The 122,625-nt window shown below is 42.9% G+C and overlaps 7 protein-coding genes across 17 annotated transcripts in view; 4 read left to right on the top strand and 3 right to left on the bottom strand.

Moving 5' to 3' along the window:
• Positions 1-1,106: 1,106 nt before the first annotated feature.
• Positions 1,107-9,869, bottom strand: nos2b (nitric oxide synthase 2b, inducible). Its single transcript, XM_067245922.1, has 25 exons — positions 9,819-9,869; positions 9,472-9,567; positions 8,916-9,064; positions 8,600-8,762; positions 8,400-8,491; positions 7,874-8,015; positions 7,641-7,780; positions 6,764-6,938; positions 6,548-6,649; positions 6,200-6,394; positions 5,934-6,016; positions 5,412-5,556; positions 5,133-5,237; positions 4,958-5,007; positions 4,676-4,850; positions 4,252-4,384; positions 3,947-4,025; positions 3,514-3,704; positions 3,155-3,324; positions 2,807-3,017; positions 2,585-2,672; positions 2,190-2,311; positions 1,829-1,977; positions 1,408-1,602; positions 1,107-1,151 (listed from the first exon to the last, which is right to left on the bottom strand). Exons 1-25 carry the CDS (start codon positions 9,867-9,869, stop codon positions 1,107-1,109), a joined length of 3,246 nt encoding a protein of 1,081 aa, XP_067102023.1.
• A 3,782-nt stretch (positions 9,870-13,651) lies between these two features.
• On the top strand, positions 13,652-15,873 carry lyrm9 (LYR motif containing 9). 4 transcript variants are annotated; one of them, XR_010877794.1, is made up of 5 exons: positions 13,652-13,684; positions 14,430-14,585; positions 14,660-14,752; positions 15,071-15,160; positions 15,558-15,873. XR_010877794.1 is itself a non-coding variant. In XM_067246578.1 (5 exons), the coding sequence occupies exons 2-4, from the start codon at positions 14,460-14,462 to the stop codon at positions 15,086-15,088; spliced, it is 237 nt and encodes a 78-aa protein (XP_067102679.1). In that variant the 5' UTR covers positions 13,652-13,684; positions 14,430-14,459; the 3' UTR covers positions 15,089-15,132; positions 15,558-15,873. The 4 variants fall into 4 exon arrangements, 3 of the variants coding, with proteins under 3 accessions (XP_067102679.1, XP_067102677.1, XP_067102678.1); XM_067246578.1 differs by having other exon boundaries at positions 15,071-15,132; XM_067246576.1 differs by lacking the exon at positions 15,558-15,873 and having other exon boundaries at positions 15,071-15,542.
• A 202-nt stretch (positions 15,874-16,075) lies between these two features.
• On the top strand, positions 16,076-66,364 carry LOC136951463 (neurofibromin-like). Of its 2 annotated transcripts, XM_067245860.1 has the most exons (58): positions 16,076-16,257; positions 18,685-18,831; positions 19,106-19,189; positions 20,164-20,354; positions 20,806-20,912; positions 21,232-21,299; positions 21,700-21,775; positions 21,951-22,108; positions 22,350-22,523; positions 22,922-23,050; positions 23,178-23,252; positions 23,426-23,542; positions 23,654-23,791; positions 24,281-24,394; positions 24,634-24,713; positions 24,957-25,080; positions 25,302-25,548; positions 25,813-25,886; positions 26,021-26,104; positions 26,327-26,701; positions 26,975-27,114; positions 27,237-27,359; positions 28,016-28,099; positions 28,321-28,437; positions 29,817-29,998; positions 30,160-30,371; positions 30,475-30,636; positions 31,081-31,178; positions 31,290-31,425; positions 33,307-33,369; positions 35,422-35,580; positions 36,035-36,132; positions 36,441-36,587; positions 37,187-37,333; positions 37,447-37,557; positions 49,716-50,148; positions 50,540-50,880; positions 51,079-51,281; positions 51,721-51,914; positions 52,588-52,728; positions 54,138-54,417; positions 54,846-55,060; positions 55,176-55,237; positions 55,386-55,527; positions 55,783-55,884; positions 56,145-56,285; positions 56,641-56,767; positions 57,668-57,799; positions 58,100-58,235; positions 58,379-58,539; positions 58,630-58,752; positions 58,997-59,115; positions 59,400-59,500; positions 60,092-60,234; positions 60,731-60,777; positions 62,609-62,825; positions 64,017-64,072; positions 64,784-66,364. In XM_067245860.1, the coding sequence occupies exons 1-58, from the start codon at positions 16,198-16,200 to the stop codon at positions 64,937-64,939; spliced, it is 8,373 nt and encodes a 2,790-aa protein (XP_067101961.1). In that variant the 5' UTR covers positions 16,076-16,197; the 3' UTR covers positions 64,940-66,364. The 2 variants fall into 2 exon arrangements, with proteins under 2 accessions (XP_067101961.1, XP_067101962.1); XM_067245861.1 differs by lacking the exon at positions 64,017-64,072.
• On the bottom strand, positions 38,777-41,731 carry omgb (oligodendrocyte myelin glycoprotein b). The gene is made up of 3 exons (XM_067246587.1): positions 41,358-41,731; positions 39,927-40,142; positions 38,777-39,761 (listed from the first exon to the last, which is right to left on the bottom strand). Exons 1-3 carry the CDS (start codon positions 41,369-41,371, stop codon positions 38,777-38,779), a joined length of 1,215 nt encoding a protein of 404 aa, XP_067102688.1. The 5' UTR covers positions 41,372-41,731.
• LOC136951850 (protein EVI2B) lies at positions 42,859-46,155 on the bottom strand. Its single transcript, XM_067246477.1, has one exon. It carries the CDS (start codon positions 46,153-46,155, stop codon positions 44,761-44,763), a length of 1,395 nt encoding a protein of 464 aa, XP_067102578.1. The 3' UTR covers positions 42,859-44,760.
• Positions 66,365-73,583: 7,219 nt separating the features above from the next.
• Positions 73,584-82,493, top strand: akap1b (A kinase (PRKA) anchor protein 1b). Its single transcript, XM_067246672.1, has 13 exons — positions 73,584-73,843; positions 74,213-75,363; positions 75,546-75,584; positions 75,964-76,094; positions 76,859-76,985; positions 77,221-77,348; positions 77,637-77,814; positions 77,972-78,122; positions 78,470-78,537; positions 78,698-78,771; positions 79,170-79,235; positions 79,441-81,451; positions 81,687-82,493. The coding sequence occupies exons 1-12, from the start codon at positions 73,584-73,586 to the stop codon at positions 79,501-79,503; spliced, it is 2,436 nt and encodes an 811-aa protein (XP_067102773.1). The 3' UTR covers positions 79,504-81,451; positions 81,687-82,493.
• Positions 82,494-88,341: 5,848 nt separating this feature from the next.
• The window catches only part of msi2b (musashi RNA-binding protein 2b), a 175,550-nt gene continuing 141,266 nt past the window's right edge, over positions 88,342-122,625 (top strand). For all 7 annotated transcript variants that reach the window (XM_067245882.1, XM_067245876.1, XM_067245881.1 and 4 more), the window contains exons 1-5: positions 88,342-88,490; positions 88,825-88,865; positions 89,140-89,221; positions 89,627-89,711; positions 93,686-93,727. In XM_067245882.1, coding sequence (XP_067101983.1) covers positions 88,429-88,490; positions 88,825-88,865; positions 89,140-89,221; positions 89,627-89,711; positions 93,686-93,727 — 312 coding nt within the window. In that variant the 5' untranslated portion in view covers positions 88,342-88,428. The remainder of the gene's footprint in view (positions 88,491-88,824; positions 88,866-89,139; positions 89,222-89,626; positions 89,712-93,685; positions 93,728-122,625) is intronic.

The following is a 122,625-nucleotide window of genomic DNA, read 5'->3' as shown; positions in this document are numbered from 1 at the left end:
GACATTTTTGTGTTGGAATGAAGTACAAACACACTGTTGCTTATCTTGGATTTGTCCTTAATCAAAACTTTAGACAAATCCTTTGAGCTTTGAGAGAGACCAATCTGACCTTATATTTGACAGAACTTGCATAGGTACTACTTACGTAGTCACGTTTTTATAAGATATTTGACATTTATACAAAGTATTAAACTGAAGTCATTTGAATACAAAACACGATATAGAAACATCGTCCTGCTCAGAGGACTTTGAAAGCCAAGGTAATGTAAGGGATGTGATTGACTCCTCAAATGTGGTCAAATGTGTGTTGGGGGAAAAAAGTGTAGATTTGAAGTACAGTGGTTAAAATCATTAAATGTGACATTTAAAGAAAGGTGCTGTGTGTGGGTTTTTGAAGTTCATTCAAATAGATTTCTGATTCATGTTTGATTCTGTTAATGTTACTGACATTTATTGACAAACAGACAAATTCAAAGTTTAGTTCTCAAAGGGTTTCCGTATGGGAAATGATATACAGTACATTAGTGCTGTAGGAAACACATCAATGTACTGTAGTTCTGCAAGTCAACAAGTTTATTTTCTCAAACGTCTTACATTTCAAACATTGATTTAGATTTTTTTGCATCATAACATGTCAAGATCAATTGTCAAGTGTAAACAAATACAAATAAAACATCAAATGTAAAATCGACAATATAAAATATTTTAGGACAACATGTCATTATATATGGAACGTTAAGACAGGGTCCTCAGCTCTTTAATTAAAGTGGTCTCTTGACTCATTAAATAATCCAATTAAATCCATAAGTAAATCAGAATATCTTGAAGAGTTAAAATTGATGTAGAAGTAAAATAGGAAGGTTTGATGACAGTTCACCATAAATGGAAGAGTAAACCCCACAAAAATGTATCCCCCACAAAAACAATATTAATAATTAAATGTAGTCTATTAATAATCCAAAATGTTTAAGGGCAACCCAAGATCTTACCCTGTTACCAAAAATTCTGTGAAACTGACACACAGCAGGTCCCCACAAGTCTTCCACATCTATCAAGATCATTGGTGACATCCTTGAAATCCTCAGCAGCTCATAGCCATCCCATTTCTAAATCTTGACTCCATATATATCTTCATGGTATTTCTTTTTGATCTGAAAGTGCAACATTTTAATCAGTATGAATTCTAACCTCAGACATCATGAAATTTGGTATGGCCATTGCTATGTAATTACATAGCTCACAGTTACCTACAATTTTGTTATCAAACATACTTCTATTTTTTACATTAGCAACTGATAGATTAACAACCCAAATTTAGATTATCTGCCTGCAAACTGCAAACAAGGATTCTAGTGTTTGCTTTGAAATGTGTAATAATGTACAGATTGAGGGAGGAGAGAGATCAACCTTGAGTTGGGTCACATAGTCCTCTGCCTGAGTGCTGGACATGCCAAGCTGTTTGCACAGGATGTCTTGCACCGCGAGGGTCACGCCATGTGCCATGTTCGCCCCCCCACACACGTAGAGGTGCCCCCCCTGCTGGTGCAAAACTCTCAGCACCTCTTCGGCCATCTTCTCCCTCAGGATATCCTGCACGTAGACCTATTTAGATATCAGAGGCCATGTTTAGACACCAGAAGCAGTAGTGTGGACAGCAGAAGTGACCAGTAGCATAAAGCTCTGTGTACAATTTGATTACAATTTGATTATTGTTATTGATTACCTTAAATTAATTATCCTCAATTGAAAAAAACGTAATAATACCTTTTTGGTAGTTTAACAGTTACCAAACAGTGAAGTCCGAAGGGTCAAAAGTCATGCTTTATACCTTAGGTTGTCCTGGCTGACGCGAGTATGCCGATATTACATTCTTCAGAACACCTTGTCTTGTCATGTCCAGGGTCTCCTCTTTGTACAGGTGGTCTGTCTCTGAAGTCTGGCAACCAAACACCAGGTTCATCGGAGTGCCAGAGAATCCTAAAATAAACCAATCAGGGACCATGTATAGTCAAACATCTTACTGTTTTTCTAATACTATGTATATTTATACATAACATACATTTAGCTATATTTTTTTATTTTCTTCACCCAGGGTACCATTTATTGGTACCGTTTCATTAGAATCAGGATTAAAACTGCCTCAAGGGTGCACGGACACTACAGCATGGCAAATACACACACTGAGTTACCTGGACATTTCATGTCACACAGTCGTTGCTGCCAGAACCCCCTGAAGGGGGCGATCCCGCTTCCGTTCCCCACTAAGATGATTGGGGCGCTGCCTTCTGCAGGAAGATGAAATCCACTGGAGCTGTATCCAATCACCAACCAAAACAAATACTGCATATGACTTGAGGGTTGCAAAACAAAGTTGGACGAGAACATTCAATCAGTACAACTGGCATTTGCCTCAAGGGGGCAGCATTGTGATAGAGCAGCATTGGGATGGACCCAGACTTATCATGCTGATCTGCCCCACTTGTATATTGTTTTATTATTCAAAAGGATAAACCACAAACTTGGATCCTAGTGTTCTAACATAATATGTGTAACCATAGAGATAGTCACTGTAAATGTCCCATGCCTTTGGATGTAACAGGGGACCATATCTCCTTCATTGATGTTGTTTAGCCAGGTACTGCAGACCCCATGGTGAAGAGGACCCTGTCCATCTGTGTAAAGGAGGACACAGAAGCTGAAAGCTATTTCATCACCCATCATGTGTTCACTTTCTGCTAAAGGAAGATTTTATGTATAAACATATCAATTTTGATGTATAAACATATCCATCCAGGTATCTATCTACCTTCGGTATGGTAGTTTACCACAGCAACTGTGACGTGGATCTCATTGGGATTCAGATTGAGGGAGGAGCTGATCGAATAGAGGCGGGGCTTCAGCAAAGGCAGCTGACTGTAGAGAAAGGCCTCTGATGGCTCCAGGGTTGGGAACTCCTCTAGGACTTCCAGGAACGTAGGACACTTGAACATCTTCCATGTAGTATATTCCTTGATGTCCTAAACAAAAAACTCAAAATGTTCTAAAACAACATTTTGTACATGATGTCTTCAAATAGCATCTTCTCATGATTGAATACGTAGGTGTTCCAGGCCATTCTGGAACGGAAGAGTGAACAAATACTGATTTAATTTACCGTCGCCAGAGTTAGCAGGCGCTGGCAATGCTCGTCCTGGTTTGTTATCTGAGAAAGTTTGTAGAGTAGATTCTGAGAGGGGGGTGTGGTCACATCCAGGAAGTATGTTAAAGCCTGTGACAAAGGGCATGCTGGGATACGGCCCACGGTGGCCCAGTTTCTCTTGTTATCTAAAGGAGAATAGAAAAATCAGCATCTTACCAGCATACTTTATTCACTCCTGAATCCCTCCAAAGCAGTTAATGACCACCCCTTTTATAAAACTTCCAATTTTAGTAGTACTTACATAGTACAATTATCAAACTCTTAAATATATCTGAATGCATACTAATATTTTCGTAACCAAAGAAAAGTTCTACCATAATAGGAGTCACTGCAATATTCCAGACAAAGGCTCTGGTTGGTCGGGGGAGTATTAGGGATGAACTTGAGGATGCCTGCCACTTGTTGTAGTTGATTCCCAGGAAATATACCAACGTGGTCACCAGGACAGAAGCTCAAGAAATCATTCCTTGTTTCAATTTCTAGCTCCACTAGAATAGTGGACTGACTATAAACAAAGAGGATTAACCATTTACCCGCACGATCATGTTTTTGGTCACCAATCTTATTTCAATAATAATAACACTGCCCTAATGTTTTACATTAGGGCCAAAAAAGGGCCAAAATACATTATTCCTCAGAGGAATAATGTATGTCTTATTCTGATTAGCTTTGGACATGCTTTTAACTGTCAACAGTTAGATATCTGTAAACCAATTGAATCACAGTTGCGATGGTACAAATGCAGACCTTGAATGAGAGCTCTGCAGATCCTGTCTCCTTTTCAGTTTCATGGGGAGCACTGTTTTAGAATGGGCAGCTGCCAGTGCTAGAGAGAAAAGATAAATACTTTGTTTCAAACTTGAAAAAAACATACGTGTAACAGAACCTCTATAGATAATCATTAACTTTTAAGAAAACAGAGAAGGACATCCTCATCTCCTTTGCAAAAACGATAGAGGAATTTCTAGACGCCCTGTGGTTTCCTCTTCATCCAGACAGTTCAGACATTTGAATGGATATTATTAGATTTGACTCCCTGAAGCTGTGGGTACCTGCACAGCGGTCGAAGTGGCTGTTTTCATGGGAAACACGATATTTCATGGGCTCCCATGACTCACAAAGCTGATCTGCCCCTGGCAGCTTAAAGCTCAGCTGCATTTGGATGTTGAACTCTTCACAGGCAACCTAAATGCATAACAACAGACAGATAAAATTATGAATGGCTTTATCTGTTTTTCCACATTCACCAAGCAGCCGGATGTAATATAAGGACTAAATAGGGTGTATTAACTATTTCCAGACTTACTATTCAAGCGCCAATCATGAAAGGTAGTAAATCACTTACCCATATATCATTTAAATTATGATATTTGACTCAAGTGTACTGTATTCACACTAAAGGGTTTTGTCCAATGCATTATCATCCGCATAGGATTCTAAAAGAATTCTAAAAGAATCCCTCTGCAATTTACCAACCTTGAGAGTCACAGATGCCCATGCCAAGAAGGCTTCCTCCTGTCCGTTCATCTCATCCCCTTCTCCAATGGGAGCTAGCCGCAGAGCACCCAGCTCTTCCAGCTTGTTATCCACTGTGTGAGCGAAGGCACAAAACTTGGGGTACATCCGGGAGCCAAGCCCAAATACACAGTATCTGGGTGTTCAAAGACAGAAAATACTTTCAAAATCAAAAGACAGACATATCTTTCAGTTGTTTTATGGTAAATCAAAAAGGATGCAAACTGTACTTTTGATACCCACCTCAACTCTTTGCTAAGATGCAGCAAGGAGAAAAGTTTCTCCTTAAAACTCTAGGGATTAAAAACATAATTTATTATTTTGTTTTAGAGGGTTAGGGTTAGTGTAGGGTTAGGGTTGTTTGAGACATGGAGGAAATTACTTTTATTCTACCACACACTCACACACACATACACACCTCTCCATTTGCAGGAGGGTTTCCATTTCCGAAAGTGCTGGTTACCACAATCAAGAGGCTTTCTGTGTCTATGTCACTGATGTTATAGTCTTCCATGCAAAGCATCTGAGATGTATTAAGAAATGGTACTGATTTTAAAAGTAGTTAAAACATTCATATAAATTCAGTATAAGAACAATAATACAATGTTATCTTGTTATGAGCCTCTTGTTATTTTGAGTTCTAAGTAGCCCCTATAAATGATCATTTAACTAAGATGTTATCTAAATGGTTTCTTACCCTGGAGTTGAAGGCACCATTAATCATGGTGTGGAGTTTCAGTGCAAATGTCTGTGATTTTCCAGTTTCGGAGGCGAACAGCACTGTGCACTTCACCCTGCTGGCCAGGAATCTCCTCATGAAGATTGAAGACAAGAGGACAACCCTACAAGATGGTATGACAGATGTAATTCCATCTCACACCACCCAACATAACACATCACATGACCACTGCTCATCATAATGAAACCCAAATCACTAACACTTTTTCTCTCAAGACCCTCAGGTCTCCTCAATTTGTCTGATCTCAGACAAGCAAGCCATTCAACCACAATCCATTTAGTATTTTAGTTGTAAGTGTTCCTATTTTCGTTGTAGAATTACTGAGTTACTGAGAGCTACAAGTGGGAGCATTTCACATGTTACATTGGAATAGCTTCAGTAAGTTATCCTTATTATTTCATCCTGATTCCTTTGTCTTCAAAATGCATGGCCATTCCATCAAAGTTAATACAAATCACAATTTTGTCCACGGCACCTTACCTGGCCACAGCTTTGAAGCTGATCTTCTGTCTGATCATGAACTTTTTCTTATCGCTCCAGTTATGGCTGATCCAGGGGTCAGTCTAGGTTCCAAAATATAATGTACAGGTATACACTTTGTACTTAGATTCTTTTGTATCTAGTAAAAGCATCAATTTACTTTGTCATAACTGTTCTTACACAGCCTTGCAGAAGTTGATTGTTTATATACTGTATAAGAACAGTTCGTATATGTACGTAGTTAACACAAACTAGTTTCTCAGTACCTGGTAGTAGTAAAATGGAGAGAGGATGTAGTTGACCATTTCCTGGTGGAACACAGGCGTGAGGGAACCTGACATGGGGGGAACCACCCAGACCCAGTCTGCGGGACAGCCACCACGGAGCCGGTACTCAGACTCCATGTGCTTCATAAAGGATTCTGCCGCGGAGTGGTGGTCAGTGATGGTCACTTTGTTTTTCTGCATCCAGTCAGGAAAAAAATGCATGTTCTTGAAGTGCATTTAAGAATTTTGACAATCATGACCTTCACACAGATTATTGTACCCTCAAATGGTGATCAGGAATTCCTTTAAGGGTTAGTGGAACTCATGGTCATATCACAGGTTACCAACCTGAAAACTGTGTATCACTGCAACATTAATGGTCACCAATGCCTGGTCCTTCCACAGCGAGGACAGCCTGTGAGTATGTAAGCCCATCTTGCGGCCAACCTCCTGCACCAATCAACAAAAAAGTCCTCAATTGCGATTCCACTTTTGGACAACTGCGGCTGTTCCCATACAGGGGGGCACACACATCCCAAAGGGGTGTATTATGCAGAACCTTACCTCGAGAATGTTATAGCGTTGGTAGTCACAAAAGTCCCTGACACCAATTTCTGTGCCCATGTACCAGCCGTTGAAGGGACACGCTGAAAACTCGAGTCCGCCAACCTCTAACAGCATACTAGAAACTGCTGGAAGAGCGTACCACTTTAGTCCAAGGTCCTTAAACCATTCATGCCTGAGGGGAAAAAAACAGGAGCAGTTTAAATACAGGAAGAGTCTCGTATTTAGTGTCAGTTTGCTATAATTTGAACCCAATAGTAAAAGGGTTATGCGTTCCCTGCTAAAAGGCATCTGTTTCTAAATATGAATCAATTTACCTGATATCAAGCTAATTTCATAAAAATGTGTTATTGGGAAAGTTCAAACCCCTTAATTCTGCCCTTTTTAACTGCAGTGGTGTACACATACAGTCTGAGATCCTGTTCTTTTCTCATTCACAAGAAACTTGAAACACCTTATCCTACTTAGTATTGAAACCAGTGACTGGTCATTAGAATTATTGTGCAATAAACTAGAAAAACCCTTGGCTTGATTTGGGGAGTTATTTGGACAGGCATGCTAAGGATGTGGAATGCAGACAGGTTTTATACAGTGTCAAGAATTCCCATTGAGGTCTGAAGTGCCAGATTTGGAAGCTGCCTTTATTTGAAAACAGACCGACCAATTGTTTGTACCAACTTAACTAGCTACCACAAAATGCTGTCTTTTATGTCAATAGACCATCAATTTTGCTCTGATAATAAAGAAATCTGTATAGATTTTCCCACATACATTTTTAGAACTCAGTTTTCTGTTAATATCCAAGCATCACATTTATAAAATTTCAGTGTCAATAAAAAGCTAATGTCATGTGGAACCAAGGGTAAAAGTCACTCACTGTGGGTGTTCCATGGCAACTTCTAGAATACAATCCAGTGGAATTTCAAATAAGTCTGGATCCTCTCCATTGGCTTGCAATACCAAAGGCAACATGTCAAAGAGGCCATATTTCGGTCTCCATCCAAGCTGGATACAAATCTTTGAAGGCACAGCGGAACATCTATTTTGTATTGTATGGAAACCATTGCATAGAATAAAGACTGTGTTATTTCAGCTCAGGCAAAAAATTACCTGAGTAAATTCCAGACTGGAGGGATCTCCCTGGATACTTCCATCGGGCATTCCATACCCTGCATATTTCAACAGCTGACTGTTCCACACCCGGAAATCTCCCTTACCAGTCATTCTCTGACGGAAAATGGTAATTGCCGACCTAAAAAGAAAGAGATATTGGAAGACAGGTCAAATATAAAATATACTGTCAGACCAGTTTGTTGAATGCTTTACTTTACGGATCATATTTGTCCTGACAGACCAATAAATTATTATATTTGTTAACCCTATTTCAGAAATATCTTCACAGAAGAATGTTAACAAATGTTAATCTTTCCATGTGTCAGTGTTCTTGCACTAAGAATGCCCAAACATTTATCCTTGTAAGAAAGCAATGTAAGGCAATAAACCATGTCTGTCTACTCCTCTTGTGGACAGTCCATCTAGAGTTGTTACACATCTTATCCCTAAGACTACATGTTTAAGGCTATCAGCTCAAAATAACAGCTGTCTTTTGTTACAAAAAATACTTTCTAAAACTCACCTTAGGTTTCCGCCATTTGTGGCATACTTTAAGTGATTGCACAACAGATCAAACATTTCCTGAGTAGTTGTGCACTTTCTGCCATCAAAAACCTGTAAAACAATAAAAAAAATGAAAATGTATTCATCGCACACAAAAAGGCATCATCAGACCAATAAACATATCTTTCCCCAAGACCGACAGACAACACTTTTTCTCACCTGTAAATTAGACCACTGAATCCTACCAATGCATCTTGGAGCATTCCTCCATGCTTGTTTGGCAGCAAACGACAGTTCTTCCAATGTCAGCTCATATGTTCCGGTGACATCAGTTTCCATTACAATAGTTTCCAATCTTGCAAGATGGTCCTCAGTTTTGGGACTATCGGTTGGTATTAATAAATAACTTTAAGTCTAACAGATTGGTCAACTCAAAAGACTAAATTATTTGATTCATACATTAAGTGCATAAAGTAAACAGTGCAAGGAAATATACAGTCTGGTTTGGCCTTAATCAGTGTGTCTAGATACTTACTTTACTTTGGACTTGAAGTACTGGTTAATTAGGTCAATAGCCTGGGGAAGTATATCATTGTGAGCAGTTGGAGCCAGTTTGGGATTCCAAATCAATGTTTTGGGAGTCATTAATGAACCCTGACAAATGATTGATTCACATGGCTGATTCTGAAAGCAAAATGTTAAGTTTAATGAAATAGTATAACTGTACTCAAAACAAAAACCAAAAAATGGAATTTTGTGGTACATAATGTGTGAGAGAAAATTCGAAAGGAAATTCTAATTAAGATGTGCATATTCTGTCTACAGTTGATTACATTTTAACAAATCACATTCTACATGATATAAGAAAAAACTTTGTGCATTTTTTGTCATGTTAACATTGTCACTCATATTAGTGAAGGATGACTATTTAACTTATCTATTAAATTCTACATGTTTATGAAAATCAAGTCTACTTAAAATTAGTCAATGAAGATTCTTAGTTGTCGCTGGCAAATGCAATAATAATCTAGTTCTGCTTGAGTTGCCGGCAATCAATCAAAAAATGTAAACATTGTCATGTCTGAGCAAACCTTGACAGCCCGCTTGTGCAGCGTGTCCTGGTAGCGTGAGCCATTCTGGGTGTTGTTGATTGCTAATGAAAACGGACATCTGGTTCTCGTTTCCAACTGTAAACAAAAAAACAATATGGATCATCAAATTATATTGTCAAAATAATAATTATGATAATAATGATAAAGATCATAACAAGATTATAGGCATGTTATGGCTAGGCTGGTTATGGCACTTCAGCATGCCATAACTGCCAGGCTCTAACCACACCGAAAATTAGAGCCTGGCAGTTATGGCATGCTGAAGTGTATGAGCCCATTTTCTATAAAAAAAATAATAATAATATTGTTTCCATCAATTTGTTTACCTTTGGCTCTGCCAGCAGAGATTTTGTTTTGTCATCTTGAAGCACTTTCATCTGCCAAGATGAGTTATTCCATATGAAATCAATGATGCATCATGAAGTTAGAACATTTACATAACAGCAGTTAGGTAAATTATATATAAAATCAAATCAAATTATGTCCAATCAACAACTAACGAAAACATGCGTTACTAAATAAAGGAGTTCTCAATTTGACAAGTACAGGCAATACCTTACCTCAAGTCAAGTGTACCACACAACTGAAAGTTAACTACTGTAGGCGACAGTAACCGGCAGTGCCCTTTTATAGCTTCCTTCACCACAACCTGCCTTTGGGGCAGGTCTCGAGGGAATTATTTCCGTAATTAAAATGTGGTCATAGAGGGAAACAAAAGTCACGGTGTCTCACATTTTGTAAAGTTTGTGTGTCGATTAGACATTCCTGTGTTTATTTATTTCATTATTCGCCACACTGGACGCCATCCATCTATGTAGCCTATACTCATCAGTTGATTGTGTATAGTCGATCAAGTTATCTTCTGTCCCGTCGTTTAAGCATACATTTTAGCTACGGCATTCGTCTCCCATTATTGATCACTTCACGTTAATTATCGGAGGGCGTGTGTTATCAGCAAACGTTCGCGTTGTCGTGTTAACCCATTATTAAACTGAACATATCGATTTTTAATCCTTTATTAAACTTCGCATTTTAATTGTTTAACAGAATGGCCGATGCTTCTATGTTCATTGGTAAGAGACAGGAAGGGGAGATAATTTAGTTGAGTTCAAAAGAATGCAAGGTGCTGACGGCTCTGTGGGAGGGTTTACCCTGGAGGATGGGTGAAGCATCTTATATGGCCTTCTGTCCTCTATAGGTTCTATTGAAGCAGCTATTTGAACTTTTACCATTTGATATGGTCAACTCATGTAGCTTTATTTTCTCCTAATCTGGGGAGAAATGTAACATCAAAGGAGCCTGGTCCTGAGGCTCTGTTGTCTTACCTGTCACTGTATTGTGTTAGGTTGATACATTGCATTCTTTAAGGGAGTGAGCCAATCACAGAGACAGCTACATTGATTGATTGACCGTATAGCATGACCATATGTATAAGTTTATATAAGGCAGTGTGTATGTGATGTTCTTCACCACTCTGGCGGACGACTCTCTGATAGGGTCCTCCGGTATTTGACTGGTAACAGAGTACTCTGGTTCGTGCTGTAATATTCGAATAAATAATTTGTATCAATCCGGCAAATCGTATCAATCTAGAAACACAGTGTCGTCGGAAAACTTCTTTTACACCTGAAAAGGGCATTAACAGTCAAAGGTATGTGTTTTCCTGTGTTTTCTCAGGAGGATGATCTGTGTGTTGAACAGACTTAATAGAATTGTGAATTGTGCCTTTATAGTCCAGAATACAATATCACCTGCCCCAGTGTACCAAGTTATAAAACACAGAATCTTTGGGAAAATACCTGTCTGAGCCCATCAGTGTTGATAACATGATTTATTGCTTCCTTTTCCAATTATAGCAACACAACATGGCTATTACCTCAATAACACCTTACTGAAAACAGGTAGGAAAGACTTCTGGAAGTGCTCAGGGCACTGTATGGGCGTCATTTAGTGAATGGGAGAGGTCCATATTTACTGTTGTTTTTGGACAAACATAGTTATGAACATGTCAAATCGTAGCCTATCATCTCATACACAAAACAAAAGGCCTTAAAATAAATAAATGTGATTGCGTAATATCTTAACATTTAGTCATTTTTTTTTTTTTTTTAAAAGCATGTTATGCAGTTGGGAACTTGTACAGGCTCAGTACAAGTTCTACAAGATATGTCAGTACATTTGATCAAGGGTGTGTGGTGTATGTGTATGATTACATTTGGTTATAATCCGGTCCGATTCCTACCGGTTGTGTAATAATAATGTTGACCACTCACGCTGCTCATTCTTATTCTCTCCTATTAGAAGTCTTCATTCATCTGACCAGAGAGTACCTTTTCTGTGGCCGGTCCTAGACTTTGGAACTCCCTGCATTGGAGACTAGGATGGCACCCTCCATCTCTAGTTTTAAGTCCAGGCTAAAGACCCACCTATTTTCTCTAGCCTTTTTATGATTGCTCTGGGGTTTATGTCTGTTTATATTTTATGGTTTATATTTATATCACTTTCTTTTTTAATAATTCCTATTTTAGCTCTTTGAACTCTATTTTATGGTGTATATGTAATTGTCAAATGCTCTGTGAAGCACTTTGGCCAGCCGTGTGGCTGTTTGTAAATGTGCTATATAAATAAAGTTGAACTTGAACTGTTGACATTTTGTTTTAAGTGTTACCATGCATTTTCATGTTTAATTCACTTTGCTAATTGAGTTGTAGATTTCTTCATATCAGACATGTCCCCTATTCCGTGACTGAAAAATATGACATCGAATTGACATAATCATCATATTCACATTCAAAATAAATTAGACACCATAACAAGAAGGGACTTTTGGAGTGTCAAGTCATTTCAGCTCTTTATCTCTTTATGGTTTACTATTCACGAGGCCCTTGTACTCTATTCCTTCATGTGTCTCTGTTCTAAAAATGTTATCAGATCTGGGATTGCAATCAGACCTCTGAAGAGAAGGCAGCTCATTGTCTTATGAGAGGAGACCACAGTCTGCATCCTTCTATCCAACTGGTACATATTTTCACCTGTCAGTCGAAGGAAAGGCATTCATTTCTTATTTCATCTACGTCAGCCCTTCATATGGCCAAACCATGAGTGTTGGATCACATAACATTTCTGCCATTGTTCATCATGTCTGTAGACAGTGTCCCTTTGTTTTTAAAGGTCATTTCATAGCTTTTGAAATGTCACATAGGGTTGTTGTTGAGGAGCCTTTTGCTCTGGTCTTTTTATGTAACAGGTAGCAAGATAGAGGGGGAATTATCAAGGTCATTAGCCAAGGGATTCAGTATCTGAGAGGATGGAATTCTGGGGGAGTGACGATAGGTAGAAAGATTAGAGTCGTTTCCAGAAATACCTGTGGGATAACAACCAGAAAAGGTGATACATCTAACTATCTTTAGTTTCTACAGACAATAAGTCAGCCTTCATCAGTAAACTGCACAACTTACCATAACATTATCTAGCTCATTCTTGTTTTTGACTGACTTTATGACAAAGATCATAATTTATGGTATGGTCTTATCCACAACTAAATTAAAAATACATCTCACATGAATCCAAACTACACTTAAATTTTGAAATGTAGAATCATTTGTGCAAATGCACCAAATAATGTATTGAGGAAGAGTGGTCTTAAATTTAAGGAGGTTTTAATCAAGCTGGACCTTTGTGAATCCCCCAAAAGACCAAGGGTGTTGACGGTGATTCTGACTGACTGGCATATAGACAAAACATTGTTTGTTTGTGGTGTAAAGGTTTTGGCACAATGGCAGAAACAATGCTGTTGCATGTCTATCAGCATTATGCAATGTGTGTAATGTTGTGAAAATCTGAATTATTCAATGTGACTGATGTCCTTAAAATCTCTCTCTTATATAGTGTCTATTCAAAAAGGTTTGCAGTAAATAATTTAGTTAAACAGATTGTTTGCCTTCCTACATTATTGGAATTACAATCTCCCAATCTGACTAGAATTTGGGGGAGAGTTTCTGTGTTATAGCCTAGTTTACGTGTTTGAATTCTCATTGAAAATTGAACAGAAAAGCTAGAGAGCTTTGACGAGAACAAATCAATCCACACCATGGGGAACTAATTCAAAGGGTAGGGTTTCTTCAGTGTCAGTTTGGATGATGCACAATGTTTTAAATGTCTTCATAACCATCTTCTCATACGACCTCCTTCGGTATATATCATTCATGTTATATTGTTTTGCATTGTTTAAAAATACATCTGCTATGCAACCAATATATTATGCGATTAACCTTATGCTACAGCTACGTTATCCAAGGAAAGGGGCGACAGAAACTGAGCTTTGAAGATAGGAGGGACTGTTTGCCTGGAAAACGGCAAAACTAGGCTAGCAGCTACTTCTCTGATTATAGATGTTATCGACGAAGATTGTTATGATAATTTGTGTAAAACAGGACGTAAACGTTGAATAACGTTGTGTAGGCTATCTTAAAAACCCGATCGTCCAAAGTGAAGATACGAAGTATAGCCATCGAAACCAGAATAACATGCAGCCTAGTCTACGCTTTAACCTTCCTTTTTTCAGTAGAAATGATTTGTAAAGTAAATAATATTTTCTACGCCTTTACCTTCATAACTATAGAAATGAGAAAAGAAATAGGCCTTAGCTTTGTTTACATTTCGTACTTGTGAACCCCCTCCCCTCCCGCCATGCGTACCTGCGGCACAACACCACTGCACTGTGGCAAAGCGAAAGTTAGGATACTGTCCTTGTGGGACCCGAAATGTTCGAAGCCAAATCGAATTGTTTTTGTTAGGTAATTTATAATTGAATGAATGTGCTGGGTTGCCCTTGCTTAAAGAAAAAAAATATATAAGTGATGATAGATATTAGATTGTAGCGTGTGTTCTGTTCACTTATTTTTTAGTCAAATTTACAACTAAATGGGGTTCCACAGAACCCTGGAAATAGTCATCACATCTGGAAAATGTCCCCGTTACAAGGAGCTCAGATGGTCCAAACCCCAATTCAGCTCTATCGCTACCTTCTTAGATGCTGTAAGTTATTGCCAAACACAGCAATGCAACAACATTATCGACATGCGATAAGACAGGTAAGAAATGATCCTCATACAATTTGTTAACAATGGTTAACCAAAGTTAACGTTGTTTTTGCTTTCCAACACAGGGTTACAATAGTCATGTTGATGAAGACGACCATGAGAGGATTCAACTTATAATTCAAAGAGCTATAGCTGATGCAGACTGGATTCTAGATAAAGTAATTTTGAAGAGAATTGCCTTCCTCCTTCTGTTTTTGAGCATCTTAAGTAGATTGTAAGACACAAATTACCTTTAGAAATAACTTCACATTTGATTTCTGGATAACCACGATTTAGGGGTAGATTTGATAAACAATAGAATTTTCTTTATTGAGATTTTTTTAATTGAGAGTGCATAAGTCTAATTTCTTGTATGATTCTATGGAATTATGCAAATGTCAATAGTGTTTTTAAAAAGGGACATCCTTAAGCATATATGCCCTAATACAGAATGTGGTATTGGTTTGTGATATCTGTCATTTGATTGTCTTTTCCAGTACACAAAGAAGAAATGAGGTCATGAATCTTCAAGATAAGAAGTTTTTGGATCGTCCTCCGTGTGAGACCTTAACCCATCTTAAACCCTTGTGCGTCCCTTGTGTGTCATTGAACCTTCGGGTCATTGTGACCCATCATCGTGTTGCGACAACTTTACCTCATACAAAAATTTAGATGAAGCATTTTCTTTTAACCTTCGCTCTGTCTCAGACCCCCCACAGCGTGAAGGTTAAAAGAAAATGCTTCACTTTATTTTTTAATTAGGTAAAGTTGTTGCAACATGATGGTGGGTAATAAGATATAAGATAAGATATATAATAAGATAATGAATGACGAGTTTAAAGGATTTTGTGTTGAGAACATAATTTATTTATACAAACAACCTACGTTCTTCTATTCTCTTAATAAAAAAATAACAATGTGAAACAGATGTCCCCTCCGTTTGGTTGCGATAACAAGACAAAATCTTTCACATTTTGATTCCAGTGGTTTGTGCGAGCCTCCCGCAAGGGGGTGCTTTTCCAGGTGGGGGTGCATTTGAAGGCACAACATCGGAAATCCCAACTCTGTAACTCCTCCCTCTCTCCTATCCAACCAATCATGAAGCAGAAACCAGGCCTATTGAAGCTAATTGTCCTACCAATGTTTACAATTTCACGATGGCCGTAATGCCCCCGTATTCATATAAGTCTAAAAGTTGTAGATAGCCTATGTGGAGTAAAACAATTATGTTAATGTCGTGCGTCTTTAAATGTAACCTTTATAATTAGGGACATTTTCAGACAAGCGTCAATAAACACTATAAACCTCAACTTTTGTCCTTCCACTTTTCATGCAAGACTGCTAACATGGGTTTCCGACAACCAGGGCGATCTTCCTATCCAGATAGATCCAGATGCTAGAATGCACGCGCAGTGAACTCTAACGTTACTCTCATCAGTTTCACTGGGAAGACTTCCGGTGTGTGTCATGGCGGCGGCATGGTAAAGCCTGTTTTAAGGGGAAAATAACCAACCCGTTCTGTCGTTACCCGACAGCGGTTTGGAATCGGTTTAAGTTCTTATTGGACAGGGACGTGCACTACATATTGGAATTGCAATAACTCATTCGCAGTTTCCGCCCGGCCATGGCGGCACATAAACCAGTGGAATGGGTCCAGGCCGTGATTAATAGATTCGATGAGCAGGTAAGCTGAACACTGGCCAGCTAGCTAACTTGGATGAAGCGTATTGCTTGCAATTGAAACAACTGACTTTTAAATCGTAAAACTCTTCAAGCACGCGAATCCCAGTTTACCTTACATTTCATTTCAAACTACTGTCTTGAAACGATGAACGCTTGTTTGCAAACAATGCGACTAGATTCCTAGCAGTTAGCAGATTGGTAGTATAACCGTCCTGTCGTATTTACATTAGTATCATGCAAACATTTTAAATACTGTTGAAATGGGAGAATAAGCACCGTAACATACTTTGCTAGTTAGTCTAAACCGACAAGGGATGAAGTGCGTGATAATTTGAAGTGTCACTAACTGACTTCCTTTGCTGTGTACTAGCCAACTAGCTAACCAGACTCTGTCAACAATCGAGGCGTGACTCCGAATCATTTGGCATGCAAACTACAAGAACCTCATAATTCTGTTTGTTGTATTTGAAGCTTCAAAGTAAGCACGGATGTGCAAATTACGGGCACGAAAAGGGATATAAATATATTTGCCATAATAAGCTGACCTCAACTGTAGCTATGCTGCTGTCTTTCAAACTTCACATATTTAAACCTTAAGAAAATGATGTAGCTAACATTTCGTGTTGTCATTCGATTTAGAACGCATCCAAATTTGTAGTAATAGTTTTACAATAATATTCACGGTTCCATCTCATGCAGTATTTCATTAGCCTGTGAACTAGACGAATCTGCGAGCTTATTTGCGAGTTGGTCTGGCGACAACAGGCTAATATTTCATGAAATACACTCCCAAATTCGATATTTTTACGTCTTTGGCCTTCATGAGTCCAGGCCTTTAATAGCATGCCACATGTTTTGTATCTTTTCTACCAACTGAAGACGTAGGCTATGTACTGATCTTTCTGTTGTGGGAGACCCTGCTCTTTTTCAGCATTAACTGATGAGCACACGGTTTCAAGTACTGACCATTCTGCAGTTTTGAGCTTTGTAGGTCAAACTGTTTAGTGAAGAGTATAAGAATGGGTTTGAAAGCATGTCAAAACCACAACGTGATTGCAATAAAATTGGGTTTTCATTGAATCATTGATGCACTGTGACTGATCATGATAAAGAAAATGATCCTTGCTCAATGTCAATTAACTGCTGTTTTGGCACAAGTTTAATTAACATATTTTCAGCCACTGAAGAGTTTTTCTTAACCTGATTTGGGACATCATCTTCACTATTTGGCAAGTGACCAGAAAATAAAACATTGATGCAATAGCTCAAGTCCATTTGCACACAAATCTCTCCCATTCCTACCCAAACTTTGTCAAAAGCTTCAATTCAACAGTGTTAATTTCTCCCACAAAACTACTTCTAATGCAAAACCTTGGCACCTGCTTCTGTTAAATAGTCCATTGTATCCTCCTGTCTTTTGAAAGGAAATATCTGCACACTCTTAGCTGGGCATTGGCCATTAGTTTCAACCACCAAGTGGCAATTTTATCCAGGATAAGCAGCTTGGCTCAGATTGGAACATTACAGTTAAATGAAAGTGTACTTATGCACCTCTCATGTTAAGCTCATTTTGTTGGAAACCCACTAAAGGGGCGTGTATTGGTTTATGTCAATAGGGTGCAATTGGTGCCCAGAATTAGATTGTCTGTCTATGGATACTGTTAATTCCATCCTCAAATTCTCAGTAGTGTCAGGAAATGAAGCCTCTCTTGCGTCTGCTTACATTTTCACTTTTGTAGTAATTATTGTCATGCCAGACCTTTTCAGTGTAATCTTATTTTCTGACCTGCGTCTTTATGGTTGGGCTTTTGACTGCGCAAGCTTCCCTCTTGATGCCAATGTTCTAAATATAAACAAATATTTATGGGATGGGTGGAAAGAGGGAAATATTTATGTTCCATTAATACTACTGTCTTAAGCACTGGTGTGTTTTCTAGTTTACACAAGCTAAGACTCCACAGTGCTGGCCAAGTTCACCGGGGCCCCTCTTACCCACGTCATCTAGCCTTACTGGCCCCATCGTGTGTGTGGGAGCCAAATGTATGTGGGATATTTGCTGCCTGGTGTACAGGTGCTTAGGGTTGTAGGGAGAGAGGGAATGGTTAGAGTACAGGACTTCTTTGTTCTCTAACTGCAGGAGGCCTGGTCCTCACTCCCCAGTCTGATAATGGTTGGGAGTCCAACAAGGTGTGGCATTGTCTCTCTGACTCTCAGGCACTTCGTATAGTGTGTTTTGTGTGGGATGGTGGGTTGGGCAATGGACTCAACACATCTTAAAGAGATGCAGACAAACTTGTATTTGCGTCAACTGCCAACTTAAAACTATTTAGCTTAATTGTACTCATTAATATACTCTTTCTGACTGGATTCTTGGCAAGATCCTAGTCTGAGCTGACTCAAATGTTCTTTCTGTCCCCCTTTTCTCCAGCTTCCCATCAAAACAGGGAACATCCAGAACACCCACACCAGAGTCAGCACAGAGCACAACAAGGAATGTCTGATCAACATTTCAAAGTACAAGTTCTCTCTTGTAATCAGTGGCCTCACCAACATTCTAAAAAATGTCAACAATATGGTAATATATATCTTATATATTTTGAGTTGTTACAATATACAGGCATATTTTAAAACATGTGGACCAGTCTGCAGAAGTGTCATTTTTAATGAGTGTACTGCTTAAAGATAAGATGCTGTAGATGACTTTAGAAGACAGCTGATTTATATAGACTATACAATGCCTCTCTTATCACAAAAGGGCCTTATTTTGTGCTAGTTCACATGCCTCGTCTCTAATACACAAGGGTTGTGAGGATGAATAAATCTCTTATTTTTCTTCGATCTTTCTCCAGAGGATATTTGGCGAGACGGCTGAGAAGAACCTGTACCTCTCTCAACTGATCATACTGGACACACTAGAGAAGTGCCTGGCAGGGGTGAGGACTGCCAACATATTTTGCTCTAGTAATAAAACCAAAAAACCACCTTCTGTACTATGTTAATGTGCTAGACTGTCCTGTCCACTCAGTTAGATGCAGCCGGTCTTTTCCGTCATATTCCTACCTTCATATGTTAACTTCCATGTCCATACTATACCTACTCACTGCAACCTTTTGTCTGTAGAGAGGGTACCTTCCCATAAAACTGATCTTAAAAACTCTAAACGCACTGTCCACAACTCACCAATCTCTTAAAAGTGCTAGAAAACAGAAGTCTGGTGATAGTCTTGTGACATAGACACAGACTTCTGGTAATGCACTTAAACCACCATCACTCACGCTCCCCCTCACTCCACTGAAACGCGCCTCGAAGACCCCTCGGTAAAAGATTACAATTGCAGGTGTTTCCTCTGCTTGAGTTAGTGCTTTCCAGCTTCCAGATCCTCCAATGGGGATCCTCTGGAGTTTCCTGTATTGGCTTTTCGTTAGAGCCTGCCATCAGATGGACGCCAGCTGCTCTCGTCCTGGATGTGGGCTTTCACCTAAATCTCTCCCCTTTCTTTGGTCCCCCCCCCACACACACACACCTCACTGTTATTTTGTCTCAATTGTGAGGATTGATGTCATCCTCTTGAAATTGGATGCTGATATACGGTATTGAACTCAGAATGTGAATATTAGAATTTGCTCATGATAGAAATACGTGACTGGGGGTATAGAGAAGTGGCATTTTCAAACCACTTTAATGCCATCAATCTATAGCTGTACAGTGTGTGGAAGGTGAGAGGCATTCTTGGACCAGAAGGATGCCCTGAAAGAGAGAAATCCTAAGGGCATCAGAGCTCACTGATGTTTTTATTTATTGACACCTTCTTACAGTGTTTAGTTTTACTTCCATATTATAACATGCGTATTTAATTACATGTGTTTCTCTCTTAATTCCTGTGTTTGTCTCCCCTGTTTCTCAACAGCAATCTAAGGACTGTCTGCGTCTGGACGAGGCCATGCTGGTAAAGCAACTCCTCCCAGAGATCTGCCACTTCATCCACACGTACCGTGAGGGCCACCAGCACGCCACAGAGCTGCGTAACTCCGCCTCTGGGGTGCTGTTCTCCCTGAGCTGCAACCACTTCAACGCTGTCTTCAGCCGCATTTCCACCAGGTAGCCAACTGTTAGCTCTTCAAGGAAGAAGAAGAAGAAGAAAAAAAAGGGAGCAAGTCACTTTAATGTGTTCATGTGTCTTTGTTGTCATGGAAAGGTAGTCAGAACATAAATACAGTTTCAGCACACAAATGCTTTTCGGCCATGCCTTCCTCCATTGCAGAGCTCATGTCAGCCTCATGCCAAAAAGCACCTTGTTGTCTTTGTATCTCTCTGTCTGCTACATCCTTTTAATGTGACGTGGGGGAGAGAATTGTGTCTATACCTTCTTTGCTTACAGGAAGCTACTTTCTAGAATACCTACTTATGTTTTACTCCTCCTTTTTATTCCTACGTCCCCACAGGAGTTGTTTCAGACTTTTAAACCCTAATCAAGCAGATACTGTCATTTTTAGGATTAGCGGTAACTGCTATTTCTAGAATTCATCCTGTCTCCCTCCTTTGATCCTAGACTTCAGGAGCTGACAGTGTGCTCAGAAGACACTGTGGATGTCCATGACATAGAGCTCATGCAGTACATCAATGTGGACTGCTCCAAGCTCAAAAGACTGCTCCAAGGTAGCTGCACCCTCACATAGCACTTACACAGCACATGCTCCTGATTAAAGATGCATGTAAGGGGCTTGTTTAACAGTTAATTTAAACATTGTACCAGTTTCCCAGCCATGGATTAAGCCTAGTCCTAGACTCTAAACTTTTTCAATGGAGAACTTCATAGAATTCTCTTACTTTAGGCGAGGCTTAATCCATGTCTGGGAAGTTGGGCCTTAGTATTTATTTTGAAGAAATACTAAGGCCCGTAGTATTGGTAATTGTGCTGGTAGTATGCTTTAAAGACAACAAACACGTGTCTATTTTTTGTCTTGCTGTATTCCAGAAACTGTTCTAAAATTCAAAGCCCTCAAGAAACCTGCACAACTTGCCGTCATTAACAGTTTAGAAAAGGTAAAGGGAAGACCTACATCTGTGGTGTTATATTTTTACTGACGCCTGCTAGTGAGATATTTATTCACTTCGTTGATGTCAGTTGGACAGGGCTACTTGAAAGCTAACTTTAACCCTTTATTGAAGAAGTTTTCAAACCAGAATCAGTTCATCTATTTTGGTTTTGATTTAGACAAATCATGACTGGCACCGCATTGTGCCTCCTATAAATTCCATGAAGTGTTTCTAAAACAATTCAGCATCTTCAGAGTTCTTGCTCTTACATAAAACCTTACTCGGTCACGTGCTTTTAGACCTTCATGCTTCCATCTGTCCCTAAAAAGGAAGTCCCTTTTTAATGGTTATTATGTAACGTTGTTATTTGTTGTATTCAAACTGTGAGGTCTGTGTGTTCCTTCAGGCTTTCTGGAACTGGGTAGAGAACTACCCTGACGAGTTCACAAGACTCTATCAAAGACCACAGACAGACATGGCTGGTGAGTACTGGCCCATATATAATTTTGTATCTGTATTGATAAACCACATTACATAGCAAAAAGTACTGCGTAAATGTGGTTTTACACTTTCCCGGAACATACTGCAGCTGACTGTATTGAGTAGCTGAAATTATTATTACTAACCCTAACCCCCGCCCCCCCCACCCCGCTACAGACGCTGCAGAGAAGCTCTTTGACCTCGTTGACAGCTTTGCAGAAAGTGCCAAGAGGAAGGCGGCAGTGTGGCCCCTGCAGATCATCCTCCTCGTCCTCTGTCCCGAGATCACACAGACCATCTCCAGAGAGGTGGTGGAAGACAGCAAGGCCAATAAAGTGAGAGAATATATAGACATGGGCATTCAGAGACCACACGTCCTTGTTTTTAAGAGTCCATCCCACCTCTTCAGTTAATACTCACTCACTCACTCAATAAATGATACTCGACTCTCTATTCTCACTCAAACACACACACCCGCAAAAAAAAGTCCACTTGACTGTTGATATAAAATCAGTTATCTAGTCATGTTACATTTATTGTAATGCTGACTCTGACTGGTTCTGTTCCCTCCAACAGAAGCTGTTCATGGACAGCTTACGGAAGGCTCTAGCAGGTCAGGGTGGCAGCAAGCAACTCACGGAAAGTGCGGCCATCGCTTGTGTCAAACTCTGCAAGGCCTCCACTTACATCAACTGGGAGGATAATTCTGTCATCTTCCTCTTGGTTCAGTCCATCGTGGTGGACCTCAAGGTCAGAGCAGCACTCCAGCGCCCTCCAGGCAATGCAAGCACTCTCCTCAAGAGCTTTCCCTAGCGAGGCGTCTTTGTGTGTCTGTGCAAGTTTTATAGTGGGATGTTTTGTGGAACAATTAGCTAGAGATTGCAAGAATTCCTATGATTCCAGGAATCTGTGTTTGTGTCACTAATATCTTCATTATTGACTGCATCATGGGCACTGCACTAGTTAATCTAATTCTGTAAATGGTTTGAATGTAATGTGTGCCAATGGAAAATGGACAAGTATGCTATTTGTGTATATTTGTTGACTTTGACCATCTCCGTTATTTTCAAATACGCAATTTTCCTTGTATGTGCATTTAACATGACTTGGTGTTGTGTTGAGGTCACATGTCTCCCCTGTCCCATCAGGCCTTGCTCTTCAACCCAGCGAAGCCTTTCTCACGGGGGGCGGGCAGCCAGAGCGCCGACGTGGACCTCATGATTGACTGCTTCGTATCCTGTTTCCGTATCAACCCCCACAACAACCAGCACTTTAAGGTAGACCTCTGCCTCCAACACTTAGCTCTATTGCCAGCGAATGCCACAAAGAAAATACACCCTGATGGCTGTTCCACATGTACCGTCTGTGTTTGCTGTGCACCAACTGGAACAAACCTTTTCACAGGTGTGTTTGGTGCCCTCCTCCCCCTCCACCTTTCACTTCGTCCTGGTCAACTCTCTGCACAGGATCATCACCAATGTAATTGTGCATTTACTTAGCTTTTAATAAACAGAAAAACGCTACATAAACATCAACTTTGTAATAATACCATAATGGAATTAATTTGTTCATGTCAGAACAGTACTTAATCTTCTTGTATCACATATAAATAAACCTCTTATTTTTCACCTGTTTTCTCATTTTCCCCTCAGTCCCACCTGGATTGGTGGCCGATGATAGACGCTGTGTACTGCTATTCTGGGGAACTGAGATGCATGTTTTCAGAGACTCTGAGCAGAGTGACACAAGGCCCCAACACACACGCACCGGTAAGACACACACACACACACCGGTAAGACAAACACACACAAACCCTGGTGCCTTCTTTTGAAAATTGCTAGCTCCTCTAAAAAGTAGCTTTCGGTCTCCCCCTGTGACAGAGTCTGACGTTTAAGGACAGGATGACCACCAGCCTTAAGTTCAAAGAGAAAGCCACAGAGCTGGACACACGCAGTTACAAGTGCCTCCTTCTCGCCCTGGTCAAGCTGATCCACGCCGACCCCAAACTGATGCTGCATGTGAGTCTGCTGGAATTGAAACATTGTGATATTCTCCTTAGTACTGGATGGTTTCCCCATCCATCCCCAATTCCATTGCATGCTTTTGAAATACTTTTTGGAATGATTCGATTTACCATCAACTGATAAAGCTTCATCAGGAATCTTAGAGTCCAGACCCATTTTTAGGAGTCCTGTTCTCTCATATCAGTGTTGGGCTGGAATAAGAAGGAATCAGAAATACAAACAGTGCTTGTTTGCACCTTTTCATGTCTACTCTGTCAACATCTCTAAAGCTGTTTATTCTCCAATGTTTAAATGCTCGGATTCACTACTTACAGATTAGTTTAAATCATACAAGGCTGTGCTAGTGCTGATGCTAAAGTCATATTTCATGTGTGAAAATTTACCCATTCCTTGGAAGGTGTTTCTAGTAGTTCTGTTTGACATTAATGGCTAGGATTACTGTGTGTGCGTGTTTGCATATGTATGTGCGCGTGTCTGCTGTAGAACCCAGGGAAGCAGGCTCAGGAGATCCAGAGCAGCTCTGTGGAGCTCATCACTGGCCTTGTGCAGCTGGTGCCCTTCGCCAACACGGCCCAGCTCTCCCAGGAGGCCATGGAGGTCAGACATCCACTCTTTCTTTCTACTCTTACTCATTCGGTCTTTTATATTCCTAGCCCTATGCTTAGTCAGTTTCTCCTGTTGGTGTTACTCATTTCTGTTTAGACAGGGACAAAATACTTGAAAGAGAAAGAAAAAAAAACGTGGTGCTCTCTACCTCTGTTTCTCATCACCTGTTTCTCATCCTTTCCTTTTTCTTGTTTTTCTCTTCTTCTGTCCCTCCTCTTTTGTTTCTTCAGGCTCTGCTAGTCCTCCACCAGCCAGAAACCATTGAGCTGTGGAACCCTGATGCCCCAATTGAAACCTTCTGGGACATCAGGTACAAGCACACAACTCTGCTTGTCTCGTTCATTTGGGAAGCTCCAACTTGTAAAAAAGCATTGAGAACACACTGAATGACATGTTTTAAGTCAGTGTTCAATGAACTTTAAAGACTTTGTCTCAAATGTATAAATGGCATTCATAAAATAATTAAACACGAGATGATATAATTGATGCAGCATTCTTAAGATACTGGCTTATGTAAAAACTTCTGACACTTGGCTTCTGGGCATCCTTGTAGCTCCCAGGTGCTCTCTACCATCTGCGATAAGCTGATTAGTCACCAGCTAGTCAACAGCACAGAGGTGTTGAAATGGCTGCGGGAGATCCTGATCTGCAGGAACAAATTCCTCCTCAAGAACAAGGTGGGTACTCCTAACCAAGTCTCTTGTTTTGGGTGGGACTTTTTTCACAATCAGGATGAGTTTTCTGTGCACGTCACTGTTCTGAGTTGTTTTCAGATTAATTGTTCCCAAAGGTGTTGGCACTGCCAATCAACTTGTTGGCAGGTGCAAAATGCTTGTCTCTGTTTCAAAATTGTACATGTGTACATTGTACATTTGTACATGGGTATTATTTTGTTCAGGAGTGTGCCACCCATGGCAGTTGCATTCCTATCTGCCGGAGGGCCCAAACCAAGCTGGAGGTGTGCCTCTACCTGTTCCTCTGGAGCCCTGACGCAGAGGCAGTGCTGGTGGCCATGTCCTGCTTCCGTCACCTCTGTGAGGAGGCTGACATCCGCTGCTCTGCAGACGAAGTGCCCGTTCAGACCATCCTGCCCAACTATGCCACCTTCTGCGAGTTTGCCTCGGTCAGCAACATGATGGCGACCAGTAAGCTGTTTTCATTTTAAATTGATGCCTTTTCTTGTGTTTTGTAGGTGAAGTCCACATGATCCTGCGGTAAAGTGTTTTCCAAAAAGACACCTAGATTATAATTCCCAGTTCCTAATTCAACTCGGGTATCTCAGAAAAGACTATTGATTACGTGTACAGTCACTGTTATATTAAGTGTTGTATCCTGTGAAGGTTAATAGATACAAATATACACTAAAGTATAGATAAACACTGTACCTTTTTAATGTGTTCTTTTTTAAGGCCGCTCCACCCTACAGAAGAGAGTGATGGCCTTGCTGAGGAGGATCGAACACCCCACCTCTGGGAACACTAAGGTACATATTCTAGCATGTTCTTGATACAGTACACACAGTTCAGTTACATCTCGATCTGGTGAATCAACGATTGTCGTTTACATTCTTAGTTTTGTTTGTTGAGTTCCAGTTGTGTTTCTATGTTCTATCCCCAGGCATGGGAGGACACGCATGCCAAATGGGAGCAGGCCACCAAGCAGATTCTTAACTTGCCGAAAAACAAAGTAGAGGATGGTCAGGTAAAAATGCTTTTAGGTTCCTTTGCCTACACTATAGACTTTATGTTCATCTTCATTTGACAACTTTACAGTTTGCATAGAAAGGATGTTTTTCTAGTCTTTTTTCATGCTGGTCTTGACCTTAAACCTACACAGACATGTTCTCCTTTTTTCAGACCGAGGTTACCGTTCTTCTACTTTTAAAGCTGGTCTTTTTTGTTTTTGTCTCGTCCTCTCACTCAGGAGTGGATCAACATGACCGGCTTCCTGTGTGCCCTGGGTGGGGTGTGTCTCCAGCAACACAACACCCCTGGTCCAGTCACCTACAGCCCTCCGATGGGCCCCATGACAGAGCGCAAACACTCCATGATCTCCGTGATGTCCTGCGAGGTGTCGGCAAACTCCGCCGCCTCTTCTTCCTCCTCCAATGAAACGCCTCTGAGCAGCTTCCTGGACCGCCTCCTGGCGCTGTTGGTGTGTGGGCACGAGCGGGTCGGCCTGCACGTGCGGACCAACGTCAAAGATCTGCTGGGTCTGGAGCTCAGCCCAGCGCTCTACCCCATGCTCTTCAACAAGCTCAAGAACAGCATCGGGAGGTTCTTTGACACGCAGGGCCTGGTGAGCGGCACTAGGGGGCGCCTGTCCATCCATCTTTAGTTTTTCTGTAGCATACAACCATACAACCTGTACAGCATTTTAGAGAACAGGCATAGTATTTATGTAGGTTAAATATGTAAACTCTGAAATCAGTCTAACTTGATTTGTCCTTGGCCTGCTTATTACATTTTTAAGTGTTTTTAGATTAATGAGATTTTAGGATAAATTGAAGATTTCACTGCTTACAATGACCCTATAGTAGTATTCAAGTGAGACGGGTTTTTGCGCTCACAGGTCCCCATCAATGACACCAACACCCAGTTTGTGGAACAGACCATCGCCATCCTGAAGAACCTTCTGGACAGCCACACAGAGGGCAGCTCCGAACACCTGGGCCAGGCCAGCATAGAGACCATGATGCTCAATCTGGTCAGGTAGGAGCTCACACACACACACACACACGCCTGGGGTCTTAAAGCCAGTTATCCTATTGGTTGTACTGGACTGATTTTGAGGGGTTGAATCTGAAATGTACTTGCGTGTTTGCTTTTCCCAGGTATGTGCGTATCCTCGGCAACATGGTGCACGCCATCCAGATAAAGACCAATCTGTGCCAGCTAGTGGAGGTGATGATGGAGAGACGAGACGACCTGTCCTTCTGCCAGGAGATGAAGTTCAGGTGAGACAGGTAGTGCCATGTACCAGACCGGAGGTGGACTAATCTAGCTCGACCCAGGTCCCAGGTATCTTGGACCTCTCAAGAGCCTCATCTACAGAATATGAAGAAGTTTAGGAAAATATGTCACATGATAAGATTTTAACCTTATTTTACTTGCAAATAATATTTTCCTGCCTGATTGTCAGTGCTATTTTTTTTAGGGCTGGGTGGAAAAAAAAGATTTTTCAATGCACCGCGTTTCTCTCTTGAACGATTATAAATTGATGCAGAAAACTCAATAATCTGACTTTAAAAAATATATTTAGTCAGTTATCGTTTTATAATTGGATTGTACACCTTTGAATCGTAATTGAATCACGAGGTACCTTGTGATTCCCACCCCTACTGACAAGTTTTAGAATTGTTTTAATGTATTTCACAAATTATATGAAATATGAGAACGCCCTACCTCCAGCTGTTTTTTTCTTAATTTTGGGAACCACCAGATAGCCGGCATCTTGAGATCTAAGTGTCCTTGCGGGGCAATAGGGTGCAAGGAGACCGGAGAGGTACAGTGGTGCCAATCCATGCAGGATGCATGGATGACATCATATACATGACCAATGATGTGTTGGAGTTGTTAAACATTAGCAACATTGTTGTGGATCTCTTCCCAGGAATAAGATGGTGGAGTACTTGACAGACTGGGTGATGGGAACTTCTAACCATGCTGCAGACGATGGGATCAAATGCCTAACCAGGTACGGGCTGGAACCTTTCACCTGTCGAGCAAAACCCATTTCTGTCATATCAGGAAATAGGATTCATGTCATTTGTTATGGAATAGATCAGGTTCATAACCCAAATATTAAAATAAAAAAAGACAAAGTTTGCTAATGAGCATGCACCGAGGTAGGGGTGTGTGGGGGTCTTGTGCGCATGTGTCTGTGTTTCTATGTGTGTGTGTGTGTGTGTTTTGCAGGGACCTGGACCAGGCCAGTATGGAGGCGGTGGTGTCTTTGTTGGCAGGGCTGCCTCTCCAGCCAGAGGAGGGAGACGGTGTTGAACTGATGGAGGCCAAGTCCCAACTCTTCCTCAAGTCAGTACACCTTCTACCCTTCCTGTTCCTCGTCCACTTCCTTGATATGCATCAACTTTGCCTTGCTGTTGAAACATCTTGCCTAGGGCGGCGAAGGTGCTTGGGCCGGCCCTGCCCTATCATGTGGATGGATGCCAATGTTGATAACTGTAAACATACGAACACGCATGTCCAGGGTTTTTCCTGCATAGAGAAAATTTTGGCGCGCGCCAAAGCCGTTTTCCCGAGCGCCAATGACAAATCCTGAGCGCCAAAGGCAAAAAATAAAAAAATAAAAGCTGGGTTCATCACACGTGCAATCCGTGTCAGTGAATTGGTTCTCAATAGTATGTTTCAAGTACCATAAGCCGAACCCTCGTTCTATTTTGATCAATAGTAATCGAGTTGATAAGCGTGTCTTCTTGTCTGATCACGACGCAACTGTGAGGTGCGCGAATGGACAGAACGGCTGCGAGGGCCAGCCCGACGTGCACGAATACACCTGTACAAATGCTAATGAAATTTCCACAAAAAATGCTGACAAAAGTTTGATTTACGATTTCCAACGCAGCCTCCATTGGTATTCTTAACCTGGAATGATAATATATAGTGCAGTGTTTCCTCTATGGCTAAATTTCTGCCGCCACGGTATCAGAAATCGGGCTGTACAAAATTTTAGGCCGTCTATCAGCACTGATTGTTAGAGTGCATGTCGGAGAATAGCACGGACACGCGCTTCACACCGCAGTTGAGATTGCGTGTGTGCGTCCTTGAGAACTATAAGTCGTATAACTTATGTTGTCAGTTCATTTAAGCCTGTTATTGTATAAATGTATAGTTCTTGCAAATTTAAATTAAGTTAACTGGTGATTTTCGTTGTTTCTATTCTTCCACTGCTACCTAAATTGCACGTCTGTTGATTCGATAGCGATTGCTGCCCTTGCTCACGTTTGTATTTTAGGTGCATTATGATGCTGAAGTAGTTTTAATTAATAAAAAGTGGGTTTATTGTTATTATTTGCTACAGAATGCTTAGCCTATCAAGATCAAATGAAGCAGGCAGTGTACATGCTTCAGAGTGGCCTACCTTTGGCTAGGCTACTGACCATTTACAATAAGTTGTTACGTCAATTATTAATTGGCAGCATTTATGCCATTTAGAACATACTTTATGAGTGTAAGGTGTCTTTAAGTAGACTAACTTCATTGCTTTAGGGGAAATAGGATGAAAATATGTGCAATATTACATTAGCTATTAGATTAGATTTATTTTTCAAAGGTGAATAAATACATTGATTAGAAAAAAGAAAAAAAGAACATATATATATATTATAATTTTTTTGGGAGCACCAAAGACCCATTTTGACCCAGGAAAAACCCTGATGTCCTGTCACATCCAGGTACTTCACATTGTTTATGAACCTGCTGAACGACTGCAGCGAGGTTGAGGACGAGGGCCAGCCCGTGGGCGGCAGGAAGAGGGGCATGTCGCGGCGTCTGGCTTCCCTGCGCCACTGCACGGTGCTCGCCATGTCCAACCTGCTTAACGCCAACGTGGACAGCGGCCTCATGCATTCCATAGGTGGGCAGCTGCACGAGTATTCAATGTCGAACCACTTGGGCTTTTGTGTTTCACAACAGCTATGGAGGCAAAGCCCATGTTGAAGGCTTATTAAATATGGTTCCCCGCCACCTTCTGACACACACACACATTCCTCCTCTTGCTCCCTCTATCTCTCTTAGGTCTGGGCTACCATAAGGATCTGCAGACACGGGCCACCTTTATGGAGGTGCTTACCAAGATCCTGCAGCAGGGGACGGAGTTTGACACACTGGCCGAGACGGTGCTGGCTGACCGCTTCGAGAGGCTGGTGGAGCTGGTCACCATGATGGGTGACCAGGGCGAGCTGCCCATCGCCATGGCACTGGCCAACGTGGTGCCGGGTTCCCAGTGGGTACGTACACTGCCACACCCCAGCAATCTGTCTTGCACGTCGGCCGTGCCTCCAACACCATGGCACCGTGTTGTTTGCTCATGTGTTTTTTCATGTTGTCTAGGACGAGCTGGCGCGCGTGCTGGTGACGCTGTTTGACTCGCGTCACCTGCTCTACCAGCTGCTGTGGAACATGTTCTCCAAGGAGGTGGAGCTGGCGGACTCCATGCAGACGCTCTTCAGAGGCAACAGCCTGGCCAGTAAAATAATGACCTTCTGTTTCAAGGTAAAGTAACCACAACAACCTATTGGATACATCTAGTCACTGACGTTTGTCTTATTCATATCTAAATACAAGAAGTACTGTAGAGCCTGTGGTTGCTTTTGTATTTATTTGTATGTTTTCGTAGATATCCATATGTAGCTACATTGTGAACCAAGACCAAAAACTTTGTGAACAATAAAGACCAAGAAGTTTGTAATAAGAGAATGATGAACAATCCAATTCAAAAGCGTTACAAAATAGATTATCATTAAAACCTGCAGAAGACAGTGGAAATGTATTCAGGAGTGTTCCAACGAGCCTAACTAGCACATCTCCTGGGCCAGAATGTGTTTTCATTGCTGTTATGCATAGGATGGAGACTCTTTTACACTCATTATTGCCATCTTCGCTGGATGTCGATGCACCTGTGAGTAACTTGTGATTCATTTGTTCCTACTCTGTCAGGTGTATGGTGCTGTATACCTACAGAAGCTTCTAGAGCCTCTGCTTCGAGGGGTCATCACCACCCCAGAAAACATCAGCTTTGAAGTAGACCCCACCAGGTAGGGTGCCATCCCCCCAAACCAGTAGTACTGAGCGCTCTCATGTTACATAGGACACCGTTTTATAACACACATTCCCCCCCTCTCTCTCCCTCCCTTTTCCGTCTCCAGACTAGATCAAGGGGAGAACCTGGAGGAGAACCAGAGGAACCTGCTCCAGATCACAGAACGCTTCTTCCTGGCCATCATCAACTCATCCAGCGAGTTTCCCCCTCAGCTACGGAGTGTGTGCCACTGTCTGTACCAGGTACGTACCAGACTGACGCCACAGCACACTGCTCTGGCCACACCACCCCTCACGCAGCCCACAGCCTTAGTGTGTGTGTCCTTCCCTGTGTGTCTGTGTGAGTAAGCGCATGTTTGTGTTTATGCCTTACCGCTTTTAAAAACTTTTTTGCCCTCATGTGGCTAAATGTCCAATGGGACTGATGCCACTTCACTCACTGCTGTTACTTACTCCAGTAAACATACACACGCACACCAGAGTTTACACTAGACTTCTTTTTTGATTGCCATTATGGACGTTAATATTCCTAAATTCATATGTAGAACAACTACCAGACATATGTTTTAAATAGCCATATAATGGCCTACATTTACCAGTAATAAAACAAACACTATTGTCCAACAAATGTATTTTATTAAAAGTTGTCTGCAGAATGCCTCTGTGCAACCTTTTCCACAAACTTTACAAACCAAACATATTGGCTACAACAGTCCATGTATGGAGTCAGGTGGCTGAGCGGTGAGGGAATCGGGCTAGTAATCTGAAGGTTGCCAGTTCGATTCCCGGTCATGCCAACTGACGTTGTGTCCTTGGGCAAGGCACTTCACCCTACTTGCCTCGGGGGAATGTCCCTGTACTTACTGTAAGTCGCTCTGGATAAGAGCGTCTGCTAAATGACTAAATGTAAATGTAAATGTAATGTATCATTCCTTCTTTCAATATTCTAAATCGGCTTGGTTTCGATTCTCAATTGAATAATGGAAGAATAAATGATACATGGATTTTTATCGCCGAGGAATGTCTGGTTTGACATTTCGAAGTTGCGCTAAAATACAGAGCAGAGTGGCCCGCTATAGGCTTTTGATCTTGCGTAATGTTTTGTCACAAGACCAAACTCATATTCATTTCTCATTGTCGTAACAGCGGAGGCAAAACCAAACTTTTACATGAAGTATGTTTAAGTTGTTTTAGCAATATATTTTATAGGTCATACAATATTAGACTATTTTCGTTTCTAGTACTTAATTTATTTGGTATTATCTCCTACCGGACATTTGGGCGTTTGATATTTTCATCTACCGGTCAACTACATGTGATTCCGATTAGCTGGCCAATGCAGACTAATAACTTTTGACACACAAACAATCTTCTGTGAAAAAGGCATCCCTGTTGATGTCGTCTTAAAATGTTCTTTTTGGGGAGTGCTTGTGGCCTAGATATACTGACTTTCACAGGCTAGTGAAAATAACCTAATGTCGTCTTCCTCCTCTCACCTGTGTGAGTCTCACATTGAAAGCACACCCTTGTGGAAGTCTAGCCATTCACCATATACACACACACACACACATTTTTCCAGACTTGTACATTTGCATGCTTAGTGAAAAGACTCAGTCCACCACCCCCGCTGCTCTGCACTGCTCTTACAAAGAGCACGTTCTCTCTCTAACTGAAGTCACATTCTGGGCTCTGTCTGCAAGATAAACACAGTGTGGACACGGTACATCAGTGTGTCATGTCAAATTGTAATGCATGGTATACTCACACACAAGGTAGACGAGCCTAAACAAAGTTGATATTCTAGTGACTTTAAAAACCTATACTCTGAAGCCAGGTTAAGACCTTTACTCTGGGCAGATGCACGGATCAACTCATACTGATAACTGTATCAAACACTGTATATGATCCTAATGCATATTAACACACTCTGCTTAAGTCAAGTGCACAGATGGACACAGACTGACAGTGCAGTAAGGTGCTTTTGCCTGGTGTCCTTGTCACCACGCGTGTGCACGCCATGCTGTGCAGTGGATACGGCTATTCTGTCATATGCCCTTTGCCCTTTATGTCGTTGTGTGTGTAGCTGGCACTGTGACCATGTTTATGCTAATCTCTGTCCTGTAGGCTACTTGCCACTCTCTACTGACTAAAGCCACAGTAAAAGAGAAAAAGGAAAACAAAAAAGCAGTAAGTTCAGAGCACCTTTTTCCCCTCAGACACTTTTTTTTAATATATATCTAAAGCCAAAAAAAAAAAAAAAAACGTTTTTCTTTTTTTTTTTTTGCAGTAAACTATTCATTTGGTTTTTCATTATTTGAATGGTTTAATTTGGTGCTGACTTTTTAATTTGCCCAAAACGTTTTCCCCCACATCAAGTCTGTGTATCGATATTTTCTTGATATCATCGTACTAATATCAATGCCAAGTTGCTTCCATTTTCTATTAACAAAGAAGAAACCAGTGGCTCTCTGTTGCGGTCTCTCTAGTTGTCTTGTATGCACCCCAGGAGTGAATCTGTTACCAACGTTTGATCCACGTCTGAATGATTCTGTGCTCCCCTTCAGTTTTTGAACACAAGGAAAACACTTTGGCAACCAAATGACATTAAATAGACTTGAAGTGGGGAAATCAGACACAGTCATAGTGATGTGGATAAAATGCCCTGGTGTCTTCTAAAGGGAACTGGTGTTGTTGTGGGAGCATGGTGGTTAGGGAGGAAATACATACTGAAAAGAGGTTGAACTTTCTGGGTGTTTTTTTTTTTTGCAGTGGGCATCAGTAGCCAACAGATGACTCCCAGGTGGGGCCAGTTTGCAATGGTGCACTTGAGCAACTTGTCTCACCTGCATTGCTACAATGCATCATGTGCTAAACTAAAGGGACAGGAACATATAAACGCATAAGATTATTGACTGTTTTAGGGTTATTAACTATTTCTAGTTTGTTGCCTGTGCTGCTGGTGCCTGCTGCAAGGTCCCCAGGGGGTCCCTCTCTGTGTCTCACTCACTCACACACACAACGTTTTCTGTCATGACCATTAACAGCTTGCTCATAAATTGATTTCTTTTTTTCTGCCCTCAGGTCTTGCATTTTATTAACTATAGGTTTATCACTGCTCTCTGCTAGCGACGCTCTCAGACACAGACAGCAGTACAGACACTTGAGCACATTCACCCTGTTATATCCTGTGGTAGTGTTATCGTATAACACATCACCGTGTATATGACAGCGACTATCTACGTACAGTATTTGCACACCTTACACAAGGTAAAAGTAATTGGATCATTTTATCCGATGCAAGGAACAGTTGTATCATAATTTTTATTGAAGGTAATAAAACGGATTAGGCTGTCATGGCATATTCTGGTTTCTACTTGAGAAGTAGGGAGTTCCCCACAATAATATTTTAAGATGACTGAATTGACAGAGGCTTCTGTATAATCCCACTTATACAGATTATACATCTAACTCCTTTACTTGGCTATGTTGATCTTTTGGTTTTCTCTTAGCCTTCAAGCGGTGCATGTTTGAACCGTTTTTGAGGTCATGGGGATTAGACATGTTGTGGCCATATTCCTCACGCTGAATAGGCTTGATGGATTGCAAATTCCGTCACACCACTGGTTTTGAAGTTATACTGAACATGACTGTGTTTGTGTGTATAAAGGGGTGTATGACCTTGTGTAACTCAAGCATGTTAGTGGTAGCTTGGTTGCTGAACCAGTTTTGTGGACTGAATTTGCTATTTGTGGTATGTGTCTATACACACAAACAAACTCCTTTTCCTATTTAACATTAGCTCTGTACGTGTATAGATGGTAGCCATGTTGGTTCATTTTGCTGCAAAGCTCTCCAAATCATGGCTTCACATTTCACCGTATTTGTTCTTGACCGTTTGCTGTCATGATTTGTGGGCGGGGGCATTCTATCATGCCCCCCCTACTCTCTTCTTCCCTTCTGGCATCCTGTACATTTTCTTAAATCCTCACTTTCCAGTTTGAGGACGTATTGTCTATTCTCTGTTAATGTCGGTCTGCCTTTCTCTCTTGCGCACTCTCTCATGCGCTCTCTCTCTCTGGCTGTTCTCACATTCAATTGTTGTTGTGCTCTTGCTGGCTTAAACATAAGGCTTTGGTAAGAGATCTGGCCCCTCATGTTTGTTTTTGAGCCCAACCAAAATGACTGACACACTCTCCTCCCGCCTTCTCCCACCCCCCACACACCAAAAAAACACTCCAGGTGGTTAGCCAGCGCTTCCCCCAGAACAGCATTGGTGCAGTAGGCAGTGCCATGTTCCTGCGTTTCATCAACCCCGCCATTGTGTCACCCTATGAGGCGGGCATCCTGGACAAGAAGCCCTTGCCCAGGATAGAGAGAGGCCTCAAGCTCATGTCTAAGGTACACAGGTTTGAGTTGCATGGTAACTATTTTATGCAGTGTAGAGAACGTATGTGGGAGTAGTTTAACTTTTGCTGTGATTTTGGTTGTGTATTTAATTGTATTGTATTTATAGATTGTTAAACTACATCCTTCCATTCATAATCATTTACATTTACATTTAGTCATCTAGCAGACGCTCTTAACCAGAGCGACTTACAGTAAGTACAGGGACATTCTCCCCGAGGCAAGTAGGGGGAAGTACCTTGCCCAAGGACACAACGTCATTTTGCACGGCCATGAATCGAACCGGCAGCCTTCTGATTAATAGCCCGATGCCCTAACCGTTCAGCCATCTGACCCCCTGATCCCCTCATCATTTGAGTTTATTTGACTTCAGTGTTTCTATGCATGACACTACAGACATCCCAATGTTTCATTATGTTTTAAAGCTTGCTCTCTGTCTCTCTTCCAGATTCTGCAGAGTATTGCCAACCACGTCCTATTCACCAAGGAAGAGCACATGAGGCCTTTTAATGACTTTGTGAAAAGCAACTTTGATGCAGCTAGTCGGTAAACCATCAATGTTTTAGTTTTTAGCAAAGACATTTAAGTTGTGGCTTGATAATCATTCATTAGGAAAAAAAGCTTGTTGAAAGCATAGACTTACCATTCTTCATACACCTGGGATGTGCTGTTGAAAATGTACTTCAAATTAGCATTGAAATTATTGCTGATAATTGCCTTAGTTTTATAATGTGTTCTGACAGGGCTTATGGAATTTCAGTTTATGAATTGAGCAGGTGGTTTCAATCTAGAATAGAAACAAGCCATGTTGTCAATCTTGAACATTTCCACTTTTCATCCATATTCTCATAAAGGTTTTTTTTGGACATCGCATCTGATTCTCCACCAAGTGACTCAGTAAACCACAGCCTGTCTTTTATCAGTGATGGCAATGTACTGGCCTTACACCGTCTACTGTGGAATAATCAGGAGAGGATAGGCCAGTATCTATCCAGCAACAGGTCAGTACAAGTCAATAAGCACATGTAAGTATACATGTGTGCACACATGAATGACTCACTAATATCTGACAAATCACGAGCCACTAAGCTATTAAAAGAATTTCCCATCATCTCAACACGTCCGCATCTTATTGGCGTTTCCTTGTATTTGTCTCAGCTGGCAAAATACTTACAAAATGAAACGTTTTTTTTACTATTCTTAACATATTGTAATTACCATGAGGCTATCGTCAGGCCTAACTTACTGTACTAACGATATTTTATGTTTTTGGAAGAATGTTACAGTGTGGATTGTAAACTGATTTAATGAGTCAAATATATGAGTTTTGTACTTTTTGTCTCTCTCTTGCCCTCACAACTGTAGACTAGATAAGTGTGGACCTGGTTTTAATAAATTATATCTGAAAGTGACACACAGTGGCAGATCAAATCATATTGTCTGAAAAATAATATACTCATGTAACGTTGTTAAATTACATTTCAAAAATGAAAATTGTGTTCATGGAAACAAACTATTTTAAATAGGGAAGCTACCTAGCCATATATCTTCATGGTTGTTTTGTTAACTTTTTTGATTGTCTCTTCACTTTTCCTTACAGAGACCACAAGGCTGTAGGCAGGCGGCCTTTTGACAAAATGGCCACCCTCCTTGCTTACCTGGGTCCCCCTGAGCACAAGCCGGTAGATGACACTCATTGGTCTAGCCTTAACCTCACCAGCTCCAAGTTTGAGGAGTTCATGACAAGGTTAGTATTTGTTATACCCTTAACCCCATGATGTGGACTGTTGGTAAAAATCCAATCTGTTGGTGCATGTGTAGATTATTAAAAGTGCTTGATATCGTGGCTCATTTTCTTAGGCACCAGGTGCATGAGAAAGAGGAGTTCAAAGCCTTGAAGACCCTTAACATCTTCTACCAAGCTGGCACCTCCAAGACTGGAAACCCTGTCTTCTACTACGTTGCTCGCAGGTAAAACCTGACAAAGGTTTTTACTTTCTATTGAATTATTGTGTTTCTGTAGGACCCAATTGATGGGACAATTTGCTGCTAACTCTATGATACTGAAATGGATGTTGATCTTTTGTATTTTTAAACAATAATAAAGTTGCTGCAAGATAAAAGTTTTCAACTGTTCACTTTAGCTTCAGCCATTTTGGGAGCGCAGGAAATCCTTTTTTTTTTCTATTCATGAAAGAGTTATGCAAATAATATTTGCATAACAAATTAATAATGTTTTATGTAAATATTATTTGCATAAAAAAAACTATTAGGTTGAGAGAGCTTTCCCCTCAAAAGCATGTATGTGAGGTAGATAAAGGAGGGACATTTTTTGCAAGCCTTTTCACATCCTCTTTTTAGGGGTAGTGGCTTTATGCAGAGCAGTTTTATAAATAGACTTGCTTAAAAGACTTGAGCTACCACAGGCAAAATAATACTTACAAAAAACACGAATCAACATGTCTAAAACTTGTGTTATCACTGAAGATATGAAGAGGTTTAATATAATTTTCCCCCCTCACCCTTGGCAACTTATCAAAGTCTCTTAGTTCAAGTTGTCTTCTCCTTTTATTTTAATGGTCTAGGCTGTAAAGATTAGAAGGAATTATCGACATTGACCCTAAATTTCCATTAGTGCATAACAAGTAGTTGTGTGTGTTTGTATCTATGAAAGCAGAGGCCAAGGAAATGGCCTATGATCTCATCTAGATAAGATTCCATGTCAAAAAGACTTTCCGCAAATTAGAAACTCCAACCAAACCACACAGAAATGCTGTCCAGATGTTGATGTTTTTTTTCTTTATCTCATATAAACCATAAAATGCAGTAGCATCTGTCACATGACAAGCATCAGCTATACAGAGTTGAGCATTCATTTAGCCACACCAACAGTAGCGCTTTTGAGTAGTATCTGTCATGATTTTGAATAGCTACAGTACATTCACCTAAATATTTTGTAGGAATTTGAAGGACATAGTTTTTACGGCATAATCAAGTTTTAAATTGGAGTGGAACAGCTTCTTTGTAGGAAGATGGTAGAGAAAACACATGACGATATTCATCTTAGGCAGTAACAGTCAGTTTTTTTTAATAAAATATTATAGCGTTACAACTCTTTCCCCCCCCCCATCAGTCTTCATTTGCTTTCCTGTTTCCAAAATGCATCAGTTACAATCCTGTTAAAGATGAGTTAGACGGCTTTCAAGGCAGCCACTGCAACTAAAAGATTGAAGTTTACCAAACGTGGAATCTGGTAATGTAGTCCATATCCTTCACTCCTAGCGCTTCCCATGTTTGGCTTTTTGGTGGCAGAACGTGGACGCCCTGTTGTGCTTGTACGTGTGGAGAGCCAATAGGAAGATGTTGAAGTCCAATCCAACGTCTGGTCCCCTGAACCGTTTGCACCCCCTCTCCCCCCCCCAAACATTCCAGTTTCTAACAGCGCCGACTTGGCCAGGTACCCAGAGGTGACCACTGCAGCCCTGACAGGGGAATCATCGTGGCTGAAATCCCGTACATCAGCTCCCAGAGGGGGCTCTGTGTAAGAGGCAAAGTGCCACTCCCCCCCGGGAGTCACCATGTGGGCCTGTCCGCAGGTCGGCCTAGTGTAGCAAGGACAGCCCAAAACAATGGCACGGGTGTGCTCAGCCCAGCCCAAGAGCTTAGTAATGTTCTCCTCCTCCTCGCAAGCCCAAGGATTATCCCCTAGTGTCAGCAACTCAAGGCCAATCAGCCGATCCAGAACCCCCTCTGCCACCCAGGAGAAGCGGTTGGCATGCAGGTAGAACCGGCTCAACCTGGGCAAACGGTCCAACGAGCCCGGCAAGATCTGAACCAGGTAGTTGTGGGACAAATCCACACTCTCCAGATTGTGAGGCATATTTGTGGGGACTGTCCAAAACCGATTGTGACTCAAGTTGAGCGCGTGAAGACTTGGCAGGGTGTTGTTGATGAAGACCACCCTCTCCAGCTCGTTGGCAGACAGATCCAGAACCCTCAGGTTCCAGTGGTAGGCGGTGTCATTCTTGTCAAGGGATCGGAGCTGGTTCCCTGCTGCACGGATGTCCCAAAGGGCCCGAGGCAGGGAGGAGGGCAGGTGGCCCATTCGATTGTAGGACACATCCAGGGTACGAAGGTGGGCATAGTGGCTTAATTGGTCCCCAAGACCGGGTAGGCTGTTCGGAAAGAAGAATTCCTTTTTTATTAATTGGATGTCACTTACACAATAGGTAGTTCAAATGTTATCAGCTACCCAAGATGGTGCACCCTCCTCCCTAGCCCACAGGCCTTCTCCATCTCAAGGTTAGCATATCTGTGGGTACATGCTGATGGAATTGTACCTGTTGTGGGAGAGGTTGAGGAAGCGGATGTTGTGCTGCAGACCGGGAGGAAGCTGGGTCAGACCTCGGAAGGAGCAGTCCACCACACGGTGTCCCCGGCTGCAGGAGCACACAGAGGGGCAGATGGACAGGACCCAGCCCCCCAGGAACCCAGAAAGAATCAGCAGGAGCAGGCCGGCCAGTGGGGCACAGTTGAGGGGGGGCATGGCGAGGGCTCTGCAATGATAAAGAAAGGGAAAGATGCTGGAGGTTGTTGGAAGCTTTGGGGGTGTACAGATACAGATCATGTCGATAGTTGTTCCAGAAAAAGGACATTTTTATCGGTCCAAAATGGCTGATTCTTTGGACCTTCGTATTCATTCACGTTATTTATTTATTAATTGCTTCAACCTCCACTTAAAATCTAGATATATTCTTAACAGGCAAGAATTGCAATGACAACCTGTAAGAAGCCATTACCTGACTGAGGTTAACTTATAGCTTTGGGCACTACAAACGTAAAGATTAATGACACAATAGCATCGCATGGCTTAAAAAAAGGAACAGAATTGTGTGAGCACCCAGGCACAGCAGAAAAACACTTGGTTAATCAATCCTGTGGCTGCCTAAGACTGAAATGGTCTTTTAGTACTGCGTGTGTGTCACCCGTCCGAAAGACAGGAAGAGCTAGGGTCAGTCCATCAATCTTAAAGAACATAATATATCAACTCTGCTACACGAACACCTCCTCTATTCTTCCTTCCTCTTCTTTCCTCCCACATCATTTGCAGCTACTGTGAAAATTGAACAATGTGTACTAGGCTAAATGCTAAGTGCTTTAGGTTAGGATCAGACCAATCTGATTGGTTTAATGGCTCTGATGCAGTTGACAAGGGTCCTAGTCAGACTGTGAGCTCCTGCCAGAGAGTTGGGGAGCTCGGAAATACTGCAGTGAGCGCCGGCTGAATAAATTTAGGGTGGTACACACACACACATAGTCAAATCTTGAAATGCTGGATACAGCATGCGAGGGGCAGCACAGGATAGTTTGTTGTGCTACCAGATACCTCTGTCGCAAGTTACATGCATAGTTTTCTATAAACTTCTTCAGGTCATATCACACTGTGATTTAATCTTACTGGGATCACATACTTTACCAAAATGCACAAGGTATAAAATGTACAAAACATAAATACATTTGATTTGTTTATGGGGTACATATGACGTGTCAAATTGAAAATGGCAATGGATGCAAATTCTGGTGTCTGGTTCTGGAGATGAGTAATAAACAGGCATAGCCTGGCGTAGACACATATCCTACTGCAGTCTACTGGACCAAAGTGGTAATACTAATCACAGCTCTGTAAATGTGTGTATGCATGTGCGCATGTGTTGGCACGAGAGTGCATTCCTCGCTGTTTTTCTTTCCATGCCGAACTGTATATCACTCACCTGATCCTTTCCATGTCTTCAGAAAGTCATCTCTATGCTCCTGTCCTTTCTCTCTCTATTCACCTTTGTTTTCCTTTCTGGCTGTTCTCTCAAGCTGCGTAGCAGAGAAAATGATTGGATAGTTAAATGTCAGGTTTTTATCTGTCCTCATTACTTACTCTTACTAGAATTCCTTTTCTCTTTTTTTTTTTTCCTTTTTGATTTGTCGGCTGGCTCAATATTTGTCACTCTGGATCCTGTCCTCTCACTTCGTTTTCGGTCGTCTTCTCCTCTTCTGTCAAAGGTGTTTCTCTGTCCTTCCCCCTTGTCCCCCCCCCTTTCTCACCTCGCTCGGGGCTAGTTCTGTGTTGGTGCTGGGGTGTGCAGCCAGCCTCTCTCTCTCAGCCGTCCTGCCGGCTTCGTCCTGGCATGGCAGAGCGAGGTGCCCTCAATAGCACCAGCCTCCTCCACAACGCTCCTCTGCAGGCTCCTGACGCGCACTGCATGGGGGGGGGGGGAAGGAACGTCTGGGAGCTGAAGAGGGAGGGAGGAGTGGAGGGATAAATGCAGCACAGAGCCGGCCCACTCTGCTGCTGATGGGGTGGGGGGAGGGGGGGGGGGGGGCGAGGGTAGGGAGGAGGAAAGCTGCTGCTGACTCCAATCTTTTTAACGTCAGGATCCGTGCACTCCACAAAAGGAAGTCTCTCTACCTATCCAGGCTTTCACTCTTACACACTCTCTCTGTCCTCATGTTTCAGTGGAGACTCACATGGGGACATTTTAACATTCTTTTAAACCTCCACGAACAAAGACACACACCCTTGTACCCAGTACAGTTTAGGTACAGGCAGCCACTCTGCAGCTGATACTACCCAGCTGGGTGACATTGTTCTGAATCAGTAGGCACGGACATTCTCTCCCCTCTGTCACACGCGCACACACAGGCAAACACTGCCCCCACCCCTCTTAACAGGGAAAGCTGTCTTACATCCGACGCCTGCAACTGCAGACTACCCTCATAGTCACTCTGCAAGTTAACACAGCCACATGTGTTCAGATGTTACATTCTACATGATTCTTGATGCCACCACACCCTTCCTGTACATCAAAATACACAGTTACATTGAGCCGTTTATTTTAAAATGCTTTTATTTGACGATGTCTCAACTCTTAATTTGTCTCCCGTTTACTGCCACACTAATAGCCATCACACCATTTCCATTCCTCAAGTTTATACAGAACGGTAGTTACCAGCTACCGTTGTCAGTTCAACTTTGGTTTTAACATCCCTCTTTCCCTCCGTTTAGGAACATTAGTGTGGCTAGCATAGCGTGTCGCTTTATCTTTGAGGGGTAGTCTGCCTTTGCCTCTCCGGGACTCTTCCCTTCCCTCCATCTGCAGGAACCCTCTTGCCAGTCTGTAATAAAAACTGTGCTCTGGTCAAATGTGCTGAGCCAGGAGGTAGTTTTATGATGACTGTGCCCTCATAATGGTCATACCTTTGCCTAAGAAATATACAACGTTGAAACAATACAACTTTATTGATCCCAGTACGTATCGGTTACGTATCTGTTAAATTTTTATCTCAATATATAACAGCCTAACTGTAATAGCATAATTACAAAAAGACAGATACAGAATTATTCAGTCGTAACACAAAGGGACAATTTAGAGCAATAGGTTTACTGTCAGGGCTTATGCCACTCTTTGACACAGTGCCAGATATGCAAGACCGCTGATGGTGAATGTCTTGTGACTCAAATGTCTACTTCACTCCCTCTTCCTTCCGCTCTGCTATGCTCCGTGTTTCACTTCACCCAGACCAGAGGGTACAGTCCACCCAACCTTACAGTCCTGTCTCTCATACATGTATCTTTGTGTAGGTGTGCGTGTTTCCATTCATGGAATCACACACACACGCACAGGATAGTTGTGTTGGACCACCGACCAGCTTGCGGTGAGACGAGTTATCATTTTGTTACTTAAGGCCATGCATTGCATGTGGTGGAGTCAGTCTGCTGGTTTTGCTGCTACTGCAGGCTAAATGGTTCAGTTATGGACCAGACTAGATTACACAGTAGACCTTGGTGGTCTATTCACAATCATCTGTTCAGAAAGGCAACTCATAAAGGAGGAGGCAACATCAATCAAAAGTGTGCAAATGCATAGAAACACCAGGCAGCTTTGCCAGTAGAGGAAAGGGCTAGAAGAGTTACTAGTGCTAGAAGAGTTACTGGTGCTAGAAGAGTTACTGGTGCCAAACCAATATCAGCGTTTTACTTCCGATTGAGATGCAGATATGAATAGATGAGTTTTGAAGTTGAAATGTTGTTTTCATAAACTGTTCGTTTTCTGGAAGGAAATAGTTATTCACACCTTTTTCTTAGTGACAAACCCCTACATTGGAACAAAGTTAAATGTTGGGTTAGTCATACCACTATTCCCTAGCTCATTAACTAGATCACCTTTGTTTGAATGAATAGAATGGAGTGCAGTCAATGGGTTGTTCAGACAACCCATTGATCAGATGTGACAGACGTCTAAACTGAAAATACTTGTGTGGTTTTACTCTCTCGTGGTTTTATATTTAGCTGCTCCTCATGCTTTTGTCTGCCCTTTCTCATTCACTCATTTACTTAGATATAAGCACAGGCACTCACAAATACGAGAAACAACACAAGGTCTCAAGTCATTTTTCTGTTCCTGATTTTCTTGTCTGTACATTTTTCTCTTAGAGAGTGTGAAGAGGGGAAGAGAGTGAGAGAGCTCTGAATTGATAGCTGCTGTATTTTCCGGGTGACAGACTTTATAGAGGAGGATAAAGCAGGTGCTGGGGTTTGGTATCTGGTCTGCAGGGCTGGAGGAGGGAGGCAGTGGCGTTTGACAAGCACCATCCACAAGGGATGAATTGTGGTCTGAACCTTCGCAACAGAGGTTTTTTACGGAATGTTCCAGGCTTAGCATAAAGCAGTGTACCACATAAACCTCACCTGGTATTTCAGTACATTTGTTTTGTATAAATATGTAAATCTTTCTCTTTTGTTGGAGAAAATGGTATTTGGTTGCAGTTATTCATGTCATATATTGTGGTTTTTTGGCAGATGAGAAGGGGTGGATGTTTGTCATTTCCACCTGCTGTGTGTTGCCTTCCTGTTTTCAGTTCTCAGAAACTTGAAATATATTTAAAGGCACATCACTAAGACCTGTATGCAGTACATTCTAATTTGGTCTAGTGACTAAAATAATTGACAGCCCTATCTCAGTAGACATTTTCTTGTTCTCAATAAATTCACTTCTTATCTACTACTTGAAAATAAGTCTCACTTTTAGACAAAGCAAACAAATGCTGATTCAGGTGCAGGACTGTGGCTACAGGGAAAAGCAGACACCACGGAGACACCACCATTTTATGTCATGATAGTTCTTACGTGGACATGGGTAAAGGGGGAGCAGGGGGAATAATGGCACCAGCCGTGTTTGGTACACTGGGGATGGCATCAGGACGGGGACTCAGGTCAATGTCCATCAAAGGTAGAGAGTCTTTAGGTGGTGAAAGAGGGTGAACAAGTAAGTGGTCTGAATTTGAGGCTGTGTCTTCAGTGGTAGCAGGTGTCTTGGGGTCATCATTGTCATGGTCGGTTGATGGGATCGTTGGAGAGATTGAACTCGGAGATTCCTTATCCTCGATTTTTTTTGCTCCCAATTTGGTCTCGTTGCTTGGTTCCACCTCTCCAGAACTTAACTCCCTTCCAAATGTACTTTGTGGAATATCCTCCATGTTGTAGTCTGTATTTGTCTCCTGAAGCAAAGACAGCCTCGTGGACAACCTCTGAGGCAGGAATCCCACTAAAGAAATACGCTGTGATCCTCTTAAGTGGACTTGTCCGTTGTCATCGTCATCAACTACACCGTCCAGGAAAGGGGAGGGGCCAGCCCATTCTGTGTTCATCATCTGTTTTCTCTGTAGCCTTCGTTTCTTCATGAAGATGACGACAAAACCGAGCATCATAATTATTATTGCTCCACCAATCAGTACCGCCACCACTGTGCCGTGATTACCCGCCTCTTTGGGTTTTTTCTGATTTGTTGCCTTTGTTGGTCGATCAATTGGTTCTCTTTTTGTTGTGACTGCAGTGGTAGTGGAAACAATTACCGTCATCTCAGTGTTGACCACTTGAGTGATGAGGCCCTTGGTGCTGGTAGTCATGTCAACAGCCTTACTCACTGTGGTTGGTGTTGTAGTGTTTGTTTCAGACATGAATGTTGAACTAGGGTCAGTGGAGTCTGAGGTTGTAGCAGCAAGCTGGTCTGTTGGTTGTTCATCAATGGATTTTGTCGAGGAGGTCGTCATTTCCTGGATTGAAACTTGTGATGGGGTGGTTGGGAGAGGACCTTCACTGGCTGTTGTACTTGAATCTCTCTTCAAGTCTTCTCCTCGCACAACCACAACTGATGTCACTCCTGATTGGTCTTTGGTTGTGTTGGGTTGCATTGTCTTTGTGGAGGTTTTGAAGTATGATTCCATCCCTGGAGTGGTTGGATCTGGTCTGGTTTGAATGATTGGCCTTGAACGGTTGTCAGAGATCCAAGTTTGAGTCGACAGTTCTATTGTAGCTTCAGGGTTTTGGCTGGATTTCAGGGTATGTGTGGATTTCGTGTTTTGTTGGGCCAATGTAAATAATTTTGTCTGGTCAGTTAAAATGACCTCATCATTCCTTGAACTGGTGAAGTGGGTGAGCTGTTCAGGTGTCACAGTGCCATTCAATCCCAGTGGCAGCATCCACAGAACCAGAACAAAGGCAAAGTGCAATCCTTCCATTGTTGTCTTCTCAGAATTATGATGCATCTGGGTGTTTGATAAAGACAGGAAATGTTTTGTGAAATTTCGGCATTCATGCATGATATCTCTGTTTCATCATGCTAGTTGTTTTATAAATGTTTAAGCTCAAGGAAGTTTGAGCAAAATGGCATTGCTGTGAAATATAAAGGCTTGATTTCCTTTTTGTTCCTCTACATAATTTGTGCCCATACCAACATGTTTTACTTTCAAGCTGGTCTACTTCACAAGTCAGTTATGCTATTTTGGGTGCATTTTCAATTCAATAAAATTGCTCACAATTAAAATAACACTTTCCTCACTTTTAAAGAGCTTTACATTGTTCATACACACAAATTGTCTTACAATTATCATTACCACTGAGTCCACCGGTAGATGGATTAAGGGTCATCAACATATATAGCGCAATATATCATGGCCACCATACAAAGGAAAGGTTACCGTAACCACATACTTGCAAACGTTAGAAGGGAAGGGTATTATGAATATAAATTGAACTTACCTAAACTGGTTTTACCACCGTCATAGTTATGTTCACTGTTCTGAAAGCAGCAGTTTAATTACGGAGAGGTAGAGTCTATCAGAATAAGGAACCCACTGTTGCTCCACTTACAGGAAGTAACGGTTGTGAAAACGGTTGTGAAACCGGAAAAAAGAGACCCTAAACTTCACACTTGATTATCAGTTTTTTGTTTGATCTTTGCAGTCTTCCGGTAATGTCCTACACAAAAGTTAGCCTTACACACGCACGCACGCACGCACACACACACACGCATGCTGTACATGTGGTCCCAGCAGTGAATTGAATCAATCTTAGTTTAAGGACCTGTAACCAACAAGCTATATCTGTCAACATAGTGAAACTTTTCACACACCACAAATCATTTTACTAAAGCGCCCATACTTTGTTAATTAAGTATGTTAAATAATGCCTGAGGCTGTAATAATGTTAGTAATACAGCTACGACACTGACATCTTTAATTCACTATATTAAAACACTCAATGCTATCATAGGAGCCCATTACAGAGGATATACTTGATTGTGTTAACACTATATGAACAATTAATTTAAGCATATTTTTCCACAGCTACCTGTTTCAGACTGCACTGTTAATTAATGTTGTAAAAGGAATCGTGGCCAATAGTTTACTCCCATCAATTTGAAATAAGAAAACCATTAATACTACACATAACAGCAATTTATTTTGAATTGGGTGTTAAAAATAACAACTTTTATGCAGAGAGAATACAAAATCTCAGTTAAGAGAGTTAAGAGTTCTTAAACAGCTTGTGTAACGTGAAACAGAGACTAATTGATGCAACAAGGAGGCTAAATGCCATGGCTTTGCCCAGCCATATATGTCAATAGAAATTCAAAAGCTTGGGGAATTTATTCATCTTGACTCTAAGGAATAATCATTTTGGCATGGTCCTTACATTTGTTTTGAATACGTTCTTTTTACCATGCTTAAAAATGCATAGACGTATGCCTACCACCATGAACAAACTCCCCCCACTTGCCCCCATCTGTTAATCAAATATCCATAGTATTTAAAGCTATGATGTTTAAATTGCCTGGGCGTACCCATATGACAAGTCACTCACCTCCTTTTAAGATCCTGAACCTTAGCAGCAAGGGTAATTAACTTGTGCAGTTGGCAGAGATGCTCCATTCACTTGATTCAAATCTAGTTCCCCACCACCCTGTCCAGTCTATCGCCCTGTCTACTGACCTTTATGATTTAAAAAGAGAGACAATCTAACTACTAAAAAGTTTCGAAGCAGACTACATGTTAATGACATAAAAACAAAAAAAAACAGAAGAAGCCCATACTAGGATTAAAGACCCTTGAAAGTCTCATATCATGCAAAAAATACTGGATACTTTGCCATGTAGCAAGCTGGGCTAAACTGTTTGCTGCAGATTACAAACATTTTTACAGGTCTTTATCTCAGCTAAAGGAGTACTGATGCCCTCTCACACCACTAGGGGCATGTCCTCCAGATTTTCAGGGACCTCCAAACAAGAATCCCTGGAGCTGTAGCTCTGCATCTGCATAGCCGTTTCCCCATGTCCAGAATCCACATTTTTTATCTTAGTGGCTGGCCTCGCCTCTCCCTCGTCCTCTTTATTTTCTCTCTCGTTTTTGTCTTCCTCCATCCCTTCTTCCTCCACCGTCTTTCTGTCCTCTTTCACCTCCTGCAACATGACGCTGGTGTCGCAGGGCCCCACTAACCCCCCCTCGTCTTCGAAATCCCTGCCCCAGTGGCCCTCACCGCTCGCCAGGTCAACATTGCTGCGTGATGGCCGCGGAGCTTCCACTCGTCTCTGCAGACGGCACACCTGGCAGGCTAGCACCAGAGTAGAGACCAGCAAGCAGAGGATCAGGGCTCCAGTGGAGGCCACAGCAATCACACCAATATGGGGGTCGATCAAGCAGCCTGGGCCGGTGACATTAGTGGGGGTGTCAGTTGATGGCAGGGTTTCGTGCTGGGCTGATGTAGAATCACTTTCTGGTGCTTCCGTTTTGTTAATTGGTGCAGTAACTTCTGCTGACAAGTGGGCTCTGCGGAAGCTTAGTACCAAAAGGAAGACGTAGAGAGCTAATTTGGAACCTTCCATGGTACCTGAAGGATCAGGAAAGAACATTAGTACACAAACAATATTTGCATTTTGTTCAATTGTGAGCGTTGTCAATAATCAAATGCTTATATGCGTCCGTGGATGATCTTAAATCTGTTAATCTCTTTTTGTCTCAAAGGGGAGTTTAGTAGAAACTGTGTGCTTTTCAAATTTACATGTTAATTAGCCCAGATACATCTTCTAAGGTAAATTGAATTTACATCTAATTAGTGATCTTCAAAAGGTTGGTTGTAAAATTTAAATTCCCTCTCCTCAAACTTAATCTAATTTTGTTGGCCCTAGCCCATATCCGAGGGTACTTTACCTCCAACCTTTTTGAAAGTCCAATCCAAGTGGTATATGTAAAGAATGTTGTGTACATCAAGGACAAACACGTTAATTATGAATGTCTAAAATAGTAAGGTGGCTCAGCCCAATTTACAGTATATCAAAATGTTAGTTCTTGAGTCGTGAATTGAATCTAACTAGATGTGTCATCCACATCGAGTAAAATGAGACATAGCATTTTAAACTTGATTTCATGTATGTAATTGTGGGTTTAATTGAGCATTACTTACCTTTATATGAAGTGGTGGATTGCTGGGTGTGTGTGTGAAGGATAGAAGTCTGTTTGTGAAGTCTTAATCAGACCTGTTTAATGTGAGGATCAGTGAGTGACACTTCTGACTGAAGTCACTCTTGAGCTGCTTGGCAGACACATACACTTCCTGTGCTGTCCTTCTGGTCTCTTGAGTCAGGTTATTTTGGTGGCTGCTTGAACCTTATTTGCTTATTTGTAGCACAGATGTTTGTCACATACTAAAAGAAAGAAAAGAAAGAAGTGAGTTTGAATTGTTACATTCATTTCATCCTGGTTTAAGTCCTATCTAATGTCCGCCTACGCCTGATCTCCTTTAGGTTCAAGACCGGACAAATCAATGGTGACCTGCTGATCTATCATGTCCTTCTGACCCTCAAGCCCTACTACGCCAAGCCCTATGAAATCGTGGTGGATCTCACGCACGTAGGTCCCAGCAACCGCTTTAAAACGGACTTCCTCTCCAATTGGTTTGTGGTCTTCCCCGGCTTCGCCTATGAGAATGTGGCAGCTGTCTACGTCTATAACTGCAACACCTGGGTGCGGGAGTACACCAAGTATCACGAGAGGCTGCTGACCAACGTGAAGGGCAGCAAGCGGCTGCAGTTCATCGACTCACCGGCGAGGCTGGCGGAACACGTGGAGTCCGATCAGCAGAAACTGCCCGCAGCTACGCTAGCCTTGGAAGAAGACCTAAAAGTCTTCCACAATGCTCTCAAGTTGGCCCACAAGGACACCAAGGTCTCCATCAAGGTGGGTGTCTTAGTGTGGGCTCTGGGGTAGGGGGTGGGAGGCAATAAAATGGGAGCCAGACACGTGTCCTTAATCACTTTCTCTCCTCATGATACCTAACCGAGAGACTAATTCAGTCTCGGGTGGAGTCAATGTCATTGCATCTATTAAGGCCTGGATTAGCTTTAACCAAATAAAATGAGGATAAATGTATTATAACCAAAGATACATTACATTTAGTCATTTAGCAGACGCTCTTATCCAGAGCGACTTCATACGGATACGGAGATACGGAGTTCATTACCAGGCAACTAGTAAGGCAACTTTGTGGGATTATTGGCCAGACTTTTCTTATGGCCTTGTCTTTCAATCAACCAAAAGAAAGTCCACCTCCTTTTTTCACCCTTCTCAGGTGGGATCCACTGCTGTCCAGGTGACCTCGGCCGAGCGGACGCGTGTCCTCGGCCAACCTGTCTTCCTCAACGACGTCTACTACGCCTCTGAGATTGAGGAGATCTGCCTGGTGGATGAGAGCCAGTTCACCCTCACCATGGCCAATCAGGGCACGCCGCTCACCTTCATGCACCAGGAGTGTGACGCCATCGTTCAGTCCATCATCCACATCCGCACCCGCTGGGAGCTCTCCCAGCCTGACTCCATTCCTCAGCACACCAAAATAAGGCCCAAAGATGTGCCGGGCACACTGCTCAACATTGCCCTGCTCAACCTGGGTAGTTCTGACCCCAGTCTCAGGTCAGTCAGCCACATGGTATTAGTCTGAGGGAAGGGGAGGCTGGGCCTCAGACTGTCAGAAGATTGATTGTGACCATTTCCATTAAGCTCCCATAGTTCAATTTTCTAGAGCGTTAATCTGTGAAATACACTCTTAATCTAACTCTCCCCTCTGTGTCAGGCTAATATGGTTTTGTTTGAACTGGATGATCCATGTAGGTCTGCGGCGTACAACCTCCTCTGTGCCTTAACCTGCACCTTCAACCTGAAGATTGAGGGCCAACTGCTGGAGACTTCAGGCCTGTGTATCCCAGCCAACAACACACTGTTCATAGTCTCTATCAGCAAGACTCTAGCTGCCAACGAGCCACATCTCACTCTTGAGTTCCTGGAAGAGTGCATCTCTGGTTTCAGCAAATCCAGTGCGTACACGCCCTGTGAAATTGCCATGTGTTCACTTGCTCACTAACTTGCTCTTTTCATCTCCCACTCGAACACACCACACACTTCCTGTATTTTGTAGTCTTTGCATTACAAAGCCATACATGTCAACACTCTCACATTGACTCACACACACCCACTTTTCCCATTTTGGAGAATCTTATGCACACTGTTTGATTGTCTTGTCCATCAGTGTGTAAGAAGCCAAGTCTCAGTCGTAAGGCTTGGTAGACAGTTAATGAAATAAATGAAATGTCATTAATTTCAATAACAGTTCATGAAATAAGGACTCAATACATTGCATTTGTATCTGTTGTATTCTGTCATTTGGCGTAAACGTGATATGATACATCAAAGGAATCCTATTAACTTTCCACATTCTGACCCTTTTCAGCAAATTGAGCTTGTGTTTGTGCGCAGGTATCGAATTGAAACACCTGTGTCTGGAGTACATGACACCCTGGCTGCTCAACCTGGTGCGCTTCTGCAAGCACAATGATGACGCCAAGCGCCAGCGCGTCACCGCAATCTTGGACAAGCTGATCACAATGACCATCAATGAGAAGCAGATGTACCCTTCTATCCAGGCTAAGATCTGGGGGAGCCTAGGCCAGGTCAGGCTTCCTGTACCTCACACACACCATAGAGGGAAGTTGTCCTAAGGCAAATATTTAAGACCAGCTAAATTTCCTGCCTGTCGGCCATGCTGTACTATTAGTTTAGGAAAGTTTATAACCATGGATATGAGAGACTTCCACCGATGTCCTCATCCTGAAACTTTGTATCGCATCCCCTAGTTGTATATCTTTCGGCTGACAGAATTTACTCAATGCACTATAGAAGCTTTGGAGCCCAGTGAAAAGAAAGGCAATCATGGTGAAGCAAGATACTGAGAATGGATAGATATGGTCATTGTGTTGGCACAGTATGGAAAAGAAAACAAATGGATTGAAAGGCACATAGTGGGTTCTTTACCAGTTGTAGCGTTCATTTGTTGGTATTCACCAGCTTCCATTAAGGTTTTATTTAAGGTATTGTAAAAATGGGATGTTCCCTTGACAGTTTTCCCCTGAATTAATGTGTTGTGTTTTAGATGACTACAGTGCAGATATCCAGGTAATAACCCAATGGAGAATAATTCCACATTATTGACTCAGCTGAATAACGCACAATTACGTTTTTGGCAGAAGGAAGGTTGAACCCTAACCCTAAGCAGACTACTCACTTAAACAACTTCGTAGAACCAAGTGGGTGTGAGATGTTGACTTCTAGCCACTGTGCCCTCAGATTACAGACCTGTTGGATGTGGTGTTGGACAGCTTCATCAAGACCAGCGCTACGGGCGGCCTGGGCTCCATCAAGGCTGAGGTCATGGCAGACACGGCTGTAGCTCTAGCCTCTGGGAATGTCAAGCTGGTATCCAGCAAGGTGAGATCTCTATCATCTCAGTCAGGACATGCTAGGACTTTGTCAGCTTCTGAAGACCACTCACAAATGTATAGATTGATGCAGAGTAAGGCAACATGCGTCCATACACTGATATTTCCTGCAGGTGTTATTTATTAGTTTCCCATACCTGTCTTTTTGTGATACACGGATTATCTTTTATTTGTCAGTGTCTAATGCTAATTCACCTACTGCCCCTGTCAGTCTGCTGCTAGTACAGATTTGTGTTCAACCTATGACTGACATGTCAGGGAGTCAGGTGGCTGAGCGGTAAGGGAGTCGGGCTAGTAATCTGAAGGTTACCGGTTCGATTCCTGGCTGTGCAAAATGACGTTGTGTCCTTGGGCAAGGCACTTCACCATACTTGCCTCGGGGGGAATGTCCCTGTACTTACTGTAAGTCGCTCTGGATAAGAGCTTCTGCAAAATGACTAAATGTAAATGTCAGTCCTTGTCCTCAATGAACTCTGGATTGCCTCTGCCTTTCTTTCCAAAAACTCATTACTCTTCTTATACAGAGAACATTGCAGTTAACATGTCTAACACATCAGTCTCTTAGATTTAAGTCTAGTAAAATCCTGGTGTTTAAATGACAGAAAGTGATTGATCAGTCCAATTAGTTTCTAAAAACCCCTGAACTGAAAGAAACACTAACACAGATATTCATATCAAATTGAATGTAACCTTTCTTACCAATTTCGGCTTCAGAATCCTGTCTCTTTCCTTATAGTATCCCAACTGAAAGTCATCCACTCAATGCCCATCATCTGTCTGGGTGTGCACTCTCCCAATTCTCCCTCCTACTGAAATAAACAAACACAGCACACAGAGACCAGACACACAATAGTAAGCCAGGCCCTTGCTCCTATTATGGGATACACTGTAAGGCATGGCAGTGAATGGTAGTCATTGTGAAGATGTTTTGCTGAGGAGCAGCGAACAAAATCGGCAAGCATCCCAACTGCAAATCTTTTTTTAAGGGCCAATGGACCCATTTCAGATTAGACTCATTGTTGTGAGCATTTACCCTAATCTTATTTCTTGTTGATAGTGTACACTTAAATCAATAGGGTGGGCATTGTGTGGATGGCATGAGCCAGCCACTACTGATGTCATGACAGGCCAGCCTTTTGAGAACAATGTAGATATTGTATTTTCATGTTGGCCTCTTTGACACCCAAGGTTTGAGCCAATGGCCTCCTTTTGACAAAGAATGTTTCTCTTCTTAGCTTGCTATTAGGTCAACATACATCCTTACTGTACACGAAAAGCATTATTCTAGACCGATGTGCATCCAACCTGGTCTTAAATACGAGACAGGCGTACAGACGTGTGATGGGAGGGGTTTTTAACTGCAGATTTTCATTGGTCTTGTCTGTGCTTTCGGGCTAGGTGATTGGTCGAATGTGCAAGATCATTGACAAGACGTGCCTGTCACCTACCCCAACCCTGGAGCAACACCTTATGTGGGATGACATCGCTATCTTGGCACGCTACATGCTGATGCTGTCCTTCAACAACTCCCTGGACGTAGCGGCTCACTTGCCCTATCTCTTTCACGTGGTGACGCTGCTGGTGGCCACGGGCCCCCTGTCCCTCCGAGCTTCCACGCATGGCCTGGTCATCAACATCATTCACTCACTTTGCACCTGCTCCCAGCTTAACTTCAGCGGTGAGGCCCCATTGCTTGGCTAACAAACTACCCCCACCTGGGATAGCATTAGCTTTAGGCTATGCACATACACATCTAGGGAGCTTTAATACGAAAATGTGTCTTGCTTCTTTTCTAGCTTTAAAGTCTATCTTGGCTAGCTATGAAAAAAAAAATTGGTTAGATGGTAAAAATTTGAATGCTGGTTATTTGAGGATATATGTATGGTCAAATAGCATTTTCCAGAGCCATGTCTCCTGGTGCTGCACCCATGCTTTACTGAATTGAAAATGTATAATAATATTCAACACAATTTGGGAATGTTGTTCCAGCAGTGAACCATGAAATGGTTTTACAAGAGGCTTTATGAGTTCGTTTAAGCGCCATACATTCTTCTTTGTGTAGCGTTCTATTGTTTGACGGAGCCTTTTTCCATCTGTCCTTTTCAGAGGAAACCAAACAGGTGCTCCGGCTGAGCCTGACAGAGTTCTCCCTGCCCAAGTTCTACCTGCTGTTCGGCATCAGCAAGGTCAAGTCTGCCGCCGTCATCGCCTTCCGTTCCAGCTACCGCGACCGCTCCTTCTCCCCGGGCTCCTACGAGAGAGAGACCTTCGTCCTGTCTTCGTTGGAGACGGTCACCGAGGCCCTGCTGGAGATCATGGAGGTGGAAACAGTCCCAACAGACGGATGCATTGACACAGACAGAGAGACCATACACATAACACACGCTATGCTTGATCAGTCGAACTCAAAGTCTAACTGTATGTTTTCTTGTCTAGGCGTGCATGAGGGACATTCCAGGTTGCAAGTGGCTGGACCAGTGGACTGAGCTGGCTCAGAGGTATGTGCACTTGGAACCTTACCCGCTCAAGCTAATGATACTTGTCTACTCAAATGTGATGTACCACTACCATTTATGCTGTGTGTCTTTGTCGCCGTGTGTCTGTGTGTGTGTCCCCTTTTGGTTGCGCGCTTGCGTCCCACACCAGGTTTGCATTCCAGTACAACCCCTCTCTGCAGCCCCGGGCGCTAGTCGTGTTTGGCTGCATCAGTAAGAGGGTGACCCACAGTCAGATCAAACAGATCATCCGTATCCTCAGCAAGGCCAGTCCACTCCTCAGCATAGACCGGGTATGTTTCTGAAGTCCAATGACGGATGTCAGCACGCACACACCAGCACTTCATCATCTTTAACGTATCTAATCTGATACACCATGTGTTTTGCTAGGTCCCAGTGTGTATCAGATGATGGTCCTGTTCAGCAGAGAATAATCTGACACCATCATGAATGCACATCTGTTTCTGCAGTTATCATTGTATTGTTGGACTTGTCCTTCCCTTTCTTCATGCACCGCTAAATCCTCTGTCTCCTCTCATCCTTTACAGGGTCTGGAGAGCTGCTTAAAGGGACCTGATAATTACAACAGCCAGGTTTTAATCGAAGCTACTGTCATCTCTCTGACTAAGCTGCAGCCTCTTCTGAACAAGGTACAGTACTCCAATGGCAAACGGTTCTATTTGGACTCCTTACAGAACTGTATCTCTCTTTTCTGAAGTAAAATATTAAAGTCATAAAACCATGCTTGGATGTGGTTGAGTCCCACCAATCTGGACCTCTGTTCTTGGAATAGGCTGTGTGTGTGTGTGTGTGTGTGTTTGGGATGACCTGGATGTCGGTCTGTGTGTGCGCACGTTTGTGTGTACTTGTGTATTGGTGCAGAGGTGGTGACTTGATCATGTCGTTCCAGGAGTCTCCCATGCACAAGGCTCTGTTCTGGGTGGCAGTGGCTGTGCTCCAGCTAGACGAGGTCAACCTGTACTCAGCTGGGACGGCCCTGCTCGAGCAAAACCTCCACACGCTGGACAGCTCGCGTGCCTTCAATGATAAGGTAGAACAGACACACACTCAATTTAGAGAGAGAATCTGGTGCCTACAAGCACTAACTTGGCCACTTGAAGATTTTGTCCTCAATAACACACTCAAACACACAATATGTAGCCTGTGGGTAAGACGATGTAAGACGTGAATGAAACTCGCCCTATTGGTTCGCCCTTCCTGTTCAGTCTGAAAATTTCACCACAATACAGACATGATTTTACAGGTTACCAGACATTTTATTTTACGCACCGTGCTGGAAGAACCTGCTTGCTCACATTTGACTGTTTCCTGTTCCTCTTTCGTTCTGCCTCAACCCCCTTTACTACTTTCCATTGCCCCGTCCATCCCTTCCTCTGTCTGGTCAGAGTCCTGAAGAGGTTTTCATGGAGATCAGGCGGCCCTTGGAATGGCACTGCAAGCAGATGGACCACTTTGTGGGTCTCAACTTCAGCTCCAACTTCAACTTTGCCCTGGTGGGGCACCTTCTTAAGGGTAAGTTGGCAGCACACTCAATTTTCCACAGAAGCTGTAAATGAAGGACTAAGGCAAAGGGCCTTTTTGTACTGATTATCCATGCTTTATCCATTCATGAGGATGTAAGTGTCAGTGAATAATACATCAATATAAGTAATTCATTAAGGAATGTGTATTTTAAGGGTGCTAAATACAGTCATTTATCAAATGTAATGATATCAGAGGTTAATAAAAGCATTGAAAACCTGGTGCCTACCAAGATTTCTCCCCTCACAGTCTTACATGGATCTTACCTATTGTAAAGAATGTCTTATTAGAAAATAAATGGTCTGCCAGACTTGTCCAGTAGAGAAAGGCTTTCTTTTCGCAGTCTCAAATCAGTCACAGCCCCAAACAGGCCCCAAACAGGGCCTATTGACAATGTGTCCTTGTGCACCGGTTACACCGAGCTTGGCAGCTCTGTTCTTGTTGTTGGATATTTTTTCTATTCTGGACTTGTATCACTGTACTCTGCCACAAGCTCACTTAACAAGGGGGACTTGGTTAAAGATATAGTCCATAGTTAAAGATCCACGGATAACACATTGATATAGTCTAACCATAGGTTTACATACTGTCATCCAATCAAGGTCAAGTGAGTGCATGCGATTTTAGAATGGGTGGCCCCAGTAGATATCCATCCAGACTTCCAAGAAGTGGAATTGGCATGCTATAGACTGAAATATAGCTGCTAATATAATAATTACAGGCCTGTGTTGTCTCTCTTTGTTGTCTTGAGTGGTGTATATATATATTTGCGCAGTAGGGTCCAAAAGGTATTTTTTGCAATGGTTTCAAACATAATACAAATGTTGTCATTTCATATGATATCAGTTTAACATGATTGTGTTTGTGTGTGGGGGGGGCTTTCTCCCACAGGTTACAGACACCCATCCCCCACCACAGTGGCACGAACCGTGCGTATCCTTCACACATTGTTGGCTCTGGTGGGGAAGCACCTCAACTGTGACAAGTTTGAGGTCAACACCCAGAGTGTGGCCTACCTGGCAGGTGAGCCACAGAGATGCGAGTGCCTCTGTGTCAACACTTCCATGTTGTGCCTATCAAAAGCTGTGTATTCATATGGATGTGTCAATGAGGGCTTTTTGGCATTTTGTCACTCAGGATTAACTAATGTGATCGTTGGTATGTCATTAAGATGTTTGCTATATCTTAGAACCCACTGCACACCTGCCTAAAAGACTGCAATACAGTCATCGGGGCGCCAGTGGAATTGGTTGTAACAAATCAATCTCCCTTTGTCTTAGTCAGCAATATGCTCTAACAACAGTTTTCTCTCCTGGTCTTTAGCCTTGCTTACCGTGTCAGAGGAAGTACGCAGTCGCTGCAACCTGAAACACAGGAAGTCCTTCCTGCTGTCTGACATTGCCATTGAAAATGTGACCATGGATACCTATTCTCTCTACCACAGTGACCCAAGCTGCAGGTAAAATGAATAAGATAAATTCTATTTCTTTTTTTTATGAATGTCATCTTGAGTTGGAGCACGTTTATCATAATCATTCTCTGGTCGGGGAAAGTGAACTGGGATGAGTTGATAAAAGGGTTTGTCCAACCACCACAATGCAGGACGCTACGAGAGAACCAGCCGTGGGCTTCTCCCAAAGTGTCGGAGCGCTACCTGACCCCACACCACTACCCCACGGTGGGCCAGGTCAGCCCTCGCACCCGCAAGTCCATGAGCCTGGACATGGGTCAGCCCTCCCACGCCAACACCAAGAAACTGCTGGGTATGGCCTCCCTTAACTGGACACCATTGTCCTTTAGAATTCACTGAAGTTTTTTCTTCTTCTAAGCTTTGTTGTTCCGTGTGTTCTTAGGCACCAGGAACAGCTTCGACCACCTCATCTCGGACTCTAAAGCACCAAAGAGACAAGAGACAGAGTCCGGCATGACCACCCCTCTCAAGATCAGGCGTGTTGGAGAGAACAATTATGAGATCGGTGTGTTCTTCCAGGCTTGAGCCTAGTGTTATTGGTTAAGCGTGGGTTTATAGAGCTCTAATGTTATAGATTTTGGTTAGTTCAACTTTGACTGGGTTCAATTAGGAAGTTGAAGTATTAAAGGACGTGGATGTTGCTTTTAGTTTAGGAACTTGGGAGGCAGTACCTATGCAGTTACGTTCTATATTCAAGAGTAAATTGACTGTTGAATGACCCTGCATTGTCATTCTACCGTCCCATTCAGAGAGCCAAAGAATAGGCAACTCCCATGTCCGTGTGGTGTCCGTATCAGAGTCCAACGTTCTCCTGGACGAGGAGGTGCTGACTGATCCAAAAGTACAGGCTCTCCTGCTGACTGTGCTGGTGAGTGGACCTCTAATGACACACAGCTACATACATTAGGTATATGCAGAAAAGCACGCATATACTCCCACACTGTATGTATACAGTTGGACACATGCAACGTCAGAGCTTAAGAGCTTGCACAGAGACGTAGCATTTCTGTTGATATTTGTCCCAAACCCTAGTCTTCTGGCTAGACTATTTCACCGCAGTGCTGTAGTTAAATTCCCTAATGATTGTTAATGTCTAAATCAGTTAACGCTGTTTTACTTGAACCATTTATGTTGTTGTTCATCTATTTTTAGGCCACCCAGGTCAAATATACAACAGATGACTTTGACCAGAGAATCTTGTATGAGTATTTGGCTGAAGCAAGTGTTGTCTTCCCTAAAGTCTTTCCTGTTGTGTAAGTAAACCATGCAAGTACTTTACCTAAGGCAAGACTGAACTTCACCTTGCTTCTAGATTCAAACAAAGTGTTAATTTCATTGCATATTGCTGCTAATATTACAAAGCCAGTATGAAGTATGATAACTCACTACTGCACAGAAGGAAGGACCTTGAGTGAGCTGGGAACTAATGTAGATTTTTGTTGGGACATCTTAAAGCGGTACATTATGAGGAACAATGTCCAAGATGTGGTGGGAAATGTATTTGATTTTGCAAACTAAAAATTCTACTTTTATTCTATAATAATTATACTATTATAGAAATCTAAGGGTTAAAAGTGAGCTGCGTTGTTACTAATGATTATTTTAGCATGTAACCTTGTCTTTGCGTATCTGGTTAAAATTATACTGTCATCTGTCATCATTAGATTATCTAGAAATATTTTCTCAAGAGACTGTGTTTTTAAACTGACCATGTATGTATAGGCTGTATATATATACATTTATGCATGCATGAGTGTGTGTGCGCAAGAATGTGAGCGCATACATATTTTCCTAAAGCTTTACTTGGCAGTTATGAATTCAGAATGAATGCCCTCTTTCTCCAGCCACAATTTGCTGGACTCCAAGATCAATACACTCCTGTCCATGTGCCAGGATGCCAACCTGCTGAACCCCATTCATGGCATCATCCAGAGTGTTGTCTACCATGAAGAGTCACCCCCACAGTACCAGCCCTCCTACTTACAAAGTACAGTCTCTTTTCCTTTCTTTTCCTCTATCTCTTACATTCTTTTGTTTTCTTTCACAGTCTCTCTCTTGCGCTATTTAGTCTTTTCCTCAACCCCCCCTCGCCCCCCCTTCTCTCTCTCGCTCTCTCTCTCTCTCTCACTGTGCTCTCGCTTGCTCTCTCTCTCTCTCTCTCTCTCTCTCTCTCTCTCTCTCTCTCTGTGCAGTCTCTCTCACCTGTCTCTCTTACACCAACATCTCATCATTGCTGTTGTCAATTGCAATTTATTTAGGTTGAAAACAAGGGATATAAATCGGAGATTTATGTTCATATTGAACCTAAATATTTTCTGTAAAAGAAATTGTAATAATATGTTAAATGTTCTACTTAGTTAGATGGGTGTAAAATTATTCACAAATAATTATAACTCCTTCCTCTCCTTCCCTCTCTATACCTCTCTCTTTCTCCCTCCCTATTTCCTTTGTACCTCTCTCTGCCCCCCCCCCCAAATCTACAGGCTTTGGCTTCAACGGACTTTGGAGGTTTGCCGGGCCCTTCTCAAAGGTATGATTCATAGCTCCCTTCATATGTCCCTTTCATTTTCCCAAGGTAGCCAGGAACCGACAGCGGCCCATAGAGAAATTCCGCCCGCTAAGCAATTACAGCCCCCTCCAGCATCAGGAGGCCTGCCGATTGCCTGGAGATTTATTGAGCCTTTTCACCGTGCTCCCCTCTCTCCCTTCCTCCAAACCTCCTTCTGGCCAGCTCAGTTTGTCTTTATGACTGTTGTGTTGAGCCTTGAGCAGCAGGGAGAAAAGCGTTGCGTGAGGTAGGAAATGGACACTCTAGGATAGCTCTACTTTGGGCCTAGCCGGGATCTGTTATGATCCCTCCCTGTTAACTGTTATCCCAGTGAACCATCACACTACTGACTACTACAGGGCTTGGTTACTTGACTGCATTTTGTGGCCCTCATGGTAGTCAGGAAAATGAGCTCTAATTGGGTACTTAGGCAGGGCTCGACAATAACGATGGCCCGGGGCCAGTAAAAAGTAACGTCGGGACAGTTAAACTAGCAACTCACTGGCCCGATCGGGCCACTACAAATTATTGATTGAAAAAAAAATTTGCATTGTAAAAGTTAACATCCTTCATATGTTTTGCTAAATGCATAAATAACTTCAGCTTGTGGGGCACACAGTTGGCAAATCAAGAGTTGAGTAGTGAGTGACGAGTGGTTGTCAAATTGTAATTCTATAATCTCAATACATTTTTAACAACTGGCGCGAGACAATAAAGTGACGATGGCAGCAAAGTAGAGCTACGAGCTCAAACGGAAGCATTACTATTTATGGAACGAAGATGCACTGTGTCGTCTGTCGTATGTTCCCGTCTAAAGCAGACAAAAGTGGATCTTTTTACACAGGTACCGACAATTTTCGAAAACAATCCCTGACCAGCCATGCTAGCAGACAGCACCTGGTTTGCGTGACAGCTAAGCGGATGGTTGACAATCCATCTTCCAGGACGTTGACCATGCTGGTCAGGAATTTAAATGTAGATGCCCATCGTGTTATTACACGACTTATATCACGTATTTAAGACGGGCCAGCCGTTCCCCCAGGCTATTGAACTGCTGCAGAAGAATGGTGTCGACTTGGGTATTTAGTATCATACTGATGAAATGCTATGGAAGCTTTTATATATTAGCATTGAGGGACCAGAGGTTTCAGTTTCAGCCTGACAGAGTTGTGCAGAGATGGCTGTCAGCGGGGAAGAGAGCACGTCATGTTTGAGGTTAAAAGTCAATTGTTTTGCTGACTATTACCTTTTTATTTTTTATCACTAGAAATGTGATTTCATTTTTGTTCTTTTTATATCCAGGATGTGTTTAATTAATGGTTAAACATGTTAACAGAATAACACAACTTAGAAGTCTTTTGTTTTGTTGTAACAATGATAAATTACAACTTTTGGAGGGGGGGCCAGTAAAAATTGTCTTGGGGCTAGTAAGTTTTTTTTTATGTTGAGCCCTGTTAGGAGTCCTGTACTTCTTCTAGGTTGTCATTCTTTATAGTGCTCACATCCTATTGTCTTAAAGGTAAGGAAACACGTCGGCCTTCTTTGGTTGATACTTAGGAAGCGCATTCAGGCCGGGCCAAAAGCTGTCATTCACTGTCACCTGTGATGTAGGTCAGGGTGCTGGACCGTATTGGCATTTTTTGTTTAAATCTCTCGCTTTTGTCTCACTCGTTTTCTGCCTCTCGCTTTCTGCCTTTCTATTGCTCTTTTTCTGCCTCTTACTGTCTCTCTCTCTCTCTCCATCAATCTCTCTTCCTTACTTTTTAACGTTATCTCCCTTTTAATCTCTTTCCCTTTCCTGTCAACACATTAGCAAACCCAGATCCCGGATTACGCCGAGCTGATAGTGAAGTTCCTGGAGGCCCTGATTGAGAGCTACCTGCCAGGCACGGAGGACGAGAGGGTGGAGGAGCAGCTCCGCACCCCCACCTCCCCCTACCCACCTGTCACCCAGAGTCAGCTCAGCATCACCGCCAACCTCAACCTCTCCAACTCCATGACCTCACTGGCTACCTCCCAGCACTCGCCAGGTCAGCGCACGCACACACTCACACACAGTATCCGCATTGGTATAAGTTTAGAATATATGACCACGTGCGTTACACTGCACTGATGTGGCTAACTTCTAACGTGCGTCTCCACATTGCACACATTTTGTTTTTTTTACTGTTTGTGCTTAGAAGCTAGGTCATGTGGTTTGTAATGTCTATTTTATATCTTCTGTCAACTTGCTCTTGTACTCTGCATCTAAAATTGTTTTCTAGTCTAACAACTCTTACCACTTAAAGATGTGTCTGTGCTCGGGGGTCCTAAGAGTATTGTCAGGCAACTGCATTTGGAGCTGATAGCAAATACCAATAAAAGTCTTCATGTAACATGAAAATAATTTCCCAAGTCCTCCTAATTTAAAATTCAGTTCAACTCGGGCAGTAATTTGACAGATATGTCATTCAAAAGCAGTTCTTTAATTCAAGGAAGTACTATTCATTTACTGAAAATTAATGTGACGTCAACACTGAACAATGCAATGAGACAGGTGGGAATGCAGGGCGTGCCATCAAACACGGGGTGTGTGCGCATGTCTATCTTGCTTCTCTCAACTTTTAACTTTAACCCAGTCACTCTCTTCTCTTGCTTTGTCTGCTAACATTTCCATGCGTATCCAAATGGGGCTTGTGTAGTTTATAGACGGTCCCCAACACTGTCCCATCCCAAGCCCCTCGACGAGACGCCAGCGAAAACATCGGGTACAAACCCCAACTTTAGAGCGTCCCTGGGAAGCTAATGACCCCCCTGTGGCCTATATGTTGCAAGTTGTGGTAACTTACATATCCATTTTTCTGTGTGCTGTTGTCATTGTGTATTCCATCTTGTCTACTAAGCTTTTTCCTGTTTTACAATAGCTTGGTCACAAGCACTACATTTCCTTAGTTGTTAATAACGACATTAACACAGTATATCGATCATAAATATACAATATCCTGGTCTTAGCAAAGGGCAAATAAGCATTGTCTTAGTGTTATTATTTATGCTATGATTTCTGCACATCTTGTAATTCCAAAATCTTTCCATTCTACCCATGCCAAATATTCACCTTGTTGTGATTTATTGGTTTTAATGCAGTTTTCAGATTTTACTTTTGTTTCTCATTACTCATGTTACCATTCTCTCCTCTTTCTCTCAATCTACATTACTTGCTTTCTCTCTCTCACTGTGCGAAGCCTCTCTACCTTTCTCTAAGTCTGCCGTTTTTCGCCACACCTCCTCGTCCTCCCAGGTACATCCCTACCCTTTCTCCCCTAGTGGTCAAGAAAGGTCAAGCGTGCTGCTTCACTCCCCTCATTAAGAAAATATCCTACCAGAAAAGGGAGAACTGAACAGCCATAAACAGTGAAAAAGACCCCTGAAGTTGTCAGTAGCATTAGTAGCATTAGTTGCATTAGTGGCAGTCAATCAACAAATAAAAGATTGTTCAGAGAAGACAGGATGTTAAGGATGTTTAGTTTCCCAGTGTACCAAGGATCTGTCAGGGAGACCCAAGTTTGTGCTTGGCGCCACCTACAGGCTGCACTAACATTGATTAAGGGTGGAGCCTCAAGGATCTGCCTCAGCTAAAACATCCAGTGTCTATTCTGTCTCTATGGGTCCCAATGCTTGCCAACTTTTATAGCAAGGAGGAAGTTAAAATGTCACTGACATGGTCAACTGTGGTATGGCACCTTATCTAGTTGAAAACCTTTTGAATTGAATCTTAGAGCTTTGTTCATAGTTTGTAGGGGTATGATCAGCGACTAGATTAGAAAAGGACATCACACTAGTAGACTGTTGTGAACTCTGCTGTTCGATTGGAACAGGAAGTGAGCTGTTAACATTAGTCTTTATTGTATTATAAATATGATATAAACTGTCAATGATTAATTGATTGTTCTTTGTCAGCATTGTGTCTGATTCTTTGCTCTCTCTCTTTTCCCTTCCTCATCTTCTCTAGGTGTGGACAAGGAGAATGTCCAAGTCTCCCCCAGCTCTGCCTTGTCCACCAGTGGACGGACTCGCCACGGTTCAGCCAGCCAGGTGCAGAAACAGCGCAGCGCTGGAAGCTTCAAGCGGCCCAGCATTAAGAAAAGAGTATGAGCCAGAATACTGAAAGATGGATAGAACATTGCCCTCCAAAGGTCCCTGGCCAACTGTGCCAGACGTTATGCTGCACTTTTTCAATGTACTCTTTCTCTTTCCTCTTCCCCGCCCCACCTGTCTCCTTTTGGATGGTCAAGACTGCCTGACGATTGTTTAATTGATTGAACTGGCTACATTTTATGTTTATCGATCCGATTTTTTTTTTTTATCAGAAGCTCTGCAAGAGTGTAGACAGAGGGAAAGATGTCAGGGGAACACATTTCTACATGCTTGTGTAGAAACCCGTTTATGTTTTTTTATGTGATATTTCTAACTGCAAAGAGTACTGAAAATCATCAAGGTGTGGCAGAGGATGATTAATAAGCCATTCTTTAATTTATCGATTTTTATCTACATATACACACTGTGTGTATATAGATAAAAAACGATCTGTGTACATACACACAGTTTATGAACATGACATTACATGTTGTAGGGAATAGCTGCAATGCATGACAAAGGTTTGGGATGTGTTGATCCTCATTTTTTGCACATATGGGAACAGAGACCTTTTATCTTTGTTAGTACTCCGAGCTCCACGTAGAACTACAATACCCAGACCCTGAGGGACACTACACTCGGTGGTTGGGAGATGTGGGGCTGAATGTGTACTGCTGAGGCAGTCCCAGTGACAGGAAGGCCAAGATACAGACCACAGTATACCCACAGTCTGAGCTCCCTGAACCCCACCCTATGTTACCTTTTCCCACCCATGAAGATTCAGTGGAGCCACCAGTCACATGACCACAAGTCATGGAGTATTGTTTAACTCACCATCTTGGTATGTGTATTTGTATGAATTTGCCAATTTTATTCTTCCCAGATATGTACATAAAATATGTATATATATAATATAGAAAAAGTGATAAATATATATATATATATACACACACTATTCCATATGGCAATGTTGTGTCTCACACGTTGACGTTTTATCCATGGTGTGCCTTCATTAGGGTTTTCCAATGTGTATAATTTGTAAAATAAAGAAAAAAATCGTATTCTGTGGAAACGGAACAGGTACTAATTATGAAGACATGTTCACACTAAGCATACATGTGGAAAAGAGCTGCATTTTAAACGGTATCTAATTATCGTCAAATATACAATCATCAATACCCTGTTGCCTATTAGTATTTAACCTGTAGAGCTAGATAGGCTTTATGAATTATGAAGTTATTCTTTTTAACACTTGACATATACAAACTATAATCTGAGAAACACTAGAGGGACGAGGCAGACTTGTAAATAGTATATGGCCTTTATTTTATTGTTATGAATCATGTTTCCTGTGTGTACCTTTGTATGTTTGATTTGTTTACAGTTTGGCCACCAAACTAAATCTGATCCAGCCCATATAAAAGACTACATGAGGATTAAATATTCACTGTAATGATACCTTGTGATTCTTGATTGCAGTGCACAAGTCTTATTTCATTTAATAGAGACAACCAGATTATGTTGACCTGGTGGATAAAATGCCATTCTTTGTTTATGATTACCTTTTCTCACAAAGGTGTTTCATGGTCAGGTTTAATTTTCTTGTTATGACCAAGCTAAATGTGGAATGGGCCAGTTTCAGTCTTGAAGACACAATGACCTACATACACCATATTTGGTATATATTCTCATGTCGTCAAGACAGGGTATCCATCCCTGATGCCCTTGCAGCAGATCAAGGGACACTTCACCAAAGACTAGCTTGCACTATGTGAAGGGAAAGACATTTTCAGAACATGTTATATGGACGATGACGCAATGGTATATGCTCTTTTGTTGATGTAAATTGTGTGTGTATGAATCTTCCTTCCCTTTGTATTGTGTTCTGCTTTGTCCACCCCATGCTGGTATGAATTACATTGTGACCTCTTGGATTTCTCCACAGAGCACCATACGTTTTGCAGTACGCAAACATTTAATTATAAAACAAATAAGATCTTTACTTCAGCATCACACATGATGCCGAATTGATGGTTTAGGCAATGCTTGGACTATGTTGATTTAATCATCAGCTTGGACATTGAATTCATCTCAAAATAAAAATGTTGGTAAACTATACATGGGACAACTAGTTTTACAAATGGAAACTTAAGATGTATTTGGTCAATCATCTTAAATTTGCATGTTTAAATTTATTTTTGTCTGGGATACCAAGGGAAGGCTTTGTGAAAGGACATGGATCTAACACAGTTTATTGCTTTGAATAATGAAGACCTCTTGTTGTTTTAACATGTGTTTAGTGCAACTTAGTCCCACAATGTTAAGGGGAAACTAATTTATTACCTACACAATCAGAGGAGAGAGCATAATACAAGTATGGGTCACCAAGAAAATACATCCTGACTAAACAATTTTTACTGTATTCACCAACCACTGTCTCGAGAGCCAAAAGCCTGGGCCTAAATCCATCATTTACACAAAAACTGTTCAGTGTAACAGGAACAAAACAGTACTTGGATAGTAAAGCATAGATTTAGCATCATTGTTTTTCACAGTCATCCTGCTATTTTGATTGTGTTGAGGTATGTCTGATTGTTTGTCACTACTCATGCATTTCTCTATATTTTATTCAGGTCAAAAAACTGAAAATCTATTATTATATGGTAATGACTCCTATGTGTACAAATGTTAGTATTGTGGCATCCACAGTGAACGTGTTTTGCCAAATCACACTTCCACACTATACTTATTGTTGGCCATTCATCATCTGAAGAATACGTTAAATATCTCATTGGTATACGTTCTTGAGAAATGTACACCTTGCAACAAGAACATATTCCATTAAGTCCTTTGAGTGAGTTGGATGCATGTTGAGTGCCCATAACTTCTTACACGAGTGATTGACTTGCACTATTTTGAATCACGGTCAAAGGTTTTGTGAAGAACAAATAACCTGCAACATTGCATGTTTGATTTAATGTTATGCAAAATCTAATGTGGAGTGTTGGTCAGGATTTTCTTTTGTAAAATGTGTTGCTGTAAATATTTTGTGTACGATTTTGAAAAAAGTAGCCTATATTTACTAAACTGTACATACATGTGATATCGTAATATTTCGCTTTTTTTTGTAAAGCAGTAAGTTGCTGTATAATGTATGACGAGCAAATTCAATGATTCCAGTGTTAGTAATAAAAGTTTTATCCCCATTCTTGTGTAAAATTATATTGTTCACACAAAAACATTATCTGTACAACGGTTACAATTGGTTGAGTAATATGTGTGCATTAACGTCTGTTAAACAGTTTTCCCATAATAGGCCTCACATTATTGGTGAATATGTCATATCACATTTTTTTATTATTCCTTTAATTATTTGTCCATGATTGATCTGCTTTATACAAGCATGCGTTCATAAAATTAAAAATATGTTCCTTGTTAATCCAGTTGAATAGGCTGTGCTGCATCATCAATGGTCTTGTCTATTGAGAATCTGATAGGGAAAGTCAAAATTATCAAACCAAAGAGTTTTATTTTTAAAACGTGCGAGATGGGACCACATAATCAATGTATGTGTTGGCCAATTAAAAGGGGTTGTCTGGGTTAAACCAATGCATGAATTTGGACAATTGGAAATTAAGCGTTTCGAAACGATTGGTCGGATGACGTTTGGCGTAGCAGGGATCAAATGTGTAGCCTACACTTTCATACGAACCTTTGAAAAGCCTTCCTGATATGGATTACCGTATGAATTACTTAATTGCAATGGACATTCAACATGCGATTGATGACTTTCGACGCGCTAATACACATCTTTCCAAAAAAAAAAGGTAGTAGGCTAGGTAGTTCCCTTGCTCATGTAAAAGTTGACTGCGTTTAAGTGTGACTCCGCGAGACTACAATCTCTACTCGCGTCTGCGCCGTTATCGCGAGGCTTTATCAGCTGTTGGGTCTGTTTTTAGAGTCCGGTGCTTGATCGGTCAACACGTGGAGAAGACAGAAAGAGAGACCAGACGGGGACACGTTGGGATAGAGTCCAGTCTGAAATACTTAACATTATATTTCAATAATTCAATTCATCGTGGCGGCGTGGAGGACGCGTACATACTGTAAGTGAACTCTGCAAGCTAGCTGTGTGTAGCAGAGGGCAGTTGAGACCACGGCAACTGGTTATGTAGCCTGCATCATTTGTAACAAGACAGCTCGAGATATTTCCTTGTAAAGATACAATGTTGCACTATAAGGTTATGTCACCCATTGAACGAAATTGTAGCCCGTTGGACACACGGTGTCAAGTCTACGTAACTACACAGCTCTTGTATACATCATTTCCATGTCATTGAGCAGCCTAGCTTGATTTCGTGCACAGGCAGAGGCAAACCAGCAGTTATCGGCTAGCTTGTCATATTCACATAAATGAATCACACAATAACATAACTGTTTTTGGGTCGGTCATTCATCATTGTGCCTAAATTCGCCCGAAAGATGTGAAAGGCGAATGTGGTAAGCCACAAGCTAGCTCTCCTGTCGTCAGGTTCAGCTAACAAGCTAACGTGAAGGTTTCGAGGCCCAAGTTGCAGAGAAGCATATATCACGACCATAACGTCCTAGATGCGACATTTGGTCACGAGCTACCCAATATAGGCTAAGATCATTGTAATGCTCTATTATATGTAGGTAGGCTACACCTTGTAGCGCTGGACAGTTTGTTGCGTGACTGTCGCAGCGATGTAAATGGAGTGTCAGTCACTGAATTCCAACTCAACGAAGATGGCTAACCTTAACGAAGAGGCTTAAATGATTTAGCCACGACAATGGACAAGTTTAACCAAGCTTCTATTCAGTCTGCATCTTGTCAATTCAGACGTTCCATCTTGCCATTTAAACAAGACATGCATGGTTGTTTTGCATATTTCTGGGCATCTTTTAACGATTGTCTACACAGCCGGCTAACTTAATGCATTGTAATTCATTATGCGCTGCGGCCTACCATGCTTTTATTACGGATAGTGTAGGTCATAGCTAGCAAGTTGTATTCTAGCTCATTCTGACATATATTTTGTAGCAGTTTTTGTTGACCGCTGACTGTTCCGAGATAAATTGTCACCAGACCTTGCTAGTTGGCTAGTGACACATGATACTTTTGCTGTTTTATTTAATGTTAGTAGCTAGCTTTATTGTGTAGGGACGCACATGCACGTAGCTCATCACAGCCTCGAGGCTGTATCCTGGTCTACATTATTGGATGAAACTTGTATTCATGGTTCTCAGATCTGTCAGAGGAGAACGTATGGAAACACTGTACATTTTAGATAATCGAATTGCAGAGTAGGGTCTCAGAGGTGTCAGATTCCGGCACTAGAATTGAAGGATAGCCTACCACTCGTAAGATCTAGCTAGAATGCAACATAACTTAACCCGTGCATGGGTGGATAGTTATCTTTTTGAGCCTGTCGTGTTCGTTTAATGTTGTCCTGTGTTCCAAGTGCAGCTAGGCTATATAATAATCTGCTTTGACAACCCTCTTTGCTTTGCGTATTGGACGGTTTGTTACATGCAATTTATACTGTGACCCTTACGTTATCTGCCCCCAAGGTCGTATAGCAGCGCAGCTTGATTCTTGACTTTCGAGTGTAGCCTATCTAACTCGCACAGGCCGTGGAGTGTCCCACATGCGGTCTGATGTGTGCATAGACTAGCTGAACACTTTTGGCCTACTAAAGTCCAAACGATTGTGGCCGTTTTGTCTAACCTTGTCGAAGGTGAACGTTGGAATAACAACCAGACTTTGTTTTAATAACTGCTATGCCCGCAACCGTTGCACCTTGAAACTATTTCGTTTACCTGATCTGTGAAACGGCCTCGCAGCCATCAATGTGAAGTAGTACATGCAGCTTACCCCCCCCTGTACAACCCGTTATATTAGGGGTGGCATAACCATGTGGTGTGTTCTCCTCTGCCAAGGAAGCAATGTCCTTATTTGGCCTTTTGACAAATTGCTCAAAATGATATTGACTAATAAAGGTGTCCCAAACGTTGTCTTCTGCATATACCTTCTATTTATTAGATGAAATTGAACAGTATTAGAAAATGATCATGTGTATAAATGTGTTCATTTTTACTCCAGTCTACGTTCTTCCCTATGGAGATGCTTGAAATAAAAATAATCTAATTTGCTTCAGCGCTCCATCATTTTGTTTATCAATGTAAACAGGATAAACATCTGAAACCCTTGTTTTACATGAAATTACCTTTTAGACATGAAATGTCTGTAAAATTAAGATTATTTTTTTTCTTAGTAGAAATGCTACCCTGCAATGTAGTCTCTCTGTTGACAAACTGGAATCGCACAGCTTCTCAACTAGTCGTGTGTGTGTATACACACTGGTTGCTGATGCTGTAAAGCATGACTAGTAAAGAAGCCACAGGGGGTTGGGGGGGTTGTCCTGGCAGTCAGAGACTAATTCTATCTGATTGACCCATCCCTAATCCCTAACCTTCAAGTCGATCCCAGCAATTCTTGCTCCCACAACACCACCAACTCGCTGCAGGAATCCTAACGTTGGAATTCCAGGAGGCCCCTGTTTCCATAACATACAGGAAAAAGTGATTTTTGCAGCTTTATCTGGAGGCTTGTTTTGATCTTTGATACAATAACCTTCTCTTTGGTGTCACTATATGTTAGTCAATATAAAATAGCACTACTTGATTAGCAGGGAACCTTCAAAAATCAAAATACGATTTTAGAGAATTTAAATAACATGACGGTTGCTATATTTTGATGTCATATGGGCTGTTGTCTGAAAAGCTGGTCTGACTCAGACATGATCACACTATTCTACAACATTCTTGTCTTTATAACTACTGAAACCTTTTGTTATACAATTTTTGGATGAAGGGGTCCATTGACTAGTAAATTCAACTTAAATTACATGGGTTGTCACTGCAAACTCTTTTGGATGCTTATTATTCATCTTATATATTTGAAATGTCTTGATGTTGTCACCATTTGGCGCACAGTTATTGTGAAATGAGGATCACACCAGGAAAAGTGTCCCTGTTATTCTGTAGCTGTTTTGTTACTGTGTGTCTTCTCCTGTTCTGAACTTGGTTAGTGTCTTAGACAGATGTATCCCAGACCAGCTTTTCCTTTATTTGACAATCTCACTCATCCATGTTTTAACTGTGATAAAGGGTGTAAAATGGGGCACAACAATGATAGCGGGCTTATGTCTCCCTCTCTGAACTCCTTAACACGTTCATGTCTCTTCCCATCACCTTCCTACCTGAGACTAGCATTAGCACAGTCTACTATCCATCGCCCTGTTCTAATCCTGCTTTACTCTAGTCATAACTTGAGCCTCTTAGACATGTAAGCTTGGTTCCATAACTACTTCATTGAAGTTCTCACACCTAGTCTGACCCGAATTGTGGAAGTTACAAGAAATAAGTAATGTGCCCTCTGGTGCATTTCTGTCTCTCACGATGAGAAGTTAGCCAGGAATATTGAACACAGCCTCTAAAGTCCCCTTTTTGATGTGAAGTGTGCATGTCATTTTATTTAAAGGAGCTGTCTCCCATTAATGCTTAGTTAAGAGTTTTCATAGAGCTATTTGAAACTGTGTATTCCATGGCCTCCCTCCCTGCTTGCTTAACTGAACTGCATGTTTGTCACTTTTAGAGGTCAAAGTCCAGGTTCAGGTGTACTCTGTCCTGGCTCCAGAGGTGTGTGTGTGTGTGAGAGACTAAGTGCCATTGGAAGCCCTGCTATACCGACTGACATTAGAGGGTGGGGAATGGGGTTGTCTTGGGAGCAACAGTCACCCCTGTGATTCAGTCCTTCCTTCTAGAGGGAAGGCCTCTACCGTTCTGTTAAGGAAAGGCATGCTTGGACTTCTCTTTTAAATATGGAATTACTGTCTGCCACAGCCAATCATTGTGAGAGTAACTGGGCATGCCCAGTACGCTGCTGAGTGTTTTAAGGGTAACTGTATGCCACTGGGGGCTACTGATAGTTTGGCCTCGTCATGTGCTTGGTTGTTAGTTTGGGAAAGTAGATAAAGCCTGTATCTTTTGAAGTTATATAATGATTTAATATACACACATTTTGTGTTTTGTCAACTTACTGATAATGATTCAATGAAATATCAAAGGTTGCTGTACTCTTGGCATCGTAAATCAAATTTAAACTTCTGAACTACAGATCTTAAAATGGCAATAATTGCAATTCATTTAACTTGACAATGCCGCCACACTTGCGTCTATATGCCATTGGTTGTCAGATTTGTGTGAACAGGCAGAATGAACTCAGAACCTTGTCGAAAGTGACGCACCCTTCTCATCCTGTGTATATGACCAGGATCCGCCTGTGAACACTAGAGGACTGATGTCCTTATGTGCTCTTCCGCAGACAGCTTCAGAAACACTGGGCCTCCCGTTAGACCACAGCTCTGATAATGGCTTGTCTACAATTGCTTAAAAGACTTTGCCTCTCTTCTGTATTGGTTTGGTTGATCATGTTTTGGACTCTCGCAATCAGGGGTTGTGGGTTTTCCGTATCACACTGCATTCAAACAAAAGCGGTCAGGCCCAATACTTTTTCTAGTCCTAGGCTAGCCTAACGTCTGCACCCTTGTGTCTGTGTTTCCTCCAGGTGTAGCTGCTAGGGTCCTGAGGAGATGCCGCTGAGGTTCCGGTCTGTTGTCCCGTACACGCTGCCCGGAGTGCTGGCGCTGATAGGCTGGTGGTGGTACATTTCACGTAAGAAAGAGCAGATCAGCAGCCACGACAGTGAGGAGGAGGGGGCGGTGGCCATGGGCCTGCTTACATCCCCCACCGAGGGCAGCAATGGCCTGTTGGAGAAGGCATCCGTGTCCCCAACCGCCTCCACTCACCAAATCACCGGAAGAGACCCCCCCCCCATTGTTAAAGGAAAAAAGTCAAGCGAGCAGGAAATAGAAGTGAAGGTCCCCACCATCAGAGCGGCACCAGTAGAAGTCCACCGTACCCTCACACCTGCAGCATCAGCAACCGCAGAGAGACCCCACCCCCCCTCCGACCCCCACCCCCCCTCCGACCCCCACCCCCCCTTCGACCCCCACCCCCCCTCCGACCCCCACCCCCCCTCCGACCCCCACATCCCCTCCGACCCCCACATCCCCTCCGACCCCCACATCCCCTCCGACCCCCACATCCCCTCCGACCCCCACATCCCCTCCATCCCCTCCGACCCCCACATCCCCTCCACCCCCTACGACCCCCACACCCCCTCCGACCCCCAAACATACTCTGACCCTCTCCACGACAGAGCGAAGACGGACCCTGCCACTGTGAGCTGCCTAGGCTCGGCCGGGACCAGCGTGACACAGACGCCACCATCACCTCCACAGAGTCAGGAAGAAAGCTCCGCCACCAGCAGACTTGACAGGGAGCAGGAGAGCGCTGGGCAGAGCCCACCCTCTGCTGTTGCTTTGGTAACAGAGCCTGAACAGCCAGAGCTGGAAGAACCCAGTCATCCCACAGCAGAAGCAGAGGTGGTGCTTTCCCATGTACTATATGCCATGGTCTCAGCTACACCACTGGCAGCAGAACTGGCCAATGCAGAGAGACCAGAGCCAGAGGGGGAGGTCTCAGGGAAAGATGCCCCCTCATTGTCCTATTCCTCCTCATCCACAACCCTTTCCACCAAAGACACACTGGTGTGCTTGCCAGCCCAGGACCAGAGAACAGCCCCAGAGGAGCCCCACATCCTGGAAACGAACACATCGTCACAAGGTATCCAGCACACTGTCATGACAAGTATACAAGTCCCTCCAGCACCTGTAGACTCCCTGCTCGTCCAAGGCCCGGCACAGGAGAACGGAACCGGCGGAGCGGAGCTGGAGCTCATGGCGGCAGGCCTGATCACTGATGTCATCACTGCAGCCACCGCCCAGGTTCTCAGCGTCACCTGCTGCCAAGACACTGACCAATCAGACTCGGAGATGACCAAGCCTGGTAGTAGCAGCACGCCTCTGGCGAATGGGAAGCCATGCTCTGAGCAAGAGCCAATAAGAAGGGATAGTTGGCCCTCTCCCATAGGCATTGAGTCAAAGGGGGAGGGGTCAGCAAACCAGGAAGAAGAAGCTGTGCCCAATGGGTGCCTGTCTGCGCCGGTGTGGGAGCCTATAAACGGCCAGCGAGGCAGGGCAACAGAGAACGCGCAGAATAGCCATTGTCCGAGCACTTCGCTAGAGACTCAGGATCCCGCCTTGGCCAGCCTGGACAAACAGGAAGAGGAGGGGGAATGTTTGGGGCCACGGGTCTCAGGCGGGGTGGTGGAGTCAGCGGTGGTAATGGTGACGTCGCTGGCGGGGGAGCACTCGCTGGGAGCCATGTGTGAGATGAAGAGGCTCAGCTGTGTGGGCCTCAGGAACGGTGCTCACGGGGCGAGCGAGGCTGAGACGGACCAGTCCGGAGGTAAGCTCACATCCCACTCATGCCTCATAGCCGAGAGGACAGTCTTTTAGAATCCAGACCCCTTTTTAAGAGGTTTTCCATTGTAATCTCTGAGGGTTTGGGTAGGATTTGATGTGAAGTCTGGTGGATATGGGGACGCTCCCCATAACTGATCTGTAGCCGTCTCCCTCCTCTCCCGTCAGTTTTATGTAAAGATGGTCGTACATCCTACAATACCTCAGGTGAATTTGGATTCAATTCTAGTTTTTCAAGCACTTTTTCCTATTTAATGTGTACTCACATAAATGCATAGTTGTGGGAAAGGTGGTATTCACAGTAGTGTACAGCACCTCACACGTGGTCCCTCAGCTACAAACTCACACGCACTTGTTTACACCTCCATTTTTATACTGGTGATGAACGCTTTTCTATTAGTGTTCTGGGTGTATAATAATAATAATAATAATAATAATAGCCCGTTTGATCTGTCACTACAGTACATGTGTTGTGTATGTTTGAGTGGGTAGTACTATACAAGAAATGCATATTGATTAACACTTGTATTTTTAAGAACAAGTAATACCAGTTCCACCAATGACCTTTCTGTTGGCATGTGTCCAGGTTCTGATGTGAACAGCATGGACTCGGTGGACAGTGGCTGCACCATGGGGGCTGGGGACAGCCAGAACAGCAGCAGCCTGACCCCCGCAGCCAACTCTGAGCTCATCGTGTGGGAGATCGAGGTGCCAAAGGTGGGTCTGGTCCAAACACCCTGGCTTCATCAGGGGCACTTGGTGGCTTATTCTGCCATTCTGCCGGGAGTCAGGTGGCTGAGCGGTTAGGGAAGCGGGCTAGTAATCTGAAGGTTGCCAGTTCGATTCCCGGCCGTGCCAAATGACGTGTCCTTGGGCAAGGCACTTCACCCTACTTGCCTTGGGGAAAATGTCCCTGTACTTACTGTAAGTCGCTCTGGATAAGAGCTTCTGCTAAATGACTAAATGTAAATGTAATGCATATAACTTCAGTCACACTTCATGACACTTAAAAGTTAAGTACAGACGTCAACAAGATTCACTCAAAGTAGTAGACTGAGGGAAACCAGGCCACTGAGTCTGACCTGTGAACTCTCAGCTGATTCATTATTAACCCCACGCCAGTTCATACAAGGGCCAAGATTATGAAGACCTGAACATGAGCTAATTTGATTGATGGAGCATCTTCTCCTGTTTTGTGTATTCTGGTATCAGATGTTATGCAATACTGTAATTGAAATCAAGTTATTGTTGCACTGTGTCCAGTAAAATACCAATGTTCCTTAACACTAACTGCTATAGTACTGTTCGAAGTGCAAGTTTAGTCCTTGATGATTTACTATGCACTATTCATTCGGCGCTCTGGATGAAAGTGTTAAACAAATATAACTTTGTATTTTTTATTAACTGGGTCTCCATGACAGGCCACTCTCTTATGAATCCATGTTGAAACGTGGAACCTTTTGTTGTCTTCTCCTCCTAAGCATCTGGTCGGACGGTTAATCGGGAAACAGGGACGATACGTGAGCTTCTTGAAGCAAAGCTCAGGTGCAAAGATTTACATCTCCACCCTGCCATACACACAGGAGTTTCAGATCTGCCACATAGAGGGTAAGTAAGGCCACACTCCATCACAACATGTCTGTTATTAGCTGCTCACCCTTAAGGACCCTGAAGGTTTAATCAAAACCCTCAAAGGAGGATGAGGGGGGGGGGTTGTTTGCATAATTTGCATTTATCTTGATCATTTATCTTCTGATACTACTCTAACAAAATATTGTTGATGGCTAAAAGATACAAAGTTCCTAAAATGTTCTCTTTCTGGCTTAACTGTTCACCCTTCCAGGCACCCAGCAGCAGGTAGACAAAGCGCTGTCCTTAATTGGGAAGAAGTTCAAGGACTTGGACCTGACCAACCTGTATGCACCCCCATCTCTGCCGCTCACACTCCCCTCGCTCCCCATGACTTCCTGGGTAAGGCCAGAGAACCTTCCCAACCCAAACCACCAGTGACAAAAAAGATTAGACAGAGAGACAATTGCTTCTCCTGTCCTTGAAATCTGTGTCCTACCCTGTTCCTATCCCAAATTGTCACCTGAACATGGTTATAGACACCCTGCAAGACTCCCTTGTTAAGGAAGAAGTCCGTCATTTGCAGTCTGATGTCAAATGAATATACCAGTACCACATGCAGGGTTTTAATGCATGTGTGCATCTTTCAAAATACAAACCCTGCTGACTGGGCGATGGTCTCGTCCCCAGCTCCTGCTGCCCTCCGGGGTGACGGTGGAGGTGATCGTGGTGAACATCGTCTCCGCAGGCCACATGTTCGTGCAGCAGCATACGCACCCCACCTTCCATGTCCTGCGCAGCCTGGATCAGCAGATGTTCCTCTGCTACTCCCAGCCGGGCACACCCGCCCTGCCCTCGCCAGCAGAGGGTACGACCATGGATGGATGTGTGTTACAGGGGATTTTTCCTTTTATCCTTGGGTTCTTTTTTGGTTTTGTTTTTGAGGCGTGAGTGAAGAGGGCGACGTGTGTATTTGTGGGTATGGCACACTCAGATCTGTCTCCCCCTCTCTCTATGCACTTCAGTGGGACTGATCTGTGCAGCGCCTGCAGTAGAAGGAGCCTGGTGGAGAGCTCAGGTCATCTCCTTCTTCAAAGAGACCAGCGAGGTGGAGATCCGATACGTAGACTACGGCGGATACGACAGAGTCAAGATCGACACCCTGCGGCAAATAAGGTAGGTGCCTTGTTAAATTCTTAAATGTATTTCAAGAATGTGTTGGTGATTGATGGGCCAAATGAGTTCGGCCTTTAGGGTCAGTTGCTAAATAATTACATGGCTGCGTTGTAATCTGTCAACTATTTGTGAAATCCCCCAAAAATAAAAGTATCTCCCTGTTGGAAAGTGAAACTATCATTGTGAAGTCAATTTTCCATCATTTGTTTAGCACTTTCTTGTATACGTATAATGTGGATTTTATTGCTCTGTCCATGGTAAATGGACAAGTCAATCAATAAAATGGGAATTGTGGTGCCTTCTGCAGTGCTCTGACCATCCGTCCTGTTGAATATCATTTTCCTCAGGTCGGACTTTGTAACATTACCGTTCCAAGGTGCTGAGGTGTTACTGGATAACATCGCTCCTCTACCAGGTGCAATTCATACCCATACTAATATTTGACTTTTACAATTCACTAACCACTTGTCAATACACTAGTAATGGTGGTACATCTCAATGTAAATTCCTGTGAATGATGGAACATAAAACTGTCATCAATGGTCTTAACACGGCAATAACATTACACCCTACAGGAGAGGATAGGTTTTCTACCGAGGCCAGCACTGCACTTGAGGAGATGACCAGAGGAGTTGCGCTGCTTGCACAGGTAATGCATAGAAACAATGATACAATTGCAGGGGGCTTTGGGGAGAAGCTGGATGGGTAACCCGTCTGACAGCCAATGATGGGGGGTGGGGGCACTTAAAAGAGTTCCGTTTACGCTTCATACCAGTTTGTGGTACAATATTGATTCTTCCCCCTGGTGGTGTCTTCAGGAATCCCCCTTTTAAGACTTGAAATAAAATGATGCTGACCCATAGCCGAGTCGTTTTAACTTGCTTGCAAAAGTCTCTACTTTATTGGCAGTAATGTTGGATTTGTCTAGCTCAATTATGCATATGCCCAGTGTCATATTCATTCTCAAAAAGTGAACTATGACGCATATCCACTGGATAGATATTTCTGTGGGTTTGGAGTTACAAAGCAGAGTATGTTCTCCTCTAGGTTACGAACTATGACAACAACACTGGTGTCCCGTTGGTGCAAATGTGGAACATGGTTGGAGATGAGGTACGTTTGCCATCAAGAAGTGTAGACATAATCTATAAATATTTGAATGCTGATATTATTTGTTGACATTATTTCCTAATGCATATTATAGTAAAAAGGAAGGTAGAACTTCCTAACAAGGGTAAACACACCACATCTTGGAAAATGCAAACTGCTACCAAATCACCATTTTATTAATTGATTGTTGTCTCTTGTACATCTCCAGCTGGTATCAGTGAATCGCTCTCTGGCGGAGAGAGGACTGGGCACCTGGGTGGACAGCTTTTGAACATGGCTGTCCCCGGCCCCACCACCCTCCCGCTTTCCTTACATCCCCTCTGGATCCTGTCTACTCTGATACCTGGAGTTTCCCATCCTTCCTCGCCCGCAGAAACACCCCCATACACATTTCAATAGGAGAACTCTCAACCACTGGATTAGGGATTTTCTTTTTCTTTACTTTTTCTTTTTCTTTTTTTTCTCTCCATTTTTGGTTTCTTAGTTTTGGTTTCAACTTGAAGACAAAAAAGAAAGTACTTGTACATTTTAAGAAAATAATTATATATTGTAACTGAATAAAGGTTGATCCAAGTTTCCCGTCCTGCCGTGACACTTCTCTCCAGGCCTCTGCACAACTTTGACTGGATTATCATGCTGTGGATGTATCCGACTCCATAGGAAAAAGAAAACCTTCAATGAATGGGGAACTAACTTCACCTTCATTAAATCTAACTACCTATACACTGGCACAGTATAGTAAACATAATAATCGTTTTTCAATGAAACCGTTGGGGGGGGGGTTTCTGGTAGGGTCAAGTGAGACTACCTGAGACACATCAACGCTCTCACGGTCATGTTCTGTCTGGATTTGTTTCAACAACTGTGGATTAGTCGGTGGACAATGGTATAGAAGGTGCTCTCAGTTCTGTTTTGGTTTCTTGAGTTGTCTGTGAAGACAAACCTCTTGATCCATGCCTTGGATTTTATTATAACCACAATCCTAAGAACGGGAAAACTCTCCAGCCCCTCGTCGATATGGACGCATTGGGAGGGTGCAGAACAATGGTCCTAGGAGCCACGGCCTGCTCACCTGACCTGGCTGCCTCCTCCTGACAACACTGTGGCCTTATGGAGAACGGGCTTCCTTCTCTGCACCGTGTCCAATTTGCAGCAGGCCTGCCCTCGTTCCTCATCCAGCACACTCTTGTCTGTGGAGATGGGTGAGGGGGCGGGTGAGCCAATGGTGGGTTTTACCTAAGCTTGGCATCACAGATCCTGTACCTTCTGTACCGTCACGATGGCCACTTCATTTTCATACACTACAGGTGCTGGACTTCAGCAGTGTGTGCATGGGGGGGGGGCACTTGGGAACATGTATAGGAAGGGTTCCCTATTCACTCCCTTCCTAGCCCCACCAATTTTGCGTTGCAGCTTTCTGAGGATTTCATGAGGGAGTCGGCATATTACATTCATGGCAGTGTTTGTGGTAACACTTGAGAAAAAATACACACTCCCAGAAAGGCCTCGCCACCTAACCTGGTACACTCAAGTAATTGCTTTTAGAGTCTGCCCAGTCCTACAGGCTTTTAAAAGGGAATTAGTACATGATATTCAAATCCAGTTTGTCTATCGTCTGTATGCATGATAATATGCCTGGAATCTACCCAGCTACGCCTGTATGTTCACTGTGTTGACTCCTACATGTGTCATCTATTTGACTTGGTACATGTCAAGGGTACAGGAATCGACGTGTCAGGTCTTGATTTGTGTGTGAATTGTGTGTCCACAATGCAAACCAGACAAGGTAGCAGTGAGGAAAGGTTCGCATATAGCATCAATCACACTACATACTGTGTAATGCTGTTAATGCGTTGCTTGTACACCTTTTTGTTGTGTTGGGTTTCATAGACTTTTTTGCCACTTTTAACAAGAAATGGAAATAAATAACTACTGTACATCGTTGAACATCACATAGGGGTTGCTGTCGACATCACTAAAGCAATTGAAGGTGAAAGGTTTAACTTATGTTTCGGAAATGTAATGAATTCTAAATGTAGAGTCTTTCTTTTGACTTGACTAGCTGCTTACTGCTACTGTTTTAAATTAATCGAGTTATTGTATTTGAAAGGGGACTAGATACTGTTGATCCTGCCACACTATAAAGTACTGTACCAATGCTACACTGACAATAAGGCCATATCTTTCCCACTGCTTCATATAGACTGTGTCCAAGTAAGGTTTAACCCTTGTGTTATCTTCGGGTCATTCTGACCCATCAGTCATTGTGACCCACCGTCGTATTGCGACAACTTTACCGCCTACAAAAACAAAGTGAAGCATTTTCTTTTAACCGTTGGGCTGTCTCAGACCCCCCACATTGCGAAGGTTAAAATAAAATAATTTGTTTTTGTATTGGGTAAACACAACGATGGTTCGTTATGAATGGGTCATGTGACCCAAAGGCAGCACAAGGGTTAAAGTGTTTCAACATTTGACCGACGCACTACAGAAGGCCAGTAGAAAAACTGACAGCAGTAGAAAGTAAACTGCATTAACTTTATCCCTAAATGCTTTGTGTTGTTGTGAGGATGACAAAGTTAAAAATGTTGGTTTATTGAGGATGAGACTGGATTGTCTTAGGAATGGTTATTCATGTGTACGGTGATATGATACACTGCTTGGTTGAAGACAGTTCTAGGGAGAGGGTGAATGTCTTGAATAGCTCTGTGTTTGCTTCAACAGATGGTTTTGTACGAAAGTACAAAAGCTGACCAGTGTTGGAGCAGTAGCCATATTCTTCATCCTCGTGAAACTTTTACACCATTTCAACATGTGTGCTCGGTTCAACCCGTCAATGTCTCATCCAGAATATATCCCCCCTTTCCACTTCACCTGTCCTCTTCCTATTATCAGAAATGCTTGATCCAATAAGAGTTTTGACTTGTGCAGGCCTGTGTATATAAGATATTTCACTGTACTTTTGTATTACACTGGAGAGACATAAAGCAAAAGGGAACATATTTTCTTTTTACTTTTTTTTAAGGGGGGGGGGGGTTGTTCAACTCTGCTCCCCTTCCAAAGTTGTTTAATGTTCTCTGTGGGTAAGACTGGTTTGAAGTGTTTGCTTAGCTAGATCATTAATCATTTGATTATTTAAATGAGTGTTAAGCAATCCTGCCCAGATCATTTAATATGTACAGGTCAGTTTTTGCCAGGCTCATTAAAGATTTCATTCTTGGTTGTACAGATCTATTGGAAAAAATAAAATTATTAAAAATGTTTCTGGTGTTGTTTCTATCCAACTTAGATCATTCTTTTCACAAATAATGTCCTATTTGTGTTACACCGATCTCCAAGGTGGGGGTGGAGCTTTACATGAGGAGGTTGCCAGTGGATATTGATTGACCTATTTTAGGTGTGAACATTGTCAGTTATTTTTGTTTATGTCGTTTCACTACTTCTGTAAACATATCTGTCTAGATATATTCATATACTAAACGTATACTATATAAGTACTTTTTAGTCAAATTTCCATGAGGTTATAATTTATTTATTTTTTATAAATAAACAATGCTCTTTGAATAAAACCCTTGTGAAAATAATCTTATGAATAGATCTGTCATCTGATATTTTTGTCTAGGTGTTATTTAGTATTTTTTGCTGTTGTGGAGAGTTTTGGTAGGTAATGTCATCTTTTACATAGTGGTCAGCAAAGTTTTTACACTTGCGTCGACTAATGACACTAGTATATCAACACTGTAGTCGACGTTTCAAACCAATATGCCCCACAAAGCCCAAGTGGCACACAGCAGTCCAGGAAATGGATTTAGCATAGTGCCAGGGGCCAGTATCCAAGTCTAAACAATGTATTTTCAGAATCTGTAAGATGGCAAAGTGAAAGCAAACGCCTCTCGTTAAACATTAATGATTTGCAATGGCTGTTTCTCCTGACTGTCTGCATGTGAACCTTTCTTCTATGCGGCCGGTAAGGTAAAGCATGCCTGACTGGTTAAGAAAAGTATTTCAGTTCGGTTGAATATATTATATAATAATAATAATATATCATATATTGTTCAGACCGGAAGAATGATGCAGAATTTGAGAAACTGTGACTTTTACGTTCAAAACGATTCAGCTCTCGTTGTAAACAGATCAATATCTTGACGTGAAGACTTTACAATCTTCATCAGCAGGACATGGATGTTTAGGACGTGCTTTACGTTGGCCCACATTTGGTGATCAAGGGATCAGAGAAAGAATTCAGAGAAGGGATTAAGACCACAAGAGGGCGCAATAAGTTAAGGTATTGACAACCACACCAGTCTTTCTTATAGGACAAATTCTGATTCTCTCGATGGTTTTTTAAAATTCACAAATCTGTATTCTATAGGCTATTGTATACGTTATTATATAGGCTTAATAATGTCCCTTAAATTTATATTCGAATTTATCGCTGATTCTGTCACCTTGAGCATGAGACAATTGCGTTTGTGCAACGTTCAAGGTGACAGTATATTTTGAAAATGCTTTGTTGGTGAATTCTGTTACCGCAGATTAACTTTTTGATGACAGGTGAAGGGCAGCATAAGAACATAGTTGGAAAGCTACAAATCAAAAATATGCCACCAGAATGCCAATGATATAGGATACATCAACAGGGTGGTGACTTAAAAAAAAAAAAAAAAAGTTAATTACAAACATCAATTTAAAAACACAATTAACTGAATGAACATCTGGTAATAGAATGTCCAGGATCTCGAGGAATAAAAACATAATATGAACAAGTAAGTCTAAGTCCGTTTTAGTTTTAGAATGAGAGGGTACATTGCACCTGTCTTAGTGAGATCTACAAAGCAGTATGGATAGCCTACACGAGGCTGTCCTCCACCAGCTGGTGAATGAAGCTGTGCTTTGATGCACAGGCCCACGGCGCTTTGATGGAAGTTCATTATAATGAAAGCTAACAGCTTTTGTTTTTTGGACTCCTTGATGTGCCCAGTTATACTGGAAAAACTGGATACATTTGTATTTAACTGAATGTGCCAGTGTGTGCCTGTCATCACACTGAAGCGGTAGCAACAGGCATCCCACGACGCTGACACATCACACTGCAGCCAAAACAAAACATCAGACGGCTAACCGACAAAGGCGCGTAATGCGATACAGCCTCTGTGCACTGAGGCTTTTTTCATTAACAAATGAAATGTGTTTTAATTAGCAATATCTGAAAGAGATAAGGGGGTTTGTCCTTTTAAAAACTGATCTTATTTGATCTAACAGTGCAGGAAACACAACAGGATGTTGCTAAGCTGTCCTCATGAAATCACGATCCGTGATTTAAACAGTATGGAGAAAACACCAGGGATAGTCACATGAGTACAACGCTAAGATGATTTTGTTGGTTTTATCAACAGTATTGAGCACACAACACAAAAAGCAGTTGCACATGAGTCTGTCATGTTAGTTTTGATCACGCACACTGGATAGTGACCAAACAATTTTTGTTTTTTATTATTATTAGATTGTTATACCCTTGAGACACAGCGTGGCGGTAATCCTTGAACAGCCCTCACACATTCTGTAAAGTAGGCCTAAACGTTAAACTGTGACTAAAACTGTGAACAATCTGATTTCAACCCAGATCTTTAAAGCACCACTAGCACATTACTTTCTGACCCTAATCTTAAACCTACTGTACACTAGGCCTTGACTGCGAACCAACAAACATTTTCTGTTCTCGTGTGACTCATCAGATGATGAATAAATCACCTTCGCTCAACTAAACTTTTGTTTTCATCACCACAGTTGTAAAGCAATTGTTTTGTGTTCTCTAGCATTCTTCATTACTGTGGCAAAGCAGGCTTTAAAGTTACAAAATTTTCCTTTGAACTGAATTTCAGAACAGCATCACAAACATGATCTAACAAACAGCTATTAACACCAAACCAACAGAAGACCTGAAATTACTCCAAATAAGACACTAACACTTATTTGTTTTAGTGTTTAGTTTTACATCATATCACCATTAAAAAACAAGTTCTGATAAGGTGTTATACATTAACGTGCCAGCCAGTCTTGATATCTAGGCTATATTATGCAATAGAACCTGACACGCCAATGAACTGGAACAAATGTTTGGATCATTAAATCTCCAAGAATTGTTTTTCGTCAAACTAGTATATGATTAAGTACTGTTTTTATTAGCATGTCTGGAAACATTTGATGTTATAAATAAAGTTCTTGGCACTGTTTTCAAAGACAATTTCAAGTTTTATTGTTCAGGGGAAGACCCCATCGGTAGAATAGGGTACAGTGTTCAGTTTTCACTAACTTCAATGATAGTAGCTTAATGAACTGTGCAGTCATATCCGTTAAGACTCAGAGAAAGAGATTTATCATGTATGGGGAGATGAAGTGACTCCACCAAGAGACCCCCCTTGGTTAATTAAGTCACAGTTTGTCATTTCCTATTATCTTTTGGTTTGATAACAGTCCAGTTTACTCCACTCATCCGATGAGGGTGGGTGTGGGGGGCTACTTGGGGGATTCTCTTATCTCTGTCACTGTTTGATCTGTGAGAATGTCCTCTTACGATTCCTTCTAATGGCTGTTACAATTTGTTAACGGTCCCCAGGGCTCCTGGCACCCCATCCCACCCAGTCCTGCTTGCATATTTCTTCCTCATTCATTAGTTGTGGTTGAAATATTATATAGCTACTAAAACATGTAAAGTAATACAATTAATGGCATTGTTTTTGAGGATTATATAATAATTTCACTGTAAAGATTGCTTAATTATGCCCACCATCAGACTGTCTTCTACATCTGAGCCAGTGTTTATATTTCATAGGACCGTATTTGTGTGTACTCATTTCCTGGTGACTCACTGATGAGAGATCTTTTAGCACAGTACATGATAAGGCTTCTAAATTGAAAGTTAGATTACAGAAGCATATTCCAGAGTTGGGACTCTGGCAGATGTCTCATTTGAAGGAAAATAACAGTCTATTTTTACAGCCTGTATGACTGAGATTAAAAAACAATTCATTCAACTGCATGATGTCCAGTGGATGCTATGTGGGAGTTGTTTTCTACAAACAGAAGACACATCAAGCTCACATAGACAGTATAGGTTAGTGATACAGTATCCATTTCCAATCCATCGAAATTTCTCACATTTTCATTAAACCCCTTAGAATCATGAAAACCACTAACTAGACCTCGCCCCCCTTTGATCAACCTTTGGCCCCAACAAACAACAGCCATTCCCCTGTAATTTGAAAGAAAGTGTTTTTTTAATAAAGTGGTTGCAAAAGAAAACAAAATAATTGTGTGCTATATATGATACCTTTGCACCTCTCAACAAAACATGCAATACACAAGTACTGTACTCAATAAGTATTATGACTATTCAACTGTGTTGAATAAAAATGCTACAGTATATAGTTGAGTGTTGAGCCAAGCCTCATTTGCATACAACTCTAAACTTCATGAAAGTCAAACAGGCGAACAGTAGTTATTACACTTGTGTATTTGTTATTTGTATTTGTTATGTCAACAGGCCATTGCACCACTATGCATATATCGAGTTAGCATTCACTCTGCTCTAATGCTGAGACAACGGTCTCCAGTGCATGTAAGTACAAAGGGCTATATTACTAGTGCATTTCCATTGTGTTTATTTATATTATATTTATTTATATGACATTAATTTGTAAATCAATGCCACTTAAAAATGGATGTCATCTACTATAAAATTGTAAAATCAATTACATTTTTATAAAATGCATGTATACTGTTTCAAATCCTTGCTATGCTAGTTTGTGGAAGTAATTTAAGCCCCAGACTAAAGCTATGCCTTTAAAGTTCTGTTATACAAACTAAATATGCCTCTGACAATAGCATGGCTCTGTGTGCAGTTAACCAACAGCCAGACAGCTCCTAGACTCTAGCAAGTGAGGTGCAAATGCAGTCTCCACACGCCAATCAATCAGTCAGATTTAGTTCAGCTTTGCCTAGCCTTTGGCTTGATGTATGTCACCTTTACTTTGTGTTGCTAAACTGCAGTTTGAAAGCTCTACCCAAGGAAAAAAGAAGGGTAAAATAAATTGATGTGCTCTCTATGGGCCAAGGGTTGCCCCCAGCCTATGCCCTTCTCCAAAGAGACTGAGGAAATAAACAACAGTCATTGTAGCATGATTTCTGAATCCAGAGACTAGCATCTAGCTCATTTTCAGATTACTGAGCTTCCAATGGGTATAGACAGAGCTGGCAGACCATCTTAGTATGGTCAGATGGACGTTCACCTTTTTGTGGCATGGCGTTTGTGGAATTATTACATTAATATGGTAAGTATAATGATAATTTAAAGTTGATTAACATTTATATTTAACATGATATGTGCTGGTATGTTGTATGCTGGCATTATCAACATCAGCAACATAAAATTGGTATAGAGCCAGTCCTGCTTCTGCTCCACCAAATCAATGGACTTGAACTTCAACATGTAACTTATAAATCTCTTAAGAATTGCAACAGCTACACAACCAAAATGTTGGTAGGTTCAGGTTTAGGTGAGGGAAAAACAGTTAAACAGTTTTACAGTTAAAACAAGTGTTCTCTGTTACATGCAACTTTGAAAGTTGCATGCAAGTTGCCAGTTAACTATTGTATCAAACCAGATCTATTAAAGCCAGCGAATAGAGTGAAACAATTTTAACTATACACAAATAATATTAAAATATAGGCATAATGGTTCCACGTTAGTTCATAAATGATAAGAAAACCTTCCATAATAGATTAATAAATAACTGATTCTGTTTCTGCATCAATCAGAACTGGTAACATTAAGACGGGTATCCGGTTGTAAAATAGATTTTTAAATTACTTTCTTTTCACAGTAAGCATGCATGAAGCATGCATGACTATTGTGGTTAACTTTACATCTGTATCGATGATATAATACGTGTCACATACATAGAAAGAAAAGTGGTTACATCTGTATGTGGGCGGGGAATGGCAAATGACGTCAATGGAATTGGTTAGGTGACGAGCCCCTACCCCGCCCCAAGTGGGTCAAGGGAGGGGGAGGGAGCCACAGGCTGAGCTGATCCCACGTGTGACGGTTGCATTCCCGGCTCAGTAATATTCTCGTAGCGGGCTTCGTTTGCTGTGTCTGTGTGTGTGTTAGGTACTGCAAATAGCTAGGTTAGATATGGAGGGAGACGGGAGCCAAGCCACATCTGGGAGCCCTAATGATTCGCAACACGACCCGGGGTAAGACTACAAACGTTAATGATTCGTTTATTTATGATTTCACTAGTTCTATTTGTAAATGTTGCTTTATCACATTACTGACATTTATATTGCCTTCCGGGTGCAGTCAACTACACCTTTATTTGATTGTAACGGGCCTGCCCCCTTTTTCAATATTGCTGGCTCGCTGAGCTTGCTATGTACTGTAGAGCTCTCCTGCTACTGCTCTGCCTTCGTTTTCTTCGCTTTTTGTCGCTAGCTAAGTAGTTAGCTACAGCTAGCCAAGTAGTTAGCTACACGTCAAAATGGCCGATCTGACATCTGGACTCACTTCTGCTATATTTTCTTCTTACAGTAAAATGTTTATCGGTGGCCTCAGCTGGCAAACTTCACCAGGTAAGAAAATCATAAGCGGATTACAGTGGGGCATTGTCGGGTTGTATTCTGTGGCAGGCTGAGGCTGCTTGTGCTGCTTGCAATGTGTGCCCGTGCTGTGTGGGATATGTAGAGTGTGTACCTTTGCACGCAAGGTTATTTTGATTTCCAATCATTTGAAGTCCTCTATTCGACCCCTATGTTCACAGGGAACATGTACCGCTCATATTGCTTAAACATTAGTATGTGTGTCAGTTAAATAATCGACACAATATATCTCTTTCTTGTTTTGCAGACAGCCTTAGAGACTATTTTAGTAAATTCGGGGAAATCAGAGAATGTATGGTGATGAGGGATCCAACGACAAAGCGCTCCAGGTAAATACGATATTGTTCTCCCATGCTTGCTTTCAGTATACTTTGACATTGGACGTGTATTCTCCGTGTCCTCATACTGTTATCTCAATATCAAGTAGCCAAGCAATTTATTTTTGTCCCGCGTTGCGCTTTTACAAGCGCTTGAATCAGCGCTCTACAATGATTTGACATTGACCAGAGCTCATAATACTATTTCGATACGTACATCTGTGCCCTTCATTTGTATTGGAAATATGTCAATAACAGTTCACTTTATTCCACAAGGAAAAGTACATTGAAGGTCAAAACAGAACGAACTAGTATGAAAAGTGAAAATATATGCGAAATTCGTATACATTGTAGTGTATGAGTTTGTTGTACACACCGCAAATGTTTTTGCTTTCTGTGTTGTTTCTTTTGCCACAGGGGATTCGGATTCGTTACATTTGCGGATGCTGCCAGTGTAGATAAAGTCTTAGCTCAGCCACATCACGAATTAGACTCGAAAACGGTATGTTTGATACTTCTTTTGTTACTTCTCCGATGTTGCACCTTGCATGCATGTCCTTGATCCCCTGTTCCATTGTATCTGTTTCAGACTTCTGAACCATGTTATTTGAATCAGTCACTCACAGCCACATACACATGACGCTAACAAGTGGCTAGGCAATTATGCATTCTGAGCCTCTTGTGTCCTTTCAAAAAGCAAGGCCTGTAACCCTTTCTTTACCATAGAGGGCTTAAATACAATAAGTAATTGTTGCACTTTAACCAACTGTGAATCGCCCGCCAAGAACATCTGATTGCTTTGAGCAGACCAGTGTTGTGGAGAGCTTTTGTTGTTTAACTAGAAATAAAACGATATATTTTTCTTAAAATACCCTATACATATACTTACATAATTGTGCTGTGTTTTGTTGTTTTTGACATTTCCTCAAAATAAAATTGAAAGTTTGTGTTGCAAAAATGCAGGCTTATCTATAAATAAATGTACTTTTTATGTGCACTTCATCTTGAGTTAAGCTTTCATTTACACCCACCTGAGTCTGTTGCCTGTGTAATTTACTCTATGAGATACCTACCTGTTGGCTCCTGTCATCCTCAGTGGTCTGAATATCCTTACCTGTCTTCCTCTTAAATGTGCCCTAGGCTGCGTACGTCCTCTTTTTTCTAACCACAGACCCCAGATAAAGATGAGAGCAGAAAAATATGTAGTGCATAACTGTAATCTGTTAAAAGGATGCTAAATTGAATGTGATACTTGGTCAGAATTTCTTTTGTATGACTTTTTGGAAATTGCCTTTCGGCTTTAGGTATTATCTTTTTGTTTCCCTGCTAAAGAATGCTTTGTTTTGAGGACTGGACTGGGCTACTTGAAAAGTGTGTGTGTGTGTGTGTGTTTGAGTGAGAGAGAGAGTGTGTGTGTGGGGGGGGAAGGGTTGGTGGTGGTTGACACAGCTCAGTTTGTAATTGCCTTCCATCTCTCCAAGCACAATCATTTTTGATGGCATGATTTCCTGCTCTTGCTCTGAGAGGTCTTAAATGGGATTTCTAAATAGATTTTGTGATTAACAAGACTTAAGTTCTCTCGACAAAGGACTAGATAATGCAGGCATTTATTAAACATGGCTATTACAGGCATCAAATGTATTTATGTAATATATTTTATATATATATATATTATGTATATTTTAATTTGAATATCTGGTAGCTTGTTATAATATATCCAATGTTAATGGCACATTTGTAAATAAGTTTCCAGTTTATTGTTGAAGTTTGAGTTCTGAGGCCAGTTAAATCAGTCAAGTAAAAGACAAAATGCTTAATTTTAACCTGAATTTGAAATTTTCAGAGCTTACACAATCAGCTCCTAACCTTCATCCTTAACACAAACCAATGTTTATTTAATTGGAATTGCTTAGGGCGTTAATGGTGGATCCCTGTTGATATTTCTTTTTGACTTAAGATCCCAGTACTTGGTAAATTATAAGCATACCATATTTGTTCACAGTGCAGCCAGTGGCTGTGACTGCCAGCATGCTTACTTACCTGAGAGGCTGCTTAAAGACTTCCTTCTTTGGGACTAGCATAGAGGAGACGTGGGCACTTATGCTGTCCTCAAGGTTTTTAACTGGTCCATGGTCGTTAAATACAAATATTCAAAACAATTTTTTGACAAATTGCATGTGTTTGTAATGAGGCTGATTTTGTCTCGGAGTTAGGGAATCTATTTAAAACAAAACATAGTTGGTTAATAGGCCCAAAAAAAGTTATCCCTTTACATTAAAATATTCACTGCTCTCATAGGAAGAATAATAATCTCATAATAATGAAGAACCATATAAAAGACAGTGGTGTCTACTAACACCAAGACTAAATGATGGCCCAGCATACAGGACTTTTTGGAACCAAAATGTACCTCTGTGTTTTGAACGTTTGAGGTCGATTTGGCTGTGCGCAAGTGTCTACGAGACAGGAGTGTGAAATGGAGATGGAGAATCATATCACACCTTGAGGCAAGCAGGTTGTTAGACCCAGAGACATGGTTCATCCACATGGTAATTCTGTGTTTGAAATTGTCTTGCACTTTTGGCTGCAATGAAACCTAATTAAGACTGAAAAACAACATATGTTGTACTGTACAATATAATAAAATATTCCTAGTAAAATAGTTATGGATAATACAATTATAATTATTTGTCTACTTAAGATAATAGTAGTTAGTTGGACATCAACATTCTTACTTCAACACTGAGACCCCATCCTTCTTCCCCTTTACAAGATGTTTGTATGTTGATATATACTGCAAGCATTTCAAAATGATGCATGACATATTTCACCTTTTATTGAGTCCTTGACATAGTGAGTTTACCCAACACTTCATTACTATGTGTGCTGACACTAGAATTTATACTGATGCCATTTGTAAAAGCCATCTCTCTCTACTAGACTAAACAGCTTTCTGGCTAAAGAACATTCTTCTATGCTAATGCACTCAAGCACACCGGATGAATTCAGTTACACGTCTGTTTCTGTCAGCTCCACACTGGCATATTTATCCCTGTTATTCAGTCCTGTTTTAACTTTATTTTTGGGTGAATTGACAGCTCTCGAAAGCACACTTTTTGCAGTGTTCCTATGCGGTCTTTTCCCCCTACAATTATGTTGTCTTAAATTGTGATGTGGTAACACAGATTCTGAGAATTATTTTCTATGTGGTACCTTAATTATAAAAGTCAAATAACCCTTGATGACCCTGGAACTTTCGAGTGATTGTCTTGTGCTAAAGGTTTTCTCTTCAGGGATAAAACAAATATCTGTAAACTCTGTAACCTGGCAGAGTATACTGCATATATTTGCAGGTGTTCTCAGTCTTAAATCAAAAGTACCTTAGCAGTTTGTTTATCCATAGGTGGAGTAAAACAAAATAAAAAATTGAGAACACCTGCAAATGCAGTTTGTATTTATTTTCATTGTATTATTTCTCGACCCTAGAATGCCAATAAACAATGGATTCCATAAGCCTATGTAACTGTAATGTAACTAGATTGTTTTCTTTGAGCACATATAGGTTACATGCATGCTAGGTAACTGCTTCTGCTGAACCATATATCATTGGAAATCCATAAAATGCATTCAGAGAGGAGTTTGATTTATGTTCTTCTCATTTGTTTTCAAATGGAAAGAACATTTACCAGACAGCACATTATGTTGCTTTGAATATCAACCTTCAATTCAGAGTGCATGAGCTAAATTACATGAACGTAATAATTGTAAAAGCTGTAGGTAGTGTTCTCCATCCATCAGCTGATGTATCTTCAATTTCCTAATAGTAACCCAAACCCAATTAGGCCATTTTATCAGATTTCATCTGATAACTCGTTAAGTGTGAGGCCCTATCGAGCAATTCCCATCATTTGTGCTGTGGAGTAATGAGGACTTGTGTTGAAATGGATCATTGTGACAAGGTGAATGCAAATAGTATCCAGGCTTTTGGTTATATCAGTCACTTTTAATGTGACTATTGATTCCCCTTGGCAAAGAAGCTGTGAAATTAAACACACACAGGCACACACATTGGTGATGCTTTAATGCACAAATATTTAATTAATTAGTGTAATTTATTAGCCGGATAGTTGACTCACCTGCCTCAACCGGTCTGACTCAGTCTGGGAGTTTAAGAACAGTAAGTTCAGTGTTGCAGGGTGTGGATCACCAGGCCTGAAGCTGAACACACTTCCAGTAATGTCTGTCCTGTGTATTTTAGATCTGTAAACCCAATCACACAATTTTGTCAACCACATTTTATGAAGGCTACATTTCCCATGAATTTAACATTTAAACATTTAAGCATCTTCAGATCTATCTTTTCTTTTTTTTATTTCCAACACGCTTCATACATTATTTTCAGTGACCGTCAATCTTTCTTGATATATAATTGAAAATCTCTTTTTCTCCCTCTCCTATCTCTTCAAACTTTGACAGATTGACCCCAAAGTTGCCTTCCCTCGACGTGCTCAACCCAAGGTAAGAGTCTGTTCTTAATAAAACTGTTTACTTAAAAATAAAGGAGTTCAGTGCACATTTATGACCAATATGCTTTGTGTAATCAGTATGATACCAATTTTGATAGATACTATTGGGCCAGTGCTACAGTCACATGTTACATGAGAAAATGTCCTTGGTCTTTTGCTAGGAGACTACAACATTTGATCAAATGACAGCGAATCCCTGTGTGGTTGTTCACGCAACGTTTCCCCCTCCTAAAGACGTTGAGATTGATTGTGGAATGTTTGTGACACAAAGAGCAGCATTGTTTATGCCGTACAGCCTAGTTCAGGTTACAAACTGAGAAATGGAGGAGTGGGTGCTTTCAAAGCCATAGCACATGATCTCTGAGGGGTATTGTTGTATAATTGAGAACCAGCAAGGGGTGTGTGTCTACTCATGCAGTCTCTCTTCTCTCCCCTGTGTCCCCCCCCCTCAAAATCCATTTGTTCCTGTCAAAACCACATGTTTCCGTCGAAGTGTTGCTGACAGAAGTCGCATAACATATTCAGTGCATATGTGGTTGATGTGTAAGCATATGCTCCCTTATTTGGCAGATGTATACAGGGCTTTGATATTTTCTGCTCTGTGGGCTATGCTATGCAAAAAATATCAACCTTGAAATCAATTATGCAATCCTATCTGAATAAACATGTATTTGACTCAAGGACAAGTTACCACAATAAGAAAGATGACACATAGTATTGATCATAAAGTATTGTATTTCCAAAGGGCAAAAAATAGAGGAATGACACTGTAAAGGTACATGAAGGGGTAACCACACCTGGAGTTGTCAATGAACCTTCTGCTTAAGGGAGAGCTCATTATTGGAGAATATGGCATGTATTTGTTTTAGCCCAGAGTGAAAAATGTGGATGGAAAAGGATCTTAATACAGCAAAGGATAAGACAGTTGGACTAGCTTCACAGGTTCCTTTGAGGCTATGTAACAGACATTAAGCCAAACTTCTTGACTAGTTTTGCTGTCTTTTAGTCAGTGAATCTGTCATACTGCACATGTTGGATTTTCCAATCGAGGAACTTGCCTCTGATTTGGGTGTCAGCCGCAAGGTAACCACGTATACCTGTGTGTGTGTGCGCGTGTGTGTGAGAGAATCAACTTTCTCCAGCCACTTCAGGGCAGTGTTCGGGGAGTACTCCAGGACCACTGGTCCAGGGAGCAGTTTCTCACTCTTCAGTAGAAGGCTGGCCTCTGAGGGTGGCAGGTGTCCACAGCACCACTTGTCCAACTAATTGAATTGAAGAACTTTCCCCTGCCTCGTCCAGATTGGACAATCACTGGAGGAGAAATGACGCAGTCACTCACTGACTCGCTCCGGACACACACACACCCACACACACACACACACACACACACACACACACACACACACACACACACACACACACACACACACACACACACACACACACACACACACACACCAAGCACTCTGGTCCAAGCAGTGCTGGGCAGGCCGAGAGCCCTGAGGCCTAATGCTGTTTCCTGGCTCCCACACTGGCTCGGAGATGAATGGGGGCATTAAATCAGTCAGTTCTCAGCAGTGGCTTGAACACAGCCTCTAGGTGTTTGCTTTGTGTTAAGGGAACCACCCAATAATAACACTTTATGCAAATACAGGTCTACCTTTGCCTCCAATCATGCAGCATTATGTTAGCGTCTGGCTCTGTGTTTGGAGTCGAGCATGATGCTGAATAGTCAAGCAAGCAGTAACCCAGCACATTATTCTGTACACTCATCACAGTTTGTTTCCTCCTCACGAAAAAGCGAGAAAGAAGTTCTGTCGATTCTCCTTAACCTCGCAGCCCTTAAATTCTGACAGAACTTGACATAGTATTTGAAAAGTTCTCGCAAAAACTGCCGCTCCCACCGCTGTTCTGTCAGGCGAACAAAACGACATGTCCCGGTGTGCGCTAACGTCTGTTATTGATATCGGGAGCGTAGCTCATTATTGCTTGGCGGGTACAATTTACCTTTATTAACCCCTGCCTGGACTCAGGGAGTACCGCGATGTGGCTAGTTCATGCTTTTTATTAATTGATAAGGAAGCTTAAGACTTAAAGGATGTATTTCTCTGTGGTTCGTCAATAAGCCTTTGATTTCACAAGTAAGAGATTGTAACTGGCATCCACTGTCGAGATATATCGATTTTTCCCTCCATCCCCTATGCCCCCTCCGGCAAACAATCATCTGGCCAGTCTGTCCACACGCATCCATCTGCAGACATCCTCAAACCTGAAAGCATGTCATGATTTTAACTTTTACGCTTTCTAGCTCATCATCTGTAGGCCTTTTCCTACTGGCCAATTTGACTTGTAGAATGATTTTTATTTGACCAGCAACCCGAAATCATAACTTTTTGATCATGTGTGTAAATTCAATCTTGCGAATAAGCACAAGGACGGTCCTGTTATCAAGTGCAAACAAGGTTCTGGACATCAGCAGCCAGAAATCAGACCAATAAGAGTCTGGTATTTACCAAAGAACGTCAACTGCTCGTAATTATTCCAACAGTGTGTGGGCTTATGAGAAAGTCTGAGACAGAGAGAGCAGGAGAGCGAGAGAGGGGTAGAGGATGAGGGAGAAGTGCGGAGAGAGAAAGAGAGAGAGAAAGAGATGGGGGGGGGGAAAGAAGGTTGAGCGCACAGAATAATGGGATCCTTCAGTTCCCCCGCTAACACGCACCCTGCCTGAGTGGAGACGCTTTGGCATTTACTGCCATGAGAACTGTCAAAACAATGCCTCTGTGGGCGCTTCTCGCTTTGCACAGCATCCCACATACTTCCACCCCTACTCCCCCCCCCCCCCCCCCCCCAAACAGCACCCCTCCTCTGTGACTCTCCAGAGGAGTGTGTAGGTAATTGTGTGTGTGTGCCTGTAACTGCACTTGTGTGGATGGAATTGTGTGTTTGGAGTGTGTCCGTCCACGTGTGTGTCTTTGTACAGTTTTGGGAAAGTGGACGAGGAGGAATGGTCTAACCAAAAGAATTGAGTTTGCAGTGTAACTTTTAGCTGTAATTTTCTCCTTTTACTGCTGTGTCACTGTGTGAAATCACTGTGCAAGTTGTGTACACATATGTAGCTGAGGTTAGTGTGGGGGCTTGGGTGGTTTGTGTGTGTGTCGGTGGCGGGTAGGGGTGGGGTTGTTGCGAGTGTGAAAACTCCTGGCCAAGATCCTAATGAAGTCCAAAGGTGAATGGTGTGAACTCTCTCATGTACACACATACACACACACACACACACACACACACACACACACACACACACACACACACACACACACACACACACACACACACACACACACACACACACACACGCAGACACACAAGTAGTACACTCCATGAGAGATTCACCAGTCCAACAGCCCAGTTCTCACTCTCCTGTGTGGCCTACCACTCAGATACCAATTAAGAGCCCAGAAAACCACTGCTCAGTCCCCTTCAATATGTTCTCACTTTCTCCCCCTCCCTCCTTCCTTTTCTCCCTCTCTTCGGCTGCAGTTTTTGCCTTTGCGAGCTGTTGACGACTTGGCAAGAATTTGAACTGAAAAAAAGCCAAAATGTTCAGCATCTCCTTTTTTGAATTTGCAGCAGGTGTTATGCTCTTTTTTTCCACCAAGCACTGCAAAACATTGGCTGAAAGCTAACAACACTTTTATTTGGTGTATACAGATGTTGGCTGCTCTGATAGGAAAAGGATTGATACACAGTACAGCAGTGAAACGCTGCCCATGGTCCATTTCCGATGACATTGCATCAAGCATTAGTGTTTGGGAATAAGCCTTGATTTCACTTCTGTTTCAGTAGTCCAATAGTCTGAGCTGACACCTTTTTTCTCTATGGAAACAGAGCTGTTTCTACAAAGAAGAAAAATGTAGGGCACCAGCAATTCTGACAAGAACTACTGAATTCCTGAAAAAAAAAAAAAATGAATGGGCTCAAGGTTGAACCACCTTGTCCATTGCGCAAGGTTTGTCTCTGCAGGTCGGCTCAGTGTGGTCCAAAACTCTGCTTTGTCATGCTTCTCAGCGGTCTTGCTCTTCAGTTAGCTGGCTGATGAGAGGGGCTTTGGTGGGGTGCTGCGCTCACGTCGGAACAGGCAGACGAACACCTCTGGTTGGGACAGGGGGCAGGGTGGGTTCACAGACGCTGGCCCACCAAAAACCGATGTTGAGTGACGTTAATGAGGCAACCAGGGGAGAGAGCAGCCAAACAAAATCCCCCCCCCCCCTGTTCACAACGAGGCCACCTCCAGAACTCAGCATCTGTGTCTGGTCTCTGTGTGGCGGCGCGTGCTAGCCACTCTACTTCCTTCCTCTTGCCCTCGCTCCTGTACACACACTGGCTGCTTATTTCTTTATTTATGTGGGCTCTTTCCACATCGTCTTTGTAAAGTTACAGATTTACAAAAATAGCCTGAATCAAACCGTGAACGGGCACTTGATGCTGTTCTTGTGGGCGTGTCTGTCCACCCTGGTGCAGAAGATGAGATGGATGAGAGCAGTGCGACGTTTGGGATGAAGATAACGAGAAAAGGCTGAAGTCGTTTGCAAACGTTTGTGTTGGTCTTTGGAGGAAACATCTTTCATGTGCCATCTAAGAACGGGGCTGGACAGGGACAGAGATGGTACTGTAGAGATGGTGGGAGTGAAACAGTAATATTTGTATACACCTTGTCAGTCATAGGCTTCAGTTCAACACAGGTCTGAATCCCACCCTCTGCACTGACTCAGTGCTGCCTTCTCATCATCATGACTTGCTGCTTCTCTCTTTACTCCTGTGTAGAATCGGATAAAATACGAAATAGGCTAAAGTATGAATGAAGTTGTCTACTGTCATAAAGATATATGTCACACACACACACACACAATGTACTGTATAAATATATACACGTATAGCTATATATTCTCAGTGGTGTGTTTATATTGCATTACCCTTGCAGCAGACACATTAATGCACCTCATGGCAGCTAGGACCGTGTTTGCATGCCCCCCCCTCACCTTTCAGTCTGTTTGTATGCGGAAGTATAGTCAAGAACCAGTCACAACTGATTTGATCATCCATTTGTCCTCCACCCCCCCCCCCCCCCCTCCTCCTCCTCCCCTCCTCCCCTTCCCATTTTTCACACACAAGTCAACTTAGCCTTCGGAAAACACTTGTCCCAAGCATCTCAGTTTTTTTAATACACTTTCACACCCCCACCCCAAAATCCACCATCACCCCCACCGCCACAATACATGGATGGAAAAATTGGTGCCATGCTTTACTCCAAATCATGACTCACCGGCTGCAGTCAGACTTCAAAGACCTGTCAACGTGGAGACAGGTTATTATATGAACCAGGTTTGGAGCACATCTCGGCAGTTGTCATTTTTTTTTCGGGGGGTCCTCTCCTCTCCCGCAGTGGAAGTCTCTCTGCCAGACAACAAGGTGTGTAGGAGAGCACTAGATGCCACTTCTCTAGTCTCCTTTCCATGTGACTTTAATGTCACAGTGCGCTCAAGTGTGTTTGTGTGTAGGTCACAGGTGTGTGTGTTTTGCCTGCATGCTTAGTGCATAGGCAGAGCATGTGAGAGGTTAGTAGCAACATTTATTTTCTCTTCTCTGAAAAAGTGACTGTTTTTCGTTTTATATCTTAAGTGAATAATCCATATATTTGGATGGCTAAGATGTCTATTAACAAGGGATATTTTGTTAATAAATCAATCATAAGATCCTGTTTTATGGGACATTATCCCCCTTTTATTAATTAGATTGCCTAGGCTATAAAATAAATGGTAGTGTATTCCTAGGCTTCTATTTCTTGTAGTTGGTTATCACGTAATACCATTTTACATTCTCATAAATGATATCCAAGCAAGGTACACTTGACTAAAACTTACTCTCAAAAGTTAGCCTTCATTTTAAATTGCTGGGGATGTAACAGCTCACTCTGTCGGTGGTGACAACTACGGCTAATGAATGCTAACAATGCTGCAATAGCTAGCTGGTCGAGTCAATGGTCAGACGCCATTGATGCTCTGGGTTGTTAAGTTCCCCTACTCTCTTAGGCGGTGGATGCAGACAGCTAGGCGCGACTAATCAATCCAGTTTTTATGTTTGCCACAGAGAGCAGCCCAAATAAGGAGTGCTGACCTGCCGCGTTGGCGTCCTTGCCTGCCGAATGTCCTTCACTGGGATGCAGAGCTGTGCTGGGGCCTTTTGAGAACACGCGCGCACACACACACTCTCTCGCACACACACACACACACGCACACATCTGACTGGGTGGCCGTTTTAGCCTCTGCTTTTTTCTTTTGCTTTGTCGTTTTTTTCACCACACTGCAGAATCAACTCTTTTTTATCCTTCCTTACCAAGCCTCTCCACTTTTCTCTTTCTCTCTCTTCTGTGTCTCTGTCCTGTATGACTTAGCTTTTTCTCTCTCTTTCAAAGGCACACCGTCTGTCTTTTTTCTCTCTCTTTAATACCTTTCCCGCTTTCTTCCATCCCTTCCATCTATCTCTCTCTCTCTCTTCCTCATGCCTCATAGTCTCTCTATCTGTCTTATTGGTCCTGAATGTGACTCATGATGGACAGCCCCTAACTGTCAGCATCTACTCCCTCCTCCTTTTATCTTCTCCCTCCTCTTTCTTTCTTTTTCTCTCTGGCTCTCTCTCTCTCAAACACAGACATGCTCTCTCTCTCACAAACTCTCTATCTCTCTCATTTGCTCCAGCCTTTCCTACTGCATGATAAATCTGATGCTAAATTTAGAGCCCGTTTTTCTCTCAGTGAGGGATTACTGGCAGCATGAGAGGGAGAATGAGAGAGCGAGGGAGAGAGAGAGAGAGAGAGTGAGCAGAAGAGTGGCAGCTTCCCTCTCCAACAGACCCATTAGGAAGCCCCCCCCCCCACACACACACACACACAAGTACAAGCACACACACAATTCACACTTGCTCTGTCGTTGCTCCATAAAAGGGTTGCCATTGTTTGTTTATTTGTCATGTGTGCCTCGTCTCCCAATACTCTGTTGGAGGGCATAGCAGTTTCCTCGTCAAGCTTGTTGTGTGTACATCTGTGCTAGGTTGTATTGGGTGTGTGAATGGTAGGGGTCAATGAGTAGTTGCATGCATATTTTGTTTATCTGAGTTCTATTTAAACACTCAAGTTATTCGGCTATATTGCAGTAAAACACATTTGACCTTCAGAAGATGAGTATTGAAAGTCTGTCCCATGCAAGAATTCCCTGTTTAGAAATGATAGATTTGGCCAAAATGTCAACCACCTACTAACTAGTGTTTCACCATGTTATTCAATCTTGTTCTCTATCTCTATCTATCCATCTCTCTATCTCTCTTTCCATCCAGCCATCCATCCTTATGGTTAATGGAAATCTTACTCCGCTAGTGAGTGACCTGAGAGAGAATTGGCAGATAGGTGTTTCTCCTCAGTGTGTGCTTACAGTTCCTGTCATTAACTGTTCTTCTGTAGTCCCTTTGACATGGAGGGACTCTAAAATATGCATGGGGCTAACTCCTTATGGCTTGAAACTGGAACTAAATCAATTTCTGATGAGAATGCGCTCTGTCAGGTCTCTCCGGGCAGATTCATTTTTCTTTGAGGAGAATCGCTAAGTTGGTTATGTTCTCTAATAAAAAAAAATTTTGGTCTTGGCTGCATGCTTAGCGTTGGCTATACTGTAGCAGGTATATTAATAAATATAGGATTGAATGGGAGATAACTCTCAGATCGTTGGTCATCTTTTCAAATTGCTGTTGGTCAGTCTTGTCACAATGGGGGGGGGGGGGGGGTGCTCCTCTCCCTCCCTCTCGTCTCCCACACATCAGCATGGCTGTCATGTCTGCCATCTTCGTATCCTGTTGAACATTTTTGGGGGAGCCAAATCGTGGTAGAAGTTTTGGTTGTATTTCACTTTCCCTTTTCATTCTTCCATTGGCTGACACACTTCACTCTTACCCACTGTAACAGCACAGCAGGGAAATTACAGACATACTTAGTGTGCCTCGCCACCATTGTGTTTTCTCACATATTAACCATAATCTTTCCATTGATCTGACCTTCCTGTCCGCCCCCTCTCCATCCCTTCATCCCTTTCCACCTCCCCATGTCCATCCCTTCTCTGTGCTCTAACACGCTGTCAGTCGAGGTGTACCAGCAAAGCTTTGGGACGCTGTACAAGCGAGCACGTGTAACATGACCACGGGCCTCTGGACGACAGTGTGCACAGCTGGGTTGGATGGTCAACGTAAGGCCCGCTGCCCAGTCCACCCGCTCCCCATAAAATACCCCCAAGACCTCTCCATCAACAAATGACCTCATGCTGTAACCCACTCACTCACCATCACTTTGCTCAGAATAACCAATGCTGTTAAGTGTAATTAGTTGGCCCCTAAGATGAACAGTGCAATTACATACAAGATGCAACAAGCACTTACTGGCTGGATTTTGCTAAGAGCAAGGCTCAGAGAGGCTCTTTAAGGAGCATTTGTCCACCCTGAGGTCAGAGGACTTGATTGGACCTTCTGTTGCCGGCCTTGGACAGTTATCTTGAAGAGGTTATCTTCTTAAATGGGACTAAATGGCATAATGACACAGATGTGGTAGCAATCGAGCAGGTGATAACTAACCTGTTGAGGAAAAAGCCCATTAGGGAGAATTAGCGACTTTGTCAAATCTTAGCCAATGATGAGGGTTTTTGTTAAAACTCAGAGCAGAGATGAGCATAATGAAGGGCGTGGTTATATTGCCACCACTGTCAGATCATGATCAAATTCACAGACATATTGGATGTGGATTTCATTTATTTCCAGTTTGTGCTTTTGGGACTGGTTTCTCATGGGTTATTGTGTTGGGTGTGTTAAATCAAGCACACCACATATAGGCTATTCTACAGTAGAGCATTTGAGCAAGGACTTACCACCGCTCATCCTTTGAAAGCTCCCTCACACGTGCGCCAACTTCGATATAACCAAACCCCAAAATAAAACGATTTGTGTTCAAGTCAAATGTCTTCAACCAATGCTTAAGTATTTCTGAGACCTGTCAAGGTCTTTCCCACCCACTTTCCTGTCCTTTGAAAGCTTCGCAGGCCTCCGAAGCTGTTTGCGTCGATCTGACTGAACCACTGTAATCAGCCCGAGAGAGGAGGGAGTGAGGGAGTTGGCGAAGGAGGAAGGGGAGAGCAAAGCAAGAGCGTTTTTCTCTGCAACCGCTCCGCTCTCCCTGTAGGCTTCTCTCCATCAAAGACAAAAAAAGCAATTAAAGTCATAAGCTGCACAAGGGGGTGGGGGGGGGGGATGGTGATGGTGGTGTGCGAGGGAGGGGGGGGGGGATGATGGCAGGCAACAATAGGCTTTACCCAGAGTGGCGCCGGCTCGGAGGAGTAAATGTCAACTCCCCGCAGCGCTCTGAGGTTCCGCGCCCCCACCCGGTTGCTATGGTGCTGTTTGATAGCCACCTCAGGTCCGCTCCTCTGGCAGGGTGTTGGCAAGGGCAGGTGCTTCCGAGGACACGTGTTAAAACTGTCTCCTGTGAGAGTGTTTGCGTATGTGTGCGTTCAGAGGTGGGATGGGGAGGGGGGAATTGGCGTTGAGTAGTATGTGGTACACATGAGCCCCAAAACCTTTCAGACATTTGCCAATTATGGACTCTAACTGTATAGTAAAGAGACTAGGTATGAGAACCTGTGTACGTTTCACCATTGGGGTGGAAACATAGCCTTGTAACTAGTGTCAAAGGGGCCCCCCAAAAAAGAAATGTCCCCTCATCACTCGATTGGCAGTACCTCTTTAGCTCCTCTCACACAAGAAGACTTCCTCCTCTGCCGGCCGGCCGGTGCTGTCGAGACCTGTGACCATCGGTCTGTATGATGTCTATTGACCATGCGGTCATGTTGGACATGCTATCGGCCGGTGGAGAGGAGATGCAGCAGGGGGCTTTGCTGCTGTGTCTGACGCATCGATTCGGATCCAACGCACCTCTCTCTGTCTCTTAGTCCCTGTTTCTCTCGCTCTGCTCAATGAAGCACCCCACCTAAAGGACAAACATTCTCCTGTGACACCCCCCACCACACACACACACACACACACACACACACACAAACACACAATTATACTTGTCAAAGAGAGCCTCATTGGCTTGGCCTAATGTAGCATTGTTTATTTGTTGCCTGCTATCTGTGGCCCAGCGCGCTGCCTATTGTTTCTACAGCTGCCATGACAGGGGAGCCCCCCTCACCCTCCGGCCTCCCCTGCTCCCACACCACCTCTGGCCTGATTTGGAAATAGGACTCATTTTGTAACAAAGCAAGCAAACAAAGCCAATGGTACAGTTGAATAAATGGAAAACCAAATGTTATATGTTGCTGAGATGCCTTTGGGGGTTAGGGGTGAAGATGATCTTGGGGCCACAGAAAGTGTTTCGTTAAAGAGGAATTCTCCCCTGCTGAACTTTGTATTGTCAAGTCTGACAATCCTTCATTCCTTTCTCTCATCCCTCCTTTCTTAATTTGAGAAAGGACTGATTTGATCTGAGAGCGTTGTAAAAGACAGGTGACACGTCTGATTGAAGGGCCCTTTCCCTCAGAAACCCCTCAGGCTTTAGGGGCCAACTTGATCCTTTCCATATCCTTTCAGTTCTCAGCAATCTTTCGCAGTACCTCACCAACCCCTCCGATACAGCTCTCAGTCTTTCCCCAAATCCCTTCGCTGCGCTACCTGATGGTGAACACCACACTCAAGGCAGCCTGACACAACTGTACACTGAGAGGCTTTTACCATGTGTACTGTAGGGGAGCAGACGGAGAGACTGCTTCATCACAACAGTGATGCCACGACACAGTCTAACTTCCCCCTCGAATGCTTGCCTTTCCTCCATTGCATTTGTTGATGTGTTTCGCTCTATCTGACTGGTGTATTCCTACCTATAGAGCAAGCTAGTTCAATACATGACTTTGTGTTCTTTCTATTTATGTAGCTCGAGCCTTGAGGCAGCTGTCTTCCTCGTTGGGCTTTTAGTAACAGGGCGTAGATGAATAGCACAGAGGTGGTCGTAAATGACAGGTGATTTATAGCTCGCCCATGGAAGGAAAAATATGCACGCGCGCACACGCACTCCTCTGCTGCTTCGAGTGGTTTACAGACCAGAGTTTTAATACCATCACGTCCATCAAAGCACCCAACTAATGAACACTGGAACACAAATTATACAGAGTCATTAACAGTGAAAGAGCACAGCTTTATAAATGATCTCTCCACTCTGTCAGGGCAAAGTGCAGTCTTGAATGGTGGTATAAGTGATAAAAAAGCAGAAATCAGAGAGGGAGGGAAGGTAGAGAGAGGGAGAGAAAGAAAGGGAAGGGAGGAGGAATACTTGCTTGAATGGATAAACTGTGAAAAGATGCTGCCTCAAATTCTCATTCTTTCCATGTGGTTATTTATGAGTTGTTTTCAATGACTCCATGGCAGACCTTTTGAAGTACTCTATGTTTGAAACTCGTGAGTGAAATTGTTGCGTGTCAAAAGAGGGGTGATTGATGTCACAAGCCTACGTAGCGATTAGCCTGTTGTTCCATGTCATTTAGCCGCATAAATCCATAGCGCCATGTATTTTGTTTGTGTGTTTTAAAAATATTTTTTCACCTTTCCAATTATTTTATCTCTAAAGGTGATACATGTGGTCGCACAAACATGGTTGAAGTCCACGAGTAGGATATTTATATTTGTATATATATATTTCTCAAAACACGCTTAATAGAGCCAACCTCTAGGACTGAACAGACGGTTCTCTTTGTTAATATAATGTAATTACTTCAAAGAGTGTAAAGAGACTGCTACATTGATCGAGTCAATGGCTTCAGGAGCATTCAGAGTGTTCCGTACATTTATGAGTGCCATACTAGACATTTCACAGCCATTTTGCAAGTATGTTGCTTGATGAGGTGTCAAGCAGGCAGTGTACAATACTTTACAGGCAGATAGGTAGGCAGGTTGGCAGGCAGGCAGACAGGCAGACAGGCAGACAGGCAGACAGGCAGACAGACAGACAGGCAGACAGGCAGGCAGACAGGCAGGCAGGCAGGCAGACAGGCAGGCAGGCAGGAGTGGACCTACAGGTCTTGAACATCAGGGACCAGACTTGGTGTGATCATCTCTGGTCTTTATCTCCTGTATCATCAGCAGCTTAGACAAACAGCCTCTCTCTCCCAGAGCTCTTAAACAAACACACAGTGAAGCCTGGCAGGAGCCGGAACACAGAAAAACCCATTTCCAGCTTCAACAATATAAATGCTGTCTGTTGATAACGCTCTTAAGTCCTCATTGAGGAGCTCCAAAAGCTCATGTTGCACATAAGTTGTGTGTTGCCATTCAGAGGAGGTTGAGCACTTGTTACTGGACACTCACGTAGGGTACATGATGCCACAGCATTATAGGTTAGCTCTCAAGGCAAATTTCAAGCAGCTGAAGGCACTTTGTGAAGATTGTTAAAAGACTGGATATCAATGAGCATGCTGAAGATTTTCTGCAGGTTGGCAGACGTCACACTATGGGTTTTGGAATCACACGGCACTCAACACAGCTCCCAATACCGTCCATCTCCCTCTCGTCTTCCCTTCTCTCTCACTTCCTCTAAACATTTGCCAAGCTTTCCTCCATCTCACAAACTCCCTTTCTGTCTTTCTACACGTCACCCTCCACCTCCTCCTCCTCCACCTCTTCCACCTCTCCTTTCCCTGACTCTGATTACAGGTCTCTTAAACCGCTGCTCTTTCTGGGAGAACGTCTCACGCCTCCGCGCTCCCCCCCGTCACTCACCTGACCAGCTACTAAGAGGAGAGAGCAGCCTCCTCCCGCCTCACTGCTAGCCCTCACCAAACACAGGACCCCACAACCTCTCTTTTTGATGTCTCCATAGTGAAGCTTCCTCTCACTCTCTCTGTCTCTCAATTTGATTTGATTCAATTGAATTCAGTGTGCATTATTGGCATGAATATTGAAGATGAACAACATTGCCAAAACAGTTCCCAGCAAAAGGACATGAGTAGATACAATTTTGAATGCAGACATGAAAGAGAATTAATGCAAGCATACATCAAACAGTAATACAATTAACATTTGTAAAGGAAAATACAGTGTGGGTGCACTGTATAGGCCTACTTTATGTGAGTGTGTGTGTGTGCCTTTATTTAGTTTCTCTACCTTGTTATGTTGAAACAAGGATGTGTTCAGAGCAGGTATGGTCTTTTTAGCTGGAGATCGAGTTTGCTGTCGAGTGCGCCTTAATAGAAATGGATATGATTGTGTTTTGGAATATGCCCTCTTCAGTATCTTGGGCGTCAATTTTCTCCGTCTTAACTCGCAAGCAAACGGTGTATAAAAATGAGAAATAGTGCGCTGTCATCTTTCCTCGCTGGTCTATTATCATTGAACACAAATGTATTTCGATTGGTTCTGTCAGCTTGTATTGTGCCAGCTCATAACAAATAGATAGGTCTTTCACATTTTTTCTTGCCACTGTTTGTCATGACACCGTCTCACGAGCTTTTACTCAAATTAACCCTCTCTGTTAAGCAGGGATTTTCAGCTTGTGCACTCACCTGTCTGGACTTTATCATAAAACAAGACTCTCATTTACTGCAATGCGCCGACAGTGCGGGAGGCAAAGAACACCGTTAGGCGACAGCTCATGATTTATTCAATAATAGTCAGATTTATTTATTTCAATACTAACTTTTGACAGAATGTTACCTCAACTCAGGTTTTCCGACAATTGAAAAAAACTGTGTGCTCTGAGAGAGTCTATCAACGTTCTCCGACAACTCGCTGTTTAACACCCACCAATCAATGCCTCTGACTATTATTCTATGTCAAATTGCCTCAGAGATTGCTTTGTTCCCTCCTCGGAGGCAGTTGCTTTTTTTCTCCACCTCTCTTGTCTCGCACAAATGCATTTCCATGTTAGATTGACGTTCCTCATCACTGGCTCCTTTCCTCCAGCAATTGCTCCCATCCGGTCTGTACTGTATTGTGAGCGATGGAGGCGGTAACAAGTCGGCCATTATTCAGTAAATAATTGACTTTGAGCTCTTTCTATTGGCACATTTGCTCGGTTCTATTTGGGAAATAAATGGATGTTTCGGTTAGACGAGTGTGGCAGTAATTTGAGAGTGTTAACCAAGCCCTTTTTGGTCCTTTTTATATTTATAAAAAGTGTAATCACGTCTCTTATTGTAAAACGTGAAAATCGAGTTGGAATTAAAAGAGATAGAATAATGCTCAATCTCAGCAGGACTTGGCAGACACATGACACCAATCATTTCAAAGAACATGTTTGTTTATGGACGATGAGTCATGAACTCTTCTTGAACACCACCTTAATGATTAGGCTTAACTGAAGGCCATACATTGACCTTTCTCCTATTTGTTATCTTTGCAGTCCCAGAAGGACAGGTGAAGCATGCAGAATACTGGAGCAGATTGTTGGCGTGACAGTTAGGGAGGCAGGAAGTCAAGAGCAAATCAATACAGAGCTTTGGTTAGAGGAAGTTGTTGAGTGAAGCAGCGGGCTGGGAAAAGTTTTGGAAGTCTGTATTTTGGTTGGTCATTGCCCTGCTGCATTATAAAAACACAGTACTGACTGTTTGAGACACTTTGCTAAATAATAGCCAAGATATTTAAGTTGTTGTTCAAGAACCCAGCTCAAGTTACATTCTGGTGATTCCTGATTTTGATAAAGCAGTGGCTGCTATCGTTGAAGGGCAGACACAACCTTCCCAACAGAAGGATTTAAGATTTACAAGGATCTGCAGGAAGTAAAATGGCTAAACTTTCACTTCAAGATAACTCATTGTCACTTTGTCCTGGGTCAGGCGATCACCTCTTGGTCAGCCTGGCTCACCCAGTATGAGGTCTTCTCTCCACCATGGTGCACCCTAGGCAGTCTTTGTAACTCTGAATATTTCCACGTTGTTTGTAGTAATTGGTGCAAGCCACCATCTTATTTGTGTGTACAATGATCCCAGAGCCACCACTTGACATTGTAATTCCTCCTTGTTTGGCTTGGCTTCTTCGTGTCGTGCTGATATGAAAGGATAAGATTGAGTGTTCGAAAAAAGGATTTGTCTCGGTGGGGTGCAAACACCTTAGCTGTTTACTCCTCTTGAGGTAACTGTTATTTACATCTCAAATGACATGTTTCCTCGGCACAGCAGGGCCACGGCCGATGTAAAGACAACCTTCTGAGCAAAGCGTGAATGTGCCAAACAATGCACTTTGATCGAGCACAACCGAGAGGGAATTTCGACAAGACCTATGTAAGAAACAGGAGTTTCTGAGGAAGCATCTATGTAGCCTTCCCAGTGCTGTCGATGTCCTTGACAAGCATGAGGACAAACGACAAGCTGAGATAGTTTCGAGCTTCTTAAGATGATCGTAGCCTAGGCTGTGCTCAAAGTGGAGTGTGTGTGTGTGTCGTGTGTTCTTTAATCCAGCTGCTGCTTCAGAAGAGCGGCGACGTGTCCATCCTGGGGTGTAGCGAGGCCTGTTCTCAGACGACATGCTGCTCCTGCTGTTTGTTGGCCTGTTGTTTTAGTAAGCAACACCATGTTTCCCCTCAGTCAGCTGCCACATCAAAGCAACAACAGGCCCTCTTGAAGTTGCCTGCGCTGGAGCAACATCCAGTCTTGAGAGTGAACCTCCATGTTTTTTTCTTCTTCTCCTCTTTCTCTCATTCTTTATCTCTCCCTCCTTCTGTCTCACCCTCTCTCACTCTCATTGTTTTACCCTCCCTCTTTCCTTCCCCCCCATTTTTTTTGATTTGCCTATCCTTTATAGCTGTTACTTTGGGAACATTGGGGATGTTCAAAGCAGGTTGAGAGGAAGTGGCCCAACTCCTCCATGTCCACCCCTCTGCCTCAGTGAAAGCTAATGGAATCAAGGGCTTCAAAGGCTATTTACTGATTCCTCTGTCGCCAATCCATCAGGCCACACCAGCAAGATTAAAGCTTGCCCGCATAGGCCAGGCCCACGTGGCCCCTGGACCAGACCCCCAGATGCACTCTGGGGTTGTTCGTCTCTCCCGCCCAGGGAAGGATGTCTCAGCCTGAGCGCAGGTAGCTTAACCAGCAACACCTGCTGCTTACAGACAGCTGTCGGATATCACATCTGACAACCTGTAGGTCTCTCGCACCCTTTATCTCTCTCTCTTTCTCTGTCTCTCTCAGATCCTTTTTAGAATCATTCTAATGCTGTGGATAATGTCACCAGACAATAAAATAGGAGATCAAAGAAATGAAAAATGACTTGTGTGTATATATCCTTCAGGAGCTGTACATGCTGTCAAATGACCAGTTTCTTGTTTTTTTACTCCTCAGAGAATGCCCAAATTGAAAATAGAAGTCAATGTCAAATCATCGCTACTGTGGTGTAGTCTACCCTCTTATTTCTCAGAGACCCCCACCCCCTTCCCTGACCGTCTAGTTACAGCTCATTGTGAGAATAATGGCAGATAATGCCTTTGATTTGTTTTATCAAAGCAATTGTGTTATTATGTAGGGCTGTGTCTGTGTGGTGTGAGGCCTGTTTGGAGCGCACCCCAACTGTGTTCGCCTGTTAAGCGGTGGCAGCGTGGCCAGTTCTGGATGCTGTGTTTCTAGGTCTAGGCCCAGAAGAAACTGGATCTGTGGGTAATTTGCAGCCCTTAAACACAGTGAATCCAGTCAATGAATCCCCTCGATTCCTTTACCGAGCACCGAGCAACAAGCCGCACCTAATTAGCGCAGGAATTGAATCAAGTAGGGGCTTTGTTACTTAGATGCTCATCCCCCTCCTCTCTCTCTCTCTCTCTCTCTCTCTCTCTCTTTCTCTCTCTCTCTCTCTCTCTCTCTCTCTCTCTCTCTCTCTCTCTCTCTCTCTCTCTCGGGCTCCTCTCTCTCTGTCTCTCTCTCTGTCTCTCTCTCTCTTTCTTGATCTCTCCTTCTAGTTGCCCTTTACTCTGTCTCACTCTCAATTTCTCTCTTTGCCTCTTGCTCAGCCTCCTTGTCTCTCTCTATTTGTCTCTTTCTCTCTTACCCTCTGCCTGTCTCTCTCCCCCTTCTGTTTGCTCTCTCTCTTTCTCCTCTTCCTCCTAAGAGCAAGCGCTCATGTTTCCAAGGTGTTCTTGTGTAATTGAAACTGCAGCTTTTTTTCCTTGTTGTTTTTGGAGGGCTCTTCTGTAAATGCAAGATAGTGTTCTCTATTATGTTTAGGGTTAACCCCCCAGTGGAGTCATAGCTGGAAGCTCGCCAGACATTCCAAGACATGAAATGTGATTACGCTTACTCCTCTGAGTATTTAACAGTCATTTACAAAACCCAACACACTCGCTTACATTTCAGAACGCACCGGTTCTGCCTGTCGATATTTGCGTATTTACATTTCAAAATGGTCTGTTGTGTTTTTTTCTTCTTTCTTTCTTGTCTTCCCTAAGTGGTCGAGTCTTCCGCTTGTTGTGGCTGACATGGTTTTCTCTCTCTCTCTCTCTCTCTCTCTCTCTCTCTCTCTCTCTCTCTCGCTCTCTCTCTCTCTCTCTCCCCCCATCTCTCTCTCTCTCTCTCTCTCTCTGCATGGATGCACCATTCTTACCGTGCTCTTACCGTCCTCTTCTCATGGCTATAAAGTTATAGATTTCCAGCTCGGCAGTGCCTTCCATTGATAATGACTGCAGGAAGCCCCAGCCAAGGTTATTTTAGGCCCTGCGTTTGCATCTCCCAGCTGTGCGGGGAGGCTTCTCACTAGAGAATGCACAGTGCCTTTTATTTATTACAAGATGGTCCTCAGCGTTTTGTTTGAAATACATGGTGTTTTGTTTGACTAGATGTAAATCATTTGGTTCCCAAAATAGATGACTGCCTACTTATGTTACTCTTGAGTATCTTGCCAATGCTAATGGACTTGCAACCCTGAGCTCCACTCCACTTGTACTCACCGTTAGGCCTATATTGCGTCAGTTTGTGATGCTTGTGGAATGTCTCTGAGCATGGGGCGTGAGTGGATGAGGGAAGACTTGTGTGTCCACAGTGGACTCCTGAGATAGGATAGTGACTACAGAGAGGGATAGATGGAGAGAGACAGAAAGGGATAGAGAGATGGAGAGGGAGGGGGGAGAGAGAAAAAGAGAGGGAGAGAGTAATTAAATATTTGAAAAGCCATTGAAGCCATCACAAAAGCAAGTCCTGATTGCCAATCTCTGCTAAGTGTCGTTCCTCCTCCGCTCTGCAGACGAGAGAGAAGGAAAGAAAGAAAGAAAGAAAGAGAAAGAGAGAACAACGAAGGAGCTGAGAAAAAGATTCCTTCTTCACCTGACGGCATCCTCCCCCTCCATACTCGTCAGAGAGCTCTATTGCTTGCCCGCCTGCCGTTAAATATGAATGGCCTGCTATTCTGGGCTCCAGCATGGGGAGAAAGTGGAAAGTAAATAGAAATAATTGAGGGTGTGTGGGCTGGGCCCTGTATTTCTAAATTGGCCAGTTAGTGATTATTTTTTATATAGAAACAACCTGTGACATCACCATTGTCTTTATTTATTTGTTCCCTGTTGTGGTCCTGAGAGATGCTGTGGGGGGCGGCTAGGTTGCCGTGTGTGTTTGTTGTGGGGGGTGCACACAGTCGCTGTGGTTGCAAAAAAAATGTCATTAGACTTCATAATTAGCGTACCTGCTGACATAGAGCTTGTGTGTGTGTGTTTGTGTGTGTGTGTGTGTTTGGCGCTTAGTCCCTGGTGTGCTGCTCCAAAGGGTAACTTTCCCAGCTAAGGTCTCTATCAAGACCGATCGGAGATTACTGGTGCTGAACTCTTTTAAGATGTGCAAAATCAGCTCCAGTAACAGCCGTATGAATTATGCACACTCTTCATGCCCCAGACTAATCTCTGTCCCTCTCTTTCTCTTCTTCTCTTTCTCCCCCCCTCCTTTTCTCTCTCTCGGGCTTAAGACCCCAGAAAATGAAGCTCTGAGTAGGGCAGTGTTGGTGTGTAGTTAAATGAAGTGTATCAGGTGCTTTCCACTGGTTAGCGACCTCCATGACCTTCTCATCATTTTTCTTTGGAGACTAATAAACCCTGTCAAAGCAGCTCCAGGTGGGCAGGGAGAAACGTGGCCCTGAAAAATGATTCTCTCACTTCACATTCTGCCAGCCCTCTGCCTTTGCAATGATTGAACTGTATTCAGGGGGCTTCAGAAAGGGGGCTGTGTGTAGGACCCTACACCGCCCCATTACGAGCTGTCACACTCCAAGGCGGACAGGGTGACATGTCTGCTCACACGTGCACACACACACAGAGACACACACACACACACACACACAGAAACACACAGAGACACACAGAGACACACACAGAGACAGACACACACACTACTGTTTTGCCTACTGCTCCTGTTATCTGAACACAGCCACAGGGCTTGCTCCCTGACTCTCTGTTGCATTGCAGCTTAATCCAGGCAGTGTATGTAGGTGTGTGTGTTCGTCCTGTGCCATGACTTTGCCACCACATGGAAAAAGTTCTAAAATTAGCCTAGAGTGTGTTGGTGTGTGTGTGCATGTGCGTGCGTGTGTGCCTGTCTCTTGCAGCCCTGTGGAGTATTTCAAATGCTAAAACCCTCTTAATGACTCAGACGTCGCTGATTGGAAAGTTAGGCCAGATGACGTTAAAGCGAAACCCGAGACCAAGGCGAGCCGGGCCATCTCGGACTGGAGCGTCCGCAGAGTAACACAGTCTATGCTGCCCTGAGACGTGTTTCTGTGCTGTGACCGTGCACCCAGATGGCTGTTTTTATGCCCCCATCCACCCCCTCCCCCCCATAACCAGCCCTTCCCCCAACCCACCTGCAGCTCCTGGTAACATTATCTGTCTTTTGGCTGTCAGAGACACATGCTCTATTTCCTGTTGTCAGCCCTCTTGAGGCTATCGCACTGGGACACGGGGAGAGAGAGGTAGTGATAGAGAGAAAGACAGAGAAGGAAAGAGAGAGGAGGGGCAGGGAGGGAGGAATGGAAGAAGAGATGGCCCGGGATTAAGGAGATGTAGTCAGGAAGGTAGAAGGAGAGGGGGAGGTTGAGAAGGCTAGGGATTTGTATCTCCCTTCTCAGTTACGTCATGCCCCCCGTCTTAATAGAACCTGTCAGTGTAACATATGGCTTTTCATCTAATCAGCACGTGTGTGTGTGTGTGTAAGAGAGTAATTTCTAATTTTGCTGATTCGGCTGACTGCTGCACCCCCCCCCCCCCACCCCCACCCCCCCCACCCCCACCCCCCCCACACACACACACACCACACATCATGGCTCTTCGACCTTGAACATACGTTGTTACTAACAGCTCATTCTGTATACTGTAGAAATACAAATAGGCACTCAAAGCAACATGGCTGAAAGACCCAGACGTGGCTCTTCCTGAACCCACCTGTAAAGTGGGACGTGAGCACATTCACCCTAACTAGTGTACAACATGTTGGTGTCAACAGCATAATTTATCATGTTAAAACCTTTGACAATGGCATTCAAATTGATAAGTTGTCGTTGACTTGATCAATGGTCTTGGCTGTCTTTGACAATGATGAACAAGGCTCCCGGTTGATGCTTATATGCTGCAGATGATGGCGATTCCTCTTTGTCTGTCCAGCGATGGACAGCGGCTAGGTCTGAATAACTCTGTCACGGTTCAGGGCCTGCAGAGCTGGTTCCTACAGCACAGACAGGGATTTTTCCATATATGGAGGGAACTGGCTTGCACCTTGGGGTTATGCTGTATGTGCTCTGCTGCATGCTTGGGTGGTTCCGTGTGTGTGTGTTTTGTGTGCAGCACACTGGTAGTCACCTGTACACTACCTCTAGCCAATATAATATTATCCAGGGGTTTCGTTTACCCTGTAACACGACAGTGTACCAAAAGTTAAGGTGTGAAAAAATGCACTTAGGACCGGCTGTGCACAGAAGGTGTGGTCTAGCGGGAGGGCTTTGATTCTCTCGACAGAGAATGATGTTGAGAAGAGCGTGAAAACAATGCTGCTATCAACAACACAGCTGGCTGTCAGTTAGGCAAGTGTGAGAGTTTGAGTGTGGGCATGTGTGTTTTTCTCTCACTTTTGGAGGGTAGGGGTCCCACTGTGACCGAGTGCGTATGTTTTTGTGCGTGTGCATTTGGGACCAGCCTGAACTCGGAGGAACACTCGAACAGACCAAGGCTAGATGTCTCCAAGTGTGGATTTTCACCCCAAGTTTTTCACCAATACAGTGATGCTTGTTTATTAAACCAAACAAAAAAAACAGTGCAGGCTAGCTGTCCTTGGCATGTCAGCTCAGGCCCCTCCTCCACCTCTACGTCCTCTTGGCTGGCTCACACGCAGGGCTGCTTCAGTGCACTGCTTGAGCTAGTGGAGTTCTTTTTTAGCTCCGGTCCAGTTGTGTTGCTGCGCCCCGGTTATTTTGAGGCAATGTCAGGCTTTGGAAAGCACTTAATCCTGGGAGGTAAGCCAAGCTCACTCACACCTCGCTCTGCTGGAGCTGAACCGGGAGGACGCGCCGTACCACTTTAACCCCCCCCCCTCTCCCCCCCCCCCCCCCCCTCCCCTCTCTAATAACGCCTGGGCCCCCTCTCCCGTGAAGGCAAACAGCGCACCTGACTTGCTCTGCTCCCCATCGCCCTCTCTTCCCCCCCCCTCCAACCTCCCCAAATCCACCTTGCTGCCTGCACCCCCCCCACGACCTACCGTCTTTAGGGAGCTCTAATGATGCATTTAGCCGCCGCAAGGCCAGCTCTGCCCAGTCATGCCCTTCAGGGCGCTCGCTCTCTCTCACGCGCGGCACTCGCTTGCGTTCACAACGATTATTTAACAACTGCATTGTCTTCGGGGTTTTTTTGCTGAGTGGTTCGAAAAAAATTGCCAGGGTACCGTCACACGGGGAAAGAAAAACAACCCGGTATGCGCCTGACTGTGGATGGCTCTCAGGTGAACATGAGACAAGAGCAAGGTACCGACCATCTACAGTGCAGGTTTGTTGAAATACACCCGTTACGTTGCTTGAAAATGGCATATCCGTATAAAATCTGTTCGATTTTTGTGGGCCTATGATGACTATAACGAGTTTATAGACGGTGTATTAGTCGAGGACACAAGGTTACAATTCGTTTCATTCAAGGTCGACCGCTGAAATGGTATTCTGTCTCTTTCTTTCTCTCTGTCTCGCTGAACCAAAGAGAGAGGAGAGAACACAATTGCCCTGCCAAGAGCAGCATTGAAAGAGACGGCCATGATTTGAGTTTTGCCAGTCAAGTGTAGCAATCTCAAATGAGGAAGTACACTGGCCTCCCCAGGGAGACTCTGGAAGACTCTTGACTGTCCTAAATACATATATTCACTCATATTTCACTCAGGACTCCAGCAGCCAACCTGATAGAGTATGTGTCTGCTGCTCTCTCTCCCTTCAGTTCACAGGTAACAGGAATTAATCTACGCTCTGAAGATGACATCTAACAGAAAGCACTGCGGACTATTTGTAGCGTTTTCTGAAAAAAGAAAGACAGTCTAGTACCGTAGGATACATTTTGCCTCAACTCATTCTCCATAGGCAACAAGCGAGAGTGTAAGTGGGATGAAGCAAGTGCTAAGACAGAAAAATCAATGGGGAGGGTAGAGGCCACCGGGGCTTGAAGAGAGCTAACTCTCACACACGCCGACCGCCTTTCTTTAAAAAAAAAGAAAGAAAGAAAAGCTCTTCTTAAAAACCTGCTTGTCTTTACAAACGTTGTCGGTATGGAACACAGTTATGTAAGGCTTCTGCTGATGTAACTAATGCATAGAGCTCTGTTATAAGAATAGGAAAAATGATGTGGAACTTGAGGGCAGGTGAGGTGGTGTTTTCTTTGTGCAGTTCTCCTGGTGCTTACATGGGTCTTTATTGCATTTCATTTAGCCTTTATGGCCAGGCCCCTTGGGATAAATATCTGTGTTCAGCCAGACCTGGCCTTGAAAAGTGGATTCAGTCTGAACACTACAAGACTTGATAAAATCGCATACACACAGATACATAGGGCTTTTCCACCAAACAAAACACCAGGTTAACTCCACATGAGAGGTAAAAACTGTGATTTTCCAATGTAGAGAGATTTCTCGCTCTGTTCCTTGAGTTGAAAGAAAAGAAGTAGAAAAAGAGAAAAAAATTTAAACAACAACACTGCTGCAAGTGGGCTTTTCCTCCAGGGTAACCCAAACAGACGGTAGTTTTGATCTCTAGTAAATTCCATAGCTTACACCTTATGAAAAATAGATGGGTGCCGTTGAAGTGAGGGCTGAGGAATGAGAGAGAGACGGGTTGGGGGGCGGGGTGGGTGTGTAATTGGTGCCGAGAGGTAGCGGAGGCCTTTGAACGGGAGCGGACGAAGACTCCACTTGCCGTCCACGATTGAAAACTCTCTTTCACAACTGGCGCACAACTGTCTTCTTTGGAGAGAGTTGCCGCAAGCAGGTATTGCATTCGTTTTATAGGAGAATAAAAGGGCTGGAGCGTAAACAGTAACTCATTCACTGAATAGTAATGGGTATAGTTTTGACTGACTATGAATATTTTACAAGGCTATGTGTGTGTAGTTCATTCAGGAACTGAGGGTATGTGTGAAGTGAGTGTGACTACAGCTAAACACACACACACACCCCATAACTCCTGTAGGAGGTAAGCTAGTATCCTGGTAATCTGTCTCGGTTGAAAGCACCCTGCGCAGGTGGTGACGTTGGCTCCGGCTTTTGATTGACAGGTTGTCGCACATCTACCTCTTCAATCACTGTCAAGAGGCGCCTGGCAACACCCAGTCCTGGACTCCACCCCACCCTTGTCACCATGGCTGCCCCTACATCTAGAAGTAGAACACAGTTCTAGCGGAAAAAGGCGCCACGGTGTTCTTGTAATCCAAAAGGGATCACGTCGGCTTTGAATCGGGATCCTGTCAGACTTCCACCAACGTCTCTTGAGGAGGCCTACACAGAGATCTGCGACAGATTCACTTAAAGTGATGGCTGTCGGAGATTAAAGACGGGCAGAAGTCACATATGTCTCTCTCTCTCTTAAATGTCTGTTCTAAGCTGAAACTGGCTCACCACGTTGCTGTCCTGGCGTACTGCCAGCATCCGACTGTCAGTGAAGTATCAAGGCGGAATCGCTGAACATCATCCCTGAGACTCAGTGGAGGAAGTTTTGACATTGTGTTGCCATAGTGATTGTTTAACTTTACATTCAGCTAGTTCATGAGATCTTGTGATTTGAAACACAAATCACACATTTCCCCTTCCAACTACAACCCAGCACAATTAGTATGCCCAGACAAAGGTGTGCCCACCCCACCACCCCCCACAACTCGACAGGGTGCCCTTCGCCCTTCATTAGCGAGGTCACTTCCTGGAGTAGACGTTCGTGCTGGGGCCTCCCAGCCAAGGATGGCGGGAGTTGGGACTGGCGGGGCTTTTATGAAGAGTAAGAACATGTCATAGTGTGCCAGAGGGAACATGAGAGCTGCATATCTGAGAGGCTGTGTGTGTGTGTGTGTTTGTCCGTGTCCAGCCTATTATTATTCATCTGATCATTTGGCTGGGGAACAAGCCACCAGGTGAAACTCCAAAGGTTGTTAGTTTAGCTAGGCTGAGTGTCACTTGTAATGTGTGTTTGTGTGAGTGTGTATGTGTGTGTGTGTGCGTGTGGAGTGGAGGAGGCGAGGAGGGTGGGGAAGTTCTTTAAAAAGAAAAAATATATATAAAAATTGTCACCGCTATGACCTTCGCATTCTCATGCCAGGTCACAAGTTCGAAGGACAGAAACGAGGACCAGAATTAATAAGTAGTCTTTGTTTTTACTCAGGTAAAATGAAAATGTGCTTTTTCTTTCTAGAAGTAGTTCAAAACATGTAAACTCACCCTTGATACTGAAGCAGACCTGCCAACAGGAAACGGCTGCTCTTATTTAAATGTAAATAGCAATATGTTAAATAGGAGTATTAGCCCGTTGCTGTAAAAGAAAATGGCGTCCCAAAAAATATTGGATTTACTTTTTTTTTTGTGCTGTTAATGAATTATGCAAGGTCCGCAGGCTAAGTGATTATTGTTGTAGTTTACTGCTTTGGGGGAAAAAATCCAATCTTTGTTTAGGTTTTTTTCTTTCTTAATAGACCTAATAGTGTTAAGTGGAGGACTGTCCCATAATGTAGCCCTTCCTGTCGCTCTGAGAGCAGAGCTGCAGAACTGCAGAGCTGCAGAGGGCTGTACGGGCGATACGCCGCAACCTCGTTTCATCTGATTTGCATGCTAGAGAGAATTAGGTAATTGGCATTTATGTAGAACAAAAGAGGGATCTGCTCTCTGGAAAAGAAAGAGGCTCATTCAAGGACTGTACAACTAAAACATGGATGCTGCTTATGTGTTTCTGGGTAAGGCTGAGTATGTGCACTGCGGTGTGTAGCATTGCATACGAACAGACAGACGCACATAGGTTCTAGCTTCTTTGGTTCTTGGGCTCATAACTTGATGTTGATTTGACCTCTGACGCACCAGCACACTGCCTGATTCTTCTTCTTATGACCACATATCCAAGCAGAATATCTTCTGCATAGTGATTATTCTTAAAAACTGTGTGTGTGTGGCAGGGTCGTCGTTGGTTAATGGGAGCTATCAGCCATGTTGGCGTATGTTTGACGAAGAGAGGAGGGAGAGGGGGAGAGGGAAAGAGGGAAGGGAAAGAGGGAGAGTGGGTAAAGAGAGAAAGAGATGGAGAAAGAAGGGAGGAAAACAGGAAAAAAAGGTGAGAGACGTGGGGAGGGAGAGAGTAAAAAGAAAGAGACAGAACAGTGACAGGGACACACTCAGAACTGCACTTGAGCTGGGGTTTGAACAAGCCTTATCGGACTGAGGCAGAGCCCCATCCCATGTTTACTGTGTAAACCTCTCGGCCCTCGTGTTTAGTGTCGACTCTCATTAATTAGAGGCAGTGCGCTGTTTGAGGGGAAATATTTCTGGTAGTCCATTTAGTTTTTTGGCTGATATCACCCAGAGACAGACCCACACTTTGTGTGTGTGTGTGTGGGGGGGGGGGGGAGTGTGTGTTACTGCATAGTTGAGATGTAAAAGGCACACAAAACTGAATTAGTTTCTCCCAAGGTGACATTTAGTATTCAGCGCTTTTCCCCATTGATTAATTTACACTGATGCAGAGAGAAGTATCAAAGGCCTCAACATTGTTTTATTTATTTAAAATGTTTTTATCCTGTCATATTAGCCTGGATCTGTTGTCTTTGGCGGTTGACAACCTTTTTGCTCGTATTTGTTTTTTGATCTGCTCCTGTTTGATGTACGTCAACATTTGATCACCCACCAAGTGAACTGGAATGGTTTCTGGTCAACATTTAAATCAACAGCCCATAAAGACAATGTCATACTTCAGCTTTCGTTTTTTCCGTTCTCGGACTATGTCAAGTTAAAGTAACATTTTCTGTATGAGTTATTTGGTTGTGTAAGTTGCCTATGTTATTCTAATGTTGATGCTATGTTTCTAAAAAGGGGAAAAACAAACAGGCCCCAGTTGCACACGGCCCCCAGCCCCCCCGCACCACCAGCCCCCCCGCATCCCCAGCCCCCACCTTTAACTAAACAGCCTTGTGAACACGTATGTGCCAGAGCACAGAGACCCTGTTTGTGTGTGTATTTGCTTGAAGCAGTACATGTGGAACTCCCTGCCATGCTCCCCATGTGTAATCACACAGGGGCACATCCCCGTTGTGTGTGTGCGTGTGTGTGTGTGTAAGTGTGCGCATGTCTCTGTGTTTGTGTATAAGTGTGGGCATTTCTCCGTGAGTGTGTTGTGGGTGTGTGCGTGCCACAGTAATTTCTCCATGTGAAGGCTAAAGAGTGAGTATTGACCATGTAGACACACCTGGGTCTTGCTCAGTCCAGCCCCTGGTTGCTGTGAGCGTTGTCGGCTGAGAGCTGGTCAGTGTTCGGAACAGGCTAGCCTTGAAAACACAGCTCTGTGGGTGTGTCCAACGAGACCCGAGCACTGAGGCTGGACCTGGCCAGGGCGGCACAGAGCAGGTCACACACGGATGCACAGACTCGAGGAGGGACGTGTGAGGGCCACATACTGGAGGCGTGTAACACACACAAACACACCCACTGTTGATAGGGGGTGGTCTATGCAGTGGATGAGAGTCTCGCATTGATCCATCTCAAATTGAATGTGTAAGAGCCTTGTTGCTGTTCAGACCTACGGGACTGTCACCGTGAGGGCTTTGCCTGAACATCAAGCTCACCGTAGGCTCGCCCTGCGCCATGTGGAGTGTCTCCCGTCACATTCATTCGCTCGCCATAGAACTTCCTCTCAGATATATTGTAGGGTCCTCACACTGAGGAAACATGTGTTTTTGTTATATTGCCAAGCTCAAAAGAAATTGTTGTCATTGTACAGTGGGGGGCTGAAAGAAGCTGTATCTTTTATTTGTTTTGGAAATGGAGACGCTAATACACCATATTGTTTATTAGGCCCAGAAAGCTTCTCTTCCTTGAATAAACAAGATCCGTTTGAACGCAATCACTAAAGGAACTCAAAGACAGGGTTATTAGACACATGGTTGTGGTTGCCTAGCTCGGTCTCCCGGTTGCTTTATGATGATGCTGCAGTACAGAAGCTTCCCATTTTACCCATGATGCTCTGTGTGATTGTGTTAAGGCTATTGTTTTCACCACCAAGAGTAAAATTAAACCTTCATGGAAGCACTCACCCAGTAAGGTTTCAGTCAGCACTTAAATGAGCAGTGGCCTTCAACATCCAGGAAGATTTCCCAGCTACTATAGGTTGTGTGTGTGCGTGTGCCTGAAAGGATAAAACAGAGCCCACGAGAGAGAAGGAGGGATATAGAGTGACTGTCATACTATGAGTAACTTTGAGAATTTCAGGACTGGAAAATGTCCAGTGTAGGCCACCGTTGATCAAACTACCAGGGGGCTAGACCCTGGTCTGGGACTGGCCTATCAGCACCCACAGTCCTGGCAGCTGGTTGGTTGGCATGTGGTCAGGCTGACGTCAGGTTGCATCACAGCTACCAAGCTGTCCTCAGGGCGTCCTGGACTCACCAGCTGTGTGGGCTATTTTTCTCTCTCTCTCTCTTTCTCTCTCTCTCTCTCTCTCTCTCTCTCTCTCTCTCTCTCTCTCTCTCTCTCTCTCTCTCTCTCTCTCTCTCTCTCTCTCTCTCTCTCTCTCCATATTTCTCTCCCCCCCATTTGCTCTCCACAGGGATCCTGCTTCCCTCTTTCTCTTTGTGTGTGTCCATCTCTCTCTGTCTTTGTCTTTCTCTCGCTCTTCTCTGTTTCCACTTACACACGCACATACACGCACTGACAAACACACACACACACACACACACACACTGCACACAGACAGACACAGCCTGCCATCGGCAGTATCTTAATCCCTGCTCTTCATCTCCCTCTCCTCCACTCTTGGTAACAAGGGAAGGAAATGGATGTCTTGGTTTTGCCAAGCTGTTTGTGTGCGTGTGTGTGCTTATGTGTGTGTTATTAGTTCTGGCTTGGTGTCGAGTCAGTTCAGATATTCTGGTCTGGTGTGTCTTTTTTGTCCAGTACCTGAATGTGTACGGGTCTTGTTCCATGCAGAGCAGGTGTTTTAGCCTCACAGTTGTGCCGCTTATATAAGAGGACTGCCTCCAGTGTTTCTGCTCCAATAGCGCAACATTTTTTGACTTGTAGCAGAGCGCCTGGATGACTAAGACTTTATCCATGTTTGTGATTGGTCCATTGTTGGTATGTTCATTGATTGGCCTGATTGTTT

The sequence above is a fragment of the Osmerus mordax genome, chromosome 11 (genome assembly GCF_038355195.1).
Source record: "Osmerus mordax isolate fOsmMor3 chromosome 11, fOsmMor3.pri, whole genome shotgun sequence".
Classification (NCBI taxonomy): domain Eukaryota; kingdom Metazoa; phylum Chordata; class Actinopteri; order Osmeriformes; family Osmeridae; genus Osmerus; species Osmerus mordax.
The sequence above is the reverse complement of the archived record's forward strand: the minus strand, read 5'-3'. Positions and strand labels throughout refer to the sequence as shown.

Bases quoted from the DNA above. Each gene is read 5' to 3' on its own strand.
- nos2b (XM_067245922.1), bottom strand. From the start codon at position 9,869: ATGAAAGTGCTTCAAGATGACAAAACAAAATCTCTGCTGGCAGAGCCA. The intron at 6,017-6,199 runs GTACTGAGAAAC...TTTGGAACCTAG, and splicing joins CTCCATTTTACTACTACCAG to ACTGACCCCTGGATCAGCCA. The intron at 5,557-5,933 runs GTAAGGTGCCGT...ACCATCTTGTAG, and splicing joins AGCTTCAAAGCTGTGGCCAG to GGTTGTCCTCTTGTCTTCAA.
- akap1b (XM_067246672.1), top strand. From the start codon at position 73,584: ATGCCGCTGAGGTTCCGGTCTGTTGTCCCGTACACGCTGCCCGGAGTG. The intron at 76,095-76,858 runs GTGGGTCTGGTC...TCTCCTCCTAAG, and splicing joins GGGAGATCGAGGTGCCAAAG to CATCTGGTCGGACGGTTAAT. The intron at 76,986-77,220 runs GTAAGTAAGGCC...TCACCCTTCCAG, and splicing joins TCAGATCTGCCACATAGAGG to GCACCCAGCAGCAGGTAGAC.
- omgb (XM_067246587.1), bottom strand. The intron at 39,762-39,926 runs GTACAATTCCAT...CTTTCCGAACAG, and splicing joins CTCAACCTCTCCCACAACAG to CCTACCCGGTCTTGGGGACC.
- lyrm9 (XM_067246578.1), top strand. From the start codon at position 14,460: ATGTCCCCGTTACAAGGAGCTCAGATGGTCCAAACCCCAATTCAGCTC. The intron at 14,586-14,659 runs GTAAGAAATGAT...TTTCCAACACAG, and splicing joins ATCGACATGCGATAAGACAG to GGTTACAATAGTCATGTTGA.
- LOC136951463 (XM_067245860.1), top strand. From the start codon at position 16,198: ATGGCGGCACATAAACCAGTGGAATGGGTCCAGGCCGTGATTAATAGA. The intron at 55,528-55,782 runs GTATGTTTCTGA...CATCCTTTACAG, and splicing joins CACTCCTCAGCATAGACCGG to GGTCTGGAGAGCTGCTTAAA. The intron at 64,073-64,783 runs GTACATCCCTAC...CATCTTCTCTAG, and splicing joins ACACCTCCTCGTCCTCCCAG to GTGTGGACAAGGAGAATGTC.
- LOC136951850 (XM_067246477.1), bottom strand. From the start codon at position 46,155: ATGGAAGGATTGCACTTTGCCTTTGTTCTGGTTCTGTGGATGCTGCCA.